This window comes from Canis lupus, chromosome 27 (genome assembly GCF_003254725.2).
Source record: "Canis lupus dingo isolate Sandy chromosome 27, ASM325472v2, whole genome shotgun sequence".
Taxonomy (NCBI): domain Eukaryota; kingdom Metazoa; phylum Chordata; class Mammalia; order Carnivora; family Canidae; genus Canis; species Canis lupus.
This window is the reverse complement of record NC_064269.1, coordinates 4,804,795-4,930,506: the sequence shown is the minus strand read 5'-3', so window position 1 is coordinate 4,930,506 and position 125,712 is coordinate 4,804,795. Positions and strand designations below refer to the sequence as shown.

Below are 125,712 nucleotides of genomic sequence, written 5' to 3'. Positions count from 1 at the left end.
TGAGCTGAAGGCTCAAGCCCTGAACCACCCAGGTGTCCCAGGACTGAATTTCTGATCTAGACCTAGACTGGTGAACAGAAAGAAACCAGGACTCCCACCCTGAAGCCAGTTTGCCACGAATGTTGGGGATTTCTTCGTTGTGATAGAGCCCAGGCCTCTTCCTGTCTTCCCCTGCCCCGGCCTTCAGGCCCTTGGTGGCCTGCACCATCCTGCACCATTGGTTCCAGTGGATAGCCCAGCTTTGAAATTTGGGAATGCGTAATGGGAAAGGCATCATAATCTACTCATTCTGCAAGTGGTTTTGGTCACCCACTGTGGCCAGGCTCTATTCTAGGTGATAAAAATCATCAGTGAAAAATCAAAACTGCTTGTTTAGAGTTTATAAGATTGAAACCAGTTTGCATTACAATGCAGTTACTCCATTTGGGCAGCCCTCTGGCTGCCGTGTTCACTGTGGATGCAGCGCTCCCTCTTAGGATTTGACTGTTAGCCTGACTGGTCCGGGTTGCTCCCAGTAGAACTCTTGGATTCCACATAGCTCCTTCCCGGCTAACATCAGCCACTTTCCCCGACCTGGAAAGTGTGCCTTAAGCTCTTAACCTTTTCTCTTGTGGTGGCTTTGAAAAAGTCCAGTCTTAGAGACTAAAGCCCTTCTGTTTGGGGGTGTGTGGTCTTCATCTACCAGGCACAGCTTAGCACTTACAACAAATCAGGCACTGCAAGGTGCTTTCCGTGTTTTGTTTCATACTCCCTGTAGCCTGAGAGGGTGATGTAATCACTACATCCAGTCTGTAACTTCTGAGGTCATGCCAGCAGGCGGTGGCAAATCTGTGTCCAGAAAACCCTAGCACACTGTCTCCAGAGCTCCTGTTCAGGGTTGCTCTGCGTAGGCTCCGTTCTGTTGTGTTAGCACCTCCTGGCCGGTGACATCCTCGTCATCCTGGTCAGGGCTCCAGCCGGCTGAGTGGGGAAGGAAAGGTGTGGTGGTCTGAGCAAAACCTCCCACACCCCAGATCTTAGTAACTAGGACAGTGGGCTCCCTTTTAGCCCTCCCTCAGCGAGCCTGCCAAATAGAAATTAAACAAGAGACTAACGCACAGCAGCTCAGTCTGTACCTAGCAGACATGCAGGCCTGAAGTAGGGTGAAGAAAGCGCTGGTCGGGACCGAAGTGGAAGAGCTAGTCTGTCCTGCCTAACCAGGTGACCAGATGGGGGCATCCACTAGGCACCAGGCCATGTGCTCCGTACTGGGGGAAAGACTGATAAGGCAATGACTGCCTTTTAGTCCTCCCTGGCGGAGCAGCGCAGGAGAGCTGCATGGAGACATTAAGGTGCTCACATTGGGTGTAGGCACAGTGGCCATGAGACGATAGTGGGAGACAGCCCTGCCTGGTGGTTTAGGACAAAGTGTTTTGGAGAGGACACCCAAGAGAGCTGAAGCTCCAAGTTAAAGTGAGACACATGATGAGGTTAAGATAGGTGTGGGAGCATCAAAACATAGGTTTTGCTGGGTTTTAAAGTTTAAGGAGACTGGCAGGAAGTAGGAGGGAGGGGGAAATCGGGAAACAGTAACAGGACCGGGCTTGTCCGCGCTTAGTAACTGGCTTTGTCCTGAGGGCAACCGAGCCTGAGCCCAGGGCAGGACTTTGAGCGAGGGAATGGTCAGATTTGCATTTTTACATCTCAAATGACTGGAGGATGGACCAGGATGGATGCCCCTGAAAAGCAGAGACACTCTAACATCCAGATTGTGGCCTTTCTCATTTGCCACTAAAAAGAACCAGAGCTCCATTGGGAAATGGTGCCGAGAGGTGTGTGTAGATATGCTAGATGAACCTGGAACATGATGTTATGGCAGAAAGTCAACAAGCTGTCAAAAATGGTGTAACTCATAAGGACGCAGGCTCCTGGCTGAAAATGGGATCATTTGAGCATCAACAGGAATTACAAGTATGATGGAATGGGGATCCCTGGGTGACGCAGCGGTTTGGCGCCTGCCTTTGGCCCAGGGCGCGATCCTGGAGACCCGGGATCGAATCCCACGTCAGGCTCCCGGTGCATGGAGCCTGCTTCTCCCTCTGCCTGTGTCTCTGCCTCTCTCTCTCTCTCTCTCTCTCTCTCTCTGTGTGACTGTCATAAATAAATAAAAAAATAAAAAAAGAAGTATGATGGAATGAAAAATGTTTTAAATCTGTAAGGTCAATATTTTATTGGTCACTTTGAAGGGTGCAAGTACTTGTTAACAAAGGGATGGAAACAAACATTTATCTTTCCTGTATTAACAATACTTCAGGGTAATCAAAAAGTAAGTGGAAGTTTGTAGGAATATTCTAGCTGTTGGGCGGGAGGGGTGGGGAAACTGGGTGACGGGCACTGAGGAGGGCACTTGATGGGAGGAGCACTGGGTGTTACACTATATGTTGGCAAATTAAACTTAAATAAAAAAAAAATTCCAGCTAATAGATGATGGAATTATAGGGTTAATTTGTCCCTAATTTGTAAACCTCTAATGAAATAATGAAGCAAGGTAATGACAACAGCCACACTATCGTAAGACTATAGCTGACGTCATGTGCCCCCTGCTGGAAGTCAACAATACTTTCTTGCAAAAGAAAAAAAAAAGTCCATATTAAGTTCTAGATCTAAATACCAGTTTACAGGAAAGACATGAATCTGAGGACTGTGTTCAAATGACATCATGAGGATGTAAGCAGCAAAAACCAGTAAATGTAAAACTAAAGAAAATCTGGATCCTAAAAAAAAAAAAAGACAAATGACAAAACGAAAAAACAAAAGACAGAAAGGAACCTAGATATTTAGAGCCATATCAACAAAATGCAAGCATGGATCCTGATTCAAATAAGCCAGCTATCAATGGAGACAACTGGGATAATTTGAACCTGTGGTTAACCATTCTCTAGGACGACCCTCTAAAATCCTAGCCTCCTGGTATTCACACCCTCTCACAATAAGGCGGGCTGGCATGTGTGTGACCCACACATGAGTCATGAAAGGTCTTGGAGCTTCCTCCTTGGATCCCTGGTTCGCTTGCCCTGGGGGAAGCCAGGCAAGGTTCTAGGGCCATTCAAGCTGCCGTGTGGAAAACCCTTGTGGAGAGGACCAGAGCCCCTTGCCAACAGCCAGCACCCACTTGCCAGCCAGTGTCGATGAGCCGCATGGAAAGCAGATCCTCCAGTACCTGTCGGACTTCCGGGTGACTGGCATCTCATGAGACTCCAATCCAGAACCAGCTAGATCATCTGCTCTCAGGTTTCCAACCCATAGAAAGTATGAGCAACAGGAGATGCCTGAGTGGCTCAGTGGTTGAGCAGCTGCCTTCAGCTCAGGCTGTGATCCCGGGATCTTGGGATCTTGGGATGAAGTCCCATATCGGGTTGCTCGTATGGAGCTTGCTTCTTCCTCTGCCTATGTCTCTGCCTCTCTCTCTCTCGCTGTCTCTCATGAATAAATAAATAAAATCTTAAAAAACTATGAGCAACAATAAGTGTTTATTATTGTTTTAAACCACTAAGTTACACAGCAGTGGATAACATACAAATAGTGATTAGTTGATGATTTAAAGAATATTTAGGGGATCCCTGGGTGGCTCAGCGCTTTAGCGCCTGCCTTTGGCCCAGGGCGCGATCCTGGAGTCCCGGAATCAAGTCCCTCATTGGGATCCCGGCATGGAGCCTGCTTCTCCCTCCTGTGTCTCTGCCTCTCTCTCTCTCTCTCTCTCTTTCTCTCTATCATAAATAAATAAATTTAAAAAATAAAGAATATTTAATGCATAAGTGAAGAATGTTATTGTGATTGTTATTTGAGTGTTGTTTCAGAGCATACTGAAGTATTTACAGATGCATTAAGATGCTGAGATTTGCTTCAAAATAATACAGTTAGGTGGCAGCAGGCAGGGGGCGGTATAGATGAAGTGAATGGTCATGAGTTTATACTGGTTGTAGCAATAGACATACTCATAGTCTCTACTTTTTGTGTTGTTGAAATTTGCTATAATAAAACATTATTAAAAATAAAACATTATGAAAAAAAAGGTACTTACGGTGGTCCACACAAGAGAAAAGGTGGCTGCAATAGAGCAGTAGTTATAAGGGTTGTAGAAAAGATGATGGAAGCAAAATATTCAGAAAGCAAATGTTTAGGCCTTAATGACTGAACAGACCTGGGGAGGTGAGAAAGGAGAATCAAGGGTGACTCTGGGATCTGGATAGACCTACCGGACGCTTGCCAGCTGTGCAAGCTTGGACGAGTTACTCAGCATCTCTGTGCTCATTTTCCCTCTCCCTCTGCCTCTCCCCCACCCCTCAAATAAATAAAAAGTCAACAACAACAACAACCCAGTACTACCTAAAGGATTAAATTAATTAAAATACATAAAGCACTTAGAACAGTATTGAGCACATAGTAAACCCTCAAAGTGTTAGCGCTTCCACTGGGGAGGCCCAGGACTCCCGTGGGATGGTGGTTTTGGCTTTGGACATATTGAGAGTACAGTGGTGAGGGACTTTCATGAAGCTGTCAACAGGCATTTGCATCCCAATCTGAAGTTCAGGAGGGAAGCTGGAGATAGAGATGTGGATGATTTGATACATCTTATTTTATCTTATTTTTTATTTTTTAAATTTTTATTTAAACTCAGTTAAAATATAATGTATTATTGGTTTCAGAGGTAGAGTTCAGTGATTCATCAGTCTTACATAACACCCAGTGCTCATTATATCACGTGCCCTCCATGACGTTCATCACCCTGTGTCACTCTGTCCCCCCGCCCCCCTCCCCTCCAGCAACCTTCAGTTTGTTTCCTATGATTAAGAGTCTCTTATGATTTGTCTCCCTCTCTGATTTTATCTTATTTGTTTTCCCCTCCCTTCCCCCATGATCTTCTGTTTTGTTTCTTAAATTCCACATGAGTGAGGTCATATGATAACTGTCTTTCTCTGATTGACTTATTTCGCTTAGCATAATACCCTCTAGATCATCCAGGTCGTTGCAAATGGTAAGATTTCACTTTTTTTTTGATGGCTGAGTAGTAGTCCATGGTGTGTGTGTGTGTGTGTGTGTGTGTGTATACATACATATACACCACATCTTCTTTATCCATTCATCTGTCAATGGACATCTGGGCTCTCTCCATGGTTTGGCTATTGTGGACATTGCTGCTATAATCATTGGGGTGCAGGTGCCCCTTTGGATCACTACATTTGTATCTTTGGGGTAAATCCCTAGTAGTGCAATTGCTGGGTCATGGGGTAGCCCTATTCTCAACTTTTTGAGGAATCTCCATACTGCAACCTCCAGAGTGGTTGCACCAGCTTGCATTCCCACCAGCAGAGTAAGACGGTTCCCCTTTCTCTGCATCCTCGCCAACATCTGTCATTTCCTGACTTGTTCATTTTAGCCATTCTGGTTGTGGTGTGAAGTAGCATCTCATTGTGGTTTTGATTTGTATTTCCCTGATGATTCGGCACATTTTAAAACCTTAAGAGTGAGTCAGCCCTTTGGACAGACACTTCACCAAAGAAGATATACAAATGTCAATAAACACATGAAACAATGTTAAATATAATTAGATATTAGGCAAATGCGAACTAAAGCAACAATGAAATATACCTACTAGAATTGACTAAAATTTTTTTTAAAAATCGTGATAATACCAACTACTGGTAAAAATGTGGAGCAACTAGAGCCCTCATACTTTGCCAGTGGTAAAGTAAAATGGTACAACTCCTGGAAAACAATTTGGCAGTTTCTTTTAAAATTAAGTACCATCCAACCCAGCAATTGCACAGTTTATCCTAGAAAAGTAAAAATGTGTGTTCAAACAAAATCTTGTACATGAATGTTTGGAGAAGCATTATTGGTAATAACCAAAATCTGGAACAATCCAAATATTCTTCAACAGGCAAATGGATAAACTAACTGTGGTCCATCCAGACAATGGAATGCTCCTCTGCAGTAAAATGGACTAAGCCATAGCCATCTACAGCCACCTGGATGGATCTCAAGGCATTATTTTATGAAGAATGATTGAGCCCAACAGAACCCCAGGAAACTCGTATTTTTTTTTAAGATTTTTATTTATTTATTCATGAGAGGCACAGAGAGAGGCAGAGACACAGGCAGAGGGAGAAGCAGGCTCCATGCAGGGAGCCCGACGTGGGACTCGATCCCGGGACTCCAGGATCATGCCCTGGGCCAAAGGCAGACGTTAAACTGCTGAGCCACCCAGGGATCCCCAGGAACCTCATATTTAAGGAGCATATGGAAACCTCGTCCCTTGCTCTCTAACACAACACATGCTGCCTAGGTTTGGGCCCTACTGAATCTTGCCTGGGCTAGTGCTCCAGCCTCCTCACTGGCCTCAGCCCCTCGCCTTGGGTCTCTCCAGTCCACATTGCACACTATTTCTAGATGGATTTTCCTGATAGTAAACACTGAACTTTTTTTTTTTTTAAGATTTTATTCATTTATTCATGAGAGACTCACAGAAAGAGGCAGCAACACAGGCAGAGGGAGAAGCAGGCTCCCTGTGGGGAGCTGATGTGGGTCTCAATCCCAGGACCCCAGGATCACGCCCTGAGCCGAAGGCAGATGCTCAACCGCTGAGCCACCCAGGTGTCCAACCCTGAACTTTTCAATAGCACATTTTTGCTGTCAGGCTAGAGTCCAAACTCCTCCTTTATACAGCTTACCTCTGTCCTCTCATTTTTCTTTTTTCTTTTTTTTTTAATTTTTTAAAAATTTATTTGTGATAGTCACACACACACAGAGAGAGAGAGAGAGAGAGAGAGAGAGAGAGGCAGAGACACAGGCAGAGGGAGAAGCAGGCTCCATGCACTGGGAACCCGACGTGGGATTCGATCCCAGGTCTCCAGGATCGCGCCCTGGGCCAAAGGCAGGCGCCAAACCGCTGCGCCACCCAGGGATCCCCTCCTCTCATTTTTCAATGCTCCAGCCATTATGAACTCATCTTTATGCTATAGAATGTTCCATTTGGTCCCTCACTGCGAGGCTTTGGAATTTATATTTCTTTCTTTCTTTCTTTCTTTCTTTCTTTCTTTCTTTCTTTCTTTCTTTCTTTCTTTCTTACTTACCTTCCGTCCTTCTTCCTGCCCTCCTTCCTCTCCTTCTTCCTTTCTTTTCTTCTTTCTTCTTCTTTCTTTCTTTCTTCTTTCTTTCCTTCCTTCCTCCTTCCGTCCTTCCTTCCTTCTTCTTTTTCTTTCTTCTTTCTTTCTTTCTTTCTTTCTTTCTTTCTTTCTTTCTTTCTTCGTTTCTTTCTTTCTTCTTTCTTTCCTTTCTTCCTTCCTTCCTTCCTTCCTTCCTTCCTTCCTTCCTTCCTTCCTTCCTTCCTTCTTTCTTTCTTTTCTTTCTCTTTCTTTCTTTCTTTCTTTTCTTTCTTTCTTTCTTCTTTCTTTCTTTCTTTCTTTCTTTCTTTCTTTCTTTCTTTCTTTCTTTCCTTTCTTTCTTTCTTCTTTCGATTGTATTGATCTATTTGACAGAGAGAGAGAGAGTGAGAGCACAAGCAGGGGAAGAGGGAGAAGCAGGCTCCCCACTGAGCAGGGAGCCTCATGCAGGGCTCGATCCCAAGACCCCCCGGAATCATGATCTGAGTTCAAGGCAGACGCTTCACCGACTGAGCCACCCAGGCACCCCGGCATTTCAAATTTTCGGCCTAGAGCTCTTACCCAACCCTCTGGGTGTGACTCAGTCACCGCCACCCTGCTGGTCTAGGTCTTGCTAGCACCTCGTGGAAGGAAGACTGGCCTATAGAGCCCCTTCGGCGGCCTCGAGAGCCCAGGGGTGCCCCCCATCACAGCACTAGCCACGTTCCCCTGGGATCAGCCACAGATTGTTTGGCACCAACCACTAACACTGAGTCCCGAGGGAAGGGACCTGTCATCACATTCGCCTCTGGGCCCCCGGAGTCTAGCTGGGTGCTTCACACCCACCGAGTGTCCAACAAATGTTTGTCGTCTAAACAACGGCGTGGGTGGATGAGGAAATGAAGGAGTGAGCGGGGAGGTCCAAGTGCCCACATTCATATTCTCTCGGTGGGGCAACCCTGGGAGGGCACCCTGCATTCTCCCTTCTCTCCACTGGGTGACAGTTGAGGCCCGCAAACCTCTCAGATGGGCGCTGCTGCCGTTGCACCCCCTGGTGGCCACACATTCTCCAGCTGTTCTATTGGAAATGATTTTTTTTGTATCAAGAATCGCAAACAAAGAAAAGATGTGGTAAATTTAAATTAGGGGAAAATGACTCCTTGGAGTGCTCCTAGCCTGTGGGCTTCTACATGAGTGGGTGACAGAAGCTAGATTTCCTGCTGGCTTTTGCCACCTTGGGTCCCCCTGGGTGGCCCTACCGCCCAGACTCTTCCCTGCCCATCACTCTACCGCGAGGCCCTCCCTGCCTTTATCAGAGCTCTGTCTCCAGTCGTCCCTCCCTGCACACCCATGTCACCCCGGGTACTTCAGTGTCCTGTGGATGACCCTTCACCCCCCAGCTCCCAGGTTCCCTGCAGTGACTTCCCCTCTGCCTCATTTCGGCCAGTGGCCCCGGATGTGAAAGTCCACCCTTCCGCTCTCAGGCCGCAGCCACACGTGGATCCGGCCCCCACTTCCTCCCCCTGCTTCTCCCCTCCGCTGTGCTGGCACCCACCCCCAGCCCTGCCCCTTCACCCCTGCTCCTCCCAGCAGCCCCTGCCTCCCTGCCCTGCTCTCCCAGGCGGAATCACGGCTCCTCCCAGGTAGGCCTCGGCCTTGGCCTCGTTACTTGAGCGCTCTGAGCCTCACGCCCTCACACTGAAGTGGGGATGACCACACGCAGGCCTGAAAGAGTGTGGGCTGGAAACCGAGTCACTACGGGTGAGCACTTAGAATGGGCCTGGCACAGCCTACGTGGTGTCTGCTCCCAGGGGTTATCAGCGTCGTTCAAGCCGGAGCCCCTGGTGGTTGGCCACACCGGCCACCTCAGACTCCCTCATCAGCCAACCGGCCCTTGCACTAATCCCACCATCTTCCTTCTCCACACTTAGCGCCAGGCCTTTGCACCCGGTGAGACAAGAAACAGCAACCAGAGAGCTCCACGGCCCCTGGAGTGCTGCCGCCAGCCACCCCCCTTCAGCCTCTGCTGGCTCCAGGCCCATTTGGAAAGCCTTGATTGTCCTCAGCTCGGTCCCCCCGCTCTGTCGGCAGTGGCCATTCCACATCTTCACCACGCTCCCCATCCACATGCTGAGAAGTCTAAAGGCCCAAAGGGGTACCACTGATTGGGGTGAGTGGATAAACACGGCCACAATATTTTGTAGTTTCCCACCGACGTGTGATGGCCCCTCACCTCCCACACTGATCCTCACAGCCCTGCGTGTTCCCTACTCTGTTCCCATCTCCTGAAACGCCTCCAGCGGACCCTCTGGAGTCGCTGCTCCTCACCTGCAAGCTCCCTCTGGACACGGTCTCTGTGAAGAGCACCCCTCCCTTCCTGCCTCTTCCTGAGGACGCTGCTTCTTTCCCTCAGCTCGTGTGTCACCAGCCCAGAAGGTGTGCAGCCGCCACCCTTCAGCTCTACTTTCAGGCCCTTCTTCTTCCCTAAAGTCCCTCAGCTTTAAATCTCCTGTTGACGCACGGTACCGCTCACTCTACCTCCCTTTTCCGCTCACCTATCAATCCCTGGGTTACTTCTCATTTCTGGAAGGCTTTAGCTCCTGCCTCATGCATTCCTTCTGATGCTAATCCTGTCCACGTTCTCAGAGATTCCAACATCCACACGGACAGTTCCAGGATCTCTTCTCTTCCAGTGACCTTGCCCTTTACCCTGTCTGAACCACTCACTCCCATGGTCATTCCTGGTCCTTGTCATCACCGACAACCGCAGTCCCTCTCTATTAGTGTCCCAGAGCTGCTGTAACAAAGCACCACCCACTGGGCAGTTTGAACAACAGAACGTTATTGCCTCACGTTTCTAGAGGCTGCAAGTCCGAGATCAAAGTGTTGGCTGGGTTGGTTCCTTCTTGGAGACCATGAGGGAGCATCTGTTCCCTTCGGACCTCTTCCCTAACTTCTGGTGGTTTGCTGGCAATCGTCATTTGGCATTCCTTGGCCTGTAGACACATCACCATAATCTCTGCCTGCATCTTCACATGGTCTCTCCCTGTGTCCCTATCTGTCCTTATGTCTTATTTTCTGCTTTTTGACACTGGTCATACTGGATTAGGGCCCACCCACATGACTTGTTTGAACTGGATTACCTCTGTAAGGCCTCCATTTCCAAATAAGGTCATGTTCTGAGGTACAGGACGGCACAATTTAACCCATAATACCTCCTATAAATTCAATCCCATGCATCCCACCCACCAATCACCACCTCATTTCTTCCCAACTCATTCCCTCTAGTACCCTATCTCCAATGTTCCTTTGATCCCACCATGACCTGCAGGTCACTGATCATCCCCCTCTCCCCCCACCATGCCTCTCTCCTTTATCATTCTCTCTTCCCTCTTTAACCAATGGAAAGCCCACAGCTTCTCTCTCCTCTACGGTAGTCATTTCATAAATTGGCAGCCCTGGCTAGCCTATTCTGTACTTAACATGGCAGGAGAAAAACCCCAATACGTTTGTGTTAATAAGTCTCACTTTAGGGACGCCTGGGTGGCTCAGTGGTTGAGCATCTGCTTTTGGCTCAGGTCATGATCCTAGTCTTGGGATCGAGTCCCGCATTGGGCTCCCCACAGGGAGCCTGCTTCTCCCTCTGCCTGGGTCTCTGCCTCTCTCAGTGTGTCTCTCATGAATAAATAAATAAAATGTTTAAAAAAAAAAGTCTCACTCTAAGGGGTACCTGGGAGGCACAGTCAGTTGAGTGTTTGACTCTTGGTTTCTGCTTGGGTTGTGATCTTGGGGTGGTGGGATCAGGCCCGGGTTGGACTCTGCACTCAGCATGGAGTCTGCTTGGGACACTCTCTCCCTCTCTCTCTCTGTGCCCCTCCCCACTGTGTTCACGTTCTCTCTAAAATAAATAAATAAAACTTTAAAAAAATAAGTCTCACTTTAAACTCCTACTCACTTCAAGTGGATGCTTCATGCTACTTGGGAGCTCAATACATTCCCTAGTGTATGTACACTCTTGATCTTCTAGATGACTACTCATATTATCTCCCCTCTTCTCAAATCTCCAACACCTTGTTTTCCCATCCTTCCTCTTAGCTAATGACTTTGATTATTTCCTTGAAATAAAGCAATCACAAGAGTACTTCTATAAGCAGACACTCAATTGCCTTGTGCCTGCCTCGCTCCTATACCTGTAGATTCTGCTTAGGGCCACACATGCCCTGGAGCCCAACAATTCCCTTTTCTCTCTCCTGGAATCATCAAATTTTCTCTATTTTACCTTTCCCATAAGTATGAGAAAATGCCTTAATTTCTTAAGAAATTAGATTAGGGGATCCCTGGGTGGCTCAGCGGTTCAGTGCCTGCCTTTGGCCCGGGGTGTGATCCTGGAGTTCCGGGATCGAGTCCCATATCAGGCTCCCTGCATGGAGCCTGCTTCTCCCTCTGCCTGTGTCTCTGCTTCTCTCTCTCTCTCTCTCTCTCTCATAAATAAATAAATAAATATCTTTAAAAAAAAAGAAATTAGATTAGGATTTCTTAAGAAATCCTCTCTTAGGTGGACACCTGGATGGCTCAGTGGTTGAGCATCTGCCTTTGGCTCAGGGCGTGATCCTGGGGTCCTGAGATCTAGTCCCACACTGGGCTCCCTGCAGGAAGCCTGCTTCTCCCTCTGCCTATGTCTCTGCCTCTGTTTCTCCATCTCTCATGAATAAATAAATAAAATCTTAAAAAAAAAAAGAAAAAAGAAATCCTCTCTTAGGGCCTAGGAGGAGCAACTCTGCAATAGCAATGAGCATACCCAGCCTCCAGATCTTGGTTTCTAAATATCAAACCCCAGTAAAGGGCTCTTTGGAGAAATGGCTGATTCCAGGGTTGGGTTTAAGGAAAGTCCAAGATGAACTTTGAGCATGTCATGCCAGAAAGTACATCCTCAAAGAATAATGGGGGTTTGTCAAAGAGATGGAAGCCAACTTGAAAGGCCTCCTACTGGCCAAATCATGGACAATTTGAGCACCAAAGTAAATCATGATAGTAATAGATTACAAACCATTGAATAAAATGGGAAGTCATGAGTCCCTACTGATATAAGCAAATGAGTAAGTAGAAAGTTTGATGAAAATGAAACATTAAAAAAAAAGAAAATGAAACATTTACACAGTTTCAAAGTACCCCCCATGTTCTTATTAATTATAAAGGGAAAATTATAATTTTGCAATTATAATGCATAATGAAGTCCAGTAAACATCAACTTAAGTAATGAAAATGAACATCCTTAGTAATGATGTAAATGGCAATTATGGCCTGTAAAGTTAAAAAATGTCAAGGTCTCAAAAGTCAAGGACAGTTTGGGGGCACCTGGGTGGCTCAGTCAATTAAGCATCCAAATCTTGATGTCTGCTCAGGTCATGATTTCAGGGTTGTGAGATTGAACCCCATGTCAGGCTCCCTGCTGGGAGTGGAGCCTGCTTGGGATTCCCTCTCTCCTCTGCCCTCTGCCCCTCCCTCACCTCTCTTTCTTAAAAAAAAAAAAAAAATTAAGGACAGATTGAAGAATTGCTCCAGTTTGAAGGACACTAAAGAAATGTCTAAAAGCAAGGTGCGACTTTTGAACTGGCTATAAATGACATTATTTGGACAACTGGTAAAACTTGGATGTGGTTCCAGGGACTAGATTGTCATTATATGTTATTCCTGATTTTGATGATGGTATGGGGCTTTATAAGAGAATGCTTTTATTTGTAGAAAATCTATAGTCAAGTATTGGGTGATGGAACATCAAGTTGGCAGCTTTCAGCATGCTAGGAGAAGAAAGTTTTTGTACTGTTCATGAAACAGTTATGTAAGTTTGAAATAGTTTCAAAATAAGACTTAAAAAAATAGTAAAGATTGCATTTCTTGACCCCACTCTCCCCTCCTGTTCTCTACTCCACTACTTCTTACAAGAGTCATCTACACTCCAATCCTTTCTTTACCCTTTTTTCTTGAACCACTTCAAACAGCTTTCGTTACCACTGATGCTCTCGCTAAGGTCACCAGTGACTACTGTATTGCTAAGTTGAAGAAACAATTTTCAATCCTTATCTTGACAGACACACCAGCAGAATTTGACACTGATTAATCTTTCTTGAAACATTTTCTGTATTTATATTCCAGGACCCCACTTCCTGTTGGTATTATTTTTTTTTCAGTCTCCTCTGTGATCTCTCCTCATTTCCTCTGACCTCTGAAGAAATGAGGGATCCCAGGATTCTGGACTCAGACCTTTCCTCTTCTTACTGCTTTGTTGAGTTTATTCAGTCCCCTGGCTTTAAATAACATCCATATGTTGATGACTTACTAATTTATATCTCTAGCTTAGGCTTCTTTTCTAAACTGTGGACTTCTATAACCAAATGCTTACTCCACATTTTCCATTGGATGTTGTCCAATAGCCATCTCAAATTTAACATGGCCAACACTTAACTCCTGATCTTCCCTCCCCCAAGTCTACTCTATTTACTCTCCCCCTTATCGGTTAATGGCAACTTCTTCCTACCAATTGCTCCAAAACCCCTGGAGTTACCCTTGGCTCTTCTCTTTTCTTCACATCAATTACATTAGCAAATTTTATTGTCTACTGTACCCCTACCCTGGAACAGGTCGCCACCATCTGTCATTGGAGTTACCCAAGAGGCCCCCTTACTGGTCCGCTTCCATACTCTCCAGTTTATTCTTTGTCACTCTCTATTGACTCCCCATTTCACTCTGAGTAAAAGTCAAAGTCCCTAGCATTGGGGCACAAGACTCTACATGGTCACTTACTCTGACCAAGTTGGCTGAGAATAAAAGTTTGATAATACTGAATGATGTAGGGGCACCTGGGTGGCTCAGTCGGTCAAGCATCTGCCTTTGGCTCAGGTTATGATCTCAGAGGGGAGTCTGCTTCTCCTTCTCCCCCCTGCCCCTCCCCCCACTCATGCTGTCTCTCTCTCTCAAATAAATACATAAAATCTTAAAAAAAAACCCAAATGATGTAGAAAATAGTCCCACTTATACAGTGTTAGTGAAATGCAATTTGTTAATATCTATAAAATATTTAAATTAAGCATATGCTGTGGCCTAGCAATTCCATTGGTAAAAATTTATCTTGTGAAAATACATAAGTGGTCAGACACACATATGCTATGTTCACTGCAGCATTATTTGTCATGGCAACACAAATTAACATGGCACATCCATACAATGGAAGACCACATATGGTAATGAAAATTCATGGGCTTTGGAAAGATCTCCAAGATATATTGTTAAATGCTAAAAGAGGGGCACCTGGGGGGCTCAGCAGTTGAGCATCTGCCTTTGGCTCAGGGTGTGATCCCGGGGTCCTGGCATCAAGTCCCACATCGGGCTCCCCGCAGGGAGCCTGCTTCCCCCTCTGCCTGTGTCTCTGCTTCTCTCTGTGTCTCTCATGAATAAATAAATAAAATCTTTAAAAAAAATGTTAAAAGAAGTAGATTGGTTGGGAACTGTGGAATAATCTCATAGTTTAGTAAAAGGTCAACATAAACATGCTCTGTGCGTGCATTTAAAACATGATTTGCAAAGGTTACCGATCAGCTTGGGCTATGTCTGCAGAGTGAGGGTGGGAGCTGGAGTACAAAAAAGATGCGTCTTCCTATTCATTTTCAATTACTTTTTTTAAAAAAGAGAAAATACGTGTTTTTTTGAAGATTTTAAAGAAAAAAATGTACTTTTAGGGGATCCCTGGGTGGCTCAGCAGTTTAGTGCCTGCCTTTGGCCCAGGGCGCGATCCTGGAGTCCCGGGATCGAGTCCCGCGTCGGGCTCCCTGCATGGAGCCTGCTTCTCCCTCTGCCTGTGTCTCTGCCTCTCTCTCTCTCTCTCTCTCTCTATGTCTATCATGAATAAATAAATAAAATCTTTAAAAAAGTTAAAAAATGCACTTTTATAATTTGTATGTCTTTAATAATTATAAAGATTTTATTTTTTAATTAAAAAAAGATTTTATTTATTTACTCATGAGAGACACAGAGAGAGAGGCAGAGACACAGGCAGAGGGAGAAGCAGGCTTTGTGCAAGAAGCCTGGTGTGGGACTCGATCCCGAATCCCAAGATCACACCCTGAACCGAAGTCTGAGGCTTAGCCGCTGAGCACCCAGGTGTCCCGATTATAAAGATTTTTAAATGTTCATCCCCGTCCCAAGATCAGGGAAATGCTCACCTGTATTTACTTCAAATTCATGTGTCTTTAAAAAATATATGTTTGAATTAACTCACACAGGATTAAAGAATGGGTGTGTATATCTAGAGTTAGCTGCAGAGCATGACTGTTTCTTTCTTAAAACCTTTTTTTGATAAATAAAACAAAATATACTATTTGTAGAAAATCTAGCAATAAAAACTCTTGGCAACCCAGAGAAAACCTGTTAATATTTTAGGACATTTCCTGTAAAAGGCAGGGTGTCCAGTGATGTGGAACCTGAAACCTTCTCAGTCTTTTGCTGATGCCTTGATGCCATTTAGAGGGGTTAAGCGGGGTGGGGGCTGGCAGTTTTGCCTTGCTTTGTTTGGAAAATTCAGCAGAAGGGGTTGTACACGATGGTGAGGCAAACGTCACCCATTGTTCATGGGGAAAATAGTGAGGTCACCTTAATGCTGCAAGCAGATGTTGCAAACTTGAGATGTGAAGCATTCTGGCATAGTGAAGATCAAATAGTCTCTTAGTCAAACCCTTCCTTCAAGTACAAGGAGAAACTGGCTCCCCAGGAGTGTCTTGAACTCACTGGCATGTCCCCCCTTCACAGAATTACTTCAGATGGAGGGTGCACACAGTTCTGTGGGCTGTGAGATGGCTCATCTGGGCCCACGACCCCTTAGCAGGACACAGGCTGGGGTGGGGGGGGAGCGTATTTAGGAATGAGAGCCGCCTACCTGCTCCAGCAGTCCGTAGGGCAGGGCCAGCCCCAAGGAACCAGGTGTGGCTGATGCTGCTGGCCCACATTGCCCCAGGGCCCAAGGTGACACTGCATTTTTTAAAAAAAGGTTTTATTTATGAGAGAGAGAGAGAGAGAGAGAGAGAGAGAGAGAGAGACAGGCAGAGGGAGAAGCAGACTGGAGTCTGCTGGGAGCCCAATGTGGGACTCGATCCCAGGACCCAGGGATCATGACCTGAGCCAAAGGCTGATGCTTAGCCACCAAGCCATCCAGGTACCCTGACACTTTGCATTTGCAAACCCTGCAGAACAGAGCCGGACCCTGGGGACAGAAACATGATGGACCATTCAGTCTCAGCTTGTCAGAGGTGGAGTCCAGAGTCAAAGCCACCTCGCCAAACTCTTTTCCCGGAAAGGACATAGGGTAAATATCCTGCAGGCGAACAATTCTGTGCTAGCAAGGAAATGAGGTAATACATCAAGGTTCCAGCAGAGAAAAGCTCTTGAAACCCCAGAAATAAAAAGTGAGGAGGACTTAGCCTTGGGAATCGCCCTTGTGGCAGGAGGCAGGTTAGCAGTTTGGCAATATCATATCATACTTGAGCCCATGAGAGTGGAAGGGACAGTGGGATAGGACCTGGGAGGGGAAGACCAGGTGCGAAAATGGGATTCGGACATTTAAAGGAAACCAGGATATCTGATGTGACCCTTCTCTAAGTCTTTTCAATTTCTTCCACGACATGCAACCAAGGGAAATTGGTGGGAGGGAGAGAGCCAGCCTGAAGGAAGAAGAGAGCTAAGGACAAGAGAGGTCCGGTGCAACCTCCCAATCTTCCCTCCATTGGTAAGGAAAACCAAGGCCCAGAGAAAGGATGCACCTTTCCTGCAAAACCAGACTCAATGGCTAAGACTCTTGACTTCCAGTCTAGTGCTCTCAAGCCTTGCCCATCAGGAGTGATCCGCAGGCCAAAAAGGAAGGAGGCGATTAATGTCCTTCCAGAACAAAACAAAGCTACACACTCGAAAAGGAATCACTCTCACCAGGCTCCGTCACTTCTCGGCCTTAGGAAACCATTGAATGTTTCCAAGCCTTGACGTCCTCATCCCTGAGAGGATGCTCTGGTGGGCATTAGGGATCAGGAGGCTGGGGGTGCAGTAGAGATTTATTTTAAGGGGCAGTTCTTCTATGGCTCTCTGGAGCATTCCAGCTAGAGACCCCACTGCAAGGCACTAGTATAAAGGGAGGCCCTGACCCCCTCCTGACCCCCACCTTCCTTAGGCTGCCCAGAGCAAGGAAGGCAGCCAGTGGTATCACCGAGGTGTGAATGGGCCCAGCTCTACTCCCTGCCAGGCACCCCGACCTCAGCTCTGCAAGCCTGTGGTGCCAACGCAGACCATGTTCACCACAGGGCCTCCCATCCCCGCGATGAACTGTCCAGAATCCCAGCCCCAAGGCCAGGGGTGCCGAGTACATGCTGCCCAGGGGGCCTTCAGACCATACGTCGTGGGGAGAGCCTAAGTGCTAGGTCAGGTGGGCATTCTAGGCAAGTCACCCCACATCTGGAAACCTGGGCAGGAAGGAAGGCCTCCCAGACCCAACTTGGCCGGCCAGCGTATGACGGTCTGGCTGCACCCTGGTTTACCTTCAGGTAATGCGCAGCTCCACGCCCAATGGGGAATCCGAGGGCTTAGAAGGCCACAGCCACCCCGTGGCCTCTTTGTGCCGTGTGGGGAGGACAAAATAACTCCTGGAAGCCTAGACCCTTCCGCACAGCCTCATTCTTGGCCTCTCTTTCCTGAATTAAGAATTTCAGAGCACGGGAGGAACTTCTGGTTGAGATCTGAGGTAGAAATAGGGGCAAAAAGATCTGGGGGAAAAGCCCAATGTCTAAGGAGGGCTAAGAAGGTGGCAACAGGAGGCTACTTTATCTACATGTCAGCCCCCGAAGCTTGCTTTGCACATCCTACTTGCCCCCTCCCCGCCCAGTGTGTACAGGAGTTGGAGTGCACGCCCAGGGCCACCATCCCCCCAGGCTGCCGGCCTTCCGCCCTACCCAAGGGGCATCCCCAACCCCGGGTGCCATTCCAGGCCTGAGCAGCCCCACCTCCCCACCCCCACCCAGTTACCTTTTAAGGTGGGGCTGCCTCACAAGGGCACCTAAGGCAAAGTCTAAGGTCCTGGGGTCCCTGGCCCTGGTGCCCATGCAGCCTCCACCCACCTGTCCATCCCCGAGTCCTCCCCCCAGAAAACAAACAAACAAACAAACAAACAAAAACGGGAGTCCAGGCCAGGGAGGGGCCTCCACATTTTATTAGGAAGAGGGCAGAAGCAGAGGCTGGAAGCAGAGCAGCCGAGTTCTTAAGGACAGATAAATTAACCGCAGTGCGGGGATGGGGGTGGGTGGGGACTGGTCCAGGCGCTTTAATATAAAAAAACAACAAAAAGACAGACAGACGGACCCCAAAGACGCGGGGGGGGGGGGAGGGCAGCACCATCCAGACGGCGGGGGGCCAGGGCAGACAGGGAGAGAAGGCAGCGCGGCCCTTCGCCCCCGACTCCAGCGCCCGGGCGGGGCGGGCGGAGCTGGCACAGCTGGCACAGCTGGAGGGCGGAGCCCAGCACCTCGGACGGCCCAGCCGGGCGGTCTCTGCCCAGCCTCAGCCCTGACTCCCGCAGGACGACAGCGAGTCGTAGAGGGAGTCGCTCAGAGACTCGGAGGTCTCCAGGCCCGGGGGACCCCCGCTGGCCCCTCGCCCGTCCTCGCCCACGTCCGACGTGCTGGGCGTGCGGCTGCCCCCGAAGGCGGGGCCCTGGGGCGGCGGGGCCGGGCGGCTGGTGGGCTCCAGGCTCCGCTTGCGATCGACGGGCAGGGCCTGGGGGGGGAGGGAGGAGGGGGCAGCTCAGGAGGTCGCAGGGCCTGGGGGGCAGGGGGGAGCTCAGGAGGCCACAGGGCGGGGAGGGGGGGACGGGGGGCTCAGGAGGCCACAGGGCGGGGAGGGGGGCGAGGGGGGCCTCAGGAGGCCACAGGGCCTGGGGTGGGGAGGGGGGAGCTTGGGAGGATGCAGGGCCTGGGGGGGGAGGGAGGAGGGGGGAGCTCAGGAGGCCGCAGGGCCTGGGGGGGAAGGTGGGGGTGGAGGGGGTGAGGGTTGAGGGGGAGCCCCAGTCGTCCCTCCTGCCCTCTGGGCCCGCCCCCCCCCAGGCGGTGGCTGCGCTCACCATGGGGGTCCTGGGCAGCCCCTCCAGTTGTCGCGCCGGGCAGAGGAAAGGGTCGGCGGAGCTGCCGGCTGCCCTGGCGTTGGGGAAGGTCCAGTTCTTAGCCAGCTGGACGGGGGCGGGAGGGCCCGGGTCTTCACAGGGATCTGCGTGGGGACAAGGGAAGGCGGGAGGTGGCGCGTGGGGCTCCCGGGCCGCCCGCCCCCCTGCGCGGACACTCACCGTCGGGGCAGGCCTGATGGCCCCGGTGGCCCGGGGGCGCGGCGAGCAGCGCGGGGAAGGCCGGCAAGCTGGGGTGCCGCCCGCCCACCAGCAGCTCCTCCAGGCCCGGCACCTCGCGCTCCAGCGTGTGGGCGCGCCGGGGGACTTTGGTAAGGGGCGGGGGCCGAGCTGGGGGCACTCCCGGGCCGGGGTCCAGCCGCGGGGGCTTGGTCTTGGGAAGATTCTTGCTGGGGGTCCCATTGCTGCCGTGGTCTGGGGGCGGAAAGGTCCCAATGCCACTGTCCAGGGTGCGAGTCAAGGAGCCACAGGCTAGGGGAGGGGACGGTAAGTCAAGGACGCGAAGCTGCAGGTTCAGCCCCTCTGCCTCCCTCCGGCTTCCTGCCCCAGCCCAGGCTCCCGGGCGTGGCCCCGCCTGGCCCAGCAGGCTGTCATCCCCCACCACTCCTCCCCCAACTCCCCCAGACTTGGGCCAGGTGCCCAAGGGCCGGGAGGGATTTAGTTCTGTGCAGCCCCGGTGCCCACCTGGTGCTTGGCACCAAGAGGCACTCAGGGCCTGGTACCTGCTTCGGTGATGGGAACAGGGTAAAGTGGGCAGGGGGCAAGGGGCAGGTCCCATCCTGGGTCCCTGACCCTGCTGACCTGTGAAGTGTGAGGTGGGCACTGGCTCAGCCAGGCTGTCCTCTGAGGGCATCTCTTCCCGCCTTCCTGGCTCGCTGTTGGGCTGCGTGGGGGTACAGGAGACCTCAGAACCCATTCCTCACGCCCCCACCCGTACCCCTCCCCAAGCTCTGCCATGAGGACACTATGGGTCTGAGAGCCTGCAGCCCACCGGGCCCCAGAGACCGTGGTGCACCTGGCAGCTTCCACGACCCAGGGCAGGGGAACCCTCCAGGGGTGCAAGACCTGGCCGGGCCCCAGAGCTGGGCCCAATACCTAGCAGCCAAGAACCTACCTTTCCAGGAGGTTTTCCACAGCCCTGAAGAGGCCCCACCAGGCCGTTTCGAGGCCCACAGGCTGGCCAGGGGTTCTTGGGGTCAGAGGACACTGGCTGGAAATCGCCATACTCGGGTTTGGGCTCCCGCCAGTTCTTGGGCGGCAGCTCCTTGCCATCCACCCTACAGGCAGCAGTGCACACGAAGGTGAGGGGAGGCCTGGGTCCACCCAGACTTTCTGACCTCACTCCCTCCAATGCTGCTGGGCCTAGTACAATACCCACTGCCCCCCAGGATAGGGGACCTATCCCTGGTGGCTGCCCCCCATCAAGTCCTCCTGATGCTGGGAAAAGGCAGAGACCTAGGGAAAACCTCAGAGAAATGGCAGGGGAGATGGGACAAGTTCCCCAAAGCTACACAGGGTCAAGCCTAGAGACTTCTCGACGCCATCTGCTAGCAGACGGCAGATGCATCACCTCCTGGTCCACACGTGACACACCCCGCCTGCCCCAGCTGAACTCAAGCGCCCTTGCTGTCCAAGCCACACCCCACCTGGTGCCCAACCCCTAGGGACATTGTGCTTCATCTGGCTCAGACGGAGCAACCCCAAGATGGGATCGCCCCTTCTCTGAACCCCATTTCCACTGCTGAGTCTGTGGCAGGCAGCATTGGGCACCTCCTTGCTCTATAGGATAGGAAATCCCAGAGTAAGACCTTTATCAGCCCACGGTTATGAACTAGTGGTCCCTGAACTACGGCCTCATCTGATGCTAGAGACAATTTAGGAAAATGTGGCCTGTTAATTCTCCTTAAATGAGAAACTGGGTGTCAGCACATGCAATGTCAGACGGCCAGAGAGGAGGCGAGCTGGGGCCCAGACCCCCGGCTTCCGATTCCAAGCCCCATCTTTCCTCGGGGCCCGGCCACGAAGCTCCAGATGCTTTGGTGGCACTTTCCTTGACCTCCTAGCCTCTTGGCTCTCAGGATAAGCAGGGCCAGCCCCAGGTGTGCCCATGGAGGGAAAGGGCCCCCCCACTCCCGAGCACCCGCTGACCTGGCTGGCTGACTGGTCCCAGGCCCTCACCTGTTGAGCAGCTGCTGCATGAAGGTGTCCGCGCCCTGGTACATGCCAGCCAGCTGGCCCTGCACCTGCCCCAGCCCTGCACTTGGCCCCGGTGCCGGTCCTCCGGGCCGTGGCCGGGCCCGGCTGCTCAGATAGGCCTTCTCCTCCTCCAGTGCCCGGCGGAGGTCTTCTGCTTTGGCCATCAACTTGGAGATGTTGAGGCTCTCAGCCTCCAGCTTCCGGGCTTCCATCTTGACCTCCTTCCGGAGTGGGGAGCCCCCGCTGGCCCCTTCCTTGCTCTTGGTGGTCTCTGTGCGGCGGTTGAGCGCGGGCAGCTTGCTCTTCTTAAGGCCGAACCAGCTGGCAATGCTGCTGGTGTTGCGGTGCTTGACCTCGGTGCCTGGCGCCCGCTCCTGGCCCTGCAGCCGCAGCACGTTCTCCTCGATGCCCTTCATCACCTTCTCCTCGATGGCTGAGTGTGGGGCCCGCCCCTCGGGGCCTTGGCTTGGGTCGGCAGGGCCAGGTGCGGGGGACGGAGGCTGGGCCCCAGGGCCGCCACAGTCTGCCCACGGGGGGCCCTTCCCCTTGTCAGGCTTCGGGGGCTCCTTAGTGGTCGGTGGGGCCACAGGCCGGGGCACCACCTTGGTGGGTGACTTGGACGGTAGCTTCGTAGGGCTGCCATGGGGGCTCTTATTGGGCTTGCCGAGGCTGGGGGCTGAGGTTGGCACTTTGGCAGGGGTGCGGGGTACCTGGGGGCACAGGGCCCCTGCCAGCCGGCTCTTGGCCAGCTCCACTTTGGTGAGGCAGCTCCTCGGGGAGACAGGCTCCAGGTCCACCCGGGCCCCCATGGAGTGAGAGGAGTAGACCCGGGCCCCGGGGTCCCCCAGGAGCCCAGGTTCTTGCTGCTTCAGGCTGCTTGTGCCTAAGGCCACTGCCCCCCGTGGGGTCCCCTTGGCTTCTGGCCCTTCGGGAGGCCTGGGGGCGGGGGGTGCCACTTCTCCAGTGCTCTCCCCTGACCTCCCTGCTCCCCGGGCCTTCTCGGTGCCAGGCCTGGCTGGCACTCCATTTTTCTCTGGCCCCTCGGGGCCGGTCTTCAGTTTCCCCAGGGCTGCCAGTCTGTCCCGCAGAGGGGTAGAGCCAGGATCCCCAGGTCGCCGCCCTGCCCCCTGGCTGGGCTTCTTGGATGAGCTGCTGGGGGTCCTGCGGCCAGGATGGGGAGACTCCGGGCCTGCTTTGTCCAAACTCTTCTCCTGGGCACTCACATAGGAGCAGGATTCCGGTAGGCAGGGGCTGGGGGGAGCTCCGGGACTTCTGAGGACCTCAGGGGCCCGTGGCACCTCCAGAGTTAATTGTGGGTAGGTGGGTACCTGCAGTGGGGATGGAGGTGGCTCTGGGGAAGGCCCCCTATAGGTGCTCCGGGAAAGGTCCAGGATGTTCTCGTAGCAGGGAGATACCACGGGTCCCGGGGACAGCGTGGCGGACAAGGCTGGCTGGGGAGGTCTGAGTTGCGCGGAGTCCAGGGCTGTGGAGCAGGGCGAGGGGCTGGTGGGTAGGCCCTGAGCTCCGTCCGGGGACAGCTCTCCTCCACCCAGACCCCTGCGAGCCAGCAGTGGGGACGGGCTGCCATCAGAACCACTGTTTCGACAGGGAATTCGGGAGTTCCGGGGAAGCTGGGGGCTGAGCTGGGGGCCTCCTGGGCTGGGGACCTTCTCCGAAGCTGGAGGCAGCTTTAGAAACTTGAGACCTCTGGCTGGAGAGGGCAGAAGGGGTCCCTGGCCTTCCCCAGGAGAAGGGGGGCCAATTTGGAGCTTGCTTTTCACCTGAGATGAGGAGTAGGGGTGGCCAGGCCGCGAGCCCAGGGGGGCATCACCTGCACCCACGAACATGCTGAGGAAGGGGAGGGGCCCCTGGCCCTCTGAGGTAGCACCAAAGCCCGGCCTCTGGGCCTCTGGGATACCCCCGCCCCAAGCTGACTTGGGGAGGCCTTTGGACTTGGACAGCTGCGGGGGCCCCTGGTCTGGGGAAGATGGCTGCCCGGGACCGGCCTGGTCCCCGCTGAGTGGGCCTGCTGCAGCCCCAGCCAAGAAGGCCTGTAAGTAAGACTCTGTGTCCTCAAGGAGCTGGCCCAGGTTCAACTGTTTGCGGGCCAGGGCCCCAAGCAGGGTGTCAGGGCTGGGTGCCTCGTTGGGGTCACCTGCCTCATCGGAGGAGGAGGAGGAGCTGCTGCCTGGGGCACAGGGTGGCCCAGAGCCAGTGCCTTGGGTCTGGGAGGAGCCCCTACTAGGGCCCCAGGGCCGCCCAGCACCCTCTTCCTCCCCTGGGCCCCCCAAGAGGCGTTCCCAGTGTAGCAGGCCTCCCAGGCCCCCAGGGCCTAGTAGTAGGTAGGGGGCCCAGGATGACTGTTCCGGCTGAGGTGGGCCACACAGCTCGCCGTTGATGGGCTCTGGGGAGCCGGGCCCCTCGCCTGGAGGCCGCCAGGGGGTGGCAGGTGAGCAAAGAAGCAAGGGGTCGGTCTCTTCCAGGGCTCTTAGCACCTCCAGGATCTGGGCCTTCTTTCGAAGGAATGGGGATAGGGCATCCAGTGCTGGGGGTGGGGCGGCCGGGGGTCCTGGGCCTCCTGGCCGCAGCTGCTGCTCCCAACACACCTTGGGGGAGAAACGACATGAGGGGGAGCCCACGTGCAGGCCTAGGACCTGAGCTGGGCCAAACCGAGTGTGTCAGAACACAGCTGGCCTGCTTTTGTCTGAGTCCCCAAAAGGAATTAACAGCCTCTCGGATACGACAGCTCAGCTTCCAAGTCACCGAGCCCTGGTTCCCCCACTCTTCCTCCTGGTGGGCCTGGGGTTGGGCGGGCGCCCCACCTCCCTTCCTGGTTATCCCAACACCCCCCACCACCACTTCCCACTACTCTTTGGGTCAGCAGGGCCAACACCACTGACGTGGTATCTATGTTTGCCCCGGGGAGGGAGGCCTGTCCGTTTTCTAGGCTCCAGAAAAAACACAGAGACTCAAGAAGGGTACGTGATGCGGCCAAGAGCTAAGTCAGTTGCTGCCAGCAAGCCCAGGCCTTCTCGGGTCAGACAGCTGTCCTGCTGCCCTACTCCCCACGGTGGAGGGAACTGGGACCACTCTCCCTGTTTCTGCCCTGCTCCTCCTGGGGCCAGCTCCTCTAGCACGGTGGTTAGCGACATGGGCTCTGCAGCCAGACTGCGCAGGTTCCAGTCCTAGGTCTACTGCTCAGTTAGCTTGGTGGACTTCGGCAAGTTATTTAACCTCTAAGCTTCACGGCATCACCTACAAAAAGGGATGGCTAATCATGCTTAACCTCACAAAATAAATGAAATCAGGGAAGCAAAAGAATAAACGGATACTAGTTCTAGACTTGAAGAAGTAAGTATATAGACAATTGGAAGTAGACGCCAAAAATTATTTTAAAAAAATATATAAACGAGAATCCAGGGGTTCAGCACAGTGTCTGGCACGGAGTGAGAGCTCAGGAAATGTTAAGGACGCATCTTACTAACGCTCACTCACCCTGCTTGCAAGGCTAGCTAGTGACTGGCAGGGGGACTCTGTTTCTCTGGGTGTGAGGCTGCCAGCTGAGGGCTCACGCCCAGCCCGGAGAAGGATCTGCCCCTCCCCTGGGACTCCTTAGGATATAGCAACGGGGTACGGACTCAAGACTCCGTAGCCAGAGAAGCCACGGGCCACTGTGCCCGGCCGTCCTACCTCTCTCTGCCCAGCACAGTGCCCCAGAGGCAGCGAAGTGGTCGGTCCCTCGGCAGAGCTCAGGGACGGAGAGGCTGGTGGCTCGGACGGAGGCTGGAGTGGCGTAAGTGGGATCTGCAGGCGAGAGGCAGAGTTAGCATAGGGGCCGTCTGTCCCAGGTCTCTACCCCCTCCCGATGGGAAGGGCCGTCTTCCAAGTCTGCTCCTTCAGGGACGTGTCTTGGCCTACAGTGCAGCCTTCACCACACTGTCCCCCGACTAGGTCAGAGGAGGAGCCTTGGGAGAGGGCGCATAGGAAGGATGAAGAAGTGTGAGCCCGGGGGCAGGGAGATGGGACCGATCTGGGGCTTTAGAGAAAGAAGACTGCGCCTGGGGCGCCGAGGGCAGCGGCAAGCCTAATTTGGGTGCCCCTGGCAGCTCTAGGACCACTTTTCTTCCCGATTACGGAGAGGCCTGCCTCGAATGGCCCCTTCCTGTTCTCACTGCCTGTGACCCCAGCATCACAGGGATGGCTGAGACTAATGGAAAGACATTTGTTACCGGGTCCAAAAAAAGAGATGGCAGGAATTATCATCTCGGTCCCCCCCAGCTGGTCTCTGAGGATGACAAAGGTACTGCTGTTTAACCTCAGGTCAACTTCGCTCTCAGTCCCTGAGAATGTCCTTTCCATCTCCGAGGCATCTCGACTAGCCATGAGTCAGCTTTACACTCCTGCCTCTGTGGATTCCTCTCTGGCTGGCCAGCGGCGGCCCCGATCCTCACTCCTCCTCCGGCCTGGATGCTGCTCAGCATTCGTCTCCCTGACCTCGTTTGGTGGCTTCACAAACGTCTTATCTAACAAAGCAGCTGAAAGTATTCTTTTTTTCTTTTTCATCTAAAGCGTCTTTGTGCTCAGAGCCTCCTATCCCTGCCCACTGCCTAAGGAGACAAGTCTGGACTCCTCTGCCGGCAGTCTGGGCCCGGCCTGCTGGTCCTTCCCCGACGCCACCTCTGGTGCTCACTCACTGCTCCTTCACACAGCCTTTGTGCCGGCCCAGCTGAGTGGCTTGCTTCTGCAGAGGCTTCCCTGTAGTTCCTTCTGCAGGGCATCCCTTCTCCCCACCTTCAACTCTACTTCTTATTTATTTATTTTTTTAAGATTTTATTTATTTGTTCATGAGAGACACACACAGAGAGAGGCAGAGACATAGGAAGGGGAAGAAGCAGGCTCCCTGTGGGATCCCAGGACCTGGGATCATGACCTGAGCCAAAGGCAGATGCTCAACCACTGAGCCACCCAGGTGCCCCTCAACTCTCCTTTTTAAATCTCCCATCCAGCGAGGGCCAGGTCACCTCCTTAAGGCCACTCCGCTGGCCTCTCTGCACTCCTGGACAGCGCTGTCACTCTGCCCCAACCTCTGGCTGTCTAGGGACCCTCCTGAAGCCCCAAGCAGTCCAGTCCTCAGGGTTTACGTGCTCTGCACAGACCACAGCCCTGTCCAATTCCATACACATGTTGGCAAAGGCGCTGCTCTCAGTAAGAGCTTAATTAGCATTTGCTCAATGGAGCTTTCATCCTAGCAAAGCACAACTTGAATGTAACATTAATAATGATAAACAGCTGCTAATTATTGATTACTACCATGAGCCAAACGCTATATATTGTTTCATTTCATCCTCACGATAACCTGCAACGTAGGTACCTTAATCCTCACTTATAAGAAAAAACCCCTGGGGTTCATAAGGTTAAATAATTTGCCCCAGGTCACACAGCTAAGAATTAGCTAAGTTAGGGACCCAATCCAAGTGCATCTGAGGCCAAGGTTCACGCTCTTTCCATCATGTCATGTTACCTCTGGGGAAGATAATCTATTGCCCCAAACCCCAAAATGTCCCAGATTTCATTTCAGTGATTTAAGGATGATCTACATCTCTGTTATCACTGGTCACCAAGAAAGGTATGGACAGGGTGAGCCTGGCTAGTGCGGTTAGGCCCCTGGGGGTTCCAGGGTGACCTCTGTGGCAGGGACAGGCCTGGGGCGGGAAGAGCCACAAAGTTACTGCCACTGATTCAGACCCAGTTCTGCACTGGCCTTGGGGACAGAGCCTCCAAAAAAGCCATGGGGTGATGAGACACCTCTGCCAGGGGCCAGGCTTCCCAGTGAGCCCTGGGGCATCCTCCTTACAGTCTAGGGGCCAAGAGCTGCCTGGTTGGCATCAGACAGGCACAGAAGGTGCTTCTCTTCTTGGCGAGGCTGGAGGTAGGATAGGGATGTGCTGGCTGACCGCACAACCCAATCTTCACCTCAGGGCCTGGAGCTGGTCCTGGTCCTCCCACCCCCATATCTCACCCCAGCTGCGGAGCTCCTGATAGAGTGACCACATGCGACACGTCTTTTTTGTTGTTGTTGTTTTAAGTAGGATCCACACCCAGTGTGGAGCCCAACACAGGGCTTGAATTCACAACCCTGAGATTAAGACTTGGGCCGAGGTCAAGAGCCGGCTCTTTAACCGACTGAGCCACCCAGGCGCCACCCCAGCCCAAGTGACATCTTAACTGAGTTCAGAATTCACTCCTCCTAGCACTCTGCATTTCCTGGGTGAGGCAGGTGTCAGGGGTAGAATCAAAGACTAGCACCTGAGGACATGGCCTGTGCGTCACCGGGCAGGCAAATGCAACTCTGTGTGTGCACACACACACAGAATGACCCAGGGGGACGTGCCTTTCCTGACCTCTCTGTGACACCCAGCACTGGGCGCCTTACGCCCAGCCCCGCCCCTGCCCCTGGCCAAGAAGCTGCAGTGCAGTGGCCAGAGGGGCCCCTTGGGAGCTTGAAATCACTGCATTTTCAGCCTCCACCCATCGCCCCACACAGGGCAGGAGCAAGCAAGAACCTTCTCTGTCAACAAGAAGGGATGCCATCCAGTGGGGCAAGGAGCACGGGGGAGGAGGGGGAGAGCCGAGCTTGAGAGCACTCCGGGAATCTCCCCCCACCCCATCTAGGCTCACATCTATCAGTTGAGATGAGCCTTTCTCAGATGGCCATAGCACCCAGAGGGGGGATGGAGGGGGACGGCTGCCGCCTGCTTCTTCAGGTATCAGGAGAAAAGGAGGTGACGATGCTGATGGGGCATGAGGAGGGAGGGACAATGGCCTGTGCCCACCTGAGGGAGGGAGCCTGTCGTCAGCTGGAGTTTCTGCTGAAACAGGGCGCTTAGCATCTGGTTCTGTCGCTCCAGGTCAAACACCCTCTTCTTCAGCTTGATGCACTCCTCCCGCAGGTCCTGCCACCCAGGGAGGCGGAGGGAGACAAGGAGAGGATGGCGGGGAGGGGGCGAGCGGTATGAGCACAGTCTCCTTCATCAGAGCAGTGGGCACTAGTGCTGGTTGTGCCCTTCTGCAGCCTCCTTCCAGGGGGAGCTGAGCCTGCCTCTGTTTGTAGCTGTCACATTTTTCTGGGGATGGTAAGTTCTCTAAAGTTTACCCCTGGTGGGAGGTAAATCCTATTCCCTTTGGCATCTTTCCCATCCCTGGAGCCAACCCCCTGCCTCTTAGAAACCACACATCAAAGAAGGGCCCATATAAGGCAGAGGAAGACCTGGGGGTCAGAGTGGCTCATAAGTCAAGGAGTTCCCACAGCACTTGAGTAAATATTTAGATGCCACCTTATGCTCACAACATTAACATTGCTACCAGGGCCATCACAATCTGGAGAAACCAGCTGGGGCCAGGATGAGGGAAGGATTCAAGCCCAAATCAAAGTTACCACAGCTCAGAGACCTGGCCTTACCTAGCCCACCTCTGCCTCCGGGTAGAACAGTATGGACCTGTCCGAGGTGGGGAGAAGGAGCCTTGTTGGAGGGTCCGTAGGCCTTTTCCACCAAGCTCCCTCCTCTAGCCCCTAAGTGAGTAGGCTCAGGGGTCCCCAGGAAGGACATCCCCTGCTGTATTCAGGGCCTCTCCCCAGGGCATCTGGGTTCAGGGGTGAGACTGTCCCCCATGGTTGCTTACCTTCTGGTTTAGCAGTGCCTGCACCACGTGGTTGGCAACCTGGGGACAGAGGGCCCGAGGCAGAGCTATCAGCCCACCAGCCCCTGCCTGGAGCACTGACCACCCGTGCTCCTCCCCACTTCCTCGTAACCCCTACACCAGTCCCCCCAGAGACCCCACAGACCTCATCTAGACAGCGCTCGTAAGTCTCCCGCTGGTTTTCATTGGCCTGGGCAAGTGCCGAGTTCTCTGCCTGCAGGAGGGAGAAAGAGGGCGATAAAGGAGGCTGTGGGATCATTCTTCCACCAGGGTAATTCCTTTTGGGGAATGGGAGGTAGGGCGTCTCCTAGCTACACCCCTAACCCAGCTCTTGGCTCTGGCTGGATTCCCCACGGGGGTAGGGTAGGGTGGGGTGGGGTGGGGTGGGGTGGGTGGTAGCTACAGAGACAGATGGAAGGCATCAGAAAGGCAGAGCGGAGATGGCTGGTTTTCTGTAAACCCCAACCTCAGTCAGGGAGGATGGAGGGCCTGGGGAGACACAGTGGCCAGGATACGCTGGAGGATGCCAGGAGTAATCCTTATTTCCCCGCAGGGAGGGCAGAGGAGGCTGGGGGAGGAGACTATGGCGAAGAGCCTAGTTTGGGGATCCATGTTTGTCCCCCGACTCCTAAGCCCTGGGTCATCTAAACCCTTCTTCCTGTGGCCTCCGTGACCGCGCCTTTCCTAGACCAGCAAGGGCATGAAAGTGGGGGAGAAAAGGGGGGAAGAAGGGAGACCTTTGGGGATTAGGACAGCCCGACCCCTGTGCAAGATTCTTGTCCCAAGTCGCCCCCGACCCCTCCACCCGGATCAGAGAGCTCGGAGCAAAGAAAGGGCTTCTCAGAGGAGCTCTGTCAGAGAATGTTCCGCTCTGTTCCAGCCCAGCAGAGGTGGGCTGAGAGGAAGGCCCCCCCCCACGTCAGAAGAGCCCATCCAAGCTCCTGGGGCCTCTGGTGGGTCCCGCCACCCGCACCCCGGGGTGTCCCACCTCTAGCTCCCGGAGGCGGCGCAGGAGTTCCTGGCAGGTGCCCGGCTCCGTGGCGCCGTCACCACCCTCTCCCGGCCTTGGCTTTGCGGGACTCCCGGCGGGCTGGTCCATGGCCTCTGACATCAGGCCCTGGGAACAAGCGAGAGAAGCCCTGGCAGGCTGCTCCAGGGCGGGGGGGGGGAGGTGAGCGGAGGAGGAGGACAGACAGGACACTTGTCAGTGTTCCTGAAGTCCAGTGTGACCGACGTGCCATGGATACTGTAACAATCCAGGGCCTGACTCAGGCTCTTCTGGTCACAGGACAGACCCACAGACACACTCTTCCCATTTGAAGAACGGAGGCTATTGTTTCATAAATCTCAGCAACCGCGCTCACCCTAGTGCAGGTGACACAGATGCTGGCCAGGTGTGGGGATAGGCTGCCCCCCAGCTCCCTGCTCCCCTGAGACCCGGGGGCCCGGTCTCTTTGTGCATCCCGTTCCCTCTGCAGAGGTCCCCTGACACCTCCCTGCCTGCCACTTGGCCGCTCCTTCCTATGCATTCTTTGGGGTTCCCAGTCCCGGTGGCATGGCTCTGTGCCTGCCTGTCGGGGAGGGTTGACCCCGTGAAGGCAGGGACTCTGTGTTCACGTCCCTGCCCAGACTCCCGCTCCTTGGTGGGGAACCCGGCTTGGAGGAGACCGATTGATGACAAAACCGACTAGTGTGTCATTGCCCGAGAACGACACAGCCAGGGTCGTGGCCTGTACTGTGCGCTGTGATGCCCCCCACGCTGGACCACTGTCACAGCTACTGGCTGTACCCGACCAGGCTTCGGCAGCTATCTGAGGTTCAACTTCTCTGCTAGAGGAAAGCATTCGTTTCCTTCTTTCACACAGATATTGTAGAAATTTCCAGAAGATGGAAAACCCTTCCTAACATAAAAGGGTGGAGGCCCCTAGTTCACCGTGGACTACTTGCCTCTCTGATCCGCTGAAGCCCCCACAAAAGGAGCTTAGAGCTTTCAGGCCAAGGAAGAGAGGAGCCCTCTGAAAGACCCCCCTCATCCTCCGCTCACCCACCCACCCCTCCCCCACCTACCCCTGCCCTCCGGGCCCCCCACCAGCGTGCACAGGCTCAGAGCCCCTCACCTCTCTGCCTCCTCACCCAGGCTGGCGCACTCACTCTAGCAGCCGGAAAGGTCACCTCGCCTGTGGAGAGAGAGGGAGATGATGGCAGCCGTGCTTTCCACAAGCATTCATGTGGCTCCTGCCATGTGCCAGGCCCCGGGCCTTGGGGATGAACAAGCCGGAGAGAGCCCTGCCTTTATGAAGCTTCCATTCCACTGGGGGAGGCAGATAACACACAGGTGAACCAATGAACAAGCATCAGGTCCCCAGAAGGCACCGAGAGGTGACAAGGAAGCAGAGATCTCAGGGAAGTCCAGATGAAATTCTGGAATGAGGGAGGAGCACTACAGGCGGAGCAAAGAGCCAGTGCAAAGGTCCCTAGATCTCAGCCAGAAATCACCCAGACACCAAAGAGGAATGAGCGGCACCACATGATGCTTTATGGCTCTTCCACAACATATGCTGTCTTCTTCTTCTTCTTCTTTTTTAATATTTATTTATTTGAGAGAGAAAAAAAACAAACTGTGCACACATAGAGGGAGAGGGAGAGGGAGAAGTAGACTCCCAGCCAAGCAGAGTCTGACTTGGGGCTCGATCCCAGGACCCCAGGATCATGACCTGAGCTGAAGGCAGACGCTCCACTGACTGAGCCGCTGTCTTCTTTAATCCTCATAACCACAACGGGAACTAAACGCTATGATCAACAACACCTATATTTGAGACGAGGAAACGGAAGGGCAGGAAATTACGCTTCCAACACGGAGCGTATCCTGTGTGCCAAGCAGTGTGGCGGCACTTTCTCAGGCACCGCTGCACCTGATCCTCCTAACAACCTTATGGGGGGGCACCAGCCAGGATGAGGTGCAGTATCTGGAGGCATATGGCTGGTTCACAACAGCGGACAGGCCTCCATTCCCCCTTCCTACGCGGCCTCTCTGCACACACACGGGTTTACAGAGAACTGTAAGCTCCTTATACTCTGTAAGCTCCTTAGAGTCCCAGGGCCCCTGGAGCTCTGCAAACGGGACAGATCTGGGTTGGAATCCCGACTCTACAAACTGTTTCCTCACCTGTAGAACGTGCATGAGAATACTTGGCCCAAATGGTTGTTGGAGGATGAAATGAGATAATGCGTGTAGAGGGTCTTGCAGGAACTCAGTAAATGGACGTTTCCATGATTACAACCCCAAAGAGGCACAATGCGAAGTCCCGCCTGTTCCCTACTGCTGTCGTCTGCTCACCTATAAGGGACCCCGCATCCCGGGCTCCTCACTGTGGGGTCTGGGCAGTGGGGGCACCCCCGGACCTGACAGGGCCGCTCTACCCACCTTGTGCTGGGGTGGGGGGGAGCTCCTCCTCCCAACCCCTCCCCACCAGCTGCCAGCCCAGCCTTCACCCCAGAGGGAGAAAGAGGCAACTACAAGGGCAGAGAAACTTCTTTCCCAGTGTACGTGCCCTTGTGTGTATGACAGCGGGAAGGGGGGTTCTGAAAAGTGCGGGAAAAGGAAAAACTTGTAATACTTTATTTTTAAACACTCCACAACAATCTAAAGTCCTTTGTTATTTTAACAACATTAAAACATGTATTGGGTATAGCTTCATTTGCTCATGACATTATCGTGTTTGATATTTTTAGAAATGGACAGGCTTGGAAAAAAATGAAAAAAATTCAGGACATATCCTCCTTCCCACATACATAAATAGGGGTTAAAACCAAAAAAAGGCCTCGGGTTACCTCTACCACTCGGGTTCCATCCCACCCCAGCATGCCATCTCCTGCTAGTCAGGGGCTCCCCATTATGCACGCCCTCCGCCCGGTTCCCTGGCTCTCCCCTCAATCCCCTCGCCATCTCTCCCCCGTGGACACCTCCAGGGAATAGCGGGGGGTGGGGAGGTGGGGGCCACACAGTAGGGAGGGTGAGGAGAGCAGTGGGGTGCACCCGGCAGTGTCCAGGGGCCAGAAAGGGAGAATGATAAAGCTGGGGAAGGCCCAAGTCTTTGTGTCCTCAACCACCACAGCAAAAAGCAAACTGAGCGTGAAGATGGTTTAGGAGGCGATCTTTTCCTAAAGAAAAAAAAGCAAAAATGAAAATGCACCCAGGAGGCCAGGTCGTGGGGACTGGCTGCGGGTTATGTAGGGGCTTTCTGTGTGCGGAGGGGGGTGGGGACCCCCCTGGGCCCTGAGAGCCCGCTGCTGAGCTGAGCTCCTGGTCCCGGCGGGGGACCCTCCGAGCCACAGGCCGCCCCAAGGCAACGGCTCTGTCGCGGGGGCCAGGGTCTGTGTCCCCGGCTGCGCTCCGGGAGTGAAGGCAGACTGTGACTCAACCTCACTGTGGGGACAGGGTTTCTGCCCTGGGTCGGCGGCCGGGCCAGCTCGGGCGGCGGCCTTCTCTCCGACGGCAGGGCCAGGGCCGGCTCGGGCAGTGCAGGAGCTCCGCGGGCAAGAGCACCTCCTACACCCCCTCCCCGGTCTGCGCTTTCCGCCTAGATCTCGGGGACCGGCAGCCCGACTGCCCCCCAGGGGCCTCCTCGGGGGTCGCGGGGCTCCCCTCTGGCCGGGGCTGCACCCCCGCCGCCCCCCGCCCCCGGCCCCTACTCACAGCCTCCGAGCTCGGCCCCGCCCGGGCCACCCCCGGCCCGGGTCCTCGGGGTGGCCCCGGCTCCCGGCCTTCCCGCCGCGGCCCCCCACGCCGCGCCGATGCCACGCGGGGGACGCCACGCGGGTCGGGGCGCGCCCCCGCCCCCTGCAACCGAGGCTTCTCCCGCCAGAAGTGCCGCCGGGCAGCCCCGCCCCCCACAAAGGCCTGATTCAGAGGGAGGTGACCTCAGTGCCGAGGGGCGGGCGGGGGAGGGGACGGAGGGGACCCGAGCCTCCCGGGCCTCCCGGGCCCTCCCTCGGCCTGACCCGGGAGGGGGAGCAGCTGCTGGGGGGCTCGGGGAACCCGGGGACACCATGCACGGGCCCCGTCCAGGCCCTTCCGTCGGCCGGAGCAAAGGAGCAAAGGAGCAAAGGAGCAAAGGAGCAAAGGAGCAAGGCCCTGGCGCCTGGCCAGCCGGGGCGCAGGCAAGACACCGACCCCAGCCCCAAGCCCCGGCCTGGGAGTCAGGACTGAGGGGTGGCAGCAAGCCCGGCTCCCAGGCGCCCCCATCCGGCCCTGAGGAGCCCCTCACTCACCAGCTGTTCCCCCCAGAGTCCTCTAGGGAAAGAGGCCAGGGACCAGGAGGGGGAGGGGGTGGGCAGCTGTGGGAAGGCAGAGATGGGGAAGCTCACTTTAATAAGAGAATCATCCGTAACAACAACCGGTTCCCCCCTGCTCCCCCCCCATCCCCCAGCTGCTTTCTGGAATCCCCGTCACACCCAAGAGTCCACTTGTAAACAGCAACTTCTGCACCCCACAGCCAACACTCCTGCCAGACAGTATCAGTCCTGGGCTGTTGGGAGTGAGGGGATAAAGGGACTGAGGCCCCAGGGCATTCCTGGCCTCAAAGTAGCCACCTTAATCCCAGCCCAAAGCATCTTTTAGCCCTAAGAATTCCAACCAGCCCCCCCACAACCCCACCCCCCGCGGGGAAAGAGGACAGACAAGAATTTCCTTCCCTCCTCCAGACAACTGGCCCCAAGACACAATAGGCCTACAGAGAGGCATGTGTCCATGGGGAAGGGGCCCCCAGCATCCCCTTCCAACTTCCTCTTCGAGAGCACTGCAAGAACCTCCAGCCCTTGGTGCAGCATCAGCCCCCTGCCCCTGCCCTTCCGAGGCAGGCAGGAGGAAGGGCAGTCACGCTGAGCCCCAAAGTCTTACAGACTTCGACACCCCTTACCTCCCCTCTCCCGGCTCCTTCATGCCCCTTGTCCAGGCATAACCCAACAACAACAACAACAACAAAGCAGCTGCTGGAAGTGGGGAGCTGAAGGGGCTCAGACACAGACACAATGGGTTTACTTATAGGGCCACATGGCCAGGGGTTCCACTCCCCAAAGCCTAGCTGGGCCCATTCTCGCCAAAAGGCAGATTTAGAGTCTAGTCCCAACACTACAATTTATGTGCTGTGAGGCTTTAGGGAAATCACTCAATCTCTCAGGGACAAGTTGCTTTATGCCAAAAGGAGGCTGTTCTACAACAGTGGTTCTCAAAAGATGGTCCAGGGAACCTAATGTTCTTCTAAGGAATTCACAGAGTTGAAACTATTTTCATACTACTACTAAGACATCATTTGCTTTTTTAAGTTTCACTCTCTTAGGAGCATATAGTCGCATTTTCCAGAGACTACATGATCCGTGATATCACAACAGACTGAATATAGAAGCAGATATGAGAATCCAGCTGCCTTTTATTAAGTCAGACGTGACATATACAAGAACATATATGCCATTCTTTTCACTGCTTTTTTTCTTTTGGAAAATATATAGTTACTTTTCATAAATATGTTAACATATGCTAACATACATGTGGGTTTATTATTTTAAGTCAATGAAATGTTTAAAACCCTCAGTTCTAAAAAAATAAAATAAAATAAAACCCTCAGTTCTAATTTATAGAACAGTAAGTGGTCAATAGGTAGAACCTATAGAAACCAAAGCTCTTTTGGGGTACTCAACTTTTAAGAGGTAGGAGAGGTCCTCAGGCCAAAATAGTTTGAGAATCACTTTTCTAGACCAGCGTTGTCCCCTGGGGGGACAGAAAGTTCTTTCTGTGATGATGAAATGTTTATTCTGTGCTCTCCAATATGGTAGCCACCAGCTACATGTAGCTCTCGAGCCCATGAAACGTAGCTAGTTCACCTGAGGAAATGAATTTTAAATTTATGTAACCACACGCAGCCAGGGCCTACAAGTAACCACATGCAGCCAGGGCCTACTGCACTGGACGATCCCTGGGATTCCTTGACTTGGGCTTTCAAGGTCAATGCTCTTTTCCAGAGTCTAGAGGTTGGGGATAGGGCAGGACTTGTGTCCTCAGCTTTTGCTCACACTGTTCCTTATTCTCTCCTCACCAAAGGGAAGCCATCCCAGCCAGCTCATCAGTTCTCCTGACACTCCCACCAAGGTTTAGTGAGAGTTGCACTCTTATCTTCTAAGGCTACTTCACACCCACTCCACTCTCCTCAATTGTCTGCCCTCATTTCCCCAGAGGATTAAAGCCAGCAAAGGGAAAACCCTTCAAATCTCCTATTACTGTCAGTCCTCCCAGCCCCATCGAACACTTGTACCTCCCCACCTCCTCCCATCACAGCAAAGGGGCTGCCATCTTCTAAGGCAAGGCCAGTCCTTCCTGCCCCAGCCCACTCCCACTCAGGCCTTCGCTATTTACCTCCTGAAGGGACCTTTCCCACCTGCCCATTTTATTTTTTTTTAAAGATTTTATTTATTTATTCATGAGAGACACAAAGAGGCAGAGACACAGGCAGAGGGAGAAGCAGGCTCCATGCAGGGAGCCAGATGCGGGACTCGATCCCAGGACCCCGGGGATCAGGACCTGAGCCAAAGGCAGACACTCATCTGCTGAGCCACCTGGGTGCCCCTCCCATCCGCCTTTAAAACTTCTCAGGTGTCTTTCTTCTAAAAAATAATTTTCCCCTGACATTTCCCTAGACAGTCCCCCTCCTGCCCTCCCACAGCCAAACTTCTCAAACACACACACACACACACACACACACACACACACACACCCTACAAACAACAACAAAACCCATCCTCACGTCTCACTCCTTCCTCAACCTGATCCAACATCAGCAGTAACGGCTACCATGCTAAATACAAACAAGATTTTTCCATCCCCGTTGCCTTCTCAGGCACAAGTGCCTCTGGTGACCACTTCCTCCTGGACTTTTTTAAGCTTCTAGACATAGTTCACATCCCACATGACTCACCCATTTAAAGTATGCAGTTCGGTGGTTCGTAGTGCAGGCACAGATCTATGCCATTGTGGCAATCTTAGAACATTTTCATTACCCTTTAATTAGCACCCCCCCCCAGGGGACCTATTTTCTGCCTATAGATTTCCCTACTCTTAACATTTCATGTGCATGGACTCGTGTACTAGGTGGTCTCCAAGACTGGCTTCCTTCCCTTGCGCCACGTTTGCAAGGTTCATCCATGCTCAAGCGTGGATCAGTACTACGTTCCTTTTTATGGCCAAATAATATGCCATTGTATGGAAGCCACCCGCTGTTTATCTAGTCATCTGTTGATGGACATCTGGGCTGTCTCCACTTTTTGGCTCTCGTGAATAACACTGCTGTGAGCATCCGTGTGCAGGTGTTTGTATGGATGTAGGTGCTCACTCCTCTTGGGTGCACACCTAGGAGTGGACTAGCTGGATCACATGGTGACTTCAGGTGTACATTTTGGATAAACTGCCAAACTGTCTTCCAAAGTGAACGCACCGTTTTACAGTCCCGCCAGCAGTGTGTGAAGGTTTCCCTTTCTCCATGTCCTCACCACTGGTTATTGTCTGATTTTTGGATTCTAGTCACCCTAGTAAGTGTGAAGTGATCCCTCATTATGATTTTGATTTATATTTCCCTAATTAAGGATGCTGAATGTTTTTTCATGTGCTTATTGGCCATTTATGTATCTTCCCTGGAGAAATGTCTATTTGGATCTTTTGCTCTTTTTAATCAGATTCTGTGGGGGTTTTTAAATTGAGCTGTAAGGGTTTTATTTTATTTTTTAAAGATTTTATTTATTTATTTGACAGAGAGAGAGCACAAGCAGGGGGAACAGCAGAGGGAGAGGGAGAAGCAGGCTCCCCACTGAGCAGGGAGCCTGATGCGGGGCTCAATCCCAGGACTACAAGATCATGATCCGAGCCAAAGGCAGACACTCAACCGACTGAGCCACCCAGGTACCCCAGTAAGGGTTTTAAAAATATATTTTGTGTACAAGTCTCTTATAAGATATATTACTTGCAAGTATTTTCCTATTCTGTAAGTTGTCTTTTCACTTTCTTAATGTCTTTCACTTTCTTTCACCTTCTCCTGGATGACTCTCCCCTGGTCTATGATGCTCCTCTTCTCTCCCCAGCCATCTTGCACCTCTACTTCTAGGTGTGTGTGTGTATTTTAAAACTTTATGTGGTTTTTTATGATTGTTTATATACACACACATACTTAAAAAAAAAACAGATACAGCATGTTCTCACCGTTCTCCACCTTTCTTTAGAAGGACAATTAAAAAAAAAAAATGAAACCACAGACTTTATTTGAATCTTACCAGTTTTTCCACTGATCTTCTATTCCAATATCTAATCCAGGATCCCACATTGTAGTTAATCACCAAATCTCCTTCTTCTCCCATGATTCATGATAGTTCCTCAGTCTTTGTCTTTCATGACTTTGACATTTTGGAAGGGAACTGATTGGATCAGTATTTTGGAGAGTGTTCCCTTATTGGGGTTTGCTCGATGTTTTTTCCAGTTAGACTGAGGTTATGAATTTTTGGAAAGAACACCACAGCGATGATGTGCCCCTCTCAGCGCATTATACCAGGAGGTATAATGCTGAGATGTCTTATGATGGGTGAGGTTAACCTTGACCACCTGGTTAGGTGGTCTCTACCAGTGGGTTTATCCACTGTAAAATTACTAGTTTTCCTTTTGTAATTAGTAACCAGTTGGGGGGCAAAACTTTGTGGCCATGCAAATATCCTGTTTCTGCTTAAATTTTCACCCACTAATTTTAGGATTCATCGGTGGATCTTGCTTACAGCAATTACTGTAGTGTTCTAATGATAATTTTTTATTTCCCTCATTCCTTTTACGTTTATTAATTAAAGTTTTCGGTAAGGAAGAGCTGTCCCTTCACTGCCACCGATTTACTTAATTACATATTTATATTAGCATGAACTCACAGATATTTTATTCTTTGGATTATAATCCAATATTATCATCACTCGTCTCATCGCTTAAATTCCAGCTTTGATCATTGAGAACTCTTTCAGGTTGGCTCTTCTTCTTTCAACATTCCTCCATTTAAAAAAGTTTATTTACTTTTTAACATCTGCTTACTTCCTGGCACCATAAGATGTTCCAGACTCGTATTTTCCCTGCCACCATCACTTTTCCAGGGAGCTCTACAAGAGCAATCATCTTTCTAAAACTGCAAGTCTGATTTGTCTCCCTACTGCCTCAAATCTTCCCATGACCTCTGACTACGCTGAGGACAGACCCAAGCCCCTTAGCACAGCCCTGAAGCCCTGCCCCGGCCCCAGAGCAATTCTCCTGCAAAACTGTCCTGAACTGATGCAGCCCACACTGATCTGTCTTCTTGAAGTGCTTCCTGCAGTATTTCCAACTGAAATGCGTCCAGTTGTCTGGTCCTCCCCTGGAGGAAGAGGGGACTTCCTGTGCTGTTAGAAGGGGAGCTCCCTGCAGAGGAGCCTGCCTGCACTTCTGTACTCCCCTCACCCCAAACTTTCTGCCAGTACATTGCTTCTGCCAGTGAAGCCCTGAACCTGATGATCTCTTTTCATTCCAGACAGAACCAAGACCAGAAAAAAGGGACAGTGGGCACATTAGGTTCTCTTATTTTTTTTTTTTTTAAGATTTTATTTATTTATTCATGAGAGACACAGAGAGAGAGGCAGAGACACAGGCAGAGGGAGAAGCAGGCTCCCTGCAGGGAACCAGACTTGGGACTTGATCCCAGGTCTCCAGGATCAGGCCCTGGGCTGAAGGCTGCGCTAAACCACTGAGCCACCGGGGCTGCCCCTCATCAGGTTCTCTTAAAGAACCCCAACAGGCCCCCACCCACAAGGCTCTGAGGGCCCATATGACAAACCATGCTGAGAGGTGCGCAAGAGACATTTTCAGCTTTGGACCCAACGCTGATATGACCTTATCCAAGCCCTCAATCCCCTCTCAGGCCTTGGGGACTCCCTCTGGCAAATGGGGCTAATCTGTTCATTCTGTAGGTATTTCCAAACAGATCACTCAATAGGAGGCACAATGCTGGGTACTGGAGGACAATTCAGAGATGGATCAGCTCTTCTGTCTTCCTGGGGCTTTCAGTCTAGCAGGGGACATAATTACATGCAGGTAATAGCTGTACTGTGAAGGATGTTCCACGAGGGAAGTCTTTTGGAGAACTTTAAAGATCAGGGGAGAAATATTAAGCTGCAGCTGGAACAGTTTTTCAGAATTTAAGGCATCGGGTGAACTGAGGCTTTAGAGAGCAGTGGGGTTTAGGTACATGGGAACGGCAAGGGGGTCATTCTAGGCAAAAGGCTGGCATAAACAGAAGGAAGCAGAAATCTGGGGGTGTGCACGGAAATGCAATGACTCAGTGCAGCTGGACTGAAGGGCATTTGAAGGTGAGTGTTTCCTGGGCCCCCGGCCCATGGCAGCTACTAACTCCTCTCCTATCTCCCGGACCAATAGCAGAGTCAGCATATTTGCAGCACCCGGGGTGTAACCAGAGACACGTGCTGGGTCCCACAGGAAGAGCTGAGGCACAGAGGCTCCTGGAGGCAGTCGGGGAGGCGACTGCTGAGTTGACTACTGGAACATCAGCTCTCTGCTCTCAGACCCAAGAGGAAGAGGGCCTGGAAGGCCACACAGCCTGTTGGCTCTCAGGCTGTACCTGTAGGCTACACCACTGGGCCCCCAGGTTCCCATCCTGGCCTCTTCCTTCAAAGGGGAACAGGCTTTGGCTGGCCAAGTGCCGTCCACATCCAGGCAGCTTCAGTGTTGACTCAGTGGGTGCCATGTGGCCAGAGTGTGGAGGTGACCTCCTAAGCTGCCAGCTCTGGCAGGAAGCAAGTAGCCTTCTGTGGGAACGCTAAGTAGCTCTGGCTCACCCACAAGCCCTCACTGGACTCTGCTCTTGTGCCCACAAATGGGAGGGAGGCTCCCTGGATTCCGGTCCTGGCTTAGCCATACTGAGTGACGCTGAGTGAAGCCTAGACCCCTTCTGGGACTCAGTTTTCCTACCCGTAAAGTGGGGTGAGCGCTCTCTGACTTCTCTCTTCTGCAGGGCATAGAAGGATGAGATCATTTCTGGACAGGGATTGCAGCTGGGAAGACAGGTCCCCTCGTGTGGGGTAGGGGGTTGAAGGTAAGGCACTGGGCAGGGCTTTTAGGGAGAAGCCCTTGGTTTACATTCTGCCTTCCTCCTACAGGGCCCAAAGGCTTCCCAGGAAGGCGGGGGGTGGGGGTGGGGTGGGGGTGAGAGTAGGGAGAAGGAAGGGTCAGCTAAGCCAAGAGCTTTAGCCTTCTTCTAGCCCCAGGGACAGGAAGTGAGGTGCCGTCTAGAGAGGAAGTGAGGAGCAAACACCCCCCAACTTCCCTTCGGCCGACAGGGGAAGGAAGGCTCTAGCTGCAGCAGCCTGCAGGCCCGGAGCTGGGGATAGACGCCGGGCAGTGGGGGTGGGGAGGAGGCACTATCAGCACCATCTGGCAGAGAAGGGGTTTCTTGTTTTGGACACCATAAACCTCAAGTGGCCCAGGACATCCCACAGACAGGCAGAAAGCGGATAAGAGAAGCCACAGAAGTCAAGTTAAAAACCCAGTTTTCCAGATCACATGTACTATATTCACAGTCCTGGCCCCAGACTCCCCCAGCTTCACGCCGGGCCGTGCCACGTGCCTCCCTCACCCCACACACGCGCACGCTCACCCATGCTACGGCGGATCGGGCCTTCTGATTGCTTGCTCTTACAGTCTACGCCCTTCCTTTGTAGCCTTCATCATGGCTGTAATTCTATAGTTGTTGAATTATTTGATTAAGGTAGATTTTTTGGATCATTACTGCACTCCCAGAGTCTAGCACGACACCCAGCACACAGTAACTGTTGGCCGTAGCTCGAGAAGTCCTCAGAGGCTGGGTTAGACCTTGGTGTCTGAATGAAGTTTAGTATATGATGGTGAACAAATCCTGCTCACGGCCTGGGATCAACTGGTGACCCCAAGGTGGGCAGTAACAATCGGAAACCAGAGACGTAACAGAAGGTGGCAGGAGAAAGCCACGCACACCCAGATATGGCCAACAGGTAACAGAGGAAGACCGTATATGCTATCTGCTATCTTTTGGATGAGGGGGAAAAAATAAGAATATATATTTATATTTATATTGTTTTGTGTAAGGACATTCTTGAGGGATATGTAGGAAACTAATAAGTGAGTATTGTGGAGGGAAAATGGGGTGGAGGTGGGAGCACAGTTTCTCAACATATACCTTTTTGTACCATTTTGATTTTTGGGCTCTATTTTTTTAAAGTCTAGTGCAAAACTAAAATATAAAACTTAAAAAAAAATGTTAGAAGGAACAACCACCTGCGCAAGTGATTTCTAAAGCCACTCCCACCTGGGGCTATCTAGTCTCTTCCCATATTAGGAAGTAGGGACTAGGCCCTCGGGACAAGGGAGAGAGAGGTGAGGAGGGCTGGCTAGATCAGTGTGGGGACGCTGTCCAAAGGACGCCAGTCTTCAGTCCTTTCCTTCCCATAAAGCTCCCCTTGGCCTAGGAGAGAGGCCCTTCCACCCCTAGGCTGTGGTATGGGATGGTTACACCAAACTGTTCAGAAGTTGGTCAGGGCCACTTCCTCTTGGGTAAGAGCTGGGCTCATTCTAGACCCCAAAGGGCAGGGGCAGAGGTGGGCAAGGGGAGAGTTTGGGGCAGTGGGAGTAAGTTGGGGTAAATGATACCTGGAAGTTCCTGCAGCTGCTTCAGGCAGGTTCTGGGGGTGTCTCAACAGATCCTCACACAGACGGACCAATTACAGCCCCCACATCAAGCCAGCCGGGGGTGAAATGAATCAGCCCATAGGAACAGTGCCTGCTGAGAACCCCAGGGCCACAACCCAGGAGCTCTGGGGCCCCTCAGCGTCCCAGCTAGGAACCACCTCATCATTCTTCTACCCAGAGGGTCATCAGGGATGGTCAATTTCAAGCCCTGCAGGAGAGTGAGAGCTGGAGACCGCTGCCCCAAGCAGCACCCCTCAAGCCTTGCAGGCATCAGCACGAGAAGCAGAATGGAGTCGTCTCTCTTTAAAATATCTATATCCATATAGATCTATAGATCCATATAGACATTTTAGAAAGCTTGGTGAGGGACGCCTGGGTGGCTTAGCGGTTGAATGTCTGCCTTCGGCCCAGGGCATGATCCCAGGGTACCAGGATCGAGTCCCACATCGGGCTCCCTGCATGGAGCCTGCTTCTCCCTCTGCCTGTGTCTCTGCCTCTCTCTCTCTCTCTCTCTGTGTCTCTCATGAATAAATAAAAAAAATATTTTAATAAATAAATAAAAAGCTTGGGTAGTACTGGAGAAATCAGGGCTCAAGGTCTGCCATCAGGTCCTGGGAGCCGTGCCTGACTGGGCTCTTCTCAGTGGCTGCTGGACTTTTAGAAATCAGTAATAATAGCAGTGCTAATTCCCCTTAATAACAGCCTGGCCTCCTCGGGCCTCTTTCATCCGTGTAACTCCCAGGGCTGGGAAAATGGCAATTACTGAGCAGGTGCCACACCCAGCGATGATGTGTTATTCATCCATCAGCCCCGGCTGGGAAACTGAGGCGCAGGGAGACTATCCCCTCACACAGAACTAAGGACAGAGGAGCCGAGGGTGCTGCTCCATACCTGCTGTGTTTGGGGAAGGTGTTGAAGATGCGGGCTCTCCTTTCAGAGTCAGCCGGGCCTGGGTTTGGGATGAAGGGGAGGAAGACCCCAGATGCATCCCAAGCCCCCTCCCCAGGCCGCAGCAGGGCCTGGTGGTGGTCTCGGCTGGGAGTCCGGGCCTCTGATCTTGAGCCCATACACTCCCTCTGCCAAAGTACCGCAGAGCAGGCCAACAGCTGCTCTGAGCATCTCTGCCATCTCCACGAGGCATGCAGGCACTACGGGGTAAGTGAGGGCTCAGCCCTCCAAACAGCCCCACGCCACAGGCACGGTCCGCGAAGTGGGAACCCGGGGCACCCTGCAGCTGGGGGGGTGGTGGATCAGATAAAAAACGTGTCAAGAAGTGGGAAGGCTACTTCTTAGCAACCCAAGCCCACCTTTGCAGCCCAATCTCAAACTCTGGCACCAATCCCAAAATAATGATATCCTTCTTATAGCAAGGGCAGGGGAGGGTAGGCAACGAGTCCCAAAAGACTAAAGATCTTTTCCCACCCTGGCCAGAGAGGGAAGCAGCAGCGACGCAAATGAGGATGGGAGGGTAAAGATGGAAGCATTGCCTGTGCAGAGCCAGCCAAAGCCTACTACGTGCTTGGTACAGGGAGGGAAGCTGGAGCAGATGCAACCTCAGTTCTGGGGAAGAAGCCACAAGGGCCAAGCCAGGCAGCCACCAGTGACCCTGTACTCCAACCTTCCAGGGCAGGGCCTGGGGAAAAACAAGGGAGTTGTTCTAAGGGATAGGAAGTTATTTTTCTTCAGCATGTTAGATGTGACCAGAGCCCCTGGGAGGCCCTGAGCAGACACTCTGACCCTCCAAGGGTCGCACTCTTCACGGTCTCAGGTTCAGGAACTGCCCTTTCTGCTGTCAACTAGGCCAGGCCCTTCATGCATGAGAAATCAAGGCAGAGTGGGACCGTGTAGAACACCAGACCAGAGTCAGGAGCCCTGCCACTGACACTCATCATCGTATGAATCACTTCCCCCTCTGGACTTCAGTTTCCCCATTTTTAACACGAGGGCGTTGGACTAGATGTCTCTAGGATCCCTTCCAGCCTATGACTCTATGTTGTTTTGATGTGGCGGCAGATCCCAGATTGATTTACATAAATTTGCATGTTCAATCAGAAATCCCAAACTCCAAGTATAGAAAATCCAATCAGTCCATTAGTGCAGCCAGACTGGGGCTGGAAGAGCCTGCCAGGTTCGGGCGAGGATTGTGGAGCAGACTGGTAGTGGCGGGGAAGTGGGGGAGGCGCAGGGGAGGCAGGGCCAGAAGTGGCATTTGTTCCAAGAGAAGCAGTTGTGGTGACCCAGAGCTGATGGGGCCGGGGTCCCCTCTTCAGCTCTCAGGCAAGGGTCCTTCTCCTCCTGTTTCTAACGGGGCCTCTGGCTGGCCAGCCTCGGAGCCACACCCCAAGAGGAAACAGCAGCCTCTGCCTAGCAACAGCCGCATCCTTCACTCTGACAGGGACTCCACCATTAACCACTTTCTGGGAAACTGACCTCCCCGGGAGCTTCCATTCTCCATTCCAGGGGCTCCTCCAAGTGAGGAAGGTTTCCCTGGGGCTCTAGCCTAAACACCTCCCGCTGCAGCTCCAGTCCAGGGGCACCGGGGCCCGCGGAGAGGGCCCCCCAGGCCCAGCAGAGCTAGCAAAGGGAAAAGCAATGCAGAGAACGTGTCCCACCTCCAACCAATCCCACAGTCTCCCTAACCACCACCTCCTCTAACATCCCCCCCCTGGCACCTGGGAGATCAAGGATGAAAACAAACAAGGGAAACGTGAAGGCCTTTGGCTCTTGGGCTAGAGAGCAAGTCCCAACCTGGAGAGCCTGACTCCTGAGAAACCATACCCCCAGGAGGGAAGGAGGCCGGGAGAGGTGGGGCCGGGGCAGTTTCTCCCTGCTGCCTGGCTTCCATGGAAGGACCTGGGAGGCTGGCTGGGCTGGCTCGCAGCAGGGAGAACTTCTTAAGCCCACTGCCTTGGGCCTGAGGGGTGTGAGTGCACAGGTGAGGTGAGCAGGGCCAGGGAGTGAGATGGGCAACAGCAAAGGGGCTCTTGTCCTCTCCCCATAAGAGGGTGGATGAGTGTACTGTGTGTGCTCCCTGGCTCAGATCCTAAAACAAGTCCCAACAGCTGAGATGCAAACTGTCTCCTGGGAATCTGCTTACCCGGCTGGCCCTTGGCTGCCTACCCTTCCCTTAACTCCTCCCCAAAGACCCAACTCAAAGACTGGCCTGCCAGGATGTCTCAGCAGAGGCCTTGATGGGTGGGCCAAACCCCAGCCAGCAAGAGTTCATCCCCCAAACCACCAGGGGTGAGAAAGACAATGACTATTCTTAGGCAGAATAAGTGAGTCTGTACCCCCCCCTCCACCCAAGGTTCTAGTCCTAAGTAACTGTGATTTAGAACCTCATCACCCAACACCTCCCTCCTCAAACTAAGTCACCTGCCAGAGGACCTTTCTCCCTTTCAGATTCACTGATCAGGGGAATCATGCAATGTCAAAAAGTGGAAGGGAACGTTACAGCTTTCCAGTCCAAGTGCTGAATTTTACAGAGGAGGGAAAAGAGCCCCAGAGAGGCAAACTGTCTTGGCCAAAGTCACACAGCAAGCTGGGAAAAGCAGGGGCCAGTGCTTCTGACTCCTTGTGCACAGTGATAGCGGCCTGCTCCTCATATACATTGGTTTCTGCCCACTGTGGAACAGCCTTCTTCCCTGCGACCCAGGCCATCTGCCTCTCCAGGTTCCCAATCTGTTCCAAAGACCTAAGCTGAAGAAAGATGCTTGGAAGGCCTGAGCCACCTCATGCACAGACCACAGACTTTGAAAACAAAGTTGAACTATGTGGGACTATAGACAGGAATACACATGTTTCTCTCAAGTAGGACACCCACTAACCCTAGGCTGTTCCTAGAAAGACAGGGAACCAATATGAGAAGTGAATTTTGTGTCTCCCTTCTGGAAAGACAAGGGGTCTTGCACGACAGGGTTTGGTTGGGTTCATTCTTTCCCATTGAGTACTGACCATAGAATGGTTAGACACTGACTCCCTCTATCATCTCCCAGTACCACCCCTGTCCCAGGCAACTGCCTCCAGCCACTACCTCTGGCGGACAACTGTGCTTAGGCAGGAGGACCCAAGGGGAGGGAGAGGGAGGCTGGGAGGGAATAAGAGAGATTTGCCTTAACACCCAGGAACCCATCAGGCTAAGACCCCCGGTTCCTCAGGCGAGCATTTAAGAAGCAGCTGGCAGGCGGGGTGGAGAGCGCTGAGAACCTGGAATATCAGGCCTGCGGGAGGTGCGGGCCCTCTGCGCCCTTGGGGCAGTGCCAGGGCTGGAGACCCAGGGCCTTGGGCCCAGAATAAGGAGAAGGGGGCTGGGGTTTGGTGAGCCGCTCTTCCACTCGGCCTAGGCCAGGGGAGTGTCGGGCACAGATACATTCTCTGCATTCTTCTGGCACCGCAGCCAGGACCCAGAGAGCCTTTCCTGCAGGCGCTGCCCTGGCCCCACACCCGGTCCAGCCCTTCTCCCTCCCTCAGCCTCTCTTTAGTGTTCAGCCTGCCGCCCCCCCTCCTTCTTTCCCGCAGCCCCTCAAAGCCACCAAAGGATTGTTCCTAGAGACCCCGGTCTCCCCGCCTCTCCCCATCCTCCCCACGCCCTACCGCCCCAGGCCACGGGGACTGCAAGGAGGGCGAAGAGGAGCCCAGGGCTCGGCTCCGCGCCTGCGCTTTGGGGCGAGCCCCCCCCCCCACCCCGCGCGCAACAACCAGGCACCGCTAAGCGGCACCCGGACGGGGGGCTGCGGGTGGGGTGGGGTGCGCAGCTGGGGCAAGGTCAGCGCTTTCAAAGAGGGAGGGAGACCGGCCCCCGGAACATCCCCCTGTCCCGAAAGTTTCCCTTCCGGGGCCATGGAGTGTGCGCGAGGAGGGCGCGGGGGGCGGGAGGGGGTGGGGTGGGGGTGGACAGAGTCGCAGCCGGACCCCCCCGGGACAGTGCGGCGGGAGGGAGGGAGGGGGGGAGGGAGGGGCGGGCGGCGAGGACGGGGCGGGAAGGCGCGCCGCCCCCTCCGACCCGAGGCTGCCACGAGAGCCGTACCCTTCAAACCGCCCACCCCCAGCCCGCAGCTCCCGGGGCTCCGCTCGCGCCCTTTAAATCCCACGTCGGCCCGGCACTCACCGAAATCAGGTGTCGGGCTGGGCCAGGGCAGGCCGGATCCGCCGGGTCCATGGCCGCGGCTCGGGGGCGGGGGGCAGAAGAAGGGGGTGCTGGGGCCGCCTCTTGATGTCAAGGCTTTAAAGGGGCCAGTGGGCCCCGCCCCTCGCCCAGACCCCGCCCCCTCCCTCGGCGCAGCCAATCCGCGTCCGCCCTGGATGCGCGCCCCTCCCAGCCCCGCCAGATGTTCCCAGGACGAGAGCCGAGGCCGCCCGGCCGGAGAGCGCCGCTTCCGCCCGGCTGGGGAGGGCCTCCCCTCCCCCTCCGGAGAGGCGCCGTCCTCGGGCCGGCTCGGGTCCCGCTCGGTGAGCCTCCCGGGCTCCGGGGCGGGAGGGGCCGCGCGGGGCCGAGACGGGGTGGAACGGGGGCATCTAGAGCGGGGACAACTAAGTAGGTGCGCGCGGCGCCACGGGCATGCGCGTCTGCGTCTGTGGGGCTGGGCGTGCACGTGTGTCTGTGGTTGGGAGCCTTGGTGTTTGTAATTTGCCTTCCTGCTTACGTGTTGGGTGTAAATCTATGGGAAGACGCTTGAGTGCCTCCTTGGCCTTAAATGCTCCCTCCTCACTTTTCCTCCTCGGGATCGGGATCGGGATCGGGATCGGGATCGGGATCCGGTCCTCCCCGTAATAATGGAGAACTGGGCGCCTGGAAGAGGCTCCGCTCCTTTCAGAGTAGTGCTGGCCGTTTCCTCACTGGAGGGAAGGCCGAGCACAAAGAGGATGGGACCTCGTTCTCAGCCACTTGCTGTCTTGGTGGGTACGAGCACCTGCCCTGCTGAACCTACCGCGTGCTTAGAAGAAGAAAAGCCAGCAGCCCACCTAGGCCCCTGCAGGGCCTCAGCTCCCCTGAAGCTCCCATTCCCCTTGGTCCTTCGTTCAGTATCTATTTGCCCTTGTCTGGATACCGTGTGATCTTCACAGTCTGCATGGTAGTGTGTGGCCGGTTAATGCAGGTTCTAAATGGGGTTCTGCAGAGATATACAGAGGGATCCCTAGCCACCGTCTCTGCCCATCTTATTAAAATTGCTTCTGTTGTGGGAGTACGTGGAATGTATTAACGCATCGAAGCAGTCCGATAAAGGAACATAAAAGCAGAGGGATCTTGGGGTGCGCAAATTGGCTAGGATTAATCAAGAGTTCCTCTCGGAAGAAGGCTCCCTAATTTAGAACGGCACTTGAAGGGCAGAGAGAACTCGAGTAGATCCGGGCAGGGTAAGGACACAAGGAGACTCGGGTAGGAGAGAGCGTATTAGCTGCCCGGGACAGCGAGCCGATCACCTGGGCTGGGTGCGAAGTAGAAGTTAGGGAGGAGGTTCAGTACGGAGAAGAGCAGAATGAGGGTATGGATTTGACAGGGTAAGTGACACAGGAGTCATTTTGGGTTCTTGAGCGTAGAAATGAGTGCTTGAGATCAGTTATTAGTGAAGCCTAATGACAGGTGGTTATTCCCACCAGCTCTCTCACCTTTGGTTTAAAACAAATTTTATTGGTTGAATTATCCTTAACATACAATAAAAAGCACAGATCTTAGGTGTCCTATTTGGTGAATTTCAACAACATACACCTATATAATAATCCAGAACAAGATAATGAACATCACCCCCAGAAAATTCCCTCATGTCCCTTTATATTTATAGTTAACTACCCTGCACCTACCCACCCCCTGCAACCTCCTTAATTCTAGCCCCATAGTTTTGTCTGTACTTGGATTTCACATAAGTGTCACCAACTAGTATGCACTTTTTAGTGTCTATATTCTTTAGTCATGTTTTTGACTAATGTGAACCTATTCGTTTTTATTGCTGAGTAATATTCCATTGTATGAATATATCACAATTTCTTTATCCATTCTCCAGTAGATGTATGGGTGTTTCCAGTTTTGGGCTATTATGAATAAGCCCTATAAATATAAATAGCCATAAATAGTCTTATGCAAACCTCTTTGTGAACATGTTTTCATTTCTGAGAAAGCTCACATTTTTTTAAATTAAAGTATTATTGTTGAAATACAGTATCATATTAGTTTTAGGTGTACAACCATAGTGATTCAACATTTATATACATTGCAAAATGACCACAAGTCTAGTCCCCATCTGTCACCAAATTTAATACAATATTATTGACCACATTCCCCATGTTGTACAGTACATCTCCATGACTTGTTTATTTTTTAACTGGGAGTTTAAACCTCTTGATGCCCTTTACCCATATCGCCCATCCCCCTACCATACTCTTTTCTGGCAACCATCGGTCTGTTCTCTGTTATCTATATGTCTGGTTTTGTTTTTCAGATTCCATATGTAAGTAAAATCATAGGGTATTTTTCTTTTTCTGACTTACTTCACTTAGCATAATACCCTCAAAGTCCATCCATATTGTTACAGATGGCAAGATTTCATTGTTTTATGGCTGAGTAATAGTCCATTCTATGTATGTATATATATATATATATTTGCATATATATGTATATATTGTATCTAATATATATGTAAGCATGTATACGTGTGTATAATATATATACATATACATATATACACATGCACACACACATCTTATTTATCCATTCATTTATCAATGGACACTTAGTTTGTCCTATATCTTGGCTATTGTAAATAATGCTGCAGTGAACAGGGGCGTGTTTTTGTTTTCTTGGAATAAAAACCCAGAGTGGAATTGCTGGATCATATGGTGGTTATTTTAATTTTTTGAGCAACTTCCATACTTTTCTCCATAATGGCTGTACCAATTTACATTCTCACCACCAGTGCTCAAGTGTTTGCTTTTCTCCACATCATTGTCAACACGTTTGTTATTTTTTGATAATAGCCATTCTGTGAGGTGATAGCTCATTGTGGTTGTGATGTACATTTCTGTGATACTGAGCAGCTTTTCATGTGCTTGTTGGTCATTAGTATGTCTTTGGAAAAATGTCCACTCAAACCATCTGTGCATTTAATTTTTAAATTTTTTCCCATCTCTCCTTCTGTTCATTTTAAATCAGATTTTTTGTTTTAGCTATTGTTCTTTATATATTTTAGAAATTAGCCCCTTATCACATATATGATTTGCAAATATTTTCTTCCATTCAGTAAGTTGCCTTTTTTTTTTTTTTTTTTTTAAGATTTTATTTATTCATGAGAGACACCAAGAGAGAGGCAGAGACACAGGCAAATGGAGAAGCAGGCTCCATGTGGGGAGCCTGACATAGGACTTGATCCCGGGATTCCAGGATCATGCCCTGAGCCCAAGGCAGATGCAGTAAGTTGCCCTTTTGATTTCTTGAGTGCTTGCTCTGCAAAAACGTTTTTAGTTTGATATAGTCCCATTTGTTTATTTTTGCTTTTGTTGCCCTTGCCTGTGGAGTCAAATCCAAAAATTGTTGCTAAGACTGATGTCAGGGAACTCACTGCTTATGTTATCTTTGAGGACTTTTATGGTTTCAGGTCTTATATTCAAGTCTTTAATCCATTTGAGTTGATTTTTGGGTATGATGTTAAGATAGGGATTCAGTTTCATTCTTTTCCATATAATTGCACAACCTCCCCACACCATTTATTTTATTTTTTTTTCTACTCACTACTTTTATTCTCAGCCCTGAGGGCCAATGACAAGCTTGGCTGCGGAGAGGGAACTGGGGGTTGGCAGAAAGTGAGGCATCACTGTGGAGAGGGTGGTTCTTCCTGGGTGAGTGCTGCTGGAGAGAGGGAAGGGGTGGCTCCTCCCCAGCTGAAGAGGCTAGAAAGGCAAGGCCTGGAAGGGGCAGGAACAGCTAAAGCCCAACACCATTTATTGAAGAGATGGTCTTTTTCCTATTGTATATTCTTGCCTCATTTGAGGTAGATTAATTGATCATGTATGTGTGGATTTATTTCTTGGTTCTCAGTTCTGTTCCATTGGCTTTTCTGTTTTGACCCAGTACCATTCTGTTTTTTTGTTTGTTTGTTTGTTTTTAGAACTCTTAAATAATCACTATTCTAGTATCTTAGAATAGAGATTATTTAAGAGTTCTGAGAATCTTTTTTTTTTTTTTTTTTTTTTTTTATTCATGAGAGACAGAGAGAGAGAGAGAGGCAGAGACACAGGCAGAGGGAAAAGCAGGCTCCATGCAGGGAGCCCGACGTCAGACTGGATCCCGATCCCTGGTTTCCAGGATCACACCCTGGGCTGCAGGCGGCGCTAAACCACTGCACCACCGGGGCTGCCCACCATTCTGTTTTGATTACTATAGCTTTGTAGTGTAGTTTGAAGTCAGGGAGCAGGGACTGTGGTACCTCTACCTTTGTTCTTCTTTCTCAAGATTGCATACAAATTTTAGGATTATTTGTTCTATTTCTGTGAAAAATGTCATTGGTGTTTTGATAGGGATTGCACTGATCTGTAGATTGCTTTTGGTGGTATGGACATTTTAACAGTATTAATTCTTGCAATCCACGAGCAGGATATATCTTTCCATTTGTTTGTGTCTTCTTCAATTTCATCAATGTCATATCATTTTCAGAGTATAGACCTTTCACCTTCTTAGTTAAATTTATTTCTAGGTATTTTTTTAAAAAAACATTTTATTTATTTATTCATGAGAAACAGAGAGAGAGAGAGGCAGAGACATAATGGGAGAAGTGGGATCATGCCCTGAACTGAAGGCAGACGTTCAACCACTGAGCCACCCAGGTGTCCCTACCTTTTTAAGAAAAGATTTTTATTTGAGAGAGACAGAGAGAGCACAAGTGGGGGAGGGACAGAGGGAGAAGGACAAGCAGATTCCTAGCTGAGTGCAAAGCCAGACACAGGGTTCAATCCTAAGACCCTAAGACCATAACCCAAGCCAGTCAGAGGCTTACCCAACTGAGCCATCCAAGTGTCCCTATTAGCCATTGATTCTAGTAGTTTTTTGTGGAGTTTTAGGGAGCTTGATGATAGTGGCATTTTTGGAATCTTGCAGCACTGACTAATTCTTATTCATTCAATCATCAATATTTATTGAATAAGGATCAGTGGGCTAGTCCTGGGTTTACAACAAAGATTAGATATGATCCTTTCCTCACAGGGCTTAAAAATCCAGTAAGACTCCATGTATCTACTGCATTCCAAAACCAAGGGTAGAAAAACCTTACTTAATAGTATGCTAAGCATTTCTAACTATTTTGGGATGTTTCCAAATAACTAAATTTTTGGAAATAAACAGACCATCTGGATTTTTTACTTTTCATTTAGATATTTACTTTAAAAAAAAAAAACACAGCCAGAACATCTGCACTTGTCAGAGCAAGTATCTGCCCTCCTACTTAAAGGCTTTTGCACACTTGACAGCTTAGGCATTCAGATTTTGGCAGATTCTCTATACTTTATAAACCTTCATCTTCACTGACAAGAGGTTAAAGAAGTATAACTAATATTACCCATGATCACTTTGTATCTTAACTCCCTGGTGGTACTATTCACTTAAATTATTTAAGAAAAAATTTTAAAGATTTTTTTTATTTATTTATTTATTTATTTATTTATTTATTTATTTATTTATTTATTTATGAGAGAGAAAGAGAAAGAAAGAGTACAACTGGGGCAGGGAGGGTCAGAGGGAGAGGGAGATGTAGGCTCCTTACTGAGGAGGGAGTCTGATGCCAGATTTGATCCTAGGACTTTTGGGACCATGACCAGAGCCGAAGGCAGATGCTTAACTGACTGAGCCACTCAAGTGCCCTAAATTATTAAAAACTATACAGAAGTCCCATAGTTGGTTTTCCATACTTGTTATATACCATTTATCACATATTTTTTAAAATATTTATTTATTTATTTTAGAGAGAGAGTGAGAGGAGGGGCAGAGAGAGAGGGAGAGAAAGAACCTAAAGCAGAATCCCTACGAGCTTGGAGCCTGATATAGGGCTGGATCTCACAACCTTGAGATCATGATCTGACCTGAAACCAAGAATTGGACACTCATCTGACTGAGCAAGCCAGGCGCCCCATCACATATTGTTCTTTACTTATCTGTGTTAAAAAACAGGCTAGGTCTCTTAGACCTCTTGTTGCCACAAGCTGCTTGTAATAAAACAGTTTAGTAGCAATGGTGCATATGGAGCTGATGACTGACCGGTAGATCACTGCTCACATTGGTACTTTGAATGGTTTTAAGCAGGGGGTTGGCATAATCAGAATTGTATTTTAGAAAGATAACTGGTTGCAATATGGAGAACAGTTTAGAGAAAGCAAGATTCAAGTCAGAGAACAGAGTTTTTGTGGTAATTGAAGGGAAAAATGAGAAATGATGTACTCTGGACTAGGAAAGTGATAGTGGCGATAGAGAGGAGATCACTTTAAGAAATGAAGAGCAGCAGAGTCAGCAGGGATTGGAAGGTGAGGGAAGCAGAGAGCTAAGCCAAGACTTCCGGACTGGGTAGCTTCCAGATGGCAGGGCCACTCACGAAAGTGGAAAAACACAAGGAAGAGCATTTTGGGAGATGATATGTTCACTTCCAAACATGTTAACATTGAAATGCCTGGGGAATGTCCCAGTGAAAATGTCCATCCAAGAGGTAAGAGCTTCCCAACTGTTGTGCATCAGGAAGAGGTTACAGATGTGCTGCATATTTTCCCAACTCGAAGCAGCACAAACTTCCTATGAAAGACTTTAGTCTTGTTAAGGTGTGTTGCCATGAAAATACCATCCTTCTTGGGATCCCTGGGTGGCGCAGCGGTTTGGCGCCTGCCTTTGGCCCAGGGCGTGATCCTGGAGACCTGGGATCGAATCCCACGTCGGGCTCCCGATGCATGGAGCCTGCTTCTCCCTCTGCCTGTGTCTCTGCCTGTGTCTCTGCCTCTCTCTCTCTCTGTATGACTATCATAAAAAAAAAAATACCATCCTTCTTTATGTGTGCCATGATATGGAAAAGGTTGGAAAGTATTCATGTAAAATGCTATTGGATAATGCTGTATAATGTTATATAATATATAATGCAGAGAGCAATTTGGACTAGAGATAAGAGATTTGTGAGGCATGAGAACATCAGAACATAGGTTGTAACTGCAGCTATGGAGTGGAGCTCATGCAAGGAGAGAAGAGGGACTGGAACAGAACCCTATGGAACAGCAACATTAGCGAGGGGTCTCTTCAGGAGGAAGACAACTTGCAGAGTGCTGTCACCAGAGCCCAACAGGCTTCCAAAACAACTACTTCCTGATATTACCAATGTCAGGTTGGATCAGGACTGAGACTTACCTGCTGACTTTAGCCACGTCATTTGTGACTTTGGCAAAACCAAATTTTGAGGGGTTGAGAAAGGTACAAAGTAAGGAATGGAGACTAAGAAGCACTTAAAACTTTTTCAAGAATTTTGACTATGCTGTGAAGGAAAAGCTAGGCAGGTGATTGTGGGAACAGGGAATGAGAATTCTTTTAAAAGGCTATTTTTGGGGATGCCTGGGTGGCTCAGCAGTTGAGTGCCTGCCTTTGGCCCAGGGCGTGATCCTGGAGTCCCAGTCCCGCATCAGGCTCCCTGCATGGAGCCTGCCTCTCTCTCTCTCTCTGTGTGTCTCATGAATAAATAAGTAAAATCTTAAGGAAAAAACAAAAAGAAAGCTATTTTTAGAAAGATACTGCTTAATTTAAGACATTTAAAATTCATTATTTTCTTTAAAATATTTTTAAAAATTCATTTTTTTAAAAGACATCTGAACACGTTACAAATCATTTGTTCTGTTTTTTTTCATTTTTTTTTTTTTTTAAGATTTCACTTATTTATTTGACACAGAGAGGGGGGGGGGAGAGAGAGAGCATAGGCAGGTGGAACAGGAGAGGGAGAAGCAGGCTCCCCGCTGAGCAGGAAGCCCAATGTAGGGCTCAATCCCAGGATGCCAGGATCATGACCTGAGCCGAAGACAGACGCTTAACCGGCTGAGCCAACCAGGTACCCCAAAATTCATTACTTTTAAAAAAGCATTATGTAAAAAAAAAAAAAAAGCATTATGTACATCTGGTTAACAAATCAAGTTAACACAAGAGTAATTATGTACTGCACTTCCTACCCCCAATAATGAGCCATTTTAACTTTCTGGCTGATTCTTTAATGACTAAATATGCTTATACTCCAATTCTTTGATTTTTCACTTTTATTATTTCATTTTATTTTACTTTTTTAAAGATTTTATGTATTTATTCATGAGAGACACACAGAGAAGCAGAGACATAGGCAGAGGGAGAAGCAGGCTCCTTGCAGGAAGCTTGATTCAGGACTCGATCCCAGGATCCCGGGATCATGACCTGAGCCAAAGGCAGATGCTCCACTGCTGAGCCACCCAGGTGCCCCTGATTTTTTACTTTTAGATGTTTTATTAGCTATGTATATGTTCTATTTAAAAGGTACAGAGTTGGAATCTTACAATTCATACTGTTCTGCATCTTGCACTTAAAATATCTTGGAGACCTTTCTATTTTAACATAAATCTTGTTCTTTTTAACAATTGCATAGTAACTCGTTTGTGGCTGTACCATACTACGAGTTTCCTACTGATGGGCATTTAGATTGTTGCCAGCTTCTCACTTTTATTGGACAATTGTAATGGATAACATTGTATATACATCCTTGCATATTTATGTGAGTATATCCATGGGATAAATTCCTACCAATGGAATTCCTGAGTATGTGTAGTGTACGTTTTGACAAATAATGACAAATTGCCTTCCATATGGTCATGCTAATTTACCATTCCCACTAACAGGGTGTAAGAATGCCTATCTTCTCACATTCTCACCATCACTGTTTAAGAAATTTATGAATATTGTCCTAAGTGCTGAAATATTTTCATTAGTTTTATTTGCATCAGTAAGATTTAACAAAATTTCAGGTGTTTATCTGCCATTATCATTTTTTGTGAATTTCTTTTTCTAATAGATGTGTAAGAGTTGTTTGTATTATAACGAAATTCACCCTTTGTCTGTCACGTGTATTGTAAATTGTTTTCTTAGTTGGTAGTGTGTCTTCTGACTTTATTAGATTTTTTTTCCTTGCCTTGTAATCAATCTTTTTCTTTTTTTTCCTTGATGGCTTTTAGGCTTTTTATGTTTAGAAAGTACCTTTTTTTTTTTTTTTTTTAAGATTTTATTTGTTTATTCATGAGAGACACAGAGAGAGAAGGGCAGAGACACAGGCAGAGGGAGAAGGAGGCTCCATGCAGGGAGCCCAATGTGGGACTTGATCCCGGACCCCAGGATCATGCCCTGGACTGAAGATGGTACTAAACCACTGAGCCACCTGGGCTGCCTGAAAGTACCTTTTTTAAAACCTTTTTTTTTTTTTTCTCTACTATGTTTATGGGTTTTCTTTTTTACTTAAATATTTCATCCAAAATCTAGTTAAATGGCAAAGACCACTATTATTTCTCACGACTGCTCAGAATGACATCCCCATCATACATCAGCTTGTCCTGTCTGTTCTCAACATACACAACTCCTTTCCTTTGTACCTTTGCTGAAAGGTTCCTTTCTCCAGGCTCGCAGACATGCTCCTTTCCCTCTTGTCCATCATTGTAAAAGTTATATTCCTTTCAGGAACAGCTCAAATCCCATATCCTTTAGGAAGTCTTCCATGCCCATTGTAGCCCACAAAGATTTTTCCTTTGCTGAAGCTCACATTATCACATGCTGCCTTGTTTGTGCCTCTCCTTTTCTCAACTTTAACATATTTGCTGAATGAATCAAATCCTTTTTTTTTTTTTTAAGATTTTATTTATTCATGAGAGACATAGAGAAAGCAAGGCAGAGACACAGGCAGAGGGAGAAGCAGGCTCCCTGCAAGGAGCCTGATGTGAGACTCGATTCTCCATCCTGGAATCACGCCCCGGGCCAAAGGTAGACGCTCAACCGCTGAGCCACCCAGGCATCCCTGAATGAATCAAATCTAACTTTTGGAAGTCCAGGGTTGTTTAATCTACTTTTTCCTACCCCCAAACTAGCTAAAGCACACTGGGTATATGGAAGGAATTTGATAAAATACTTCTTGATTTGCCACAAAAGTGTATGCAGTGGCCACATGTAACTAATGAGCATCTGAAATGTGGCTGGTCCAAACTGAGACAAGATGCAAGTTAAAACACATCAGATTTTGAAGAACAGTATAAAAAAACAATGTAACGTATCTCATTAATAATTTGTATACTGACTGCATGTTGAAATGCTATTTTTGGAAATATTGGGTTATATATACATGTAATATATATTTTTTTAAGTTAAAGTAGATCCAGGACCATTTTCTATTCTTGTCCCTCAAGAAGGCTTATTATGCCTAGTGCAGCTCCTAAGTTAGGTTGGTTTGAGGATAAATAAGATGATCTCTTGGAACCAAAGATATTCTCACTGTCCCCAAAGGCTCTCATAAGCCAGTATGCAATACCTTTATGGTATCAGGGCCTCATCTTTATGAACACTATACAGCTTCTTTGAAACTAACTGCTACAGACTTGAAATACAGCGATTCCTTTCAACAGGTCAGATAACTGCTCAGCCAATAGAAGTCAGGTTCAGATGCTGAAGCATCTCCTAAAGGTTTTAATGATTGAGGATTCCTCAGTTAACCATGCAGATGGAGCCCCTGCCTATCCCTTTGGTCACTGGGGCCATTTTCTACCATCAAAGAGTTATTTGGGACAGGTACCACTTGGCTTGTAGCCTAGCCTTATTGTAGTCAGAGCCCCTGTATTAGTTTCCTGTTCCTATTGTAACAAATCATCACAAACTTACTGTTTTAAAACAACACAAATTTATATTCTTACAGTCAGAAGTCTAAAATTAAGGTGTTGGCAGGGATGTATTCCTTCTGGAAGCTTCAGGGGAGAATCCATTTCCTTGCCTTTTCTAACTGCATTTCTTGGCTCACAACCCTTGGTTACATCACTCCAACCTCTTGCTTCTATCATTCTCCTGCTGTGGTCAAATCTCCCTGTTTCCCTCTTATAAGGACTATGATTACATTTAGGGTCCATCCTGATAATCCAGATTAATCTTTAAATTTCAAAATCTGTTACCCTTTTTAAAAAAATATTTTACTTATTTATTCGTGAGAGACACACAGAGAGGCAGAGACACAGGCAGAGAGAAACAGGCTCCTTGCAGGGAGCCCGATGTGGGACTCAGTCCCAGGACCCCAGGATCATGACCTGAGCCAAAGGCAGATACTCAACCGCTGAGCCACCCAGGCATCCCTGTCATCCTTTTTTAAAAAAGATTTTGTTGGGATCCCTGGGTGGCTCAGTGGTTTAGCGCCTGCCTTTGGCCCAGGGCACGATCCTGGAGACCGGGGATCGAGTCCCACGTCGGGCTCCTGGCATGGAGCCTGCTTCTCCCTCTGCCTGTGTCTCTGCCTCTCTCTCTCTCTCTCCCTCTATGTCTATCATTCATAAATAAATAAATAAATAAATAAATAAATAAATAATCTTTAGAAAAAAAAAAGATTTTGTTTATTTGAGAGACAGCATACATACACGAGCAGGGGGAGGGGCAGAGGGAGAAGCAGACTCCCTGCTGAGCAGGGAGCCCAATGTGGGGCTTGTGAGGCTCTATCCCAGAACTCTGGGATCATGACCTGAGCTGAAGATAGACACTTAAGTGACTGAGCCACCTCGGCGCTCCTAAAATCTGTAATTCTTAACCAAGGTCCTTAATCTATATATCTTATACATTTGTATACATCTACAAAGTTCCTTTTGCTATCTAAGGTAGTATTCACAAGTTCTAGGGATTGGGATGTGAACATCTTGGGGGACCCTTATTCAGCCTGCCACAGCCTTATATACATTTCTTTGCACTAATCTGGTGAAGGGAGAGTCACAAAGTTTCAAAGTATCCTTAAGCTTTACAGAGAAGTAGGTAAATTCACATCTGTAACCACTGTGATCACCCTGAGACCATCATAAACTGGCTTCATTTCCATTAGCAATGATCATTCCCTCCCAGCATTGCTTCCTTTAAAATGCTCTGTAGTGCTGAAGCTGAACTCATTACTTTCTTATCCTAAAAAACAATTAGAGATAGTAAGATGCAAGTTTTCTAGAGATGAGATGTTTTTTCTCATAAGCCTTTAATCTAACAAGCATAGTTGTGGTCTGTGGCATGCTTACCAAGTGTAAGAGTGCTTAAGAGTGCTTAACACTCTATCTTCCGCAAAATAAGTGTAACCCTCCAGTTCATTTGGGCATAGGAAAAGGAAGGTCTTGTTATTTCAGTTGTACCGATGAGTAAACAGGTTCAAAGAGGTGAAGTGACTTGAACAGGGTGGTCATGCAATGAGTTACTGACAGATCTCAATTCTAAACCCTGATGTTCTTTCCACTGCATTCTTCCTGGATCAAACTTGATCTCATGGTGCTGAGAAGGATCTGATTGATCTCAGGATCTTAATACATCCTGGAGTTGAGCTTGGAATCCCTGACTCCTAAGCATGAAACAGAGACTAAAACCCACTTTTAGGAGGTCCTAGTCAGGGATCAAAATTAGGGGCAGATTGGGCATTTCAGGAATTCAGGGGAAGGTTAGGGTAGCTGGCAAAGGTACAGGTAGTCAAAGGTACAGTGAGAAGGAAATTAGGACTGAGGGAGACTTAAGAGCGTCTGTGTGTCTGTGTGTTTTGTGTAGCCGCCCACTTTTTCCAAAACACTCAGGAGGGCCACGCCTGTTTAAATGGTAGGCAGCAGCAGGGGTGCTACTTAGGTACTCAACCTAGAATGAGGCCTGACTTCTGTGAGGGGATTTCTAAGAATATCTGCAATAGCCAAGAGTGGCCTGGCTGGGTCTCCTCTTCTCAGGTTTGAACGTATAACTTGAGGAAGCACAGTAACTCCAAAGCTCAGGCTCTTTTACACTGGTTTTCTGGAGTTTCTTCCCAGTCTTGGATTTCTGTGACATCTCAAGGCATGGTAGCCAAGGCTCAGACTCTGCCACCACACTGTCTAGGTTCAAAGCCCAGCTCTGCTTTAGCTTTTTTTTTTTTTTTTTCTTCTGCTTTAGCTTTTATGTTGTCTGGCACATGGTGCTATATTATTAATCTCTTTTTTCCTGTTTCTAACTAGACCTCTTTTGGTTTCTCCTTTCTCCCTCACTCAACTATTGGCAGCCCTCAGACCTAGGACCTGGTCCTTTCATCATATCCATGTATTTTTGGAATTTACTACTCCTTAAACCTCAATCACTGTATATGAATGACTTCCATATTTTTATATCTACTCTTACTGTCCTGAAGCAAACAATTAATAGCCCAAGCCTTGATATGGACAGAGAGAGCACGAGCAGGAGGAAGAGGTAGAGGGAGAAGAAGCTGGCTCCCCCCAACTGTGCAGGAAAGCTAAACACAGGGGCTCAACCCCAGGACCCTGGGATCATGACCTGAGTGGAAGTCAGACGCTTAACCAAGCCACCCAGGTGCCCTCAAATGGGCACTTTATTGCAAAGATATGTTTGAAAAAAAACATATCTCAAACTTCTATGCCAAAACTAAGCTTACCTCTCTAATTTTTAAATTTCTCCCCATTTCAATTTCCTGGGCAATCTTCTGCCCAATCATAGATCTCCCTTTTCTTCATAATACTTTTTTAAAAAGATATTTTATTTATTTATTCATGGAAGACATAGAGAAAGACAGAGAGAGAGAGGCAGAGACACAGGCAGAGGGAGAAGCAGGCTCCATGCAGGAAGCCCAACGTGGGACTCGATCCCAGGACTCCAGGATCATGTCCTACCTAGGCCAAAGGCAGACGCCAAACCGCTGAGTCACCCGGGGATTCCCCTCTTCTTAATACTTGAATTCAGGCACATTCCTCTTTTGTTCATTCATATATTAATTCAACAAGTACTTCTCAGCTACCTGCCCTGTGTCAGCCATTGTGCTAGGGCTCAACGTACAAAGTAAGTTGGGCTTGAGGAGATATGTCTTATGGTGGTGGGACGGAGCCATGTAAGTAATTATAATATGATGAGGTAAATACTATAATAGAAGCTTCCATGCAAAGTCCCCACTAGAATGTGGTAAGAAATGCAAAGTGCTACAGGAGTTGGGGGAAGATTTCTGACAAAGTATTAACATCTGAGCCATCTTTAAGGACAAATAGTTCAGTTACATTGCAAGTTAGAGTGGAGGAGCAAGAATGGAAATAGAGGGAGTATGTGCTGAGTCTCAGAGGTATGAAAGGACATGGCAAGTCTGACAGGGTGGTAGGTGACTTTAGTGTGACCGGTGTGTGGAGGAAAAGTATGAAGACCACCACTGTTGAAATTTCTGCGGTGATTGAAATGGTCTACATCTGTGCTGTCTAACCAGATAGCCACTAGTCACATATGCCTATTAAACACCTGCAATGTGGCTAGTATGACCGAGGAGCTGAACTTTAAATTTTATTTATTTCGTTACTTAATTTAAATAGCAAGTGGCTACTACTGACCAACACTGGCTTAGGCACTGGATAAATGACAGGACATTAGACACTAGGAAACCACTGAAGGCTTTAGAGCATAGTACTTGCATAACTAGTTATTTGAGGAAGGGAACAGTGGCAGTAGGGATTGGAGGGTAGATGACTTAACAGAGAAATGCATGGTAGGCACCAGCCACATGGTTGGAATAAATGGGACTTACATGTTATTTGTAGAATTTACTGGACTTTTTCAATGTGGTGAATATAAGTGAGGAGACTCAACTGAAGTTTGTAGCTTGAGCAATGGGTGGATGGCAACAACATATTGGATTAGGTGTGAAATGAGTGTAATGAGTTTGCTTTTGGGATATGTTGACTCTGAGGTGACTAAGAACTTCTAGGATGATATGACTACAAAAGAGGAACAATATTAATCTATGACTGTGGAGGTGGGGCTACCAATATATTTGGGGGTTATTAGGATATAGGTGGTTGTTAAAGGCATGGGAGTAGAGGAACTCACTCGAGGGGAAATAGGTAGAAGAGGACTGTATGACCCCAAGGAATCCTAAGCAATCCAAAGTGTGGTCTATTTTGGTTTGCATCAGTTACCTGTGTTTTTTGTTGTTGTTGTTGTTGTTTTTGTTTTTTTTTTGTTTTTTATCAAAAAACGATTCTTCATTGTCAGTGTATTCAATGCCATGGAATTGTACACTTAAAAACAGTTTAAATGGTAAATTTTATGTTATATACATCTTACCACAATAAAAAATTGCAAAAAACGCCCAAATCTGATTAAACCAAACTAAACTGATTCCCAGGCCCCACTCCTAACCCAAATCACTGTTTCTGGAGATGAATCCAGGACTCCAGGTTAACTTAAGTTCAATTACAATTTGAACTAACTGCTTCAAGAATGGAGAAAAACTAAGAGATGGGAAGAGAATAAAGGGAGAAGGGTATGGTGAAGAAACCTAGGGAGAGTAGTTTAAAGGAGGAGTCAATAGTGCTGAATAGTGGCCATGACCTAGGAGGAAGACTGAACAAGAGGCCTCAGGATTTGGCATTCGGGGATCACTGATGAATGGGAAATGAGAAAGCAAAGGCTGTGGGGTCTAGTTTTTCAAGGGCTTTGCTCATGTTTGGTGGTAAAGAGATGGAGGGAGAGATTAAATAAACTTGAAGGGCTAGTGGACACAGGGAAAGTTGTGGAGGTTTTGGAAGACGAGAGAGAGTGCTCGCTTCGGCAGCACATATACTAAAATTGGAAGACGAGAGAGAATTAAGCATGTTGGCAGGTGAACAAGAAGAAGTTAACGAGGCCAAGGAGACACCAAGGAGAGACTCAATAAAGCAATTTGGGAGAGGTAGTAGAGGTTGGGATCAGGAATTCAGGCAGAAGTTATTTGTGTAAAAGCTCACTGGGTAAGTTCAGAAGTGACAAGGAGGGAAAATGAAGGAGTCTAAGACTTAGGGCAAGAAAACACCTCCTGACACAGCAAACAAGAATGGTGCTGGTGCTGGTTAGGTCATCTGCTTAGATTAATGGAGTAGAGGTATAGAGTCAAGAACCTGCAAAAGGGTAAAAGTCTAGAAGAGTCACCAGGATGAAAGTGATCAGGAGCAGGAATATAAAAAGACTGAAAAGTAGTACTGGAGTCTGAGATTGGAAATGTCACCAACCACATAATTATCCTGCACAAAATAGAAAAATTGGTTTTCCTAAATGAAGGTTTGGGTTCTGTTTTTCTATCGTTTAGAGACTGTACTATGTACTAGTTTTTGCTCTCTCATGCATAAAGTTCAAATTCCCTAGCAGGAACTTTTACTAACTTCTCCATCAAGAGGTCCAATGTCTAATTGGTGGTTCACTCTCTTATTCCCTACTCTTCCTTCTAAAACTTCAGAAAAATAGGTTCTTAAAGATTTTGAAGCTCATCAATCCAGTCTCCCCTCTTAGCTAGGTATATTTTGTTTTTTTCATCTTCTCTCCACCAAACAAATCTTTCTCCATCTCCCTTGGACTCAACTCACAGGTGTCAAAACCTGACAGACATTAGTGACACCTATCCCATAGCACTTGTGCTATAGCCCTCACTGTAGACTGCATTTTATGCCTGCTTCCCTGCATATTATTCCCACTCCCATACTGGTATGGTTTGGCAGAGGACAAAAGTCCTGAATTAACTTACTCTTTGACATGATTTCTGTTCTGAGCTTGGGTGAGGTTCTTTTTCTTGAGCTGAAACCTCCTCGGATAGAGTGGTTAAAGTGGTTAAGTTTCCTACCTATGCCAGAATCACAGAGCATTCTCAATCATACTCAAGTCACTTTTATTATATATAATTATACAATCCCACTTCATTTATTTCATTTGTACCATTTGGATATTGGGTTCATAATTTAAATCTTTAAACATTTTATAAATGCTAGTCAGTGCAATTTGGCTAGTATCTGTTACCTGCTGTGCTGAGCCTGGGCATGTTGGAGACTTGACCTGCTCTGGAAAGATAAGATATTTTTCTTACTAACCCTCTCCTTTAGCCAGGCCACTGACTCTTCATTCCAGATTGTATTTTGAGGTTTTGCCTGAAGGCAGGATGAGTAAATCCAGAAAAAGCCTGAAGAAGCCAGATTAGATTCAGGTTGCCCATGGCACTGATACATTCTAAGGCTAGCCTGGTCTGAGTCTAATCACTAAAAGCAGCCCCTTCCATATCCTAGAACCAGGATCACTTTCTCTAGGCTATCTCAATCTGGATAGCCCAGCCCACCGCCCATATATATTTTCTTCTAGGATCAACTCAAACAGTAGGGTATAGATGCTATTGATTCTTTCAACTGCATGTCTTGGACATTTTGCCAAAAGTTTCTGCCAGGTTTTGAGGGTGCCTTATAATCATGAATTAAAGAGAGTGAACTTAATTCTTAGTGTAACACCCTTTCAATATCTCTTTCTTGGTCTTCCCATCCTCCCATTTCACTGTCTCCAGAATCTTAATCTGTTCCTTTCTTTCCCTTCCTCTGTCAGTAATTCAGGAATCGGATGAGTCTCTGTAGTTTGTTTTGCCCTGAAGAGCAGAAGGCTTCGGTCCCAGCTGGTGTTGCCAAAGCAGCATACTAATTCCATGCCATGGTCCTGGGTCAAGATCTGCACAATCTGATTGGCCATATCACCTCGGATGGCAAGGGAACGGAAGTGGTCAAAATCATGAAGACCCAGCTTCCGGAGACGCCTTGCAGCTGCCCGGTAACACTTCCAGGGCTGTGGCTCCACAAGGAGGTAGCGGCAAAGGGAGGAAAGGTGGGCCAGGAACTCCCATAGGCCATGGTCCCCGTGGTTCAGATGAATCCACATGGTTACTGACATACAGAAGCCAATATCAAAAACTGAACGTCCAAACTGGCTTAGGAAAGAGTTCAAGAGAACTTTCCGGGTCCTTTGATTCATAAAGTCCAGGGTGATAAAGGTCAGGGCATCAGGAAAAGGGCATTCTTTTTCAGCTCGCTCCACCAGGACTGGATCTATGTCGCAGCAGAGTAGATGGAGTTCTCTTGAGGCATCTGAGCAGGTCTCCCCATCACGTAGGGAAAGGAAGTGTTTGTATAGAGCCACACTCAGATCCTAGAGAAATCCAAAAGAGCTTTGTCATTTCAGCTCTCAACCAATGAATAGAAGAAAAATCTGTATCTCTTATCATCCCACTGGACTGTCACTTACTCTTGGCTTATAGAATGTGAAGCTCCTAGACTAAGTTTGCCCAAAAAGTTTTCTACAGAGCAGGTTCTCAGCGCCCTCCAGGGGTCTTAGGCTATAATGTGTCCTCTCTCTACTTTCCTGACATTGATGGTACATTGGATTGTATGGCTGAAAGTTACAGCCAAATGGATGCAGCAACGGAGCCAAGAGCAGTCTTTCCCAGCTTAAGTAATATGCTGGTAAACTCACTTTTTTCTCTTTTCTTTTTTTAGGTGTCTTAGACCCCAGGGAGGAAGAAAGAGTTCCAAGGGCATAACCAGTGTTCCTTATCAGGAAGGTGAGGAACAGAGCAAGCACCATCTTATAAAAATCTGCTTTTCAGACTTGTATGTACCTAGGTAAGTCTCAATTCCAAAAATTCCTCATTTAGTCTTCACTCTATCGCCTTAATTTTACTACCTGGCTTATGCTTCACTACCTCCTTCTGAAATTTATTCTGCTTCTGCATCCATTACTCCCAAAAGTCACTGCTAATCTTTCTAGCCAAGTCTAATGGCCTGTGATTTTCACCATTTCAGCACTTTTTTGACTCTTAAACAAGTTACCATCTCCTTTCTCTCACTTTGACTTTTTTTTTTTTTTCTCACTTTGACTTCTATAACCATTATAACCACTCCAAATGTGTTGTTCTAAGCCATTTTTTCAAGGAATTTTTATGTATCACCTCATTTTGCTCTGTGCAACAGTCTTTTTTTTTGTGTGTGCAACAGTCTTGTAAGGAAAATACTTATGCCCTTTGTGCAGGTGAGGAAAGTGTGGCTGGAAACCACCTAATGTCCAATAATAATAGCATGGATAAATGTGGTATAGTCATTAAGATGGAATACTAAATAGCAGTTTAAAATGAAATGAAGGAATTCAGTTCAGTGCATCAACATGGATGACTCTCACAAATATAAAATGGTGGGGTGCCTGGGTGGCTCAGTCGGTTAGGTGTCTGCCTTCAGCCCAGATCGTGATCCTGGGATCAAGTCCAGCATCAGGCTCCTTGCTCAGCAGGGAATATGTTCCTCCCTTTCCCTCTGCCCCTACCTCTTGCTCATGCTCTCTTTCCTTTTTTTTTTTAAAGATTGTATTTAAAAAATACACAATGCTGAGTAAAAGAGAAGACACAAAACAAAATACATGGCAAGCTTCCATTTATATGAAGTTCAAAAATTCCAATAAGATTAAATTATAATATTTAGGGATACAAAAATAGTGAGCTATAAAGAAAAGCAAGTAAATAATAATAAAATGAGGCTAGTTGTTACATCTGGGTGGAGGGGGGCAGTTTATGAACAGAGGAAATGAGAGAAGGGACTTCTGGAGTACTGACAATGTTTTATACTTGATCTGGACGATAAAGGTGTCTACTTTTTAATAATTCGTAAAGTATAAATACATGTTTTATGCACTTTTATGTGTGACATAGTTCACAAAAAATTCCATATTTTAAAAAATTATGGTTCAGAGGCTGACTTGTCCAATGTCACATGGTTAGTACATAGAAAGATTTTTTTTAAAGATTTTATTTATTTATTCATGAGAGACACAGAGAGAGAAAGAGGCAGAGACACAGGCAGAGGGAGAAGCAGGCTCTCTGCAGGGAACCCGATGTGGGACTCGATCCCGGGACTCCAGGATCATGCCCTGGGCCAAAGGCAGGTGCTAAACCGAGGATCCACCCAGGTGTCCCAGTACATAGAAAGATTTAGGCTACATTAGGTTCTTCCCTCTATACCAGGCTTCTCACACTTTAATATCTATATTAACAATAATATGCATATCACCTATGGATCTTATTAAAAATAAAAATGCTGATTTAGTAGATTGTGGGGTAGGGGAGACTGACATTCTGTATTTCTTTTTTTTTTTTAATTAAGATTTTATTTATTTATTCATGAGAGATAGAGAAGGAGAGACATAGAGAAGCAGGTTCCTTGCAGAGAGCCTGATGCGGGACTTGATTCCTGGATTGGGATCACACCCTGAGCGGAAGGCAATGCTCAACCACTGAGCCACCCAGGCATCCCTCTAGTTTTCTTTTTTTTACACATAGGCTCCATGCCCAGTGTGCAGCCCAAAGCAGAGCCTGAACTCACAACTCTGAGATCAAGACCTGAGCTGAGATCATGAGTCGGACTCTTAAGAGTCATCTAGGAGCCCTCTGAGATTCTGTATTTCTAATATGCTTCCACGTCATGCTGATGCTGTAGATCAAGGACCACATTTTGAGTAGGAAGGTCCTATACTATGCTCCTTAGTCTACCCATTTCTCTATTTCTTTCTTTGCTGACTCCCTCTTCCTATCTGATCTTGGGTATGCCAGTTTCAGTAGTCATTTTGTTACATCAGTCCCTCCTCCACATCTCTCCACCCTCTCCATCCTCAATTCCCCAATCTCAGAATACCCTAGAAGACTGAAAAAGAAAATGCAGACTCAAGGGCTCAATCACCCAAGATCCTGAATCAGTAGGTCTGGAGAGGGACCTGAGAGTTTCAGAAATGTAAAGAAAGCACCCTACAGGGGATCCCTGGGTGGCTCAGCGGTTTAGTGCCTGCCTTCGGATCCTGGAGTCCCGGGATCAAGTCCCACATCGGGCTCTCTGCATGGAGCCTGCTTCTCCCTCTGCCTCTCTCTCTCTCTCTCATGAATAAATAAATAAAATTTTAAAAAAAGAAAAAAAGAAAGAAAGCACCCTACAAATTATGGTACATCCATACAATTTTGAAGCTGCTAAAAAAAGAATGTAGTGACACGACTGCTCTCCAAATTAAGTGAAAAGCAAGGTGGAAAATAGTGTGCTCTTTATATAAGGTAGGATATTTATCCACATAGAAATGATTGTGTACACACAGGATGCATATCCAAAGAATGATAAACAGCGGTTGCCACTGTGTTAGGGGGAAAGGAGAATTTAGGGTCAGGAGTGGAGACTTGCTTTTTATTATATGCATAGGATTTGGAAGCATAGGGTCAGAATGTCTGCGTCTCTAGGACATGCTAGTAGTTAACAGATAGGTGTCGGAGAGACATTGTGATATTCTGGATGTGATTTCACTATAATCTCTCTATGCCTAAGAATACTTTGCGGTAAGAAGACGTGGCAATGCCTTCCTCTACCAGGAAGCTGTATTTTCCCTCTCGATCCTCTCCTCGGTACTCAGTCAACTCATTGCTTTTTAAATAAACATCCACTTGGCTCCATCCTACACTGCATGGCAGGCACGTGACTCTTAATTCCAGACATGATTCCGTCACCCCGGCTCACGTCGCACAGTAGAGCGATCCCAGCCCTACGTTCCCAAAGGTGGGTGTCCAGAAGCCCCCTCTCTGCAGCCTGGGGGTCCCCCAGCTGCGCTGGACAGGAGGCTAGCGCCGGAAGCCCAAATACGGCGGCCCTTCCCACAAGAGGTCTGGCCGTCAGGCAGCGAACGCACGGGACGGGATTGGAACCGAGTTAAAAATCATTCCTCCCCAGGATTCCTGAGCGGGATGGCGGTGGGTCCCCGATGGTCCCCGATGGTGGAAGGTCCGGCAGCAAGGGGGTCGGCCCAAGCGACCTCTTTAGAATCATTTTTGGGAAAGTCCTGGGGGTGGGGGGTGGGGTGATGTCACGCCCAAACCCAAGCCCCAGCGAACGCGGAGGAAGCCAGAAGTCGGGCTCCCCGACCTCCGACCCCGCCCCTGTCACTCACCCCAGAGTTACACCCCACGTCGAGCCCCAGGATCGGCCTCGTTTCGGAACTACTCGGCGGAAAGAGCCGGCGAAGCAGCTCCGGGGGCAGGAGGCGGAGCCGCTGTTCTGGAGGATGGAAGCGGGAATAATGTGGGAAATTTCCAAATGGGGCTGCCCCCGGTTCCAGAATTCGCGGTTCCTCTGCGGCCTCCTCAACGCCCCCGGCGGCCTGTCTCCCGGACGCCGCCATTAGGGAGTCGGGCCTCTGGGTTCCGGCGGAACCGGAAGTCGGGACCGGCTCGCCCGCGGCCGGGGCGCCAGCGCGCATGCGTCGAGTGGCGGAGGCGGATGGGCCCGAAGGCTGAGGTGCCCCGCAGATCGCTGACAGCCTCGCTACGACAGCACTACGACCTCGGAGGTGGTTAGTAACATACATTTTTAAGATTATTTATTTATTTATTCATTCATGAGAGACACACAGAGAGAGGCAGAGACACAGGCAGAGGGAGAAGCAGGCTCCACGCAGGGAGCCGGACGCCGGACTCGAACCGAGGTCCCCAGGGTCACGCCCTGGGCTGAAGGCGGCGCTAATCCGCCGAGCCCCTCGAGCTGCCCCGTGGTTGGTAATATTATCCCGTTTTACAAGGGGGGGGGTGGGGGGAAACCAACGCAGAGAGCTGAAGTTACTTGCCCAAGGCTGACATAGTTTCAACTGGAGCTGCCCAGAACAAGGAGGTTGTTGGGATGTTGGAAATCCATTTTGGGCCAGCTTCCTTCCTTTACAGGTGCATTAAGTGAGATCCAGAGGGGGAGAAACTACTTACCTAGAGTCACACAAGGAATCGGTGGTGTAGGCACTTGCTCCCGATTCATCCTATGGTTCCAGGAAAGGGTAGCCAGGAGCTAGGGATCCCTTGAAGGGTCGGAAGACCAAGATGGCCCTGACGGCCAGGCGGGTCAGGTGGATAAGGGCAGCTGTAATTTGTGAGCTCCTTGAGAGGCAAGGACCATGCCTTAAGAGCCAGCACTTACCAGTGATTATCGGGTGCCAGATGCCTGTCCAGGACCTCTACACATATTCATTCTTTCAATCCTCACATCAGTCCTGTGATGAAAAGACCGTAGTTATCCCTTTCTTATATATGAGGACGTTGTGGTGTAAGGAATTTGTAACCGGCTCAAGGTCAAGCAGTTAGAAATGATGGTACCAGGATTTGAACCCAGGCAGTTTGGCCCCAATGGGTGTGCTTGTCACCATTATGTTATTCTTAGCCTCTATCTCTTATACCTACCGTAGTGCCTGGCCCAAAGATGCTCGATAAATATTCGTTGAGGAATCCCTGGGTGGCTCAGCGGTTTAGTGCCCGCCTTGGGCCCAGGGTGTGATCCTGGAGACCTGGGATCGAGTCCCACATTGGGCTCCCTGCATGGAGCCTGCTTCTCCCTCTGCCTGTGTCTCTGCCTCTCTCTCTCTCTCTGTGTCTCATGAATAAATAAATAAAATCTTTAAAAAATAAAATAAATATTCGTTGAATGAAAACTATGTGGCCCCTGGGTAGCTCATGGTTTTAGCCTCTGCCTTTGGCTCGGGTCATGAACCTGGGGTCCTGGGATGGAGCCTTCCGTCTGGCTCCCTGCTCAGGTGGCAGTCCGCTTCCCCCTCTCCTCTGCCCCTCCCTCTCTGTTCTGCTCTCTCACTTTGTCTCTCAAATAAATAAATAAAATCTTTTTAAAAAAGAAAACTCAGTATCAATAAATGGTGCTAGGAAAATTGGATATTCATATGCAAAATAATGAAAGTGGATCGTGATCTTACACAAACATCAGCTCGAAATGGATTAAGAACTTAAATGTAAAAAAAAAAAAAAAAGAACTTAAATGTAAGACCTGAAACTATGATAGCTAGAAAAAAAGATAGAGGAAAACTGATCTTGGCAATGATTTCATGGATATGACACCAAAAGCACAGACAACAGAAGCAGAAGTAGACAAGTGAGACTACATCAAACTAAGAAACTTACTTACGCATAGCAATGAAATCTATTGATAGAGTGAAACGGCAACTTACAAAATGGGAGAAAATATTTGCAGACTATAGATCTGATAATGAATCAATTTCTAAAGTGTTAAAGGAACTCCTATAACTCAATAGCAAGAGAACTAATAACTGAAAAATGGGCAAAGGATTTAAGAAGACCTGTCTCCAAAGGAAAGCATGCAGATGGCCAACAGGTATATAAAAAGATGCTCAATGTTACGAATCATCAAGGAAGTGCCAACCAAAACTACAAAATGCAGGCAACCTGGGTGGCTCAGTAGTTTAGTGCCTGCCTTTGGCTCGGGGCATGATCCTGGAGACCTGGGATCAAGTCCCACGTCGGGCTCCCTGCACGGAGCCTGCTTCTCCCTCTGCCTGTGTCTCTGCCTCTCTCTTTCACGAATAAATAAATGAAATCTTTTTTAAAAACCCTACAAAATATCACCTCATGTTAGGATAGCTATTATAGAAGAGCAAAAACAAAGACAAGTGTTGGCAAGGATATGGAGAAAGTGGAACCCTTGTACACTGTTGGTGGGTATATTAAATGGTGCAACCTCTACAGAGATTCTTCAAAAAATTAAATAGAACTACCATATGACCCAGCAATCCCATATCTGGGTATTTATTCAAAAGAATTTTTTTTAATTTTTAAAATTTATTTATGATAGTCACACACAAAGAGAGAGAGAGAGAGGCAGAGACACAGGCAGAGAGAGAAGCAGGCTCCATGCATCGGGAGCCCGACGTGGGACTCGATCCCGGGTCTCCAGGATCGCGCCCTGGGCCAAAGGCAGGCACCAAACCGCTGCATCACCCAGGGATCCCTATTCAAAAGAATTTAAATCAAATTCTTGAAGAGAGAGAAGTAGCACTCTCGTATTCATTGTGACACTATTCACAAGATGTGGAAACAAATGTCCACTGGACAGATGAATCGATAAAAGAAATGTGGTATTATATACAATGGAGTATTATTCATCTTAAGAAGGAAGGAATCCTGTCATATGTGACAACATGGACAAACCTTGAGGACATTTTGCTAAGTGAAATAAGGCAGTCATGGAAGGCCAAACACTGCATGATTCTACTGATGTAAGGTATCTAAAATAGTCAAACTACTAGAAACAAAGAATATAATGGTAGTTGCTAGGGGCCAGGGGGAAAGGGATAGGAGTTGATAATCAATGGCTGTAAAGTTTCAGTTATGCAAGATGAATAAGGTCTAGAGATCTGTTGTATAATATTATGCCTATAGATAACAATATTGTGCTGTACACTTAAAAATCTGTTAAGAGGGTAGATCTCATATATATATTTTAAAGGTTTTATGTATTTGTTCATGAGAGACACAGACAGAGGCAGACAGGCAGAGGGAAAAGCAGGCTCCCTGTTAAGAGCCCAACGTGGGACTTAATCCCAGGACCCTGAGATCTCGCTCTGAGCCAAAAGCAGACTCTCAACTACTGAGCCACCCAGGTGCCTCGAGGGTAGATCTCCTATTAAGTGTACTTACCAGATGAAGTAAAATTTAAGAAAACAAAAACTCAATAGAAGCTGCAAATAGATGACTAAAGCCAGGTTTGTTTTGGGAAAATTAGAATGGAAAGAAGAAAGGAGCTGAAACAGACAAAGTGGAATGCAGGTGGCCAAAATCTGGGCTGAGCCAGGGGAAGGAAAAAAACAGCTGGTAAGGAGAGAAATCGAGGGGTTAGCCCAGGTAGCAGTTTCCAGTTAGAAGCCAGGATGGTTCAGAATAATCCAACAGGTTCAGCCAGAAGTCAACAGAGTTGTGTTGACCTCTCCCCACCTGGCCAGCCATCTTTTTTTTTTTTTTTTTTTTTTAAGATTTTATTTATTCATGAGAGAAACAGAGAGAGAGGCTGAGACACAGGCAGAGGGAGAAGCAGGCTCCATGCAGGGAGCCCGACGTGGGACTCGATCCTGGGTCTCCAGGATCATGCCCTGGGCCGAAGGTGGCACTAAACTGCTGAGCCACCTGGGCCCCTGGCCGGCCATCTTAAAGGGCCTCTTGCTACATGAGGCCAGTCGTTTGCTGAACTTCTAAGGGGCTAAAATGTGACCCCTGCAGAGTGCTATCAGGCTAAAATGGTCCCTGTCTGTTGCCCTCCCAGGTTGTACTTCATACTTCTATCTCTGCCTGGTCTATTTGGGGACATAAGTTAATGAGCAAAAGTCACAGTGAAACTGAGTAAACCACAGTAACCCTGAACAACTTCCAGAAGAGTAGGGGTGGGACAACAGCACTGGTAACATTTCTCTCCCCAGTGTTTTTGAGATTTTGGTGAGCCGAATTTACCTCTTTTTGTCACTAGGTGGTGCCAGCACAAACCCTTGACAATCCTTAATATTCAAGGAGCTGCAATCACCTTGCTTTTGTAAACACCTTTTTGTTTGCTTTTTAGAACAAGTATCTATTATTGCCAGTAAAGTGTTTAATTTCATTAAGGACATGAGCGTGTTTTTGAGTTTTGAAACAGTACTCGCCAGAAAAAAAAGTCACCAGCCTAGATGGTGAATGGCAGGCTCCTCATTAATCCTGGGATCTTTGAGAAGCAAAGATAGGGGTGGGTCTGGTAACGTTACTAGGGACCTAACATATCTCAGAGCCGAGCACATAAAGAGGCATTTTAGTTTGATTCTGGTGACTTTTTGAACCTGTGTCCATTTTTCATTTTTTTCATTTTTGATTGGCCCAGATGACCTGACAATACTCAGCTCCTGGGCTTGGGGCCTAAGTCACCAGCTCCAACACCTCAAATAGCTATAGCAGCACCTAAGAGCATGCTCTACACTACAGCTGGCAAAGTTTTGGGGAGCATGATGCTTATAAAATTGTGGCAGTTGGTGTTCTTGGCAGGTAGGGGATGGGCTAGATGGGTGATGGAGATTAAGGAGGGCACTTGTGATGAGTACTGGATATTAAGTGATGAGTCACTGAATTCTACTTCAGAGTTCTAGTATGTTAACTAACTAGAATTTAAATTAAAATTTTTTTTAAAGATTACAAATATAAAGACATGTAAAGTGAGTATCTATTTGCAATGAGAAAATAAATCACAAATTACAGGGGGATCCCTGGGTGGCTCAGCGGTTTAGTGCCTGCCTTCGGCCCGGGACATGATCCTGGAGTCCTGGGATCGATTCCCACGTCGGGCTCCCTGCATGGAGCCTGCTTCTCCCTCTGTCTGTGTCTCTGCCTCTCTCTCTCTCTCATGAATAAATAAATAAAATCTTTTTTTAAAAAATCACAAATTACACATTTTTTAAAGCTCTGGAATTTTAGCTCAGACAAAAGAAACTTGATCAATATCTTTCCCCAATTTGATAACAAATTTAAATTTACATGACATTGTCAATAACAAATTGTGAACGTGAAAGAGACTTTTCTAAATGATCAAATAATAAAAGGCAAATTTGGGGGCACCTGGGTGGCACAGCCAGTTAAGCATCCAACTCGGTTTCAGCTTGGGTCATGATCTCAGGGTCATGAGATTGAGCCCCATGTTGGGCTCCGCACTCCGTGCAGTCTGCTTGGGTTTCTCTGTCTTTCTCCCTCTGCCCCTGCCCCCCTCAAATAAATAAATCTTTTGAAACTTAAAATAAAGGACAAATTTAATCTGCTATGCTAAGAAAAGACTGAATTATCTTTTTTGTCCTCTCTTAGAAAATGGTACTATTAAATCATTGTCAAATGAAGAAGCAATTGAAGAGTATGTAGCCAAAAATGTAAGAAAAAAGTAATATTCAAGTGTGTCTAGCATTTAATTCATCAAACTATTATGGGAGTTTTTCATGATGTTTGTGGTATTTGTCAGCTTTTAAAAATTTTCCTATGCAAGGACTAATCTTAGATATACTCTTCAAATTGACTACATTTACTAGCCAATTTGCCTTTGAAAACCTCATTATAATTGGTGTATTATGAGTTGTTTATTATTTGCCTTGGTACTGGTGATTTGTGTCATCAAAAAATATAAAGATGAGAATTCTGAGAAACTGTATTTTGACAGTTCCCATCAAAGAAGAAAATAATGTATGATACATTTATAATGATATACTGTGTTATTGAGTATATTGCCAACAGAACAAAACTTATTTTGACCAGATGTCAATATGGACAGAATCTTCTGCTTATATTTTTGCACAGCTGACAATTGGAACAGTTTTCCTCAGACTGTTTTCTGGCTTCATACATCTTCTAAGCTTTGTTTTCTTCCACTCCTGCACAGTTCTGGTACCAGGTTCTAAATGTAGGACACATTTAGATCTTGATTTGAACTCTGACCATACACCTATAGGTCATAACATGAGGTGAGTCAGCACATGAGTGGATAAGAGACTTCTAGAGTTATTCCTTCAGTGGGTAAAAGTTCAACTATGCATGGAAGTAATTTTAAACCATGTGAATAGATCCTAAATGGAGTGTATCTCCAACTAAACTTCTCCTTAGCTGGATTCCAAAAAAATGCCTGTAGCCATTCCAGTGCCATCTAACACAAGGGCAAATGTGAAGAAAGGAAAGTCAAAGCAGAAATAGAAGTTTTGACCTCCTGCAGTTAAAATATCTTATTTTTTCAAATTTTACAAAAACAAATGACCTTGCAGACATCTTTCTAGGGCCTTAGAAGTGTTCTATGTGTGAATGAGGACCCTGAAGCTTAAGCTTCATTAGCTCTATGGAAAATTAATCTCTTTCCTGCACAGAACATACTCCTAAGAACAGTTAAAATGAAGAGTTGTGTATATATAGAATTAGAAGTATCCAAGTCAGGAACGATTAACATGTATAATGGTTTCTATGGCTTCCTAAGGAACCTTGTGCAGCTGACATCCTGGCCGGTGGTCTAGACCATCCTACCCTCCCTTCTTTCCCTTTCAAATCATGCCCTAGAACCTCTGCTCAGTCCCTGCTCTCCCACCTCACTCACTGCCTCCATCTGGGGATCAGAGGGCCTCAGAACTGTGGTTTAAGCTGGAATCTGTGTATATTTTAAAATATTGAATCTATTTTCTCACAGAAACAATGTTCCAACAAGGAACTTCTGCCTGGACTTTTGGAACACAACCCATCTGTAAATGGAGAACTTACTCCTTATTATAGTTGAGAAATTCTATAATTAGTCCTTGCAGAGTTTTAAACCACTTGGAAATAATAACACAAGATTTATAAATGGAGTGTGCTAGCTGACACACAACCAAGAGAATCCCTATTTTGAACCCCTCATTTTCAGAAGAAGAAATTGAGATCCAGGAGGTAAAGGCAGTTTCTCCAAAGATGGAGCCAAATTAGTCAGGACAGACTAAATGCTGTAACAAATAACCCCCAAATCTCAGTGCCTTACCATAGTAAAGGTTTATTTCTCCCTCGTTGTCACAGTCCATTGTGGGTCAGTGGGGTCTCAAGAGAGGAAGGGCTCTAAATATACTAAAATATATTACATCATACACTTTAAATGGGTGAAGTCTATGTAATGCAAATTATATCTTACTAAGTCTATTTAAAAAAATTTTTGGAAAAAAAAAAAAAGGCAGCCCTGGTGGCTCAACAGTTTAGTGCTGCCTTCAGCCCAGGACATGATCCTGGAGACCCGGGATTGAGTCCCACGTCAGGCTCCCTGCATGAAGCCTGCTTCTCCCTCTGCCTGTGTCTCTGCCTCTATCTCTCTCTCTCTGTCTCTCGTGAATAAATAAATAAAATCTTAAAAAAATAAAAATAGTAAGAAAAAAATTGAACATACATACTTCACATACATGCATACATTACATGAATGTTCACAGGGCTTTATTTGTAATAGCCAACAACAGGAAACGACTAAAATGTCCTTCAGTAGGTGAAGGGTTAAATGAACTGTGGCAAAGCCATAGTTTGGACTAGTACTCAGCAATAAAAAAGAACAAACCACTGATATATTAAGCAGGTCAAATGGATGTCAAAGGCATTATGCTGGGGCAGCCCCGATTGCTCAACTGTTTGGTGCCACCTTCAGCCCAGATGTGATCCTGGAAACCTAGGATCGAGTCCCACATCAGGCTCCCTGCATGGAGCCTGCTTCTCCCTCTGCCTGTGTCTCTGCCTCTCTCTCGCTCTGTGTCTGTCATGAATGAATGAATGAATGAATAAATAAATAAATAAATAATCTTAAAAAAAAAAGGCATTATACTGTGTAAAAAAAAAATCCCCCCCCAAATAGAAACTATATGATTCCATTGTATAACATTTTCAAAATGAAACAAAATTATAGAAGATGGAAAGCAGATTAGTGGCTGCCAGGGTTAGGGATGGTAGGGGTGGATGTAATATAAAGGGATAGCTCAGGGAAGGTGTTTGTGACGATGCAGTGGTTCTGTGATTATTGCAGTGACAGTTACATGAATCTACATGTGTGATAAAATGCCACAGAGCTATACAACACACATTCCAATATAAATGTCCCAGTTTGGGTAGGGCACTATAATGATAAAAGATGTAATCATTGAGGGAGACTGGGCAAGGAGTGTATGGGACCTCGCGGCACATATATTTCAAAATAAAAAGTTTTAAAAAATAAGAGGAATTGCTAGAGAATCATTATACAAAGAAGTTATACCCCACTCCCTTTACTCCCTTTACCACCCAGTGCAGGTGTCTGGGTGTGCTCCTCACCAATCCCAGCAGAAAAGTGAAAAAGGTAAAATAGAGGTCTGGTCGGGGGATCACAAGTCCATTGGTGGGAAGATAACCTGCTGTGAACTTAAGTAAGCTTATACATTGAAGGTTGAAAACCTCAGATTTCTTGACCTATCACTTTCGAGATAACTGACAGCCAGGATTATGCCCCTTTTAAAAAAGATTTATTTGCTTGAGAGAGAAAGAGGGGGTGTGAGGAGGAGGGGGCAGAGGGAGAGGGAGACAAAATCTCTAGCAGACTCCCCACTGAGCACAGAGCCCCACACAGGGCTCGATCCCACAACCCTGAGATCAGGACCTGAGCCGAAACCAAGGGTTGGGTGCTTACCTGATTGCACCACCCAGGCACCCTCAGGATTATACCTTTTGGGTGAGAGGTTTGGAGAACTTTGTTGGGGACCTGGGCGATACTACCAATATCAGAGGTTCTCTAGGGAAATGGTCCAGCTCGTGAAGCCCACAAAGACAAGCCTCACCACCAGCTCAAAGCTTCAAATCAGCAGCTGAGTACTCATTTATTTTTTTTTTTAAATGGAAAATTTCAAACATATGTGAAAGTAGGGGATGCCTGGGTGGCTTAGCAGTTGAGCGCCTGCCTTCAGCTCAGGGTGTGATCCTGGAGTCCTGGGATCGAGTCCCATATCCGGCTCCCTGCATGGAGCCTGCTTCTCTCTCTGCCTGTGTCTCTGCCCCCCCTACCTCTCTCTCTGTCTCTCTGTCTCTCATGAATAAGTAAAATCTTTAATAAAAAAACATATGTGAAAGTAGAGAAAATGGTATAATCTCCATGTACCTCCTATCCAGCCCCAACAATTATTAACCTACAGCCAATTTTCTTTCTTCCATACCTCTGCCCACTGTACCTTCACCCCAATTATCTTGAGGCAAATCCTAGACTTTGTATTTTATCTGTAAATACCTTCATAGATCTTTCTAAAGATAAATACTCTTCTAGCCACAGTACTATCATCACCTATGTATGACACTTTAACAATAATTTCTTAATATCCAATATATCAAGTAAGTGATAAAATTTCCCTGATTGTCTCATAAATATATATATTTTTACAGTTTGTTCAAATGCAAGAACTACACATGGCTTTTGGTTGATGAGTCTTTCAGTCTATAGTGACTTCCCCCCCTTTGTTTTAACTTAACAGTGTATTTGTTGAACAAATTAGAAATATTGTCCTATAGAGTTTCCCATATTGTGGCCTGTGGAAATCATTTAATATATTTCTTGAACTTTGTATTCTATATAAACTGTTGGTTAGCTCTAGAGTCTTAATCAGATTCAGATGTGGTTTTTGGCAGGAAAATTATTTAAATGGGAATGTATTTCCCATTGCATCCCATGGGGAGGCTACTCTTAAAGTAGGACAGATGACCCTGGATCATCAGACATTTGAAGAAAGTCTCTAATATGAAAGACAGAATCCAAGCAGCCTAGAAACAGAGGAGCAAAGACTGCAGGGAGAAGAAATAATACAAAATCATAAAATATTAACATTAATATTTCTCAAGAAATAAGAGAGGTATTGCATCCATGAAACAAGCTATAAAAAGAATCCAGGTGATGGTTATATGGCTATTTACCACAAAATTCTTTCAGCTTTTCTATATGTTGGGGAACTTTCATAATAAAATATTGGAGAAAAAGAACATTTAAAGAACAAAAAGTCTTGGAAATAAATATAATAGCAGGTATGAAACACTCTATAGAACAGTTGGAAGATAAAACTGAGTCAGTCTTCCACAAAGTAAAACAAAAAAGGCAGAGATAGAAAATGGAAGACAAAAATGGAGTCCAGCCCAGAAGATCTGATATCCAAACATTAGGAGTTCCAGAAAGAGAAAACAGAGGGAACTATCAATCTGTCAAAGAACTATCAAAGAAATAATTCAAGAACATTTCCTAGAGCTGAAGGGCTGACCAGGTGTCAAATATAATGGATAAAGATAGTTACACATCAGAATACAGCATGGTCAATTTTCAGAACACTGAGGAAAAAAGAAGAAATCCCTACATGTTTTTACAAAGGTTAAAAAAAAAAAAGGAAAGAAAATCAAAGATTTCATAGGAGGGAATCAAGAATCATAACAGCAGTGGATTTCTCAACAGCAACACTAGCAGCTAGAAGGCAGTGAAACAATGTCTTGAAAATTCTGAAGGAAAGTTCTTTCCAATCTTTCATTTGATACACAGCCAAATGATTAATTAAGTGTGGACACAAAATGAAGACACTTCTAGACATGCAAGAAGCCAAAAGTATTATTTCCCATCTTTTTCAGGAAGTTGTTGGAAAAGATTTTCCACCAGAATCAGTAGAAAACCGAGAGGGGAGAGGTTCGTGGAATCCAGAATGAAGGTTTCCAACAGGGGAGTGTGGTGAGGGGATTGATTCCCCAGGATGGAGCCAAGGGGAGATTCCTGCATAACAGCTGCACCACAGAGCTTTGGAGCAACCAGTGCAGGTTAGAGATGTCAGAAGATTTGGAAAGAGAATATGGTGTCAACAAGATAAAATTGATAGAACATCTAATGTATTTGAACATATTGAGAGGATATTTACCCACTTAAGGTAGTGAAGAAAAGTTATTAATAAAGACATAGGAAAGTACATGAACAAACAACTAACAATGTAATAACTGGTTAACTTCCAGAAAGGCAAAATGTTGTGCAAGAAAGGAAAAGTAATCACCATATACCACATAGTCCAATGGTTGACAGGGGTTACAGTCTTAATATGTAAGCATTGGATATTGATCAGTTCATAATTACTGATATAACCAAATCAGAAGGACCCAGGAAGTGGGTGGAAGAGGGAGAGAGAGAGAGAGTATGTGTGTGTATGTGTTTGCATACACTTGACTTCCATCTCTCTGTTTTGAATACTTCCTGTATTTTCCTCTGACTGCCCTTTTTATTTTCTTCAAACTAATATATTTTGCATGCTTTCAATAATGCACACGTATTAGTTTTATAGTCAGAAAAAAAGAACCCAACACAGCTTATTACAAATAAAGGTCAGGAATGCTGTATCCAAGCATCCTCAGCTCCCCTTTTTAATTCACTATGGACTTAGCATCTGTAAATTTTTCTAAATGTTATTCGAACCTACTTGTGTTTTCAGCATGTACCACTGCTTCGGCATAATGAGTTTCATAAGGTCACCCTGCAAAGTATTCTTTCATAGAATCATAGAATCCTACCTTTTCAGTTATTATCTTTCAAATCCAAGGTGTTCCCTACAGTCAAGGGTTTTGTAAGGTGTATTTAGGACAATGGGGCTCAGGCAAGGTCTGTGAAGGGAACAGAAGCCTGGGGTGCTTTGGGGTTAGTGGAGGCAGAGGAGCTGGTGAAGAAGCCAAAAAGAGGAGATGAAGAACCACCCTCTCTCCCACACACAGAGGAAGACAGATCTAACTCGCTGGCTCCCTGGTGCCTACAGAATGAAGTCCAAAGTCCTTAAATAAAGGCTTTTGAAACATGAATATGCAAATGAGTCACTTGAACCTCTGGTTAAAATGCAGATTCTGATTCAGGAGGTCTGGGGTCTGCATTTCTTTCTTTAAGAGAGAAGGAGAGTGTGTGTGCTTGAGAATGAGGGGGTGAGGGGCAGAGGGAAAGAGAATCTCAGGCAGGCTCCATGGTCAGCATGGAGCCTGACCTGGGCCTCCATCTCTCTATCCCGAGATCATGACCTGAGCTGAAATCAAAAGAGTCAGATGCTTAACCCACTAAGCTACCCAAGCGTCCCTGGGATCTGCTTTTCTGACCAGCTCCCAGATGATGCCAAGGCAGTTTCCCATGGACTGTTCTGAGTGCCTAATGATCCAAAAGGTCCTCTAAAAACTGACCTCCTACCTGTTTCTTCAGCTTCATCTCCAGTACCCACTCCCCACCCCATGCTAAGGTCTCTATTGCAGTCATGCTGAACTACTTACTCAAGGTACCTAATGTGCTGGGTGGGAGCTCCATGTCCTTGCACAGGCTGTTCCCTGTGCCTGGAATCTACCCTCCCCCAAACCCCGCTCCCCCCACAATTCGTACTTTCCTGAGACACAGCTTATGTGTGTCCTCTTTTATGAGACATCACCACCTACTCTTCTTCAGAAAGAGTATTTCCCTCCCTCGACCTAGATATGTGCCTATTACTGCCGTTAGCATACAAGATTACAAGTTTTGATTTACTCTGAACTTATTAAAGAAAGTGACCGTGTCCTGTCTTTTGTATCCCCAGCATCTGGCACAGTGCTGACAGCTAAATAAATGCCACCTAACCAAATAATGCTTGTTTTATAAAGACAATGTACAGTTTTACAAAGAGGACAAAGAAAGTAAGACTAGGAAAGGATACTCAATGCACCAAGTAGGTGTATTACCAGTTTCCTTTTGCATCTGCCTTTTCTTTCTCCTCTCCTTTCCAATCATCTTTCCCTCTTTTTTCTCTATTTATTATTTGAATTTTTTAAAAGATTTATTTATGTATGGGGGTGAGGGGCAGAGGCAGAGAAAGAGAGAACCTCAGTCAGACTCCCTGTTGAGGGCAGAGCCCACCGAAGGGCTTGATCCCACGACCCTGAGATCACGACCTGAGCCAAAATCAAGAGTCAGCTGGCTAACCCACTGAGCCACCTAGGCACCCCTATTCTTTGAATTTTTCATTTTAGTATATTTCATTATACAAATTATATAATTTTTCAGTATAGAAAAATTAGCAAATCTAGATAAGCCAGAAGAAAAGACTTGATGTCTTATTCACCACCTGGAGATAATCACAATTAACTTTTTTTTTTTTTTTTTAACTTTTTTTTTTTTTTGTAATTAGAGAGTGAGAGAGAGATCACAGAGGGAGAGGGAGAAGCAGACTCACTGCCAAGCAGAGAGCCCCATGCGGGGCTCCATCCCAGGACTCCAAGATCATGACCTGAGCTGAAGGCAGTCATACACTTAACCCACTGAGCCACCCAGGTGCCCCACAATTAATATTTTTTAAAGATTTTTATTTATTTATTTATTTATTTATTTATTTATTTATTTATTTAAGAGAGAGAGAGAATGAGCCAGTGGGGAGGGGCAGAGGGAGAGGGAGAAGTAGGCTCCCTGTTGAGCAGGGAGCCCAGCTTAGGGCTCAAACCCAAGACCCTGGGATCATGACCTGAGCCAAAGGCAGACACTTAACCCACTGAGCCACCTAGGTGCCCCACAAGTAACATTTTAATGTATATCCATCCAGATTTTTTTCTTATTCATAAGTACACATAAAATGCATGTATGTATCTGTATATTTAGTCAACATTAAACAAATTAACTTTTAAAATATTACTCACTGCAATATGCAACTGTGTGTATAGCCTCCTTTGGAGATAACACCAAAAGCCTACATTTCAGAACATTAAAAAAATGTTTAGGGGATCCCTGGGTGGCTCAGTGGTTGAGCGCCTGCTTTCGGCCCAGGGTGTGATCCTGGAGTCCTGGGATCGAGTCCCACATCAGGCTCCCTGCATGGAGCCTGCTTCTCCCTCTGCCTGTGTCTCTGCCTCTCTCTCTATCTCTCTTTGTCTCTCATGAATAAATAAATAAAATCTAAAAAAAATTTTTTAGATCTTTTTTGTATTAGTTTTTAATTTTAATTCAAATATAGTTAACATAGGGTGTTATATTAGTTTCAGGTGTACAATATAGTGGTTCAACAACTCTATATGTTACTCTGGGCTCATCAGGATAAGTGTACTCTTTAATCCCCATCACCTATTCATTTCAGAACATTTTTTAAGGAATATAAGCCAGCTAGCTTGTGGAATATCCCTCAGTTTGGTTTTGTCTAGCATTTTCTCATTATAAAACTCAGGCTTTGGGTTTTTTGGTAGAAATTACATGAGTAGAATGTTTCCTTGTTAGTACATCACATTAGAAGAGGCATATAATGTCAATTATTTAGCTCCTCCGAACCTCTCCACCAGCACACACACATCAGGCCTTTGTTCAAGCTGTTGCCTTGGTCTTTCCCTCTTCTCTCTTGCCTGTTTGACTAAAATTTGCTCAACCTTTAAGATCCAGCTCAAAGTTCTCGGAGACTTTTCTAACTCTTCATCTAACTATCCTAGCGTGGCACTTAACGACATTACAGTCACTTCCCTGTCATCTCCATACCACTATGTTGAGTTCCCTGAGGACAGGCCCTCTGTCTTGAGATGGCAGATATGTGCTGGTTTTGCCTGCCTGGCATCCAACATCCTCCTGGGAGCCGTACTCTGATTTTCCTTTGGGGAAATATCCTTCATTTTCCCCATCCCCATCAATGAGTGCAGCTCAGGGGTGAAAACATGACCTGGATCCAGTCACTCAGTGCATTCCACCCCAGTGCCATGGGGATCGATCCAGTGAAGAGCTAGCTTCTGAATCAAGGAGGTCCCATCAGGGTCAACCAGGACTTCTGCCAGAATTCTGGGCCAGAGCTCTCCTGGAACTCACACAATAGCACTTCCGTCACATTCCATTAATCAAAGAACTGTGGTCATTGTTTAAACAGCTCCATTCTACGCTCTGGCCTCATGCCCCTCCCAAGATCCCCCCAAATTTTATCCCACTACAACATTGGGCTTAGACTTAGAGTCCAGAATCACATCCAAATCAAGACTATATACATGTGAGGCTCCTCAGGTTTGGTTCCTTAGGTAGGGCTGTTCTCAATCTGAACTAAAGAAAAGCTATTTACACGCACGCACACATGCATACACACACACACACACACACACACACACGGCATATAATAGGACAGGCATAGGACAACTACAATAGATCCTCTGGTTCAAACAGGAGGAAGCCAGAGGTCCACACCAAACACTGATTATGGCAATTCTGAACTCTAGCTGGGTGTGTGTTCCCAGTTCTTTGACTAAGGCCCAGTATTGAACCCTGGCAATGATTGGCTGTGGCTCTTAACTCTATCCTCTGGCCTCCTGGTTTTGCCTTTGGAGTCACCTTTTCCATAGGAAATAGCCTATATTGAAGCTGAGTGGTTTTCTCAGCCTGCTTCCTGCCCTTCTTTAGAAGTTCAGGAGTCCAGAGGTGCCTGGGTGGCCCCGTCAGTTAAGCATCTGACGCTTGTTTTGGCTCAGGTCATGATCTCATGGTCATAAGATGGAGCCCCTTGTTGGTCTCTGTGCTCAGCACAGAGTCTGCTTGGGATTGTCTCTCTCCCTCTGGCCCTTCCTCCACTTGTGTATGTGCTCTCTCTCTCTCTCTTAAATGAGTAAATAAATCTTAAAAAAAAAAAAAAGGAGGTTCAAGAGTCCAAAGGCCTCTTTTCATTGTGTATTATATATTTCCCTTTCACATTGAGCTGGTGGTGCTTCAATGAACACAAGTCTTTTTTTTCTTTTTTTCTTTTTTAAAAATATTTATTTGTTTATTTGAGAGAGAGAGGAAAAAAAAAAAAACATGGGTGGGAGAGGAGCAGAGGGAGAAGAGAATCTTAAGCAGATTCTGTGCTGAGCACACAGCCAGACTCAAGGTTCCATCTCCTGACCCTGAGATCATGGCCTGAGCCAAAACCAAGAGCCACCCAGGCACCCCCCCGCCCACCCAATATGGGTCTTAGAAACTCTGTGGTTTTTCTATGAATCTTACTGGGGGTCACTTCATTAGACAAGTCGCACTCATCAACCTAAGACAAGGCCTCCTCTCTCTTGTGCCCCAGTGAGGCTGCTGAGGGATAGTATCTTTAAGATCTTGAGAAGCCCTATTGTTTAGCAGAGTGGCTGTGCAATAAACACCTTTAAGACTCTTAGGCATACTTCTGTCTGTTTGAAAGATTCTATGAGGCGCCACCTTAGAGGTTTCTGAGGTCTTAACAAAGGGCTTTATAATCACCCTTTTGGCCTCATGTTTACCAGCAGACCGTATTTTCCTGACAGTGTCCTGGATTTGATTTGTACCATGGGGCCCTTTATTGCTTTGAGAATTATTTGCTGACTTGAAAGACTGTCCTGGGCTTTTTATATCTCCTCCAAATTCTGCTTAAAAACAGAATAATTCCTTCTTTAGCTTTTCTTCTCACTATCTGCGTCTTATGAGACAAAGCCAAGAGAAGCCAATTGACATGTGCAACAGTCTGCCTGGAGATCTTCTTAGCCAGATCTATCAGTTCACTGGGTACTTTTCCTATTGTTTATATTAGTGCAGAGAAAAGTTTTGCTAAACTTTCTACCATGACACTACTAGGGTCTTTGTTCCTACAGGTTCCAAGTACAGTTTCCTCCACTTTCCTTTGGACTTTTACTTGCAGTCTCCTTAAAGCCCTTCCAGCCTTCCCTAGCAGACTCACTGAGGCCTATCAGGCGTCTCCTATCACTTGGAATGCCAAAGTAACGCCATGTGTTTGAAGTTTTGTCATAGCAGCATCTCACTTCTGGGTACCAAATTTTGTTTCCGTTGTCTGCTGCTGCAAAGCAAACTACTTCAAACTTAAGCATAAAAGAACAACTATTTTATTATACTGATGGGTTACATGGATTAGGAATGTGGAAAAAGAGGGTTTGTCTATGTTCCATGATGTCTTGGGCCTCAACTGGGAAAGCTCACATGGCTGGGGGCTGGAATAGCTAACGTTAGAGAATTTACTTCCAAAATGGTTTCTTCCCTAACATGGTTGCCTCTTGATGGGCGTGGCTGGAAGACTGGACTCAGCTGGGTCTCTCGGCTAGAGCACATGGCCGCCTTAGCATGGAGAAAAAGGAGCTAACAAAGGGGCATAGAGGTATTGAGGGACAGGATGAGGCTCATTTCTTTTGGCAAGGTTTTCCCAGAAAAGAAAGATTTTGCAGAGGGTTTAGGGATAGTAGGCTGGGAAGAAAGGATCTTGGGTCTCTGTGTGTGTGTATGTGTGTGTGTGTGTGTGTTTGTGTCCAGCAAGAGGACAAACACAAGTCTGCTGGGAGTAGCCAGACTTGAGTGAAAGCAGATGACATATATGATGAGCTGGATTAGGTCAGCTCAGCTCTGTAATTCCTCCAACCTGACTTGAGCACATGGCCTGGGAATGTGAATGAAGAGGCTTGAGTGAGGAGCATCCAGGGGTAGGGGTAGGGGGATGTGCTTTGGAGGCCTCCACTTAGGAGAGTAGCTACCAGAAGGGAATGGATGGTATGGTGGGTTGTATAGTGATATCCAAAAAGAGATGTACAAGTCCTAACACCCCAGTACCAGTGAATGTGATCTTTTGCAGAAATAGGGTCTTTGTAGATATAATTAAAGACCTTGGGGTGCTGGGTGGCTCAGTGGTTGAGCATCTGCTTTTGGCTCAGGCCGCAATCCCGGGGTCCTGGGATAGAGTCCCGCATTGAGCTCCCCACAGGGAGCCTGCTTCTCCCTCTGCCTATGTCTCTGCCTCTCTCTGTGTCTCTCATGAATAAATACAATCTTAAAAAAAAAAAACACAAAAAGACCTTGAGGAGAGATCATCCTGGATTTAGGGGGGCCCTAAATCCTTGACAGGTAGCCTTATGAAAGAAAGGAGAGGGAGATTCAAGACATAGAGACACGGAGGGAGAAGGCCATATGACGATGGAGGCAGAGATTGGAGGGCAGCCACGAGCCAAGGAACAGTGAGGATTGCCAACAGTCTCCAGAAGCTAGAAGAGAGGCATCGAATGGATTCTCCCTCAGGACCTCCAGAAGGAGCCAACCTTCCTGATCCCTTGATTTCAGGCTTCTAGCCTCCACAGCTGTGTGAGAAGAACTGATTTTTGGTGTTTTAAGCTACCAGTTGGTGGTAATTGGTTACCGCACCCCTAGGAAACCAACGAAGAATGACCCGGCCGAAGGCAGATCCAGTGCGGCTGAAGGGCTGGCTGGGAGTGGGAGGAGGTGAGGCAGCCCAGTGTTGCCAACCCCACTCCTACCTCCTGCGTAGACGCCTTCCCTCCCTTTCCACCAGCGCTGGTGCTCAGTTTTCCACTTTTTTTTTTTTTTAAGATTTTATTTATTTATTCATGAGAGACACGGAAAGAGAGGCAGAGACACAGGCAGAGGGAGAAGCAGGTTCCCTGTGGGAAGCCCAATGCAGGACTCGATCCCAGGACACGGGGATTGCAACCTGAGCCAAAGGCAGGTGCTCAGTCACTGAGCCACCCAGGTGCCCCCAGCCTTTCACTTTTGACCCTGACTCAGAGGGACCCTGCACCACATCCATTCCCCCCACCCCCACCCCAACCCCCACCACTCCGCATCTCCTCAGCACTTGCTTCCCTGCCAGGGATGCTTTAAAGAGCATTTACTTGGGACTGTCAGCTAAGTGGTCCGGAGCTGTCCTGTATGTTTTCTCTCCTGCGACACTGCTGTCTTCTCCCTCTCCCATCTTTGTTGTTTATGGCAGTGCTTTGTACACAGTGGGTGCTTAATAAATGTTATTTATTCACTCTCCAGAGTCCCCTAAATATTACCCTGCTCCTTCCCCTGCTGCAGCTGAATTTATATCAAAACCTTGTCACAGGCGAGGATAATGTCTCCCACTGCGTCAGTGAGGCGGTCCCCCTCCCACACGGCACCCTCGGCCCCAAGTTCCCTGAAGAACTTGGCCATGTAATCATCACCCCCATGTGCCTTCTAACTTGTATATAAACTCGGCCAGGTCACTGCATCTCTGCCCCTGGGTTTCCTCTTAAGGAAAACAGAAAGATTAGAGCAGGTGCATTCATTCCTCCATGTATCCCAAAACCACTTGCTGAGACTATTTGCCATAAGTCCTATGAATTCAAGGGTGAACAAGACACACAGTCCATGCCTTCAAGGAGCTCAAGTGTTGTAGGAGACAGGAGGAGAGGTTAAAATGCAGCGAGGGTGGTACCAGGTGGGGGACTCTGAGGAGGGGGTGACCAGGGCACATGGGAAGGATTGAGAAAGGCTTCATGGGAGAGGTGACCCTCAAAGCTGCAGTTCTTGGGCATCCCTCCAGCTACAACATAGGCTTTCCTTCTAGGGATACAGATCTTGGGTCAAAATAAGGAAAACTTCTTTCCTTCTTTCTTTTCATTTATTTGAGAGTGAGAGGAGAGAGAGAGAGAGAGAGAGAGAGAGCAAGTGCATGAGTGGTGGGAGGAGCAGAGGCAGAGGGAGAAGCAGACTCCCCACTGAGCAGGGAGCCCAATGTGGGTCTGGATCCCAGGACCCTGAGATCATGACCTGAGCCGAAGGCAGATGCCCGATGGACTGAGCCACTCAGGTGCCCCTAAGGTCGACTCTCTAACAGAATGACACACAAAGGCTTCCCTGGAAGGCCCCCTATCGGGAGGCACCTCCAGCAGGGCTGTGACAGGTACAGGCATCCAAAGAGCCTCTGCAAAGGGCATATATCGACAGGAGGACCGGTGTTTCTTTTCCACATCAAGATAAGTGTGGAGATTTAATTCACACTTAGCCATGCTGGGAGAAACAGCTCTGGTGCGAACCTTTCACACGGAATCAGAGTTAGACCTTACACACACACTCCCCCGGCCATCTGAGGGAACACACAAAAGGCAGAAACGGTGCAGGTGTCATAATTTTATTCTTATCTCCTGTCAGTCACGGGCCGGGAAGGTGAGGCCAGGAAAGGGAACAGGCGCGGACCCTGGGTGACTTGGAGGAGCTGAGGCCAGAGGCTGCGTCTGGCGGTAGGTCTGTCTCTGCCCTGTCACTTGGGGGAAAGCTCAGGGGCTGGGCAGGGCAGGTGGTTCCCAGCAGACAGGTGAACAGTGTTTCCCCGAGCTGTGGCAACGGATGAACTAAAGGGAACCATCGGAGGCTGCTGACGCGGGAGGTCTGGGGAGATCTGGGAAGAGTCCAGAATGAAAGCGGAATCCTGCCTGAAACATCAGGCCATACAGCCCTTCTGCTTCCTGCCTGCAGAACCAGGCCCTGCCTTTCCTCAGGCGGCCACGGAGGGGAGGCAAAGTGCTTGTGTGAAGCCAGCCCACGGGGACACCTGACAGGTCCTGGACCTGCCCCGGGAGGGCCAAGGAGGGAGAGGCAGAGGCGGAGGCTTTTGAAATAAGGGTATCTGTTGGATCCTGACTCCCCTGGGAGGAAGAATCACGATTCCTGGGGCTTCCTCAGGCAACACCAGAGTCACACACGTGCCTGGGAATTGGGGCAGGAGTCTGGGGAATTCCACGTGCCTCCCGGGACCCCAGCTGCAATCCCAGGAGAGGATCTCTTGATCTGTCTTCCTCTTGGCAGGAAACCTCTGACCTCACATCACAGATGGTCAGATTCCCGGCTGCCTCAAGCTCTATAAAATCCAACCTACCCCTTCCTGGGCCCAGCCCCACCCCTGCCAAAAATGTGAGGGGCCAACAGGCTCTCCTCCTCTGCAGATTGCAGCACCTGCTCAGCTTCGATTTCTCGGTTTCTCCTAATCCTGCATTCCTGCTCCTCCGCCCTTCCTCCTTCGAAGGCCCAGCCAGGTGTTTCTGGGGCTCCTTCTGGCCTCAATGTGGGTGGAACAGAGGGCCCTGAGCCCTGGCTCTGCTGCTGGCTCAGTGTGTCCCAGATCCCTCACAGGACCCAGAGCAGGGTACGCACTCTGCCCTGAGAATGCCAAGTTGCCCGGTCCTGTTGTTTGTTGCTGAGGGCTTACCTCCTCCCCCAAGCTTTTGGAGCTCCACCTTGGATAAGCTTCTCAATCCTATTTCTGCATAAACTGTCCTAGGAAGAGGAAGATTTAGACAAGAGGATTCTGGGAAGCATGACCAAGGCCCAGGCTGAGAACAGCAGGGTAAGGAGTAAGGGAGTGACCCCTTTTGGAACTGGGACCAGAGGTTAGGAGAGGAAGTGAAGGGTCGTTGGAGGAAAGGTGGCAACTGGGTAATAAAGTCAGTGGAAATAAATGCTCTGGAGCCTCTCCCCGCTTGCTGATAGGAAACTAATCCCAACTTAATACCACGAGCCCATCCGCAGTGAGGCTGGGAATCAGACACCAGAATCCTGTGTCCCAGCTTGGGTCTAGAAGGTGGAAATGACAGAGTACAAAATTTGGTGGTGGTAGCTGGTGGGGTGGGCAGGGCAGGAGGCCAGGGGTGACACCAGGGACAACGGATCTCCAGGGACATCGGGAGCTGTCTGGCCTGACCACTCAGTTTCATTCTAGCCCCAACCTAGTAGGTCAGCTCTATAACCTTGGTTTTGTTCCCGATCCCCTCAACCACCTCAGCTTTCCCCAGGGCTGCTTTCATGGATTCATGTAGACCAGCACACAGTAGGCATCCGGCCATGCTCCGGGTTGCCTTTGTCTCATCCACAAGCACCACCATCGGTTCTTGGCTCCCTCTTTCCTCAAAGACCCAAGGTGGAACAAAATTTCAAATGCTTCTGTAATATTTCATGAAAGCTGAAAATAGGGAGGGTGGAGAAGGAAGAGTCAAAACAGATTGATGACGTACCTAGTCACTCTCTCCAAGAGCAAACAGAGCCCCCAGCACAGGGAGTGAGGTAAGCCCCTGACGGAGAGGCCAAGGGAAGGTCCAGGTATCTGAACCTCCCTGACTCCACCCAGTAACTTTCCACTGGCCCAGAGTTGGCCTGGAGGTGCCAGCTACACACTTCCCCCAGGTGTGGCCCCCTGGTCCCCTCCCCAGCAGGGCCTGCAGGGGACTGGGTGGCTGACGCACACCCTGCCCGAGATCTCAGCTCTCAGGCTGCCTGGAGGCTGATAAGGAGACCCGACCTCATCACATGGGACCAGCCGGAGGGACCGGCTCTGGCTGTTAGCATCAGCTGAACAGCTTCCAAATTGGAGAGATAAGGAGATAAGGGATGGAGGGGGCTTAGGACTCTGGGGTGAGTGGCTAGAGGAGCCCGGGTGGGGGTGGGTGGGGGATATGGGCGCTGCCAACTGAGGCCTCGGGAGGCCTGGCTTGGGGATAAGCCCACACATGGCAGCAGCCCATGGGGGGGCGATTAGGAAATAAGAAGTGCAGAGAGGCCTCAGGGCAGGGCAGGAGTCTCTCCCAGGGGGCTGGTTCAGCAGCTGGTATAACCCTCTCCTCAGCGCTCCACTCAGCCCCAGATCTATGGTGGGGGACCACCTGGGGGGGCCAGAGAAGAGGGTGAGAGGTCAGTCCTGCCAACAGTAAACACTCCCCAGGGAGATGCAAGTCTGGGTGAATCGGTGCTACTACAGAGCCCACGCCTCCCAGGGGCTCCTGTTCCCACCTTCCACCTCCTTACAGCCCGGGGGGTCCCCACTTAGGAGCAGCACCCCTTGTCCCCAGCCTCCTGCTCCAACAGTGCTCTGTCATGACCCAGGAGGGTAAACCAAGGCAAGTGCAGATGGCTTCCTGTGCCTCTCCCATTGCCCTTGGCCCCAGGGCTCAAGCGCCTAGAACAAGCTGCTAGTCTCAAAGCTGAGAGGAGGAGCAGCTGGGACGGCCATTCTGTCCACCCACATTCTCCCACCTGCAGAGCAGCCTCCTGCCTCCCCGCCCCAGCTTCCTCCCACCTCCTCTATAGCGTCAATGCCTGATTTGGAAGAACAGAAGGGTGGATTTGACATAGGACAGTGTGCCCCAAGGTCACACAGCTATGGCAGCCATAGGAGGAACCTCGGTGGCATGGCCCTCAGCTAGGCATTCTGGGGTCTCTTTCCCACATCTGGAATCCTGCCGGGCTCTTCCCACTTGTCCCTTGGGTCCTCAAATCCAGGGGAGCCTCCAGCCTTGACTGTCCACTTTGGGAGTGGAAGTAGGGGGAAGGGGCAGCATAGGGGGCGTGTCACCTCGGGTCCACGGGGCCCCTAATGGTGGGGTACAAGCTGCAGAGGGCGAGGATGAGCATGGGGCTGAGGGGAGGCCAAAGGACAGGCTGGCAGCTAGTTTTATATCTGGGCTTGCAGGAGTACAGGGAGGGTCAGAGGACCAGCAAGGGGACATTCTTGGAAAGCAGGAAAGAAGGAAGGAAGGCTCTTCAATCCCGGTTGGTGCCAAAAAGCTGCAGGAAGAAGGTGAAGATGTAGATGATGTCCAGGTAAATGTTGAGGGCTCCAAAAATATACTCCTCAGGGCTCAGTGAGTGGCGTCGGTTACCCATCAGCAACTGGGTGTCAAATGCCAGGAACTGAGGGAAGAGGGAAAAGAGAGAAGTTAGAAGGTCCGGTCACTGTGACACTGACCAAGGGGTTCCAGGGGGCCCTCCCAAGCTCCGCCCCCCCCCCCCCCAATTTCGCTCCCATCATCTGCTGCGTGGCTGCCCAGTGACCCTCCTGGAACAGCCCGGGATCTGGAACATCCCCAACACGTTCCCTCCCTAATGAATACCAATCTCTCCAAGCACCTACTAGGTGCCAAGCACAGGGAAATAGTAAAGAACAAGACAGATAAGATCCCGGCCTTAGAGTCTGGAGTGGAAGTAATGCTTAATAGGAATTAAACCAAAGAGAAATGCGGAGTGTCCCAGCAAGGTGGCTGATGATGAGGAACTTGACCTATGTGAGTGTCGCAGGGAGCTAAGGAAGGCTTCCTGGAGGAGGGGACCTTTGAGCCGAGGCCTAGTCTTCTCAACATCGCCTCAGGGCGCTGCTCTTAGAAGATGAACAGATGCTTCGTGTAATGGTGAGCAGAGAATAGGCACTGATGCTGTGTTTTTCAGACATCAGCCCACCTCGTCCTATTACCAGCCCTTGAGTAGGGATGATTCCTGGAGGAAACCGAGGCCCAGAGATGCTAAGTTCCTGCCCAGGGTTACAGAGCTGGGAAGTGGCAAAGCTGGGATTTGAACCTGAGCAGGCTGGCTCCACAGGCGCCACGCTTAGCCATTCTGCTCTGCGGTTTCTGAGCATCACCAGGGTTAGTGTGTCCCCTGCCAGAAATACTTTCTTCCCAGGGCACCTTCTTGGCCTAATGGACTATGAACAGGTATCCGCTTAGAGGTGGCTCCTCTCTGCCACCCCGCTGCCCCCTACCGACCAGGCCTTCCTTCTGTCTACACTGACTCCTGCTCCCACTTATTCTCTGGGGTCCAAGCAGAGGTAGCAGAACCCCCTAGCAGCAGCATCTGACACTTCACGGGCATGGTGTAGTTTTCGGGGAGAAGGCCAAAGGTTCCACCAGTGTCTCAAAGGTTATGAGCCACTGGGCCCCCGTGGATTGGAATTCTTTAAATCCACGCACATTCTTGTTAACTGGGCTGTGCCCAGCTCCTCCGTCCCTTGTGTGTGGAAGACCTGTGTACCTTCGGTCCCCTGGAACATTCGTTATGCAATAAATATGTATGGGGCACGAGCTGGTGCCGGTGACCTGCTGGCAGAGACAACACCGGGCCACGCCTGCCTTCCGGGGCTCACCGCTTCGTGGGGGAACACTTACCGATGATGACATTAAAACTTAGTAAATGCCATGATTAGGGCTGGCTAAGCAGGAGGAAGGTAGCCCAGGAGGGGTGACATTTTAGCTGGGGCCTGAAGGATGAGTAAGAGTTTGCTAGACTGGAAAGGCCCAGGGAGGTGCAGGCCACGGTGTGAAGAGTGAGGAATTCAGTGTGGCCGCAGCAGTGGGGCAAGGGGTTGGAGGGGAAGGGACCGGAGCCCAGGGGCCCGAGGCTCCAGTAAGGAGCATCTCCGGCACGTGGGACCTCAAGGCATGACACCCTGGAAGGTGGGGAGGTGGGGGTATTTATGAACCCCGGCTTGAAAGTCAGCCCGACGTGAACTGCAGCCTCAAGTCTGCTCCTCGCTAGCTCCGGGACCCCGGCTTAAGGCAGTCTCCCTGAGCCTGAGTCCCCATCCGTAAGAGGGAGATGGCTGTGCTTGCCTCCTGACGTTGCAAGAATGAGGACGTGCGCAGAGTGCCTGGCCTGGTGCCCGACACGTGGTAAGAACCGAATGACCACTGGCCGCTGATGTGGGTTTACAGTTATTTTCTGCAGGAGGAGAGGAACCCCCTTGAGAACGTGTCATATGCTGCTGCCGAGACCCAGGTGTCCCCGGCGGCCCGTCGAGGAGGCGGATATGTTACTAGGGGACGCTATGTGGCCTCAACAGAAGGAAAGGAGGGTCCCAGCCGGGGCTGAGGGGCCCTGTGCAGAGCGTGTCAGGCTCCCTGCGCTCGGCAGCAGGACGGGAAGGGTGCCTGAGAGCACGGCACTGCGTGCTGGTTCGTATCTCGGGAGTCCTCACCCGGCTGTCCTCAGTGTGCTCATCTATAAAATGGGACAGTCCTAACGACCACGCGGTGCTGCGGTTTTGAGGGCAAACACATGACAGTGCGTGCGGCGTCACCCACCATCACCTTCAGTGTGGTGTCGCTTCTTGCCGCTCTGCTCCTGCTGATTTCGGTTTGGATTCCCACTAAGTTCTCCCTCTCCGGAGAGAAGGAGCAAGGAGGGGCAGCGACCTGAGAGCTGCAGGCTGCTTAGCGGTCATGCTGCCAGCAGAAGTTAATAAATTGCTGATCTGGCTTATCAATCAGTGGCTTGCTTCGTTGATTTCTCAGAGCCCGGTCACCCCTGGCTGAGCTAATGAAATTGAATCTCTCGACCTAGAAGGCTTGGACCTGACCAAGTCTAGGGGTCCTCCAAGGAGCACCCAGCCAGGAGGCCTCCTAGAGCAGCCAGCAGGCTTTGCTCTTGCAGGAAAGAGAAGGAGATGATTTCTGCCCCTGCCCTTGGCCTGTGGCCAGGGATGCTTATCGACGTGGTGCGGCCTGGGAAAGCCTGCCCCGGATTTCAATTCCACTGCCTGGTACCACCCATCACCGCAGCCCCACGCCTGCGAGTCAGCAGAAGGCTTTTCATTCATTTAGTCCCAGCGGTATTTCTTGAGCACCTACTATGTTCCGGGGAGCTTGCCTTCAAACAGCTGGCGGTCTAATGAAAGCAGGTTATCAGGGACTACATTATGAGCACGCACTCACGGCATTAGAAAGTAACCCGATAATCTTGGGTTATGGGAGCATTGTTAACTAACGTCTTGGTTGAAAGCAGCTGTCTTGGTCATAGTTGACATCTGGGCAGCAAAGATCTTAGTTGAAGGCTAATGGCTGGGTTAACGGCTCACACCTGAAAGGACACAGGCAGTGGGGTTGGTAGCCAGCTGAACAGGAGACCTGCAGGAGGAGGGCGCGGGACGGCGAGAAGCAGAGGGGGATTAGGAGGCTACCAACTCACATCTGAGTGGCCCTTTCACACAGTAATCCTTCATCTCATCTCACCTCATAGGGGCTGGGTATCATTATCGCTATTTCACGTATGAGGAAAGGAGTCTCTGAGCAAGCGAGTGGCTTGCTGATGGTCATTTCTCTGGAACCAGACAGATCATCTGTCTCCTATTTTGATCAAGAAGTAGGTAGAGTGGGCTTGCAGGGGCAGGAGGCGTGCACGTAGGGCAGAGGCACCAAAGGTAAACTTTCCTTGTCCACTCTGTTGGCCAGGCTGAGCCTGGTTAAGGGCCCCCGGCCACATGGTTGGCCCGACCCTGCCATGTCCAGGACCCAGGCTAATGTCTGTTGTCCTCCCAGAGGTGAGGCTGAGAGGCACTGGGGGAGCCATGCATGGAGAGGCCAGCTCAGAGCCATCAATAAATAGGCACTGAATACAAAAAGCTGGGGTTACAATGTGTTGAATCAGCACCAAAAAAAAAAAAAAAAACCCACAAAAAACAACAACAAAAAACACATGGACCGTGTCCATCCTACAGAAATGCCAGCGTGAGTGTGCAGAGCAGCATACCCAAGGCCACTCACAGCAGTGCGGGTTCTAACAATGAAGTCCTGAAAACCCCAAATGCTCAATGAGGGGATGCTTAAATAACCTGTGGGCAGCAGTACTGAGGCAGAAACATCGCTGAAACATGCTATTATGAGAAAAAGAACAAGCTGCAGAAAAATCTACATCATAAAATCCCATTTTTATAGCAACGACAAAAAAAAAAAAAAAAACCCACACACGAACCTATGTCACAAAAGCCTATATAGCAAATACCTATAAAATGCATATAGAAAGGTCTGGAAGGAGAGACAATTGACCACAGCACTCACTACGGAGGGAGGTGCGAAGGACATGCAAATGACATTTGCTTTATCTGTATTATGTAAGATTTAAAAAACTGAAATATATGAATCAATGTATTCGTATATTATTTAATTAGAAAACTTTAAAGGAAGGATTAAAATAACTCACACAAAAAGAGTTGGTGAATCTTTTCATTGAATCCTCACATAAACCTCTAGGACACGTGTTCCATTGTCACGTGCATCGTGAAGCTGAGTTTGGGGCACACAGAGTGTGCGTGCCCACTTCACCCAGCCAAGAGGACAGACTTCAAATCTCATTCTCCTTCCACCACATGACACTGCTTTGGGGCATGTGTGTGTGTGTGTGTGTAGAAGGCTGGAAGAGATGGGAAGAGAGGCCCAAACCGAGCTCAAGGCCAAGAGCCCTGCAGGCTTCCTGGGGGTGGGGTGGGGGGGATCTCAAACACCGCTTTCGGGCCTAGAGCGGGAGCCTGGGCTTGGGGGACTCTATAGGAAGAGGCTGCCAGCCTTAAGATGCAGGACGTGTGAGGGAGTAGGGATGCGGAGGAGAGGCGACGAGTGGAGACCTGGGGTCCACTGTTGCCCGGTGCCAATCGAAGACAGTCGCCTTCACTGGCCTGAATGTCCCAAGTTTCAATGGCACAGCAGCCCTGAGTTCTGGGAAGCACCTCCAGGCGGCCCCTGGAGGAGCAGGGTCTGGGCGGCACGTGAGCCAGAAAGCCTGCCCCAGGGGGAAGGGGAGCCACGTATGAAAGTGTGTGAAACAGCCCACGTGTGGTCCCCTGAGGACGGGCACGGGCGTAATACAGTGCTTAAGAACACTCGGACTGGGGGGATGCCTGGGTGGCTCAGTGGTTGAGCATCTGCCTTCGGCTCAGGGCGTGACCCCGGGTCCCGGGATCGAGTCCCACATCAGGCTCCCTGCATGGAGCCTGCTTCTCCCTCCGCCTATGTCTCTGCCTGCCTCTTTCTCTGTGTCTCTCATGAATAAATAAATAAAATAAAATCTTAAAAAAAAAAAAAAAAAAGAACACTCAGGCTGGGAAGTCCTGCAGACCTGGGTTCAAATCTTACAACTGACTACTGCTAACAGGTGATCTTATTGATTAATGATGTGCCAGGCACTTTCTAAGTGCTTTGCATATATTAATTCACTTGCAAGTCACAACGATCTAACAAGGTGGGTGCTATTAGTATCTGCATGTTAGAGATAAGGAGACGGAAGCACCGAGAGGTTACATGATTTTATCAGTCCACGCAGCTGGAACGTGGCAGAGAATGGATGTGAACCCAAGTACTCTGCTCCAAACTTTGGTGCTCTGCGTTACAAGGTTAGCATTTACAATAAGGGCGAAAGCTACCTTGGTAGTCGAGAAAGGACCGAGTTCCTGGTGCCAGGCTGTTCTCGGTTGTCCTTTCGTATTGTATCTCATTCTTACCGCAGCTTTGCGGAAAGATCCACATCAGCCCATTTGAAAGATGAAGCAACCGAGGCACAGAGAAGTAACTTGCCCAAGGTCACAGGGGTGGGAGGATGAGCTAGCCCTTGAAAATTGTTTGGGTAGAGCGCATGTGGCCACCGGAGAGCTCCCTGCTGGGGTGACAGCAGGAGGGGGGCCTTGGGACAGCACCTCCTGGCTCTGCTCTGGGTGCGAGGCCGGGGACTCCTCCCTTCCCCGGCCTGGGAGGGAGCTGCGCCTCGGCCCTGCTCCCTGCGGGAACTCGGAGCCGCCCCTGGGGGCTGGGAGGGGGCTTCTCTCACCTTCCCGGGTCCAGGTGTTCTGGGTGAAGGGCCAGCTGTGAGCAGGGCGTTGGTTGCGGAGGATTAGCGCCTGAGGAAGTGAAACTGGGGAGAGTCCCGGGAGGGGGCCCTCTAGTGTGCTTTCCCCCTGAGGGAGCCGTCACCCGGCACCCCCCACCCCCAGCTGCACTCCACTTCTGGGGGGCTCAGAGGAGGCTCGGGCGGGGCGTTGGGGCTGGTTTGGTGGCCGGAGGCTGGGAGGCTGGGAGGCTGGGAGGCCGAACAGAGAGGCTCTTTCAGGCTCGTGTCAAAAACCGAGGCAAGAGCCTGGAGCTCCTGAACGAAATGCACGAAGTCTACGGTAAAATCACGCCCCGCCTCGGGTTTGTGTAGCCGCGTCTGCTTTTCAAAGCGTCTACTCGGGAGGAAGCCTGGGCCCTGACTAGAAAAGCAAGGGGGGGCGGGGGGACAAACAGGGGTCTCCGTCCAGAGTCCTCCGGACGCCGCGGGGCTGGCCTAGGCCAGTCACGGGGACACAGGGAACAGACTGTCCGTGGGGCTGGATGGAAGTAACTGCGAGAGGCCTGTTCTGCGGCGGAGAGCCTCTCTGGGTCCCGCCGTGGACAGAGTCCATCTGGGGACCCCTCTGGCCTCTATTTTCCCTGACAAATGGACAAGGAGGTCAAGTTGAAAGAATGCTGGGCTGAGAGCTACGGAATGGGGCCTCCGTCCAGCTTTGGCAGCTCACCCCGTGTGCCTGCGGGTGTGCGACACGTGCGCGGTGCGCGGGGTGTCTGGGGGGTGGTTATGTGGGAGGATATGCGGGCGGGCGCGTGCTCTCCCGAGGCCTCGGCGCAAGTAGGTCCACGCCAGCTCCGAGGACCCGGAGTCTCGGCCAGGGGCTCGGGACCGAGGGCTCATGCGTCTCCCCCAAGGTCGGGGGCAACACCCGGGGTTGCAGGCCCAGCACCTCTCCAAACGAAGCATCTTCCTACCTAAGCTTCAACCATCCAAACACCATCAGGCCTGAAGCATCCCGTACTGACCCGCACGCCTTCGTCCCGCCGCCCTGTCGTGGACTCTGGGACTGTGCAGCGGCCTCCTAACTGGTCTCTCTGCTCTGGCCTAGCCACACAGCTTCTTGGTAACCTTCCTTAAAACACAGGGACTGTGATGTTTTCTGAGGTCCCCAAACTGGCCAGGCTGGACAGGGGAAAGCTCTGTTCCTATTGGGCTTGTCACCTGATTTCTAAAGTCCTACTTTCTTCTCTAAGTCTCCTGGCTTGGCGTCCCGATTTAGGTGGCTGGGAGACCTTAGCGTCCCAAAGAAAGACGGGCTCTGAGGTAGAGCCACATAAGCACAGAGGCTCAGCCACGGTGGGGAATCTGCTGGCCAAGTCCTTGGCCCGACCTGCTCTCTCCGTCTCCCCTGCCTCGACCGTCCTGCTCTATCCCAGTCCCTGCATGTTGCCCCATCATTCCATTCAGCCAAGTCTTCATGCTCCCCGGCCTGACCTTCCATGAGTTTCTACAGGAAAGCACCCAAGGAGAGGGCATGAGAGGGGTGAGGAGGCTGAGGCCACCGTGAGGTCCCTGTGGGCTGACTCACCCGCTTCTACTGACATTTGGGTCCGGTGCGCAGCGGGGGGTATGAGATAGGGGTGAGGCAGAAAATCCAAAGCCTCCTGAGAATGTGCCAAGGCTAGACAGGTGAGGCCTAGGAGGGGCCAGTTCCTCGAGGCTGGACCTCAGCCCTAAGAGGCCTGGGCTCCCCCCACCCCAGCTTAGCCTTGTCCAGCTGGGGGCCCCGCCCTCACAGATGACGGAGACTATCAGGGAGGGGCTAGGGTCTCTAGGAAAGGAAACCATTAGATTCTAACAGCCCTTCCAAGGCCCAGGTTGGGAAGACTGGGGGGGGGTGGCTCCTCACTGGGGGTCTGGGACCTCCTCTGATGCTTCTCCCCTGTTTCACACATCCTCCTGGCTGCAGCTGGGCAGGGATGCTCTGGGCGCTGTCTTGTCACTCTAGCTGCAATGCTGGGAGGGCCTGTCATAGTGCCGAGAATTCTCCGAAGGCTGGGGTGGGAGAGGCCTGGGGGGGTGGGGTGCAGATGAAGAGGCTAGGGGACCGCAGCTCCCATAGGACAGAAATGACCCAGGAAGCAGGGTCAAACTGAGGACGTTCAGAGTTGGGTTAATGGAAAGGCCCAGAGATACCTCTTTCAGGGCTGGGCCTCTGATGGTCTCTGTCCCCCTGAAACTCAGAGGTGGGAGGAGAATGAATCCAGCCCCCTGCCCAGCTCTTTCCTGCCCCAGGGGGCCCAGGGGACCTGTGGCATGTCTTCCCTCCTGGTGACCCCGGTGAACAAGGGCAGGGGATGGAGCTGGGGGTTCATACTGTGCTCCTGACCATTGTTTACATAATCTGCAGGAGGAGCCAGGGCCTGTCAGTGTGTCCTCTCCTAATGAGACATTAACTGGTAATGAGGCGCTGTGGTTCCTCCTCCCCTGTGACTCACTGTGCAACTGAGGCTGTCTTTGCGCTGCTCTGACCAGCACCTCAGCCCGCCCTGGCCCCTTGGCCGTGCCTCTCAGGCATCCCTCCATCCCATAAACATCAAGGGGGTGCCTACTAGGTGCCGGGGACTATGTCAGATCCTGGGGCTGCAGCGAAGAGGGAGCCAGATCCCAAATCCCTGCCAATCAAGGAACTTACATCCTGCTGCAGGGGGACAATCAACAAATCACAAAAATATAATAGTATGTCAGAGGATGAGAAGTGCCATGGCGAGGAACAAAGCAGGGAAGAGGAGTAGGGAGCGTGTGAGTGTGTGCACGTGTGGGCGTGTGTGCATGCTCAGTCACATAGGATTGTAAGTGAAGTGAACACTCGAAGGCGGGGACACACAGAGGGCTGTGAGTGGGTCCGAGGGGACAGGTGGCTCAGCTGCAGCTGCAGATGTGCTGGGCTGGAGTGAGCCCGGCGGTCACGGGCAGCAAGGAGGCCCACCTACATGGCTGGGGCAGGGTTGCAGGCTGGGGGGGAGGCGGGGCGGGCATGGGAGGAGATGAGGTCAGTGGGGGGCCTGCAGGCCTGGGTGGTGCCCTGGAGGGAGCAGGGGCATGATCTGACCCCATTCACACTTAACAGAGTCACCCTAGCTGCTGCACTGAGCGCTGGCTGTGGGGCCGCACCTGGGGAAGCCACAACAGCAATTCGGGACACGGGCTGGGGAGTAGCCATGCAGGTGGAGACAAGTGGTCAGATTCTGGCTGGAAGGTGGAGCCAACAGAACTTGCTGCGGGGCCAGACGTGGGTGTGAAGAGAGCGGAGGAGTGGAGGCTGTCAGCAGGGCGTTTGGCCTGAGCAGCTGGAAGGATGGAGCTGCCATTTACACAGAAGGGGGAGCTACGGGAGAGGCAGGGGTTCAGGGAGAGAGCAGCTGCTCAGTTTTGTATATAATCGGTTTGGGGCGCTTCACAGGTTTCCAAATGAGGGGTGTTGAGTTGGCAACTGGAGATTCTAGTCTGGAATTCTGGGCTGGAGGTCAGTTTTAGGGCCATCAGGATTAAAGATGGTATCCGAAGCCTTGAGACAGTCTGAGATCCCTTAGGGAGTGAGCGGAGAGAGAGAGGAGCTGATGGCCCTACGGCATTCAGTGTGAGCAGGGGGGTGAGAGGAATACAGGCCAGCTGGTGGCCAACATGCCGGGAAGAAGATGCTTCTGGATGGAGGAATGAGCAACTGTATCAAAGAGGCTGAGGCTGGCAAGGGGAGGGCTGGGAGATGACCTCTGGGTTTAGTAACTGGGAGCCTGTCGCTGACTCTGGTGAGAGCATTAAGAGAGTTTAGAGAATTGGAGAAGGATTGGGAGGAGATGAAAAGGAAATACACGTACCCCCGCTTTTCAAAAATTCAAGCTATACCATTTCATTTTTACGAAAGACCTGCAGTAGTACCTGCTTTCCCTAACCTGAAGAAATCCAATGCGGATTTTCACTTTTATAAAAACACCAACGTAGCATTCAGCATTTGCTTTGCAGTGAGCTGTTACAGAGGCACCGTGCACCGCCAAGCAACGAGTGGCCCCCCCCAAGCTCCTTGCCTGGGAACAATATCCAGCATCTCGGCCTCGAACCGCTACAGCTTTGAGCTGTGTCTGCAAGCCCCTGTGTTTTATCTCTATTTATTTTGTGCATAAGGTCAGCAAAACATGTCCTAACATAGCAGAAAAACCTGAGAGGTTATTTTTCGGGTCTGGGACCCTCAAAATCTCTTCCACATAAATTAATGGTAATTGCTGCTTCACTTTAAGCCATTTCCAGCTTATGAAAGGTTTCATAGGAACGGTCTACTTTCAGGGGAGCCTGTAGTCAGTATAGATTCCCTTATTAGAGCTTTTTGCTCTAACTGGGGGTGCTAGAAGGAGATGTGGGTCAAGGCTGGTGTGTGTGTGTGTGTGTGTGTGTGTGTGTGTGTGTGTGTGTGTTTCCAGATGGGAGAAATTATAGCCTGTTTCCATGCTGGTAGGAGTAATCCAGAGGGCAGAGCTGGTGGGGGCGGGAGCAGAGGGATTCCTGGGGAGAACTTTCCAGCTTCTTCCCAACTCCAAGCTTGGAGTTGTCTTCTTTGAGGGGGACCCCAGGGGTGCTGGAAATGATACCAGCCTGGGCACAGTACACCGGGGTCCTGTCCTAAATCTGCCCCTTACTGGCAGTGGGACTCTGTGCCAGCCCTCAACACCCCAGGGCTCCAGATGTGGAAAGCAGGTCCTATAACATCAGCACTGCCTCCCACCCTGGGTTGTGGTGGAGATCCAACGAGATCATAGGTGTGAAAGTGTTTTGTAAAATGTAAAGGGTGGAACAGATGGTTGGGATTATTTTTATTATTCTAATAACACAAAGGATTATTAAACAAATTTAAGGGATTACTGTTCATCCAGCCCTACTTGTAGGTACGGCCTTCCCGCTTAGCTGACATACTAGCCGTGACCTGATCCACACGATGCCAAGTAAACTTCCCAACCCTCCACTGATGCTCACCTACCTCTCACTCTGCCCTGCATATGGACTCCTCTTCTTCCGTTTGTCCCTGGCAAATGCTGCCCACTGAGGCCTCCCAGCGTGACCCTGTTTCTTCCCTCCTGGCCCTAGTCCCTACCCCATCCCCTTCACGGCAATTCGCTTTAAGTAGCTCCTGCCTGAGGGAAAGAGCGTTGGTGCAGGAGCCAAGAGAAGTTAGTGCTATATGGTGACTGACCTTCCCGCTTTGCCCAGGATTTAGGGCTTCCCTCAAGAAGTGGGACTTTCAGTGCTCAAATGGGGAAAGTTCTGGGTGAACAGGGAGAGACTGGTCAACCTAGTCTTGACCACGGCCACGCTTAGTTGATATGCCCTTATCTTGGCAGGAAATGAGACAAGTCATCTAACTTTTTTCTGGTCCAGCTTTCTCATCTCTAGGGGAAGAAGGGCTTGGAGTTTCACTAGATCCCTTTTCAGTCCCTTCCAGACTCAAGTTCCAAGCCTGAAGGTCATCTTTACTCATTCTGCCAATATTTTACTGAATGCCATGATGTGCCATGCACTGTGCTCCTCCCGTTGACCGTGGCACCCTGGACACAGAGCCTAGCACCTCACACATAGTAGATGCTCAACAAAGACCTGTGGAAATGAATGATGCATCTACCACCACCACCCATTCCTAATCCGCACCCCCCAAAACATCTGCTCATAGTTCCGGTCTTCCATGTCTTCCCCAGGCTGTCACCCACAAGCCGGTGGAACCTGTGAATAAGCCTAGAACTCGGGCCAGACTGAGTTGAGCCAAACATTCCAGTGAGGGACAGGAGGGTCAGGTCACCGCTCCTGCTGGCGGTGGATGTTCACCTTGTAGGCTCCCTGAGAAGATGTCACCAAGATGAGCTTGCCCACCTGTGTGGGGCCTGGGGCACCATCACATTCAGGTGCTTGGAGCCCATCTGAGCAAAGGGCCTGCGGTGGGCTGCTCCAGGCAGACGTCTGCCCCTGGCTTCTTCCTGTCTCCCGGGCACCTACTTCCAGCCACCCTTTGCCACTCCCCATGTGGCCTCATGCCCAGAGCGGGGCTCTGGAGCCAGGCCATCCGGGTGTCCGGTCTGGCCCTCCACTTCCTAGGATGCCGCGTGAACTTGGGCAAGTCATTTAGTCTCTGAGCTTCAGGTTCCTCATCTGAATCTGACAACTATAGAACCTATTTTATAGAGTTACGGTGAGGATTAAATGCACATGGAGAGCTTGCTGGGGACGGGGTAGGGGGGTGCGGGGAAGGGGAGTGCTCAGTAAATATTAGCTATTACGGTTATCACCACCGTGGTCATCAACGCTCTCAGTTCGGTGAGAACAACCAAGAACAAGCTTGAGCTAAGTGCATCTCTCACACTTGGAATCTCCCTGACTCCAAGAAGCCTTCCCGGATTACCCCTAAGAGAGCAATGACTAACTTAGTCCCCGCGGCCAGGGCACCCTCATTCTCCCACCCTCACAAGCAGCACGGGCCCTCCCCACGAGCTAGGGCCGCCTCTCCTCAGCTCTGTCTAAAGGCCTCATCCCGTTGTTACGAACTTCCTCCTCCCCTGCCCAGAGAAGCCCTGAATGCGGCACTGAGCCCTGACCGCCCACGGGAGCTTCCTGGGGTGTCAGGGAGGAGGACTATGAGGAAGACAGGGACAGTGGAGGGACCTGGGGAGGTGATCAGAGGCCGAGAAGGCGGGGGGGGGGGGGGATCTCCAGGGAGCCACACTCACCAACGTAAACACGCCTGCTCCCAGCACGGCATACACTGCATGGAGCCAGGGCACCTGTGGGGCAGGCAGGAAAGGAGTCAGGGTGGCAGGGGTGAAGGGGCAGGGAGGTCCTGCTTTGTCCAGAGGCCAGTGAATACAGCAAGACCTCCCTAGTGGATTCCGTCTCTCACAGCACCCCCATGCCTCCCCCGCAGTCCCTAAGAAGCCCCAGGTCAGAGAGGGGTCCTCGATTCTCCGTGTGCTCAGGGGGGGTCTGGGGAGCCCCAGGATGACAGTGATTGTGGAGGGACTGGCAGGGGAGTTCCCAGTCCATTGGTACTTGTGCCCTGCACGCACCATCCCAGGCTCAGGCTGGATGAGGGAGACTCATCCAGTTGGACCCCTGTCACCCTCGGCCTGAGCCTGGCTTCGGGCTGCTACCTCCCTGCTGTGCGAACCCATCCCTGTCCTGTGTGGGGTCTGTGTGTTCCTCTGTGGGGGGACTGCCCAGCTTTGCTTGAAGCAGCAGGGGGCTCAGATGTGTGTGTGTGTGGGGGGAGGTGGTCCTCTGGAGTCCGTGCCGGCTGCAGGGGGTTGCTGACAGAGACTGGCACAGCGCCCTGCCCAACCCTGGCTCCCCCAGGTCTCAGGGCACCCAGGTGGGTGTGGAAAACCTTCAAGTTTCAGTCATGCACCCTCCACACGGCCTACCCCCAGAAGATTCTTGGAAACACAAGCACCCTATTAGCCCGACCTGAGTCAATAAAGGGTTCTTTGAAGCTCTGAGGCCCCTTCCTGTAACCGTGCCCCCATCCTAGATACACAGAGGGCCCCCAGACCAGCTCCGGCCCCTCCCTTCGTCAACAGGATCCTGGGAAGTGCCAAGGAAATGCTAGAACCAATCCTGATGTCCTGGACTTGCAGCCAATACCCTGGGGGCCTGGCCAGGCAGGATGGGGAAGGGGAAGGGGGGGAGAAGAATCCTGCTCCTAGGCGGGCAGTGGGGAGATCATGCACCAAAGGTGGCTAAGAGGAGCCTTGGGTGGGGGCTGGGGCGGTATAATGACTGAGCCCTTAGCAGGGGTCTAATAGCTTCACCCCTTGGGTTCCCAGGGATGCCCTCAAGCCGCCCCTTCTCCATCTGCAGCAGCCTGCCTGCCTCAGTCACCAGTGAGCCCTGTGCAGTCCTAGTTGGATTTCCCAGGGCCAACCGGACAGCTGAGATGTGGCTGGCCCCACTGACACTCTAACGGGGTGGGGGTAGGCTCAGAGCCCCACTGCCCCACCTGCCAGCCTGGCCAGCAGGATTCTGTCTCTGGCCTTGGCTGATCCCTCAAGAGCTCCAGGGGACCGGGCTCGGAGGCCCTATGGAGCTCCTGTGCTCCCTCCCCTGCCCAGGGTTTAAATGTGCTGTGCTCTCCCCCTCAGGCTCACCTCACCCCCTCAAGGGGAGGATGAGAAAGGTGAAGCCGGATGTGGCTCATGGTGCAAGCAGGTGCCCAGGCCTGCCAAGAAAAGCCTCCCTGTTTGTTTGCTTATACTGCCAACAAGCCCAGGGCAGGTGCCAGGAGGGTTGGACAGGATGGCAGGCTGTAGGCCTTTGGCTCTGGGCCTTCCCTGGAGGGTGTGGGAGGAAAGGGCACCCTTGGGCAAGGTGGGCTCTCCCTCCCTCCCCGGGGTCCCACCGGGAGACCCGGGACTCACATATTGGAAGGGTAGGAGGATGGCCAGGATGAGTCCGCTGAAGAAAAGAGTCATGAGCAGCACGAAGATCACACCCTGGCAGGACGTGAAGTCAAACTGCAGGGAAGGGATAGGCGTCAGCTGTTGGGCCCGCACGGAACGGCCTGCCATTCCTGGGGCCCCAACCCGGCAGCGTGCTGGCAAGAAGGCTGGGGCCTACGCAGCAGGCCGCTGTCTCATGCTCCCCCCTAGAAGCCAGCATTCCTCCTCCAGGTGGCCTCCCCAGACCCTTCTCACCCTCTTTACCTCTCCATAGCCGGGGACCCAAGATTGGAGCCCCCCCCCCCACAACCATCCCATGGACCTGCCCATGAGCCCCAGAGCTGACCTTGGTCTGGAAGCTAAAGACGGTGACTGAGAGGCAGACGAGAGCCGTGATGCCCAGGCACAGCAGCACAGACGTGGTGTTGTAGTAGCTGCAGGACGCAGGGCCAGGGGCTCGGCTTCAGGCTGGGCTTCTGGTCTCCCCGGCCCTCCTCCCAGGCCCACCCTCCTGCCAGGCCCTGATCTCTAGACCTCTGGTCCCCACGCTCTCCCTTCTTAGGGTCCTACCCCCTCTCTCTGCTTTCCCAACCTCTTCCCTGGGTCCTGCCCTCCCCAGCATGCTTCGACTCAAACTCCTGTTGGAAGGATCCTGAAGAGGTGGGAGTGGAGGGTGGGGAGGGCTTTGTGCTGCTGCCGGGAGGTGGCTTACAGGAAATGGGGTCTGACCCAGTCCGAGGTCTTTCAAGTTACAGCTTGAGAGAGGTCACCTTGGTCCCCTCATTCCCCACCGCCACCCCGCTGAGCTGGCCACGTCCTGCTGTCACTGCTGAGTGTGCAAGACAAGGGATCTGGGCCAATGTTCCCGCCTGCCTGAACCCCCTCCCCATCTGAACACTCTCTGAAGGGACACTGTTCAGGGGCAGCTCCCCTCAGGGTGTAGCCTGTCCCCCCCCCACCTGTCTGTCCCCTTTACCTGGACAACATCCCAGTGAGGTAGGCCATGGACAGGGTCTGGAAGGAGAAGCAGGATGAGGGAACGCTCCAGAACTCGGCCTCTGGGGGCCCAGGCACCTTCAAGGCCCGGCCTGGGCTTCCACCCCTGCACACCCCTTAACTCTGCATGTGCCTCACCCCCACACACATTCACTTCCACAACTCAGGCCTGGTGAGGAGCGTCCCCGACGGGCCGGCGCTAGCTGTCTCCTCCTTTCTTTTGCAGCCCTGCTCTCTCTTCACTTTCTACTCTACTCTTCATTAGCCATGGCTCTAGGATGCCTCATTCGAACCTCTTCAAAACAACATCACCAAGGAAAGAGACAGTGGATGGTGCCGGGGGAAGGGGAAACTAAGCCCATTTGCAAAGGGAAGGTAGGACATCTTTGCAGCAGAAGTGGGATGAAAATACTCCTGCCTCCACCAGTGAGCTCACATTGCACATGCCCAGCCCAGGCTTCTTGGCCCTCGAAGCCCACCCTCCTTCCGCCTCCCACCGTCCCCACGCAGCATCTGTCCCCAGGCACCCCTAGATCACTTACGAAAATGGTCAGGAGAATCAGGTTCCAGGGGAAATGCCTCCTGTAAGGCAAGCCACTGAGTTCAGAGGAGAAGGGGGGTGCCGACAGCCACAGGCTGGGTCACTGCAGCGGGGCGGGGGTCTCCCCATCCCCACTCCTCGGAGCCCCTTCCCTCAGCCACATCCCCGTATATCCCCATCAGCAGATCCACGTCACCCTGCTGCTGCCTCAGAGGCAGCAAGGAAGGGGCGGGAGGGCAGGCTGGATGGAGCCCAGGGGATAGAGCCCTCTCAGGTGCACAGCGCGCCGCGGCAGGCAGCCTGGGGCCCGATCCTTCAAGATCCTGCTCACGTTCCCACAAGGTGCTCCTCAAGCCATCACGTACCTAGGTCCAGAGCAGCAGGCCAGGGTCAGATAGGTCGCAAAGAATACAGCGCTATACAAGGAGACAGACGACGGGCAGGTCAGCTGTGCCCCCGAGCCCCTCGGTCCCGCTCATTCTGCTCCCTGCCACCCCCGCCCACAGGTGCCGGGCACTATGATGGGTCGGGGTGGGAGGAGGGCGTTTAGGACAGTCATCCTAGAAGCCCGCAATGGGCAGGCCGCTGGTCCGATTCCAAGACAGGAACGGGACTCGGACGAGCCTGCTTCTGGAGGTACCGAGTCCTGGATGCCACGGGACAGCTGGCTGCCCGACCCAAGGTGGCCTCCCCGACACTCCCGATACTTCGCCCAGGAACTTTGCCCACGGTGTCCTCTGTGTGCCAAGCAGAGCGCTAAGTGCTTTATGAATAAGGATTGAAGGGCTCCTCGCACCTTCTTCTCCAGAGAGCCAGCTCTGACCACCGGCCCACGCCGCCCCGCAGCCCCTCCCACCCTTCTCACTACCTGTAATGCCCCTGCCACTCGCTCTTGGTCTACCCTACCGGCCTGCCAGCGAGTCAGGGGAAGGTCCTCATCTGCCCCGCCAGCCCCTGGCATGAGCAGAAAGTACCTGTGGTGCGGATTTCTGGATCACGGCCATGTCCAGGGGATGGTGGGCAAGGAGCTCAGGTGCCCTCAGCAACAGGGGCAGAGGATCGAGGGTTGTCTAGACAGTAGTGGAGGTGAAGGCCAGTCCAGGAGGTGGAAGACTGGGCTGAGGACCCAAGGGACCTGCTCTTGGGTGCCCAATGAGATTGGTGCCACCACCAATGCACGGTCTCTAGCCGCCAGTGGGCCCTCAGCACGACGCCTGCCATCCTTGCCCCTCGGTTTGTCACCTGTCCCCCACAGCAGCAATTCCAACCATCCTTCCCGGCTGCCTCATTCCTGCACGGTCTGGCCTGATGCATCCCAGAAAGATCTGAGATGATGCGGGGCTCCCTCGGCTCCCCGCCTGCTCCCTGCAAGTCTCGTATCATGCATCTATGTGGCCCTCCTCCTGCCTTCCATCCCAGGCCCATCTCCCCAGCCTGGGCTGTGGGCCCACACACTCAACTGCATCGCCCTCTCTAGCTCCAACAGCTCACCCCTTCTGCTGGCGCCTCTCCTCCCATACAACCCTCCTCAGCTGTGTTCCATCTTCAGCCAATGTCCTCCCTGGTTCCAGCTACGCCCCTTTATCCACCCTCACAGACAAGCTTCTTGAAAAAGTTATCTCCCTGGAGCGCCTGAGGGGCTCAGTGGTTGAGCAACTGCCTTTGGCTCAGGTCGTGATCCCTGGGTCCTGGGTTCAAATTCTGCATCGGGGTCCCCATGGGAGCCCGCCTCTCCTTCTGCCTATGTCTCAGCCTCTCTCTGTGTCTCTCATGAATAAATAAAATCTTTAAGAAAAAGAAAAATTTATCTCCCCTCACTGTCTCCTTCTCCATCTCCGCATTACTCCTCAACCCCACAAATCCCAACCCAGCCCCACGTAATGAGAGCTGGCTTTGCCACATCCCTGTGACCTTGATGAGCCCAAGTGACACTAGTCAGTCCCTGTCTTACCTGACTTTTCAACATCTGCTCACTCCCATTGTTCCCCTCGTTCCACAATGACACACTTGTGGGTCCCCTCCTACCTCCCTGGCCACTCCTTCCCAGTCTCCTTGCCGAGCATCTAAATATGCCCTGTTCCTTTGAGATCGGGTCCCATCCGACTGGCTTGCTCCTCCACGGGACTCCCTCTAGCAGGCAGATGCTCATGGCTCCCACACCCTTGATTCTGATCTAGATGTTTCCTCTCGGCCTCAGACCTGAATAGGCAACTGCCAACTCGGCAGAGATGGCCATTCAGAAACGTGCCAAACCCAACAGGTCAGGAGCGAACTCGCCCTCCTCCCTGCCCCTGCTCCTGCGTCTCCTACTGCGAGGACGTCATGCGCATCCAAGTCGCCCAACCAGAGAGCTCAGCATCCTCCACTCTCACCGGCCTCACCCGATTAATCACCTGGGCCTGCCGATCCTCCTACCCAGGCAGCTCTCGGATCTGTCACCTTGTCTCCATGCCCAATACCACCCTTTTAGGTGGGGCCACCTCTCTCTCTATCTGGTCCTGCTGCCTCCAGCCCTACCTCCCACCCTCCGAGTGACAGATCCGACCATGGGACTCCCTTGTTTAAAATTCCCAAAGACCTGGGTGAGGCCCTGCTAGATCTGCCCTACGTACCTCCCCCTCCCCTCTGCGCCCTTATAACGTGCCTGCCGCACTCTGCTCCTGCTGGAAAGGACCAACTGGCAGGGATGCCCAAGGCCGGGATTAGAGGGGCTGCCTCGTGCACCATGGACATTCTTCAACTGAGGCCAGCACCCACACACCCGACGGGCTTGATCATCTGAACCCCCACCTAGATGTAGCATCCGGAGTGACCTAGTCATTTTACATTCCTACCATTTGCCCAGGGCCTGGCAATGGTTAGGTGACCTTTAAATACTTCTGGATGAGGGACACCTGGTTGGCTCAGTGGTTGAGCGTCTGCCTTTGGCTCAGGTCATGATCCCAGGGTTCTGGGATCGAGTCCCGCATCAGGCTCCCTGCAGGGAGCCCGCTTCTCCCGCTGCCTATGTCTCTGCCTCTCTCTAAATAAATAAATAAAAAATAAATAAATAAATAAATAAATAAATAAATAAATAAATAAATAAATAAACAAACAAATAAATAAAAAAATCTAAAAAAAAATACTTCTGGATGAAATGCAAAAGCATAGGGGATTTAGGGGTGGAGAAAAGCCTACTGGATTTGGCAAATAGGACCTCTCCGTCTTCACCTTCTCCTATAAGTATCAGTGGCTCTCAAGTGATGTGGAACAATTGTCATGGTGATTGAGGGGTTCTTAGTGCCAGGGACCGGCGAGGGACAGGAGAATCATCCTGCCCCAGATGAGAAACAGTCCAGGATCCCCTCTCTTCTGGTCTCACTTGAGTCATTGGTCAGTCACTGAGGCAATATTGATAATAATAATACCCTTGTCTATGTGCATCCTGGGTGTGAATCCCATCTCCCTGTGGGACTGGGAGCTGCCAAAGCAGAAGGGCCGGGTCTCCTTTCCTCTCTGGCCCAGAGATCCTTGTGGGTTGAGGGGGGTCGGAGGGAGGGCAGAGGGGCATCACCTGGGGGTTACGATGTAGCTTTGGAACCTGCCAAAGCTCGTATTCTTAGCGCAGCTCTGCCACTATTGTGCGACCTTGAGCAAGTTACTTAATTGCAGAGCCTTGTTGCCTCCTTTGTAAAACAGGAATCCTGGTACCAATTCAAGAGGCTATAGCAGGACTGGCTGAGAGCATAGCAGTGAGCACAGGGCCCCGCACAGGGTGAGGACCCGGGAACAGGAGTCGTTACAATTAGAAACCCGCCTCCTGGAGAGGCTCTGCTCCACCTCTTCCATCTCTGGTCTCCCAGTCTCCTCCTCTGCCCGGGGCCCCCTCACCCCCCCCCCCCATTGCCAGGGCTCAGAGGGAGCAATCAGACAATACGGCAAGAGCCCACTAAGGGAGATGGCTGGGGCCCTGCGAAGGCAGTGAGCGGAGCGGGGTGCTGGAAGGCCGCCACCCCAGGGGCCAGAGAATGAGTCACAGAAGGGAAAGAAAGACTAACTTGCATGTCGGAGCCGGGGCCCCAGGGCCTGGGCTGGAGCCATGGTCTGTTTACAGAGTGTCAGAACAGGGGAGTGAGGCGCAGGTGGGGGCCGGCGTCCAAACCCAACGTCCCCCCTCCGAGTGTCCCGCTCTAGGGCCAATCCCGGGCCAGCAGGGAGGCAGCCGAGCACTCAGGGGAAGTGCTCTTAGGAAGAGCCCTACAATGCTGCTTAGGAAGCAATGACTTCCCGCTGAGCCTCACTCCCTCATCAGTAGAATGGGGATAACCACAGCATCCGCCTTCTAGGGTTGTTATGAGGATCAAATGACAAATTCCTATGAAGCACTTAGCACAGGGCCTCACACATACAGAAAGAGCGGTTTTATTCTTACTGCTGTTAAGGGCTTGGTATGTTGTAGGAGGTGAGACCCACTAGGCCTCAGACCCAGAAGCAGATTCCAGGCGCAAAGTGGATAGAGTTGAGGGGTGGGGAGGGGGGGGAGGGCAGGGCAGAGCCACCGGCTGGCTTTCTGGAGAAAAGCCTAGCATCTCGGTGGTGGAGTTCCCAAGTACCTCCAAGGCTTTGAGACACCCCATCCAAAGCAGACGGTCCATGCCCACTCCCAACTTCTCTCCACCCCCATCCCCACCCACCCCTGAGCCGGGGAGAGCATCTCTGCTCTTTTTCTAGAGGGCTGCTAAATCTCTTCATTCCCAGGCCAGATTCTCATGCCCACCCTCAGCAGGGTGGACTCTGTCCCCACTTCGTAGCCTGCTCATTTCCGGCTGCGTCCCTGCCACCGTCTGCTCAGGACGTGCAGTCCTGCGGACCCTCCCCACAGAAGGCCTGGTGAAGGGCCTGGGGACTCCGTTCCCGAGTCCTCAGGGCACCCGGGTGTGCCAGGAGGTGCTGACGTGCTGGGAGCCATGCCAACCTGCCATGTGGGCTGGCTCGGGTGGCAGTCCCTGGGGCCTCATTAGCTTTATACACAGAGCCTCCCAGTTCCCCCAGTTGTACGCCTCCCTGTCTGGGCTGCAGACAGGCCCTCTGTCCTATGCCCTAAGCAAGGCTCTGGGTGAGAAGGTCTCCTCCCCTGGGACTCCCAACCTGACTGAGCCACCCGTCTGTTCCTCTGCTCAGGAGCCACAGAGGCCAGGATGAGCCTCCTTCCCGTCTGCTTCTGGTTGTCTGGTGTTAATCAAGGCCAGCTTTAGAACTGTTCTGGGCTTGGGGCGGCCCAGAAGGCTTTGGGCTGAGCCAACATCTCCACCGGATCCCCACCCAGGAGCAGGCGTAGGACAGCTGTAGTGTGCAAGCTCCTTGCCAGCCATTCAGAGCTTCCACCCCATAAGCCTCCACTGCTCTCTGAGATGTCTCAGATTCCCCTACATGGAGGCTTCTAGTCTCCTGCCAGTCTCATCCCTTATGTACCGAATATGCCATGTGCAGACCCCTCCTGTGCTTTTGCTTGAGCCACTCCGGTCTCCACTGAGGCGCTCCCTCCAAAGCAGACTGAGGGCTTGGGTGTCTCGGCCTCACGCCCTCCTGCCTCCTCTCCTCTGAGTGCTGCTCGAGCCCACGCAGCCTGGTACCACTCACTCACTACCTTCCCCTACAGAGGCTTTTGACCCAGCAACCCCAGTACCCAGTACAGGGCCGAGCTCACCGTGGGTGCTGAAGAGGACTTAGGTGCGAGTGAATCTGCCCTGAGCCCAGGATAGTTCTACCGTAGAATTATCCAGGTTGACCCTTAATTGCCCAGATAAGAGGGTCAAGAATCACCTACACCGTCAAACTTCTCCCCTTAAGTCCTCTGCCAATGTTCCTTACAGAGTATAGGACAAGCGGGTGAGCCAAGCGGCTTGAGAAGAAGGGAATCTGCCAAGCAGAGTGATTAAGAACACAAGCCTCAACCTGCATCCTGGGTTTGAATCCCAGCTCTGCCACGGACTAGCTGTGTGACCTTGGGCAAATGACTCAACCTCTCTGAACCTTAGTTTTCTGAGGTAATCATACCCAGTTGACTTGAGGACCGAATGCAATACTGTGCATCCAGCACACAGAACAAGGCCCAGCCCTCATTAGGCACCCTGTAAGTGGTAGCTATTATGATTAATAATCCATAAGTATTAATAACAATGCTAATAAGAATAGCAACATCATCATTAGTGTGGATCAAGGTGTTCCAGCTCCCCTTCCCCTCAGGGCTAAGGTCTGGGTCTCTAGCCAGGGCCCCAGCCCCACCCTCTCCTCGTCGTGCGAGCACCAGAACCTGTGCCTGTCGTCCCTCCCCCTTGGAGCTAAACACCACAAGGGCCCCCCAGGCCATGCTCTTGTGAGGACGATCTTCCTTTAGAGGAGAGAAAGTCCATGGGCTTGGAATCTGTCAGCAGAGACGTCCCACCTCGTGCCACAGAGGGTTCTCTGGCAAGGGAGGCCTGGGGTATACTCACTAGGACGCCCAGTACCATCCTGGGTTAGCCTGCACGTAGTCCTTAACGGGGTCACTGCAGAGAAAGGAGGGCGAGAGAATCAGAATTTACCCTGTCTCCATTTCCACATCTGCGCCTGCCCCCACGAGAAGAAAGTGGGGAGGCACCCCCAGTGGCAGAGGGAGCCCCAGCCCCAGTCCCGGGCTGGGCCGAGGCTGGGATGTGGAGGTGCCTGGCTGTGGGGCTGGAAGATCTGAGAGGAATGACTGCTTCCCAGGCACCTGTCGCCCCGGAAGGCACTAGCTCCTCCCCCGGTGGACGGAGGACTCCTCCGTGGGCACTACCTGAAGTTCTTCCCCAGCACAAGGGCATCCGTTGCCCCAACATTCCCGGAGAGTGGGGCCTCGCCACAGCCGCCCCCGGAAGGTGCCGGGCCACACTGCCAACTCACCAGAAGGTAAAGAGAGCCACGACACCCAAGGTCACCAGCAGCTGGATCAGCAGGATTGTATAGACCTAGGGGTGGGAGGGAGTTCTTTTCAGCTTGGGGAGCCCCACTTGAGGCCGGGGAGACTTGGGCCCCCAGTGAGGCTCAGCTTCCCAGCAACCCATGTCCTCTCTAGAACCTGCATCCCGTGCCCTCCACTCTCCCTCTCAGGGGTCACTGGAACGGACCCAGGACAAGGTGGAAGAAGGGCAAAGATGCTCCAGAGCCACCCCCACAGGACAAGGGGCCCCACGCATCTACAGAGAGGATGAGACACAGTTTCGGCGTAGCAGGGGCCCGCGGGGTGAAGCCCAAGGATGCACCTCCCAGCAGGTGCTGTCTCCAGGGGTGGCCTCTGCAGACCCCTGCAGACTGAGGGATGGGCCAGGGTCTCCTCAAGGGACTCCCCCAACCTAACCCACCAGTCCTGGAGAGTTGGGGGGAGGCGGTTACCTTTCTGATGAAGACTCGGCGAACTTTCTGATCGTCCCAACTGAAGGTGGTGAAGAGCTCATGGTCTCCGGTGGGGAAGCCATTCTCGTAACTGTCTGGATGGACATGGGGAGGGCCATGAGGGCTCCCACACATATATACGCTGCCCCCGACGGCCACCTGCTCGAAGCTGACTTTGGTCAAAGTGGCTCTCTGGACCCGGCGAGCCTGTCTCTCTAGCCCCGTTCCAAACCTCCCACCGCACCCCATCCCATCCCCAGATCTCTCCCCACCTGCTTCTCCTGCCTGAGTCCTGAGAATAAACTGTCACCTCCCCTCCCCCTCCTGCACGCAGGTTGGGGCTCCCAGGGGGCCAAGGCCTGCCTATGAGCGACCCTCTCCTCTAGCGTTCCTCACTCCTCCCTGGACGTGCTGGCTCCCTTGTGGCTAAGAACCAGAGAGGGACAGCAACTCTCCCAGGGCCACCCTGCACATCCAGGGCTGGAGGTCCTACCCCCGCTTGCCCTGAGACCTTTGGGGTGAGACCTGGGGACCAGGTGGGAAGGAAGCACCTGCTGGCACTCCAGCTGGGAATCAAGGCAGGGGGAAGCCTGGAGGGGGCAGTAAAGCCAAGACAGGGCAAGGAGGGGATGAAGTTTGGGGGTCAGCTCTCAGAACTCAGAACCCAGATGTCAGGCCTTTGGAAGAGCATGGGATCCACAGCCAGTCTTCTTCCTCTAAGACTGACCAGCGGTGTGACCTTGAGCCAGTCACCAGCATCTCCGGGTCTCTTCTATGACACGCGTCAGTTGACACTCTGGTTGACACCAGTTGACACACGGGGACAAAACTAGATGGAAGTGAAAGCCTATGGCCCTGGGCCTGGTGGGGACCATGCTGCCCTCTCCTCTGCACCCGTCAGCTGGGCCATTTCCGAGGCCTCTGCTCTGTTCTCCTCCACTGTCATTTCGATTCCAGGGGCCCTTCCTGCCATTCGTCCAGGGTCTTACCCCCCACGGCAAAAGCGTCAGTGTTGGTCTTTCAAAGCTGACCCTGCGTCAAGCTCTCTGATGGCTCCCCACTGCCTTTTGCTCACGTTCAGGTCCCCTACCAAAGCCACCACAGCCTCCCCTGAGCGCTCAGCCCCGGTGCACATTCCTCTCTCCTACTTTTCTCCAGCCTGGCTCTATTTTTTTTTTTCTTGCCTCTGGGCCTCCACATGTCATATTCTTTCAACCCGAACACTCATTTCGCTGCCTCTTCACCAGGCTGACTCTCGTCGTCCTTCAGGACTCAGCGTGGCTACCCCTTTGTCCAGGCAGTCTTCCCTGACTGCCAGGTGGGTTCGGCAAGCCGCCTAGGCCTCTGTCACCGCATCTCCACTGTGTGGTACTCGTCTGCCTACTTGTCTCTACAGTCAGGTCTGGGAGGGCAAGTCTTGCAAATCAGCATGTCCCTAGGAATTTAGCTGAGTGCTGGACACAGCGCGTGGCACGCCCTTAGAAATGTTTGTCATATGTTGACTGAAAGGAGCTTCCTTCCTGCCCCGACGGTTCCCTGGAAACCCTTTCTTAAGGCAGCTGGTCTGGGCAACCTGGAAATGGAAACGGAGGAAGGGGGCGAGGGGAAGCTCGCTGCAAACCTGGGGCCTGGAGGCCCTCCCTTTAATCCTTCACTTCTCTTTCATGTTCTGTCTACACCCCCTGCCCAGGCCTGAATGGCCAGGCCACAGAGAAGAGGAGAGAGAAAGCCTTCCCGTGTGTATCCGGGGCAGTGAGAAGGGCTCCCACAAACGCCAGACCTTCATTGGCCCTCCAGTAGGTCACAGTGGGGTAGGTTTGCCTGGCTCTGGACTGAGGGGGTTTGTGGTAAGGGGTGCGGACCATGGTGGCCACTCCTGGTGAGTAGAGGCTCTGTCGGAGGCATTGTTCTTGACATGCCTTCTAGAATTCTGCTGGGGAGGGTGGGAGTTGATACGATGGGACTGGGTGGGTGGGTGGGTCGGAAGGGGCTGCTGAGGGAGGCCGCAGGGGCCGAGGAAGGTTTGAGAGGGGGCCCTTCCTTACAGCTTGTGAGGAGCTGCATGTTCCCAGCCCTGAGGCAAAGCTCTCACAAGCTGCTCAACCCAACAGGGGCTCCCACTGGCTGTGAGTCTTGGTCTGCAAGGAGCTGGAGTTCGCCTGGGTGAGTCTGCCTATGAATTCCGCCCCGCCACGAGGGGCACGAAGGCTGGCACCCACACACCTTCCCCACCTCATATCCTCCTGTCCCCAGCAAAGGCTTGGAGAAGGGAAGAGAGACAGGGAAAGTGAGGGTGAAGTGATCCTCAGACCCCTAGCCCCACCAGCCCTGGGGCCTTCAGGGGGACATGTCCCCATTCTGATTTCAGATCAGCCCACATGGAAACACACTGCATCCCCACTCACAGCTTAATACCCTGCCCCTTCCTGTGTCCACTCTCTCCATCCTTCTTATGCACCCGTTTCTTTGAGAAGAGCCTTTCTAGAATAGTCCCTGGTGTTTTCTCCCCATCTGTCCTTTCTATTTGCTCTAGCTTGGTGACTTGAAAAAAAATCCGCTCTTCCCCATCCAAGAGTACTGTGACTGCAGACACGATGTCTCTCCCTTTTCACAGAGTCCTTCTTGACCTACCCTTGGAATAGCCCACCAAAGCCCAAGCCTTTGACAACAGGGCCTCATATAACCACACAATGCATCTATTTATGGGCAACTTCCTTCTACCCAGGTTTTTCTTCTGGGCCCACTGCTCCCCCTAATGCTCCTGCCTCCAGGAGCTGAGAGACTTACTAGGGTCCACGTAGGCCCAGCTGGGGTGGAGAGGCACAGCTGAAGGGGCTGGGGGGAAGGGCCCTGCCTTCAGCCCCTCCCCAGAGGTGGCCTCCTCGTAGGAGGGCGGGGCCGAGGGCACTGCTGGAGTCTCCTTCTTCTCAGCATTGGCCTGCTGCTGCCCCTCCGTCCCGGGGGCCTTATTAGCCACGGAGATCTGTGGAGTAGGGGCAGACAGAGACAGTCACCAGGGAAAGGGTGCCTTCCAAATCCTCCTCACCAGCTTCTGCTTTCTGGAACTTCCATGGGTATTCTCACCGGCTCCTAATTTCTGGGACTTCCCTGGGTACTTTCTCACCTAGAAGGGTGGGGGTACAGACAAGAGTCTCCCTGTTTTGTGCAGGGTATGCAATATTATTCAGCCTTAAGAAAGAAGGAAATCCTCCCATTTGCAACAACATAGGTGAACCTGGAGGATGTTATGCTAAGTGAAATGAGCGAGACACAGAAAGGTAAAAACTGCATGATATCAGTTATATTGGGGATGGAAAGTAGCCAAACTCATAGAAGAACAGAGCAGAATGGTGGTTGCCAGGGGTGGGGGGTGGGGGGAATGGGAAGATGGTGGTCAAAGGGCACAAAGTTTCCATTGTGCAAGATGAATAAGTTCTGGAGATCTAATGTACAGCATGGTGATTATAGTTAACAATACTGTATTGTATACTTGAAATTTGCTGAGAGGGTGGATCTTAAGCTTTCTCATCACACACACATAAAGGTAACTAACTGTGAAGTGATAGCGTTGTTCACTGGCTCGACTGTGATCATTTCACCATGTATACATATATCTAAACATCAAGCTGTATACCATAAATATATATGTATAAATATATAAATAAATTATATATATATATATATATATATATATATATATATATATATATATAAAATTTCTATTTGTCAATTATACCCCAATAAAGCTGGGGGGTGGCAGGGAAAGACTCTACCTTTTTTTCATAGATGGGAGAACTGAGCTCCAGGAGGGTCGGGGCTGGCCCCGGGGAACACACTGAAGCTGGTATAAAAACTAACGAAGGAGGGGATCCCTGGGTGGCTCAGCGGCTTAATGCCTGCCTTTGGCCCAGGGCCTGATCCTGGAGTCCCGGTATTGAGCCCCGTGTCAGGCTCCTGGCATGGAGCCTGCTTCTCCCTCTGCCTGTGTCTCTGCCTCTCCCTCTGTCTATCATGAATAAATAAATAAATAAAATCTTAAAAAAAAAGACTAAAGAAGGAGGGCACCTGGGTGGCTCAGTGGTTGAGCGTCTGCCTTTGGTTCGGGGCGTGATCCTGGGACCCTGGGATTGAGTCACACATCAGGCTCCCCTTAGGGAGCCTGCTTCTCCCTCTGCCTGTGTCTCTGCCTCACTCTCTGTGTCTCTCATGAATGAATGAATGAATGAATAAATAAATAAATAAAACAAGGGAACTAAGGCTCAGAAGAGAAGAATGAAGTGTCCAAGGTCATGAAGCCACACATGCACAGCCCATTGGGCTGCAGAGACCGGGTACCACTGGGACAGGTGTTGGGCTGGAGAAGACACTGAGAAGGTGGGGCTGGCGAGCCCCGAGGAAGGATGGGGACTGCAGGAAGGGCAAGAAGTGCCAGGTAAAAGGGAAAGGGTCTTGTTTTGGCCTCATGCTGTTGGAACCCCAGCCTCTCTCCTCAACCAGAACAGAACCGCACCCTGTCACGCTGGAAGCAGGCATCTAGTTCAGTCCTTTCTTTCATTTTACAGAAGAGGAAACTGAGGCCCAGAGGGAAATGTACTGTGGCAGGTTGAACACTGAAGTCTATATTTTACACTCCGTTACACTCGCCCCTAGAGTGTCCGCTTAAGTCTTGGTGACAGGATGTGAGCCAGGAGGGTCCGAATGCCACCCAGAGAGGGTAGACAGTGGGGGAGGAGGTGGTAGGAGGACTGAACCTCAGAAAATGAATGGGAGTGAGGTTGGGCTTCAGAAAGAACGCATTAAACCCAAAGGGCAGTAGAGCAAGGGCCGCAGAGTTCCTTCTTCTCAGGGTGCTTCTGGCTGAGGCGGCCCAGAGGTGAGCGAGCACCGGAAGATCTCTTGCCTCCATGTAGGCCTAAGGACCACTGAAATGGGGGTTCTTCTCCATTGCCAGAAAGCCTGTGAGCAAGCTGGAGGGGAGAGGCAGAGGAGGCAGGGGCAATGCAGGGCATTCACCCCAGGACAGGAAGCAGTGTCAGCAAAGTGACTGGGGGGTGGGGGTGGAATCAGCAGCGGTGGTGGGGGAGTGGGGGTGGAAGCTCTTCATTTTCACCACAATGCACATCCTTAGGGAAGAGAGCCTTGGGCATTCCTAGGCCTCTGGGAATGCCGCCCCACACACACACCTGATGCCCTCCCACTCTCCTGACCTCCTTCATCACCCAGACCAGAAGGGTCACATCCAGGAAAATCCAGTTCAGCCCAACAGAATCAAGGTCCTTTGAGCTCAGCCCCAGGAAATGGATTGGCACCTCTGACTTCAGCCCTGTCCAGAACAGGTCCTCCTCCCCAGCCCCCCACCCTGCTGATCAGCTCCAGGGCCTCCAGGGCCCTGCCTCCCCTACACAGACCACACACACACACACACACACACACACACACACACACACACACATCCGGCATTCCCAAGTGAGGTCTGCCCAGTGGCAGGAGGTGGTATCACCCAATGACATCATTTTGAGGTCTCATGAGCTTAAAAACAGGGAGAGGAGGATCTGAGAGCCCAAGGAAAGATGCCATTGGCTCTGAGGCTCATCTTGGAGAAAAGAAGGGGGAGTGCAGGGGAGGTTCCTCTTCTGTTTTCTCTGCCCAATCCTTAGCGCCCCCAAAACAGAGGGCCAGAGGACCCTCCCCCCTTGCCCCAGGCCCTGCTTGTTGTATAATTCCACAGGCTGTTGATGTTATGTAACCACACTAGGCCGGCCAAGTCTCTGCCCCAGCCCCTCCCCTCCATTTCAGGCCTAGAACTGGGGAAAAAAGAGAAGACGTTTTATCTGGTCCCATCTAGTCCCATGCCCAGCCAAAACAAAAACAAAAATGAGAGCATCTTGATGCAGGGTTGCCATAGTAAATGCCTCCCCACCCCAACCACAAGGGATGTGTCCAGGTGTGGAATAACGACAGAGACTGGGGTGGGGGGTGTCACTGTGGAGAGGCGAAAGATGAGCATAATGTGGCTGGGATTGAGATTGGAGCAGAGGAGGGCGCAGGATCGGCATGGCCCCTCGGGGCTCACTCAGGTGCCCTCCGCCGGTCCCCCCAACCACACCCTGGACACCCAGGCTGATTCCTCAAGGGAACCTGAAGGGTCCTAAGATGCCAAAGCCCCCCCGGGGAGGGGGGAGGCAGGAGAGGTGGGCCTGCTGGGCAGGAAGAGGCCCCAACCCATTCCTTGAAAGGGGCCTTTGGTCCTGGGACTTCAGCAGGGACCACGGAGGACAGTGGCCCCAGCGCCCGGGGAGGATGCTCAGAGTGGTCCAGAGAGTTTGCTTGGGATGCCAGGGAGCTGGGAGCCCACGGGTGGAGGACGGTGCAGGTGGGGGGAGATGCCGGTACCTTTCCTTGGGTCATGGTGCCGTGTCTCCGGGAAGGGGTCCCTGAGGCAGGGGCGGCCGCTTGGGTCACCGCAGCCTGCCTGCGTCTCTTCCTTCCTCCGCGTGGGTTCTAGCAACATCCACTGCAGCCGGGCCAGGCGGACCGGAATGTACCATTCGGGCGCGGGAGGAGGAGGGGGCCGGCGGGCGGGCGGCTGCTGCGGAGGCCGCTGCGGATTCCCGGCGGGAGGAGGCGGCGCAGCGCCCCCCGCCCCCCCCCCTCCCGGGGCCCCCATCCCGGGCGGAGCGCGCTGCGGGGCGAGTGGATGCGTCCGCGGGGCGGGGACCGTGACGCCGCGGCTGGAACCCGAGCCGGAGCGGGGTGTCAGGCCTCAGCCCCAGCCCCAGGCTCTCTCCCCTCGGCCTCGCCTCCCCGCGCCCTCCCTGATTTCGGTCTCCCCCACCGCCCTCCCCTCCTCTTCGTCATCCCCGTCATCCCCGCAGATGGGGGAGCCTCCCACGCTGGTCTACCCTCGCCCGCTCCCAACAGGGCCCCGGGCCCCAGATTCCCGTGGGTCCTTGGGCAAGCCAGTGAGCACCTCTCCTGCCTCCGTTTGCCCGCCTGTGAAATGGGAGCAACGGGCCCCCCTTCCTGGTCACAGAGGCCTGGTGTGGGAGGATACAGCTGCCGTGTGCTTCAACTCTGCGGGACCCTTTGAGCCCGCCTTTCCGGAAAGACCTCTAGTTCTGTCTCAAAATCTCTCCAACCTCCATCCCCTCATCCTCCAACTGCTCCCTTTCTGCCTCCAGCTCAGCCTCCATCACCCCTGCCTCTGTCTCCTCCCCCCCCACCCCGCCCCCCATTCGGGAGCCTATCGCGCATCCCCTCTCCCAGGCTTGTCCTTGGGAATCGGCCATCCCCAGGCCCTGCTTTCCAAAGCTGCCGCAGTGGCACTGTGGGGTTTGCAATCTCAAGAGCTGGGCTGGATTCCCAATTCAATCACCCACTGGCCTTGTGACTTTGGCAAGGCCTTAATCTCCCGGAGCTGCAGCATCTCCTACGGCAAGGAGGAGCTCTGTCCACCCCAGACTGACTGCAGGACACACAGGCTCTGGCGGTGGAAGCGAGCTGCAGACCACAAAGTGGTGCCAGCGTGTGTTATTATTACCTGAGGAATCTCCTCCCCGAGTGTCTTGGGCTGCCCCAGGGTGAGGATAATCTGCCTTAACGGATCTGAACCTCCTAGGATGGGATGGGAAACCAAGGCTGATGCCAGGGGGCAGGGGGGGGGGGGGACCCACCTCATGACACTAAGAAAGCAGAGCCCTAGTGGGCAGGTAAATTACTGAGTCTTGATTCCAGCTCTCTTCACCCTTTGTGCCCTACCCTGTAGCTACCAACTGCCTACATGCTTACCCAAGCCGAGGCCCCCCTGTCTAGAGGCTCTCTCCGCCCTTTGAAGCCGAGGCCCTCCCCATCCTCCTCCCTGCCCCCTCACTGTCTTCCCCAGCCCTTCTCCCCACCCCTTCCTCCTACAATCTGTTGTCATGGGTCCACAACCCCACCCCTACCCAACTGCTGCCCAAAGTCTGCCTGGCCTGCCCCTTCCCCTCTCCGAATCTGTGTTCTGGAGTAGTTTTTTTCTCCTATTTGACAACTCGAGTACCACTTCCTCCAGGAAGCCCCCTTGGCCCCTAGTCCCGGTTGAATATTTGCTTCCATAGTTTCATAGCACCTGCCACGTGGCACCGTGGAGTTTCTTTGTCTGTCTCCCTGGTAGATTCTAAGAGATCCTGTCTAGCAGTTTTTATGTCCGCAGGACTGAGTACTGTGCCAGGCATGCGGAATGCACTCAGTGAGTCCTAGCTATGACGGATTACCCAGACATATGGTGTTACCCAGAGCCTGAATTCATGTAGGCCTGAGTTTATTTGTGAATCTCACTTGCTCCTTCTCTCCCCATTTACTCCATTCCTGCCACACAGGCCTCTTGGCTGTTCCTTAACCGGCTCCGCATGCTGTTAGCTCAGGGCCTTTGCACTTGCTATGTTCTCTGCCTGGAATATCTACAGACTGCTGTATGGCTCACTCCTTCACTTACTTCACAGCTCTGCTCAGACATTACCTTCTCAGGGAGGTCTTCTTGATCCTATATAAGTCAATGCCACCAACATACCCCCACCCAGCTCGTTGAACAGTCTCTTCCCTGACCCAGCTTTATTTTTCCTTCCTTGGCAATTGTCACCTCTGACATAGACCTTTTGTTTAGATTTTTGGTCTCTCTTTCCTACTAGAATGGCAGTTATATGAAAGGAGGCACTTTGATGGGTCTACGCCCATGGGTTACAATACTACTTGGTGTGGGTACTAGGGGTCTACAAATGTTTGGATGAGCAAAGACAACAATATACAATCTTTATATTCCTCAAATATTTGACATTGTCAGTGCTGGGATGTTTCTTAGATGCTGGACTCTATTATCTTGACAT

The 125,712-nt window shown here is 50.7% G+C and overlaps 3 protein-coding genes and 2 long non-coding RNA genes across 11 annotated transcripts; 2 read left to right on the top strand and 3 right to left on the bottom strand.

The window, feature by feature from the left end:
* Positions 1 to 18,331: 18,331 nt before the first annotated feature.
* Positions 18,332 to 48,248, bottom strand: NCKAP5L (NCK associated protein 5 like). 5 transcript variants are annotated; one of them, XM_025477565.3, is made up of 13 exons: positions 48,105 to 48,248; positions 31,335 to 31,394; positions 30,206 to 30,364; positions 29,363 to 29,431; positions 29,200 to 29,238; positions 28,353 to 28,472; positions 25,210 to 25,323; positions 21,502 to 24,125; positions 20,438 to 20,600; positions 20,125 to 20,206; positions 19,486 to 19,794; positions 19,267 to 19,409; positions 18,332 to 18,923 (listed from the first exon to the last, which is right to left on the bottom strand). In XM_025477565.3, the coding sequence occupies exons 3-13, from the start codon at positions 30,326 to 30,328 to the stop codon at positions 18,708 to 18,710; spliced, it is 4,002 nt and encodes a 1,333-aa protein (XP_025333350.1). In that variant the 5' UTR covers positions 30,329 to 30,364; positions 31,335 to 31,394; positions 48,105 to 48,248; the 3' UTR covers positions 18,332 to 18,707. The 5 variants fall into 5 exon arrangements, with proteins under 5 accessions (XP_025333350.1, XP_025333354.1, XP_025333352.1 ...); XM_025477569.3 differs by having other exon boundaries at positions 30,206 to 30,334; XM_025477567.3 differs by lacking the exon at positions 48,105 to 48,248 and adding an exon at positions 33,914 to 34,028.
* Positions 48,249 to 48,323: 75 nt separating this feature from the next.
* LOC112678306 (uncharacterized) lies at positions 48,324 to 82,179 on the top strand. 2 transcript variants are annotated; one of them, XR_007406575.1, is made up of 5 exons: positions 48,330 to 48,445; positions 51,261 to 51,397; positions 65,565 to 65,783; positions 66,506 to 70,376; positions 80,977 to 82,179. It is a non-coding gene; the product is annotated as an uncharacterized LOC112678306 (long non-coding RNA). The 2 variants fall into 2 exon arrangements; XR_007406576.1 differs by lacking the exon at positions 51,261 to 51,397 and having other exon boundaries at positions 48,324 to 48,445.
* Positions 64,850 to 70,205, bottom strand: BCDIN3D (BCDIN3 domain containing RNA methyltransferase). Its single transcript, XM_025477571.3, has 2 exons — positions 69,975 to 70,205; positions 64,850 to 66,158 (listed from the first exon to the last, which is right to left on the bottom strand). Exons 1-2 carry the CDS (start codon positions 70,203 to 70,205, stop codon positions 65,514 to 65,516), a joined length of 876 nt encoding a protein of 291 aa, XP_025333356.2. The 3' UTR covers positions 64,850 to 65,513.
* Positions 82,180 to 90,217: 8,038 nt separating the features above from the next.
* On the bottom strand, positions 90,218 to 123,405 carry FAIM2 (Fas apoptotic inhibitory molecule 2). Of its 2 annotated transcripts, XM_025477572.3 has the most exons (12): positions 123,245 to 123,405; positions 119,639 to 119,834; positions 116,852 to 116,946; positions 116,363 to 116,427; positions 115,933 to 115,986; positions 109,825 to 109,875; positions 109,461 to 109,500; positions 108,899 to 108,936; positions 108,269 to 108,356; positions 107,902 to 107,997; positions 106,219 to 106,272; positions 90,218 to 93,781 (listed from the first exon to the last, which is right to left on the bottom strand). In XM_025477572.3, the coding sequence occupies exons 1-12, from the start codon at positions 123,257 to 123,259 to the stop codon at positions 93,632 to 93,634; spliced, it is 942 nt and encodes a 313-aa protein (XP_025333357.1). In that variant the 5' UTR covers positions 123,260 to 123,405; the 3' UTR covers positions 90,218 to 93,631. The 2 variants fall into 2 exon arrangements, with proteins under 2 accessions (XP_025333357.1, XP_025333358.1); XM_025477573.3 differs by lacking the exons at positions 119,639 to 119,834; positions 123,245 to 123,405 and adding an exon at positions 118,632 to 118,761.
* On the top strand, positions 117,687 to 120,542 carry LOC118352520 (uncharacterized). Its single transcript, XR_004809734.2, has 2 exons — positions 117,687 to 118,662; positions 118,963 to 120,542. It is a non-coding gene; the product is annotated as an uncharacterized LOC118352520 (long non-coding RNA).
* Positions 123,406 to 125,712: the final 2,307 nt, after the last annotated feature.

Bases quoted from the DNA above. Each gene is read 5' to 3' on its own strand.
- NCKAP5L (XM_025477565.3), bottom strand. From the start codon at position 30,328: ATGTCAGAGGCCATGGACCAGCCCGCCGGGAGTCCCGCAAAGCCAAGG. The intron at 20,207-20,437 runs GTAGGTTCTTGG...ACCCCCACGCAG, and splicing joins GTGGAAAACCTCCTGGAAAG to CCCAACAGCGAGCCAGGAAG. The intron at 19,410-19,485 runs GTGAGTGTCCGC...GTCCCCACGCAG, and splicing joins CCATCAGGCCTGCCCCGACG to ATCCCTGTGAAGACCCGGGC.
- BCDIN3D (XM_025477571.3), bottom strand. From the start codon at position 70,205: ATGGCGGCGTCCGGGAGACAGGCCGCCGGGGGCGTTGAGGAGGCCGCA. The intron at 66,159-69,974 runs GTGAGTGACAGG...GGATTTCTCTAG, and splicing joins ACGTGGGGTGTAACTCTGGG to GATCTGAGTGTGGCTCTATA.
- FAIM2 (XM_025477572.3), bottom strand. The intron at 116,947-119,638 runs GTAAGTCTCTCA...ATGTCCATCCAG, and splicing joins CTGGGCCTACGTGGACCCTA to ACAGTTACGAGAATGGCTTC. The intron at 93,782-106,218 runs GTGAGTGTGGCT...CTCTTCCCTCAG, and splicing joins GAGCAGGCGTGTTTACGTTG to TTCCTGGCATTTGACACCCA.